At 31.5% G+C, this 122,674-nt stretch overlaps 1 protein-coding gene across 3 annotated transcripts; it reads right to left on the reverse strand.

The window, feature by feature from the left end:
* Positions 1-4,622: 4,622 nt before the first annotated feature.
* Positions 4,623-114,062, reverse strand: LOC127708077 (dual 3',5'-cyclic-AMP and -GMP phosphodiesterase 11-like). 3 transcript variants are annotated; one of them, XM_052212876.1, is made up of 21 exons: positions 112,783-114,062; positions 98,401-98,562; positions 87,038-87,127; positions 77,245-77,382; positions 71,783-71,851; positions 63,596-63,631; positions 58,715-58,785; positions 49,538-49,601; positions 47,334-47,381; positions 39,572-39,715; positions 34,727-34,870; positions 33,557-33,703; positions 28,843-28,950; positions 27,637-27,746; positions 22,815-22,902; positions 20,005-20,105; positions 18,162-18,239; positions 17,804-17,867; positions 15,335-15,409; positions 11,375-11,458; positions 4,623-9,657 (listed from the first exon to the last, which is right to left on the reverse strand). In XM_052212876.1, exons 1-21 carry the CDS (start codon positions 113,503-113,505, stop codon positions 9,457-9,459), a joined length of 2,745 nt encoding a protein of 914 aa, XP_052068836.1. In that variant the 5' UTR covers positions 113,506-114,062; the 3' UTR covers positions 4,623-9,456. The 3 variants fall into 3 exon arrangements, with proteins under 3 accessions (XP_052068836.1, XP_052068837.1, XP_052068838.1); XM_052212877.1 differs by lacking the exon at positions 63,596-63,631; XM_052212878.1 differs by lacking the exons at positions 63,596-63,631; positions 71,783-71,851.
* Positions 114,063-122,674: the final 8,612 nt, after the last annotated feature.

The following is a 122,674-nucleotide window of genomic DNA, read 5'->3' on the forward strand; positions in this document are numbered from 1 at the left end:
CTTGGCGCCCGTCGTCCGTCGTCGTCTGTTAACTTTTACAAAAATCTTCTCCTCTGAAACTACTGGGCCAAATTTAACCATATCTAGTTTAAAAAAATTGTCCTATGAACCCGCCTGCCAACCAAACAGGAGCAAAAATGTTCAGAATGTTGAGCTCTACCTATTGTCTATTTGCGTCAAAACTGTCAGACGACACCTTATAGGAATTATTCCCCTAAAATGACGAATTTTACCATTTTGTTATTTTTTATGCTATTATCCCAAAACATTATAATAGATAGACAGAAACTTTAAATTAATATGATCAGCAAGACAAGATCTACAAATAAGTCAAACATGACCAAAATTGTCAGACAACTCCTTATTAGAGTTATTGCTCTTTAATGACGATTTTTACCCATTTTTTTAGTTTTTGCCTTATATCTTAAAAACTATAATAGATAGTTAGAAACAATACTTTGCAAAAATGATCAACAAGACAGGATCTACAATTAAGTCAAACATAACCAAAATCGTTAGTCAACACCTTATTGGAGTTATTGTCCTTTCAGAATGACGATTTTCCCCATTATTACCTACTATATTAAAAACTATTATAGATACGGATAGAAACTTAAAATAGCACAAATGATCAGCAAGACAAGATCTACAAATGAGCCTAAATGGACGAAATCTTAAGTAGACTTTGAAAAGGAAAAACTATCAGCAGGATAAGATCTACAAATATGTCAACATTACCGAAATTGTCAGTAAACTCTTAATAGAGTTATTTTCCTTTAATGATGATTTTTACTAAAAAATGGCCATTGTTGAAGATGCAGGTGAGCGACACAGACTCTTTAGAGCCTTTAGTTTTTCATTTGGTCTCACACCTCTCACCTTATTTGTTAATAAGAACCACCATGAATGACTTACTCTGCCTTTTATCAATAAACACCTACTTAACTACATCAATGAACACTTTTGCTATATCGCCCCTTTAAGATATGTAATTAAAAAAAATTATGCTTGATAATCCAGTGGTCAGGTATGTTTTTCAGAATAAGTTATATTCCTCAGAAGCTATGTATTAAAGTTTTAATATTTGGTATATATGGTTTGGTTTTAAGGGTGTTAGTCTGAAAGTTCATTACCTTTAAAAAAAATCAAATATTGCAACAAGACATTTCAGTGTGTCCCTAAAACAATATTTTTCCCACAGAAAAATGCATATCAGAACCCACCTGAGGATAACAAAGTTACATTAAAACAAAATGAAGTAAATGTGACAAGAAATGAATACACGCTCCATATCACAGGGGAGCAGGACATTTTAGTGGAAAATTAAAATTTACTGTAAGACATTATAGCCCATTTTATGGCCAGATTAATTCATTCACCTGGATTTTTAACCGGATTTTCGAAGGAAATATCGGTTATTAAATTGGGGATGTACGGCGGGCGGACGGGCGGGCGGGCGGGCGGACGGGTGGCTGCCAAACAGTGTCGCCACAATAACATGAAAACGCTTTAACAATTTTTTTTTCAAATTTAAATATGTTGTTTCCTGGGACTTAATGAAGGTCTAGTTCAATTTTCAAGATTTTTCTCTCTTGGTATCATATTATGACCAAGGTAAAGCATATGGTAAAAGTCTTATCTCACAATTATAATTGGAGTGACAGATTTATTTGAAAATTTTCTGTTTCCTGATAAGATCTGTAGGACTGTATATATAAAGTTTGAAATTTACTAGTAGGACTGTATAAATGAAGGTTGAAATTTACTGTTCATTATTAGACACTTTGAAGATAATTACAGATAAGTTTTATAGGTTTTTAAGAGATATACATTTTGAAGTTAATTACATTACTAATAATTATATACCTAATGTTAGAGTACTTTGTTAAAAGGTTAAACCATAGTTCTGTTCAAGGGGAAATAACCTTTCAATTTGCAAGCATGATTCATTAGATAATAATCTATTATTTATAAGTTAAAAAGTTAAAATTAAGATAAGATAAGTTGCAGATCTATATTGGTATGTTACAGATGAAAGAAAAAATATTGGGAACTATCAACTATATATATAAAGTTTGATTTTGATTTATACACTAAGTGATAAGATAACACACATCTGGTAATTTTCAATGCAATCACCCAATTAAAATTGGAGTGACAGATTTATTAGAAAACTATTATTTATATTTGATTATAATTTAAAAATAAATATAATATCATATCTCTTTACATCATATCTAATTTTAGAGTCTATGGTTAAATCATATTTAATTTTAGATTAACATGATTAGTTCATGGAAATAAAGTTTAAGTTATTTCCATTTATAACAGAAATGGTTTAACTAAGAAGTATTTCATCAAAAATTGAATTCTTGGGGTTCTTTGATATGCTGATTCTAGCAATGTACTTAGCATTTGGATATTGGACCATAATAGGTAAATGTTCAATTTCAAATTTTTCAGTTATTTGACCACATTTATTTTGTGTCACAAACCCATGCTGTATTAAATATTCAATCACAATCCAAATTCAGAGCTGTTTTAAACTTAAATGTTGTGTCCATACTTGCTCAACTGTTTAGGGTTTGACCTCTGCAGGAAAATCCGGTTTGCTGTCACTCTGACAGCCTCTTGTCTATTGCACATTTTAGTGAAAACTTACCTGTTTAAATAATACTCACCATACTAAAGCCGAGAACAGTAATTCATGCTGACTTAAAGTGTCTGTCACTATAATGAGATTGTTAAAATGCCAGATTTTTTCCCGCTAAAATGTCCTCTGCAGTAGTGCTACATCAAAAGCCTCAAACCTATAATATATGGTAGTTGTTTGGAACATGATCATTTTTGATTGATATGCCATTCACTCACAATGTGCCCAAGAGTGCACATGTTGAAATGTCTCACTTGCTATACTTATTGAATTTATGTTGAAAGTCTGTAATATGAAGGTTTTAATACAAGTATCACATAAACTTAACATTATCAATGATCCCAAAAAAGATTTAGGTCAGATAAACAATGCCAGACAGACATTTAACTTTACAATCATTCCATACACAATATAGTTGACCTATTGCTTATAGTATCTGATAAGCAGACCAAACCACAAAAATTTAACATTGACCATCGAACCATGAAAATGAGGTCAAGGTCAAATGAACCATGCCAGACAGACAAGAGCTTTACATTCATACCATACACCAAATACAGTCGACCTATTGCTTATAGTATCGGATGAACTAAAAAAACCATGAACTAGATATGGACAATGCCCCCCTTTCTGCTCTGCCATATGCATGAGTATAGTTCCCCATATTTTAGATTTGACAAACAGTGATGTTGGCATACAACTTGAAATTATTACGCTATCTGTAAGACACAAATGATGCCCCCGCCTGACCAAAAAAATGATAAAGTCCAACTACCTGTCATTTTCAGAATATTTGAAAAAAAATCATAATCCTGTGGCCATGCACACCTCCATTATGTGTTTGAACATCCTACAAAATATTAAAGCTGTATCTCCAAAACTGTAGGAGGAGATAGCCGGACAAACAATGTTTCCTAATCCAGACAGGGGTAAATTAATATGCCCCTCAACATTTTGTCGCGGGAGCATAAAAATTTACATTGACCAATGAACCATGAAAATGAGGTCAAGGTAATATAAAACCTGCAAGACAAACATTTACCGCTGCTTTTTTATGCACTAGTTTGTCCTTAGTCAGGAGCCTGTTGTTCAGTGGTTGTCGTTTGTTGGTGTAGTTCATAAGTGTTTCTCGTTTTTTATGTAGATTAGACTGTTGGTTTTCCTGTTTGAAGTGTTTTACACTAGTCTTTTTGGGCCCTTTATAGCTTGCTGTTCGGTGTGAGCCAAGGCTCCGTGTTGAAGGCTGTACTTTGACCTATAATTGTTTACTTTTTACGCATAGTGACTTGGATGGATAGTTGTCTCATTGGCACTCATACCACATCTTCTTATTTATATGTACACCTTAAAATCATTCAATACACAAAATATAGTGGCCCTTTTGCTTATTATCTGAGAAATAGATCAAACCACAAAAACTAAACATTATCTACTGAATTATGAAGGTCAAGGTCAGATGAAACCTGCCAGTCAGACAAGTACACCTTACAATCATTTCATACACAAAACATAGTTGACCTATTGCTCATAGTATCCGAGAAAGGGACTTGACCACGTAAACTTAACCTTGATCACTGGTCCATAAAATGAGGTCATGGTCAGGAAGACCTTGCAAGGAAGCCACATACCAAATATAGTTATCAGTTATCCTATTACTCATAATAAATGAATATTTCACATTACAAAAAAAGCTATAATTTTTTTCAAGCAGTCACTGAACCATGAAAATGAGGTCAAGGACAATGGACACAAGAACGACGGAAACTTCGTAAAGTAAGGTATCTGCATACATGGTATGAATCATCCAGGTCTTCTATCTTCTGAATTATAAAGCTTTATACAAATAGTTTATGCCGTCACCTCTGGATTGTAATCACATGTCTCACATTCTCCGACTTTCGTCCCAGTCGAGACAAAAATTAGGCTTACATGAAAATAGTGACATGATAAAACATAAATAGAAGACAGGTAAGATTTATGTTTTATTTATGAATTTCATAAAATATGCTAATCAGGTATCACAGAAATTGCAATTCACAATAAAATGGACAAAGGTTTTACACAAATTGGTTTTACACTGAATTACAGCAGTAAATCTGACATATAACATGATTTCACAACATACATCATGGTAATGGCAGTCTAGAAATGGTTTTTCACAAATTTGAGATTCCTTAATCATGAAATAATGGACAAAAAAGTTTGTTAAAACACAAATAATTAGACACAGCAAATTATTGTTGTACAATTTCACAGGCACAAGCTCAGCTGAGATGTTTAAAATACTGACTGTAGAAATACTAACAACACTAAAATTATAAATTTACCTATAAACCAGTCAAAAATAAATATTAATATGGTTACCATAAAGAAAACTTATATTTAAAAAAAATAATCTAAGTAATATTGTACACTGTAAAAAAATAAGACTAACATGTATGTAGTTGTGCTCAGTCTTTTCTTCTTATGTTACAACTCAAAAGTAACAACCATTTTACTGTGAGTTAATATGGAAATTGAGTTAGGTTTGAATAATCACCAAATATTCCCTACACAGTGGGATTGGAATCCAGTTTAAAACCACATTTTAACTGTTTACAGTTTCTCTCTATCCTATAGTTGTTGCCAAAAGTAAAAAGAATACAAAAGAAATCGTCATTTAAGGGCAATAGCTCCTAAAAAGAGTCAACTGACAATATGGGCTACGTTCATCTATTGTGGAACAGTCAGACAGGATACCAGGCTAGTTAAAGCAAAAATTATGAACAAATTTGGGAAATAATTCATAATTATCAACTTAAAGTAATTTTCACAATTGAAATTTCAATAATGAAAAAAAGGTCCAATAAGTATTTACCTCACCTTAAAATTGAACACAAATTCTCATTTTTTTTTCAATGTCTCCACACAATGAATAATTAATCAGTTTAAAAAAGTCTAAATGGTTTTTGCTAGCAGAGCTGAATTAGGGTTTGAGTTATTTCCCTTTGGTCTAAATTGAAATGCCTAATAGACTATTTTCATATATTACCGACTTTTGACTACGGATTATATAATTTTTCGACAGGTACTCGGTCAAGTAAGAGCAACCAAAAGAAGAAAAATCAAACACATAATCCGTGCAATTTGAGGGGAAAGTTTTCTGTTTTCTGATGATTTTATCGTGTTAAGAAAATATAAAGCAGTTAATTTTCCCCATAAATTGTATAGATTAAAAGCTTGATTTTACTTTTTTACATTGCTCTTACTTGACCGAGTACCAGGATGTCTTACCACAGAGTAGGTAACCTGTCAAAAAAATATAAACTGCGGAGTCAAAAGTCAGTAATATGAAAAAGGTCTATTTGATATGATTATTTCCGCACAGGATTATTGTAATGACACTTACAAGAAAAGATTGCTCTGTGACAAGACTATTTGAAAATCTTTGCTCTGCAATCTATTCTGAAACAATAGGTATTGAAATTCAATTTCACTGGTATAAGAAATTGCAGGTTAATTAATGATACATTAAAATAAACAAAAGAAAAAATTGTCACACATACAAACGCTGGGACTATTTAACAGCAGTCACCTATTGATTAGCTTTATATCAAAATTACTCCAACTTGCAATATCATTATTTTGGGAAATAAACATAAGCACAATTCTGTATTTAACTAAAGTTTGTACTTCACTATGAAGTAAATATAGTACAAATGTAAAAGGAAGAAATGTTTTCCTTTACTTACCCAAGGTACTTTGCTATTTCATAAATACCTTTTTCAATTTGCAATTTAAATTCATTTCTGTAAACTGATAACTTGGTGAAAAATGTTAGCTTATTGGTAAAGAAAGGTTGTTTGTATATACTTGTACATTGTAATTTTCTTACCATCCAGTTCATGTGACTGACTTTCTGTTCCATAATCAGTTTGGAAAAGTCAAATGTAGCTAATTATGGATACACTAATAAAAAAAGTATTGACTTCAATATGAAAACTATTATAACAACATTTTTCACTTAATTTGTTCCAAACTAATTTTTCCTTGAGTATAAAAGTATTCCCTTGTTTTCTAAAAAAAAAATTGTTTTGTACTTTATTAATTCAAATATTCATTTTATTTTCAGGTGTAGGATATACTGTTGATGTGATGTATGAGCAAGATTATCTCACAAGCATCTGATGTATTCAACATTTTTCAAAGAATTTGTTATCATCCAATAAAATAAATCGACTTTCTTCTAAGAACACATAACAAATTTAATAACCACTGACACAATAATCAGAACAAATTAGTTATTGTAGACATTCTACCTTTTTTTGAACTAGTGTGGCTGATAACAAAACTAAGTGCTTGTTTTTCCAATCTTGTTATGAAATAGAAAGTTAATATTATGAATTATCAGCTAGAGTATAATCAATATGCTGCACTTACTTTAAACTAAAAACAACCTCCCTCCATTGATGGGTGCACAATTTTCACCAGCTGATTCGTTTGAAGAAATGTATTTAAACTTCAACTTGATAAAGTGGTTTTGGTCATTTGTATTGTGAAAGGACAAGACATCTTGGGCACATGTAATGCGTAATGGCTAATGAAAAGTGTCCTCATAGAGGAGCTACAAAGAGAGCCAAAGTGCTTGGTATTTACATTCTAATGATTAAATCTTTTCCCATATGATTATCAAATATATAACCTAGACACTTCTGTAAAAGCAAATATGACTTAAAAATCGAAAATTGCCACATTAAAAGTATATTTTGACTCTGTGAACAGTTTCATATGATTTTGAAGTGATAAAATAACAAATTCCAACATAAAATTTCATAATGAAAATATTTCCTCTCTTTACATTTTCCGGCCAATATCAATTTAATTCATTCAAAATTAAATGGACTAGTTTGTCTTGAAGGATCTCACTTATCCCTGCTAATGATAAATTTTGACAGTGAAATTCAGTAATCTTTAGTTTCTTTTCCAGTTGCAGAAATGATGTTAAAATTTTTTAAAAGCACTTGAAAATTCAAACCTGAAGAATTTCACATCAAATTGTTTTCTGTAATCTTACAAAATTATTTTACCGACTCCTTTGTTTCTATTTTCTGTGCAAGGTACGATTACAAAATGGTATTACACATAGTGTTCCTATAATCCCATAAATTTGCTTATCAATAATGTACTGTTTAATTGATATATAAATTCTGTGTTTTTGTCACTTTATATAAAGATCTAAAAAATTGGCAGATCCTTCAACAATAACTAAGCTACACTACTCTACATTCAAAATTTACACAAATATGACATAAAAAGGTATGTACAATAATATCACAGTTTATCTTCTACATTAAATTATGCATTAAACAATTGCAGTATGGATATGTAATATGAAAACTCTGAAAAAATTCTAATGTAGATTATCTTCATGGTTCATGATTAAAAAAATAAAATGTCTCCATTCGTTTCTAATAAAATCAGTTGTGACAGGCATAACTATTGAAAGTCGTAAAATTTAAAATTAACATGTTGCCTTTGTCAAGAGTAAAATATGATCATTTATCATAATTTTATGCGTTTTCACTCTTTCCCCACAACTTCTTCAGGATTTATCCTCTACAGTCTTTATGTGAGACAATTTAAGACATATATTCGAATTGAATTATTCCTAAACCACAAACTCAGAGGTAAGAAAAGTTAGCAATGACTTAAAGTTCCTGAGAAAAATGTGATAGAAACTGTTACTGACAGATGAAGGGACACACAAACAAATCAGTATTCCATCCTCCTATTGGACAGAAATATAAGAAATGTTTAGACCTTATTGGAGGATTTTTCTTATTCGACTTGTTGAGAATACGCTTTTTAAAATTTTATTGGCCATATGAGCGGTGTCTTAGAAAAACCGCTGTGGAAAACCTTTTGAACAACATTTTTTTTGGTTTTTTTTTTTTACACTTTACCAAAATGGAATTCAACATTCAAAATAATGTTCTCCGACAGCTTTTCCTACAAGGGAAATAATATTAATCTTTTTTTGTTTTGTTAAATGTCTGCAGAGATTTTCAGACAAAACAAAACAAAACCATCTTCTGATAAAAATTTCAAAATTGCAGACAAATATCAATTTCAAAGATGAAGCAAGACTTGTGAAACAATATTTTCAATGTTTTTTAAAAGTATTACATACACATTAATCAAGTCACTTAATATGTAATGTAGACTAGGGCTAATGAAATGATTGTGAGGTTTTATTTCAATAGTATATAATTTTTTCCCCCAATTCAATGAAGTAAAACAATGAAATCAACAAAAAAGAGGTAGATATCAACAATAGTTTTAGGTAGATATTCTGAGTAATAACTGCATTGCCAAGAGATATACCCTCCATTACATTTGAGGCATTCTAATGAAAGAAAATGTTCTCACTATTAGATGATTATAAATGTATCAAAATATTGCATAAATATAAAGTTCAGAATGATCCAACAGCCATATCTAATCCTCTTACTATAATCAGTAAATTATAGCAATGAATTTGTTTTATAAAACAACTAACTCAGTTTTATATGAAAATAAAAAGATCCAGTAGAATTTTCCTCCCTTCCAGATGAAAGATAAATGCAAAAGGTTTTAACAATCACCTTCACACTTAAGATGATAAAAAAACTGAATAAATTATATATTAAATAAAATAGTTGGAAGAATCTAACTTCTAATGCCATTTAAACACTTGTACTAATTATAGTATTACAAAAAATTACCACTATGGAATTCTGAGAAGAAAATGGGACTAAACGTAATAAATAGAACAGGAGTTGTCATCAGCTAACATCCATTTTTTCATCATGGCCATTACTCCTTTTTCTGTCTTTACTTTCACTTTCACATAAATCTTTACTTTCATTTTCCCTTCCACACTGGTCCTGAACATGTTTACTTTGTGCTTCTTGTAACCAGTTATCTCTATTTTTAGCACAACCATCTAAGAGAGGTGATAATTTGGGGGATACCTTCGCAATTGCCTAGAATAGAATTGAATACATTCAAATAAATAAAGAAAAACTATTGGTATTATTACAAAACTAGAGGCTCTAAAGAGCCTCTGTCGCTCACCTTCGTCTATGTGCACATTCAACAAAGGACACTCTCCAACATTGTAGACGAGAATAGAATTCATGACAAAAATCTATGTTTTGTTGATCTTGTACTAGTGCTCATTTAGCCTATTTTAGTTTCTCTCTATCTTCTTTAGTTTTTGCACAAAACACAAAAGAGGGTAAAAAAATTCTCATTTAAGGACAATCACTCCTATAAAGAGATACAGTCTACTACCTATATCGGCAAAATTTGACTTGTTAGTAGATCTTGCCTTGCTGATCATTTTTGTGATTTAAAGTGTCTATTTATCTATTATAATTTTTATCATGTAAGGCAAAACACAAAAAAATGTTAAAAATCGTCATTAAAGGGCAATAATTCCAATAAGGAGCTGTCAGACGATTTTGTCTATATTGTCTTAATTGTAGATCTTGTCTTGCTGATCTTTTTTGCTGATTTAAGTTTCTGTATATCTATTATAATTTTTAAGATATAAGGCCAAAACGCAAAAAAAATGGTAAAAATCATCATCAAAGGGCAATAACTCTAATAAGGAATCGGCTGACGATTTCGACCATTTAACTTATTTGTAGAACTTGTCTTGCTGATCATTTTTGTAAGTTAAAGTTTCTCTCTATCTATTATAGTTTCCAAGATAAAAGGCAAACATGAAAAAAAAAAGTCAAATTTGTCATTTAAGGGCAATAACTCCTATAAGAAGTTGTCTGACAGTTTTTATGTACATGGACAATTGGCAGAGCTCAACATTCTGAACATTCCTCGTGTCAGATTTTATCTATTTCAAACGGTTTTCAAAATAATAGACAAAACTTGCATTTTACTCCTGTTCGACATGTCGGCCGTCTTGGTTGGCAGGCGGGGTCATCGGACACATTTTTTAAACTAGATACCACAATGATGATTGTGGCCAAGTTTGGTTAAATTTGGCCCAGTAGTTTCACAGGAGAAGATTTTTGTAAAAGTTAACAGACGACAACGGAAGCCAAGTGATGAGAAAAGCTCACTTGGGCCTTTGGGCCAGGTGAGCTAAAAAATGGATTTATACAATAAAATACATCTCATCAATACATCTATTTGAAAATGTAAATTATACTGAAAATATGTGATAAACTATTCATTTTATAATGCAAGGAAAGTTCTGTGAAAAACAGGTTTGGCTGTATCTAAATGTCAAATTGTACCCTCATTCAAAAATGTCATAGCACTCTGCTAGGACCAATATAAAAATATGTATTAGTCCTAGCTCTCGGCAAAGTTTAAAAGATATATCAATACTGAAACTTAACAAAATGAAATGGCAGGTAAATATTATCAACGTTATGACAAATTGTCCTACAAAATATCAGAACTATCAAAATGTCCTTTGTGTCATTTGATTATCTTTAGATGCTGTCTCAATTTCATTTACATAACATAGGTTTATGTCCAAACAATTCAGAATCATGTTCACAAGGTTTAAAGATGTATATAATTGTACATGTTAAATGGCCTTATCTCATGCTAAAAACACATCATGACAGGATTATATACTTGTAATAAACTAACATAAAGACCAAATATCTTATTAAACAAAAGATCACGGAAGAATGTACATGTGATCATGTTTCTTTTCTCATTTACCTGATATACTGGCATGCAAATGGCATCAATGAAGCCAACCTGCATTCTGGGTAACTCTTCTTTCTTTTCTCTGTTCATCATATCCTTTAAAAAGATATAAATAAATGGAAAATAGTACAAAGATGGATGAAATATACAATTAACTCTTGACACTGAGATATGTCTTGCTGTTATGCTATTTTGATTGTACCTATATGTTGTAAAAATTTGGTTAATAAAGAATTGAATTGAATTGAAATGTTGAAATTAAAATGGCAATACCTAAGTCAACGAACCATGACTGAAGGTGCATAATCTCCAGGGAAATGAAAAATGCTAATACTAATACAACTGCATACCAAATACAATTGATCTTTTATTCATTGTTCAATCTTAAACTGACCTAATCACAAACTTCAACATGAAAACTATGCAAAAGTTTCAAAGTTATTAGACAATCGCTGAGCGGAAGGGTCCAAATAATCTTTATGGAATTGAAATGTGCCAATGCTAATACAACTGCAAACTAAATATCATTGACCTACAATTAGTGGTTCCCCTTAAACTGACCTAATTATAAAATAATACAAATTGTTCATGCTGCTGCCACTGCACGAGACAGCACCCCTTAGTCTTGTGTTCTCGATTTCATTGAGGCTAGACAAGAATGAGTAAAAATTTCAGTCCCAACTTCCTGTGGCAATGAAAGGTAAAATTTTTATGATAGTGAGGAATCTTGATTTTATTTCAGTAGGACTAATGTTGTTTTTACTCTTATTTCTGTTGGGAGTTGTAATAAAACAAGCCTTTAATTCAATCAAAAAATTCTCTGAAACACATTATCAAGATGCTTTATATCTTGATTGACAACACATTTGTTATGTTCATATGATGTTGTTTTTCAACAAACAATCAACATTCCCCTGGTAACTTTGCTCTTCTTTTTGCCAACTAGTTTCCTTTATTCATATGAGGCTGACTTCTCACAGAAGCTTCTATGAAAGAATGAAGAGAAGCTATCATTATCTTTCAACTTCAAGTTCTACTTAATAAATGATGTCCTTTCACTGAATAATTCAAAGTTTGGTGACTATATTGAAAGCATCTATCCTATTGAGCTTGAAATAAAGGATACAACAGATACAGTCTGCCTCATATTTTGACTTACATCTTTAAATTCAGAATGAGGATCATTTGAGAACAAAACATTAAGAAAAAAGAGATGAAATCAGCTTCCAAATTTTGAACATTTCTATGTAGAACTAGAGGCTCTCAAGAGCCTGTGTCGCTCACCTGTATTTACTGATGCTTTGGAAATCATGTAAAATAAGGTTAAAATCATAATTAATAGTATTAGATATTAGATATCATAATGATATCTAAGATAATAACAAAAAACTGCAAAATTTTTGTAAAATTACTAACTCAGGGGCAGCAACCCAACAACCGGTTGTTGGATTCGTCTGAAAATTTCAGGGCAGATAAATCTAAATCTGATGAAAATTTTTGCCACCTGTCAGATTTGCTCTAAATGCTTTCGTTTCAGAGATATAAACCAAAAACTGCATTTTACCCCTATGTTCTATTTTAACCAAGTCAGCCATGATGGTTGGAAGGCAGGGTCATCAGACAAATTTTTTAAACTAAATACCCTAATAAAGGTTATGGCCAAGTATGGTTAAATTTGTATCAGTAGTTTCAGAGAAGAAGATTTTTGTAAAAAATTACAAAAATTTACAAAAAATTGTTAAAAAATGACTATTAAGGGCAATAACTCCTAAAGGGGTCGACTGACAGTTTTGGTCATGACAACTTATTTGTAGATCTTACTTTGCTGAACATTATTGCTGTTTACAGTTTATCTCTATCTATAATAATATTCAAGATAATAACCAAAAACTGAAAAATTTCCTTAAAATTACCAATTCAGGGGCAGCAACCCAACAACAGGTTGTCAGATTTGTCTGAAAATTTCAGGGCAGATAGATCTTGACCTGATAATCAGTTTAACCCAATTCAGATTTACTCTAAATGCTTTGGTTTCAGAGATATAAGCCAAAATCTACATTTTACCCCTATGTTCTATTTTTAGCCATGGTGACCATCTTGGTTGGTTGGCAGGGTCTACGGACACATTTTTTAAACTAGATACCCTAATGATGATTGTGGCCAAGTTTGGTTAAATTTGGCCCAGTGGTTTCAGAGGAGAAGATTTTTGTAAAAAGCTAACGACGACGGACGACGCCGCCGACGGACGACGGATGCCAAGTGATGAGAAAAGCTCACTTGGCCCTTCGGGCCAGGTGAGCTAAAAAATTCAAACAGAGCCTGCATGTGAAGCATATATCTCCCAGTTGATATGATATTCCAGGGTTTGCATTTCCTATCATGATTTCCTTGATAGAGGGTTGCTGCTAATAGGGAAGCTATTAAACCAAGAGTTCCATGAGGTGAAATTGAAGTCATCCCTTTGAAAATGGATGGACCACATCACAAGTTGGTTGACTGTTATGGAATATCTGTTTCACAGATGACAACAGATTTGTTCCAATTGTTGTAACTATAATCCTGTCCTCTTTTCCTTGAAGGTGACCTACCCAATTAGATTTATAACTGGGTTTGTACTTATAAAAGTAACACAAGAGGTGCCACATGTGCAGCAGGATCTGCGTACCTTCAAGAAGACCTGAGCACCACCCCCTTTTTAGTGGGGTTCATGTTGCCAGTCATTAGTTTTCTATATTGTGTTTTGTAGACTGTTATTTGTCTTTTAGTTGTTTTTCGTTTTTGCCATGGCATTGTCAATATAAAAATAAGGAGATGTGGTATGATTGCCAATGAGACAACTATCCACCAAAGGTCAAATGAAGTGGATGTAAGCAATTATAGGCAACGGTACAGCCTTCAACAATGAGAAAAACCCATACTGTATAGTCAGCTATAAAAGGCCCTGACATGAAAAATATAAAACAAATCAATTGAGAAAACTAACGGCCTAATTTATAAAAAAACAATTTACAAAAAAAACAAATATGACAGACATGAAGCAATGACAACCACTGAACTACAGCCTCCTGACTTGATTGATTGATTGATTGTTGGTTGCTTAACGTCCAGTGGCAAATATTTGGGACAGGCACATAAAGAATGTGGCGGGGTTAAACATGTTCAGTTCATTTTTGACTTACAAGTTTGACTATCCCTTTGGTTTCTTCTACCTCTCTTTTGGAAGTTTTAAGCACCAATAGAGTTTTTATAAATCATAAATGATTAATATTGGTAGGTGTTCAATACATATAAATACCAATTTTTTATTGGTTGCAAGACAAATCATCTCATTCAGTCATATGTTTCAAATTTCTTAAAAGCAACCAAAGATTAGAACTATCAGCTCCAACAACCGAAATAAATAATACTGTTTTTCTCATGTACTTCTTTCAACCGTTTATGTTTTTAAAAATGGCATTTTTTAATTTGAAAAAGTAGTTGACATTATATATTGTAAATTATATATGAATAATTAATAGAAAAATGTAACAATAAATCATTATCCTAATGCTATGATATGCATGTTTAGTGATTATTCCAATTTGAGAACTACTTTATGAGCTATCTATAATGAAATCAACATTATGATTATGAAAATGTCAGTGATATGATGTATAATTGATTTCACATGGGATATTCACTAGCTTTCAACTAATTAAACAATTTTTGCTAAAGTTTTGTGTTTATAATGTTACTTTCAGATTTAAAATATTTATAACATAAGATTGGTAAATATCAGAATTAAATGCTGTGTTTTTGAAAATTTATACATAACGAAAGCAAACTACGATCACATTTTTAAAAATTACTTTGATCTTCTGCCCTCAATGCAAAATGTGAAGGTTATTTGCTTTCATTTTGTATAAATTAAAAAAAAAAGCAATCAATTCTATATTGAAGCAGGTAGTTATAAAAGGCTATGAAGTTACATACCATCGGTGTTATCTTCAACTGTATCTTTTCTAAATCTCCTTGTTCAAAGAACTCATTAGCTATCAATTCTGCAACCTTCAAATAAGAAAAAGTCAGAATGAAAATTACAATCTGGTCTCTTGTTTTAAAAAGTCTGGATACGTCCTAAATAAAAACATATATGAATCTATTCACTTGTAATGGCAATTTATATCTAGTTAATATTAGATATAAAATTGGTAAAGAAAATTTCTCAGTATTGTGAGGTTATGGGTTTGATCTGGATATGTATTTGCTGCTTCTGTGTCATACAAGCAGCATGCAGGAGAACGTGCAAAGATTGGTCTGCCCACAGTCAGATTACAGTGTCAAGGTATATGTTACATGTCTATAGGCTGTAACCTTGTGTCTAGGTATAGGCAACATGTCTTTCTGCAGACTGTAACCTTGTGTCTAGGTATAGGTAACATGTCTTTCTGCAGACTGTAACCTTGCATCTAGGTATAGTTACATGTCTGCAGACTGTAACCTTGTGTCTAGGTATAGGTAAAATGTCTTTCTGCAGACTGTAACCTTGTGTCTAGGCATAGGTACATATCTTTCTGCTGACTTTAACCTTGTGTCTAGGGTATAGGTTACATGTCTGTAGACTGTAACCTTGTGTATAGGTATAGGTAACACGTCTGCAGACTGCAACCTTGTGTCAAGGTATAGGTAACATGTCTGCAGACTGTATGAGGGTGGTAATGGGGGTACCATCATGACGAATAACGGTAAAAATTCTAGCCAAATGACGTTAACGGTAATTTTTGGTGCATGACGATAAAATGTACACTTTCTTTTAGACGATAAAAAAAAATCAACTGATTTTGAAGAATCACGTTAAATTTTTTCCAGAAATAATGGTAACGATAATTATTTGAGACCTCTGACGAATCATGATAAGGATATTTTGACGAATCACGGTAAAATTTTAACCAATTTGACGCTAACGGTAGCCGAAAATGACCGATTGACGCCTGACGGTAAAGGGCATTCCTACCCTCCTGTATGTAACCCATATGAGCTAAAACATTGAAAATCTTACTCAGTGTGTCATTCTATTTCAAAACTTTAGATATATTCATTTGCCATTAAGTTAACATGTTATTGTACTAAGAATGTTTGTGATATTTGCCGCTTTACATTAACAAGACATCAATCAAATTCTAAGGGAATACAATAAAATATTCAATCCCCAATATGCTTGACATATGCTAGACATTATTGCATTCAAAAGATTATCCTGTAGGTATTTAATGAATGGAAATTAATTATATAACTTACATATTAATACAATATTGTATACCTGTGTCAATTATGGCATGCCTACTACATCAAATTCTAATTAATAAATACTTATTCATTTCCCCATCCTACACCTGCATTGTTATTTATCAATTACTATCATTAATCTGCCTTATTACAAATACAGCTGATTCTACTTTCATTTCAACAGGAAGTGAATAATACACCTGATAATTAATTATGAATACAATCTACACAACAGCAGGTGGTACTTACCTTAATCATAAACCTGCACTTTAATTAATATCTATTTTAAATTGTATATAATTAATATACAAAGCTTGTGTTGTAAAATATATGCTTATTCAACTGGCATATTATATGAAACGACTCTAATTGATTCTTTTTCAATATGAAGATGATAAATTTGGTTGAATGAAAGGAGTATGTTCGCTATAGGCCCTGAATATAAAGTCCATTGTTTCAAGATAAAAAGTGTTTCAAGTTGAAGAAATAGGTGTAAGAGAGTGAAATATAATTATTTTTGACAAGCCTTTCTTATGAACAGTTCACATTTACACCCCAAACACAGAGATTTATGTGAAAGTTGACAAAATTGTCTGAATATCAACCACATTTCTGTCTATGAAACATAGAGAGCAAGGTTCAACACAGTATTAAATATTCAACTCCGATACAAAATTTGATATAACAAACATATAATGATCAAAACATGTTTTTGTCGACGAATGTACCATGTATTTTGGGTCCTAAAAACCCATGGAAATTTACCTCCTTTCATTGAATTTGAGGTAAAGTTGTGCTATTTTTGATGTCATAAAAAGAAAGCTAATTTATTAATTTTCAACAAAGAGGCACATTTCCTGTCTAGTCATTGTTTTAGCTATGATTTATTATGATAATTAGACATTATATGAAAATCTGAAACCTGTTAACATACTCTGGTTACTGACGCTTTACAGCTTTGCGTAATTGACCTGATATTAAAACTGAAAGTAGATGTTGCATTTTTTCATTTTCCATGATGCCTTAAGGCGTCACACGGCCATTTACCAGGTGATGCCTTGAGGCATCATACCCCTTGAAAGGGTTAATGAACCTACTCCTTTCAAAAGTTTGATTTTAAGTCTCTGTCCTTCCCCTATTAGCTGACACATACCAGACTATTATATTACTACTAACCTTTCTCTGTACTTCCCATGGTTTTGTGATAGCTGACACATCTGATGCTGTCATCATCATTGACCTACATTAATCATACAATTCATTTTTCATTAATGGGTTCTCTCAAGATACATTGGTGACAACAAACTGAGGATAACAAAAGTAAGAAAGCCAATATAATTTTCAATAACCTGAATTTTTCCTACTTTTTCTAAGACTAATTTATATCAATGGCAATTCAAAGGATTAGGTAAATTGGTCTCGAGACAACTTGAAAGAAATCTCTGTGTAAGACAATGTTAAAGACTTATCTGAATATATCTAAATCTAAATTGACTTTAAACTGGAGTAAATCTTTTATATATTCAGCACTAACCTGAGTAAACCTCTATCACTTTCTTTGCTCCAATCTGCTTGTTTATCTTCCACCAAGTGGAAAAATTCTCCTCTGAATCTAAAATATGCCAATTCAATTTGTTAAATTATATTAATTTTATAATTCCTTTGATAAACAAAAGATTTCCCTCATTTTATAAAAACTAGCATTTAAATGTATCGAATCCTGAGTATTGTCTTCTTTAACTTTAAATGATGCTCAGGTAAAGTTGACCGTTGATAAATTTGGCTACTCTTTTTAGGTCGATTTGGTTTTTTTAGCTCACTGCCATTCAGGTATTTAAACACCCTTGCTTTCAAAGTTTGGTTTTGAGCATTCCTGATGGAGAGAAATCAAGAAAAGTGCTTTGGATGCAGGAAATTTATGATTATTTACTTTGGGGAGAGAAAAGTAAAACATTTATCTGTCATATGCATTACATTTTGGAATTACTTAATACAAGAGCTAAGATGCAGTTATTGAGTATGACAAAATGTGCAAGTTAAGCCAACAGAAAGTGGCTCTATAATCTACAGCATTGATGTAAAATAGGACATTTCAAGTTAAAAACTTTACATGTGGTACAATGTTGTTGATGAAATTTTTCTTCAATATTCTTGAACTTCATTTAAATTTTTATAATTTGTCAAAGATTTTATAAAGGACTAGAAGAGCAATGATATAAAAAAGATTTTTGTTGTAATAAAATATCACTTTCATTATAAGGAACAGCTGTACTGTACGCATGTACAATGTATTTGAAAAGTTGCCACTGTCAATTGGTGACTTGATGGTTTCAAAGCAAGTAAAACTGCATTTAAACTAAAGTTCAAGAAGGGTGTTACTTTGTTCTCCTGGACTTTTTGTTTGAAATTAATAAAATGCAATAGGAATATTTGTGTTGAATTTTAATTGTGTGGGCTGAAATCTTGCTTGCTGATCCTTTTTGCTGGACAAAATTTCTGCATAAAATTAAAAGATTTTATAGTTTTAAAGATAATTAGTAAAATAATTGACTTATTTATAAATCTTATTTTGATGATCATTTTTTTATTTGCAATTTCTTTTTATCTACTATAGTTTTTGCAAAAAACCTACAAAAAATGTGAAAAAAAATTGGCATTGAAGGGCAATAACTCCCAATAACTCAAGGAGTCAACTGAAGATTTCAGCCATGAGACCTATTCTAAGATCTCATTTTGATTATCATGTTTGCTATGTTCAGTTTCTTTCTATGTATAATAGTTTTCAAAATACAGTGTAAATTAATAACTAAAATCTGTGAAATTTGCTCAAATTAGACATTTCAGGTGCAATTTCTCCAAAATGAGTTACAGGAGATAAGATTTAAAAAAAAAGTTAATAACCACTAACTGACAACAATGTATTGACTATGACAGATGAATGCCAAGTGATGGTAATAGGGCATATGGCCATTTGGGCCATGTGGGCTTAAATCATTTAAAAAAAAAAAAAACATATCTATCATCCATGACTAAACGTCACCATAAAATATCATTATGTCTATTTTTTATTAAACAATTATTAAATATAATTCTGCTCTAATTTTGGTTCTCAATTTAGAGACAATAATTTAAATTTGTTTATACCACCCTTACAGTCAATTCAGGAATGAGACATATGCATTGTATTTGATTCAGCATCTCAAGATGAGCAATTTACAATTCACATTCATTTCTAACCTTTTTAAACTACAAAATAAACAGATAGCAAACCAGAAAATGTGTTGATGGTTTTATAATAAACATTTTAAGTATGGAACAATCAAAACAAAAGAAATGTTATGTTTTTAAAATTACTTCATGAAATAAACGTTACTCACTTAAAATACAGCGCTAAATCTGTGGCTAAGATGGCACTCTCTAATAACTGTATTACCCGTTCATATTCATCTGGCTTCAAACTACTAAGAATATCATTTCCCTGTAAAATTGTTGTCAATATTCATTAAAAAAAAGTTTCATGAAAATAACTATCATTAGGTGTAAAAATACTCCTTATATATATGTATAAATTGAGATGTGGAGTATATACCAATTAGATAGCAAACAAAAATAAGCAAAAGCCATCTAGAGGGCTATATACAATATTTAATAATAGGCAGGTGTCTATAAAATCTGTCATATTCTAAATACCAAATTCCCCAAATAACCAAAAACATAAACATACAACTACTGATGAGGTTGGATCTGACTTTGAACAGGCAAATGAAAATAATTATATAGTAATATATTTGGTTAAAACTGGTCCTATGGTTTTAGAGAAAATGGTGAAAATGAGAAAGGCAGACAGATTTTAAGGTAAAGTGATAGAAATTGATGACATTGGCCTCACAAGCCCAATGAACTAAAAAAAAAAAATATATCAATAATTATGTCTGCAAATTGAGAATCTAGCTTTATCGATTATACATGTCACACTGGACACTAAGCAAGCAGCAATCAATCAATGATACATGTCAACTAAAATATCTCCAGATGGAAAACAATGACCACAAAAACATCTGCTATAATTTGCTCCTGAATATTTTCAATTGTATGAAAACTGACATTGGCTCAAAGAAAAATATCTAACATCCGACTGTACTCCAATTTTCATAAAATCATGAAAGTCATTATTACAAATCATTATAACAATCTCTGTTTTCAAAGACAACAATTAGTGTCGTCACAAAAATGGTTCCATTACACGATTAAATTTTTTTCCACTGTTTCCTGAGAAAAACTATTCCTCGGAGAGTAATTATTGCACAAAACACAACATATAGGATGGAAGTTAACTTAAATAAGTGTTACTTGAGATGACATTGAACTGAGTACTATCAATATTTCATGACAATAATATCATGTTCACTGTAACTTAGCTCCATTTCAATTTCATTTGTGACATATAAATTCAATTATATGGAATCATAAAAAAATATTTGACAGGGGAAAAAAAAGAAATAATAAATTTTGTTACAAATGACACAGGAGAATCAAAATTAATACTGTAAATTGAGAAATTATTGCAAGGTTTTTGTGATATTTATAATATGTATATCTAATAGTGTTACTAATATATAAAACCGTGTGTACAAATTTCCTAAGGATTCATGAAAATATACCTCCTTTTTTTATATAGATTAGACCGTTGGTTTTCCTGTTTGAATTGTTTTACACTAGTCATTTTGGGGCCCTTTAAAGCTTGCTGTTTGGTGTGAGCCAAGGCTCTGTGTTGAAGGCCGTACTTTGACCTATAATTGTTTACTTTTTATACATTGTGACTTGGATGGAGATGTTGTCTCATTGGCACTCATACCACATCTTCTTATTTATATTGAATTATTGTAAGAAATAATAAAAAAAAAATTTATTTTTTTTAAACAATTTAAGTACCATGAAAATCATAAAAAGAGAGAAATATTTCTTTTAAAAATTGTGACATTGTAATAAAGTTTCAGGGTCTTCATAACAAGAGGCTCCTAAAAGCCTGAATCGTTCATGTGTTGTATTGCTAATCATTTTTGCTGTATACAGTTTTTACCTATCTATTATTGGTTTTTTTTATGATATATGATATGGAAGAACTCTTTAGTTAGTGAAAAATTCTTATTTGAGGGCAATGACTCCAATAAGGATTCATCCAATTATTTCCTTCATATTTGTATTTTGTAGATCTTGTATTGCTGATCATTTTTGCTTTCACAGTTTCTACCAATCTATTATAGTATAAAAAAAAAAACCTGCAAAAATGGGTAAAAGTTGTTTTTCAAGGGCAATAATTCTATAAAAGGTCAATTGATGATTTCTGCCTTGTTGACTTATTTGTAGATCTTATTTTGTTAATCATTATTACCATTTAGAGTTTCTCACAATAGTTTTCGACTATAATAGCATTTAAAAGGCAATTACTCATTGTGTAAAAAATTTGGTAAGAATTTGTCGAAGTACACTTGGGTTATCATGGGTGTGGACTGATGGACAGCATTAAACTATAATGTGTAAAAGGCAAATATCTTATTCAATGAAATGGATGATGAAAAAATAGAATACAAAAAGTTTTTTAATTTAGGAAAATTGTTGGCAAAATTATCCTGTTGTTTAGGAGAAAGTTGTCTTAATCTTTACTGAATGTGAATTTTATATGATGAAGATACAATAAACTGGAAATAATGAAGTATTATATATACTCCCAAATTATCTATAAAACTGCAATAACATTATATTGCATTGCACTCATAGGAATTCAGTTCTTAAAGATACATTCAAAACAAATTGAAACCGATATCTGATAATATTGCGGCAGTAATTGGAGACCTTTTCAATTACAAGCGATAATACAATGTAGTATAAGAGCTAAATTTTCTACCCATAAAATTGTTGCAATCACTAAAAAATTTCAGTATTTCATTTACTTATATAATCAGTTGAATGTTTTGTTTTTTCCTTTAGCACTTCAATATTATATTCAATTACAGAGAGATAAAGCAGGTTCAACTGTTAACAAAGTGTGCTTATAAAAATATGGAAGCTGACATTCTATGATAAAAATCAAAGTTCTGGTCACACAGAATACTGACAGGTATTGTGATATCATCAGGTGTATGAGTTTGCCATGTGAATGTTTCTAAAGTCAGGTAAATATACTAACCTTTGTGCTGAGTATCATAATACACTGATCAAAATGATGATGTTCTAATGTGGATGTGGAATATAATTCTGCTAATGGAGACATTGACCTGAAATAAAAATTTGGTATAAATGATGATCATCTTTACTGTTTACAATTTATACATATCTATTAAAGTTTTTGGAATTATTGGCAAAATTATAGGAATTAGTAAAAAAAAAAGCCATTTATGGGCAATAACTAATTGTAGAACTTATTTTTGTGATATTTTTGCCTTTAAAGCTTCTCTCTTTCCACTATTGTAAGTTTTTGACAAAAATGTAAAACAAAATGGGTAAAAATCATCATTCAGGTGAAATAACTCATATAAGAAGTCAGTTGAAAATTTCTGCAATTTTGAAGATCTTATTTTGCTTAACATATTTGCCAATTACAATTTCTCTATCTATTATGATTTCTACAAAATAAGCAAATAAACTGTTAACACAGAGATATGTCTCGCCTATTGTTATTTTGATAATGCAAATGTTGAAATTAAAATAGGAATACTTTAACATGTAAGTTATGCAAATATTCAAAGTCAATGGACCATGACTGAAGGTACAGGGCTAAACAATCTCCATGGAAATGCTAATACAACTGCAAACCAAATACCATTGACTTTTCATAAGTCGTTCCCTTTAAACAAACCTAAACACAAACATTAACTTGTAAACTATGTAAAAGTTTCAATGTCAATGAACCATAATTAGGGGGTGGGGTTATATAATCTCCATGGAAATGAAACTTGCAAATGCCAATACATTTGCACACCGAATATCATTGACTTAACATTAGTGGTTCATCTTAAACTGAACTAATCACAAACTAATACATGTAAACTAAGCAAAAGTTTCAAAGTCAATAGACCATGACTGAGGGGTAGGGACCAAATATATTCTCCATGGAAATGAGATGTGCTAATGCTTATACAACTGCATACCAATTATCATTGACCTACCACTAACCGTTCCCCTTAAACTGACCTAATCACAAACTAATACATGAAAACTAAGCAAAAGTTTCAAAGTCAATAGACCATAAATGAGGGGGCGGGGCCAAATAATCTCCATGGAAATGAGATATGCCAATGCTTATACAACTGCATACCAAATATCATTGACCTACCACTAGTGATACCCAATAAACTGACCTAATCACAAACTAATACATGTAAACTAAGCAAAGTTTCAAAGTCAATAGACCTTGACTGAGGGGGCGGGGCCAAATAATCTCCATGGTAATGAGATGTGAAAATGTTAATACAACTGCATACCAAATATCATTGATCTACCACTAGTGGTTCACTATGAACTAGACCTAATCACAAACTAATACATTGTTGACACTGCCGCCGCCGCCGGAAACAGCATACCTATGTCTGGCTTTTTGACTCCGTCAAGGCGAGACAAAAACCCTATTTCAAGGAAAATAACTCATAAAAGGACTCAATGAGAGAGATTTTGGATGCACCAGCTATGCATTCTTAAACCTACTCAACGACTCAATGAGAGAGATTTTGGATGCACCAGCTATTTTTTTTAAACCTACTCAACGACTCAATGAGAGAGATTTTGGATGCACCAGCTATGTACTCTTAAACCTATTCAACGACTTAATGAGAGATTTTGATGCACCAGCTATGTACTCTTGAATCTAGTGAACTCAACGACTCAATGAAAGAGATTTTGGATGCACCAGCTATGTACTCTTGAACCTAGTGAACTCAACGCCTCAATGAGAGAGATTTTGGATGCACCAGCTATGTACTCTTGAACCTAGTGAACTCAACGACTCAATGAGAGAGATTTTGATGCACCAGCTATGTACTCTTGAACCTAGTGAACTCAACGACTCAATGAGAGAGATTTTGGATGCATCAGCTATGTACTCTTGAACCTAGTGAACTCAATGACTCAATGAGAGAGATTTTGGATGCACCAGCTATGTACTCTTGAACCTAGTGAACTCAACGACTCAATGAGAGAGATTTTGGATGCATCAGCTATGTACTCTTGAACCTAGTGAACTCAACGACTCAATGAGAGAGATTTTGGATGCACCAGCTATGTACTCTTAAAACTAGTGAACTCAACGACTCAATGAGAGAGATTTTGGATGCACCAGCTATGTACTCTTAAACCTAGTGAACTCAAAGACTCAATAAGAGAGATTAAAAACAGTTTTATCATAAACCAAAGGGAATAAATCTTGAAGTTAGTTCTATTTATAAAACACAATAAGATCTGTGATAAATTGAAGGAAATGTATGATAAGCTGAAAAAATTTCTTATCAATCTCTGATTTCACCTGGATGGCTACATGCACCTGATGAAGCTAGTTTGTCTAGTGAAATATTGCGTGAATCTATAAAATATTGCAACTATTTAGCGTGTTTAATTTACATTCTTAGGCATTCATTTACTTTAGTTTAGTATCTGCATCAGTTTATTTTCAAACTGATCCAGGCCAAGATAGATTGAATGTTGATTGTTGCTATTTTTGAGATCTAACAAAAAAACCAATAATTTATGACAAATTTGACACTCATAATCAATTTGGAATAGCATATCATACATATGCCTATATATCAGCATATCTTGAAATCATAGTGCAATGAGGTGTTATTCAAAATTTGTATTTTTCTAACAAAAACTTAAGTTTCTGAGGCAAATTTGTATTTCAAACTTTCCATTTATTAATATTTACACTGTGCATTAAAAAATTATAAGCCATAGAAATTCTGAATAACAGACGGACAGACACAGATTACTATATGGATGGATGGATTGATGTTTAGTGTCAAGCGGCAAATAAAATGATATTCAGGATCAGAACATGCTAATGCAATGTGAATAAGAACCCTGCTTTGTACCAGACGGACAAGCTGAGTCAGATTTATAATGTGCTAGTTCATCAGGTAACAGTCTGCAGGAAGACCTTTCCAGGTACTTCTGAATCATAGGGAGAAGTGACTTCTCTTTTTGAAACTGAGAGGGAGAAGTGGTGAGATTTGAAAGAGAAGAGCTCATTCGCTTGCGGCTCTACAATGTTTGGTTTTTTACTTTATAATACAAAGGGCCATATGTATCTTATTTTTTTTTTATATTGTTCAATTTGTACCTGGGTATACAATTAAAGTAACCATGGTAACAGTTCAAATTCAAAGTTTTTTAATTTTATCATATCTAGTTGCACAATCATATTAGTCCTCTTGTCAGAAAAAAACAATTAAATAAATAAAAAATTTGTAAGGGTTCCGCAGAACCCAGTGTCTCGCCTACTTTTGCTGTTAGTCACTGGCTCAACAAAAATGGGGAAAAAATTATTAAAAATTTTCCTCTAAATACTATCTTTTGATTGTAAGAAGCTTCTATCCAAGTTTGATAAAAATCCAGGATGGTTTATGAATCTAATAAATGTTTTAAAAACTTTAACTGCAGACTGTATGTAATGTTAACTGGAAGAAAAACTAAGTCCATTTATAAGTAATATACGGTAAAACAGGAAATAAATTTTTACAAAAAGATTTATTTTATATCAAAAAGGAGAAGAAAGTTGTCATATCAATTAAAATTCAATTTAAAACTACTCTGTTATCAGTGGGTCTCATTGGGGTCTAAGCGTGACACGGGATTGCCGATTTTTTGTAAGCGTGACATGTGAAAGTCAAATTATTGTGCCGTGAAAAAGGAAATGAAGTCTAGCAGGACACGGGAAATTACAAAAAAAGTGAGAATTGCTTACATACATAGTTTAAGCGGGATACGGGAATCTGACAAAACAGTAAGCGGGATCTGGGATCAGAACCCCTCATCATGTTTATGAAATTAAGTATTTCTCATTAAAAAGATATATAAATTTAACAGTTTTATTAAACACAGTTAAGCTTGGACATAATATAATTATATTAGTGTAATAGTCCCAGAGTTGAGCAACTTTAATTTATAAATTGAAACAATGCATATACATGGAAATATATACATTAATCAAGTAGATCTAACCAAAAGTATGTTAATGCTTGTGAAATGCGTAATTTTTCCTTTTGGGATCAATTTTCTCTGTCAGCTGTGCCATTCATGCGTCTGAAGTTATTCGTTCTAATGAAGTAACAAACTTATTTTGCCGAAAATTAGAATGATTTGATGTACGCTCTCGAGTAACAAGTACCGGAAGTAATAAAAAATTTGTCTTTATGAAAATAACATGCAATCAACTTTAAAATCAATGCTTCAACCTCTTTTCTAAAGAAAATAAATCATTTATGTCTTTGAATTTCTTTACTTTTAAATGAAAAATTGCTGTTTCATCGACTTGGTAAATGTCGATGACGAAATGCGACTTAAAGCAAGTATCGTGAACAATAGGGCGACTAGATTTCACTTTTGACAGTCGGGCAAAGTGAAGTGACGGACATGAAAGCGACTTTGTCGCTCCAGTTGCCTGCTAGCGTGAGCCCTGCTTTCACTCTACCCGGACACAACATACTAACTCCAAGCAGACTTGTGTTTGCTCTTTCTACTTAATACTGTTTGTTTGGTGAAGAAGCAGCAAATACCAATTTTAAATTCTTTTGTTTGACCCAGTAAGGGATCGAACCCACCAACTCCCGAATTTGTACTTCAACGAGACAACCAATGCAGTAAGATTACTATAGGACACCAGTGATAAATCAGTGTGGCCCTTGTAAGTTTGCTATCACACATACAATACAGACTGACAGACATCCTCTTCTTAAAAAAGTATTTTCATCTCATTTGTACCATAGGGTGCAACAACTCTCAAAAGTATACTTGTATCATACCTGTTTAAGAACTGATTGTTGACCCCTCGGTGGTCTAAATCATGACATAAACAGCCAACCATTAAGGCTAGTCTTTCACAATCTGTCAAAACATTGTCCATTTGTCCTACCTAAAAACATGAAGATAATATTAATAAATTTAAATTTTACTTTGACAGACATCTCAGAAAAATATTTGTGTATGGTCTTATACAATTATAGCCTTTGTATGAGGTCGATACAAGGTTATATTGACCCAAAAGAAGCATATTGACTGAGGACAAAGTCTGAGGTCAATATGTTTCTCTAGGTCAATATAACATCGTATTGACCTCAACAACTTTTGCATGAACAATGTAAATTTGGGGATTTCTAGAATGTATTTTTAATAACATGCTGTATGCCCTGTGCAATATACTGTTTTTGACATACGAAAAGCTAAACATAACAGTATTGGCGTGTAGCCTGAGTAAATACAAATGTACATGTATAAAGTTTTAACAAATCACAAATACTTAAAAATATTCAATTAATAATATTAATACTTATCATTGATTAATTATATTGGGTTCAGAATTTGGGCTGATCTTGATTTACTGATCTATCCTTGGATCCCAAAACTAAAAAAATACATATCTCTGTATACAGATAATTACTTTTAATGGATACAAGGTGCTGAAAGCATAGCTCCTGCTACTGTTAATTCATTGGAAACATAACACTGAAGGCCAACTCTTGGCATATAAAGCATAGCTCCTCTTACTGATAATTTTTTCGAGCATAAAAAGTATTGAAAGCAAGCATATCACCTTCTATGGATAATTTATACAAGGGATACAAAGCAATGGAAGCCTATCTCCTGTAGCTGACAAATAATTTTAGCATACAAAGCCCAGAGAGCACATGGCCTTATACTCATAATCATTCAGAGCATACAAAACCTGGCAATGAAAGCCCATGTCCTCTGATTGGTTATTACTCTAGGCATACATAGAATATATACTGCTACTACAAATACTCTGAGCATATAAGACACTGAAAATGTATCTCCTGCATCTAGTAATAACACTAAGACATTAACAAAGCATTAAAAGCATTATCCCGAAAAAGATAAGTATTCTATGCTTAAAGCATCACTACATAAGACTTCACATTTTAATGTTAGTCACCATGTGACAACAATGGCTTTCCTATCAAGAAAGTATGGCTGTTACTATAAATAATTACCCTGAGCATACAAAACATTGTCTGTGCCACATTGAAAGCATGTCTCCAGTTATGATATGTCACATTCCTGTAATTTTTCTTCACACTCAATAACCATCGACATAATGTCTAAAAGAAAAAGAAAATGGTAAGTATAAATGCAATATACAATTCGATCATAGGCCCTGAATTTACTCTAATATTTTGATTATCTGATGTTTATGCAAGTGCATCATTTAACCCTTTATCTAACTCCCTTTAAAAACATAAATTTTGATTAAATAAAAGAACAGAGTTCCAATGTCCCCCACGTTGCACATATTTTATCTATCCAAGGTACAAAGGCAATAACTAAAAAAATCACTTTTTGTTGTTATTTTTTTTATTAATATCTAAAGAGAAATGAAGGCTTCAGAGCAAATGCAATGTGATTTCCATTATAATTTATATTTCCAAGGGGCATAACTCATCAAAAATATTTGATCAGAACTTATATTCGAAACTGTCAAAGACATTGCTGATATAAACCTATGATATAAGTTTCATTAAATTGCCATTTTCCATATAATCAATATTTTCAAGGGGCATAACTCTTTTAAAAATAATTGATCGGTTCTGATTTTTGAACTCCTCAAGAACATTGATGATATAAACCTATAATATAATTTTTTTTTAAATCTGGCAAGAATTGTACCAATTTTCCATATAATTAATATTTCCAAGGGCATAACTCTTTTAAAAAATTATTGATCGGCACTGATTTTCAAATTCATCTAAGACATTGCTAATATAAACCTATAATTTAAGTTTCATAAAATTCTGGCAAGAATCGTACATATGAGAGCGCTAACAATGCAATTCTCCATATAATTTATATTTCCAAGGGGCATAACTCTTTTAAAAATAATTGATCGGCACTGATTTTTGAACTCATCTAAGACATTGCTGATATAAGTTTCATAATAAACAGCTGCGCCATGAGCGCATGATACGCCCGTCGTCTTGTGTGTGAATTTTTATGCAATAAGCATAAATAGTTTCTGACATACGGCGTGACATGCGAAAAACCCCCCTTTTTTTTTTTACAAAAAACTCAATATCTCTAAAATAAAATTTTGAATCAAAACCAAAAGTATACAGATCTTTAGATTAATATAACTAAGAAGTGTGTAAAATTTTAAGCAATAATCATAAATCGTTTTTGAGATACGCCGCCACATGTGAAAACCCCCCTTTTAAAAAAAAAAAATCAATATCTCAAAAATAAAATTTTGAATCAAAACCAAAAAGTATACAGATCTTAAGATTAATGTAACTAAGAAGTGTGTAAAATTTTACGCAATAATCATAAATCGTTTTTGAGATACGGCGCGACATGTGAAAAACCCCTCCCCCTTTTTTTACAAAATACAGTCGAACCTCGTTGTGTCGAAGTCGAAGGGACTGGACCAAAGTATTCGACACATCCGAGGTTCGACTCATCCGAGGTCGAGTGTGTCTTCATAAATTTGGAATGCATGAAATACGGTATGAGATTTGTGTAAACTAGATACAATGAACAGTGTGCCTTTTTTCGATATGACACTTTATAATTGTGTATTCAATCTCCATTTTTTGTCATTCATAATAATTAAACACACAATTACAGATACAAATCATGCACAAATAAAATCTATAGTCTACACAAATATTTACAAAGGTCGGTCACTATAAATTATGAAATCACTCGCGGAACAAATTAAGTTATGAACGGTCTCTGATGAGCCAGAGGTCGTCTGCTTTACATTAAATTATCACGAATTTATCATAATTGTCCTTATACTTTTATTTATTGTAATTAATGAGTTTTAAATCTAACGATTCATTTAAGCTCGGCTTGGGTCATTTAAGTTCGTTTTGTTTTGATCTGATGTTAAAAATGTTCAACACACTAACATTCCGCTTGAACGATCAACAAAGGTGTTAATTACCGGTCACCATAACATGTCATTTTAACTGTTATACAAACAAGTATGTTTACTCAGCTTTAATCTCTATTGAAAATGATTAGGTTACATCAGAAATACATCCAATTTGAATTTTTATCATTAGGTCTGCATCTTTTGAAAATTCTTACTTTCGAACTTCGAGTCATCGGGGTCAATTTAAATGAGTTTTAAATCGACGGGACTATAAAATTTACTCAACTTAACTGAGTATTCGAATCAACCGAGTTCGACTCATCAGAGGTAATTATGCATTGATCAAACGGGAATTTTACCGGGACCGAGAAATTACTTCGACTCATCCGAGTTTTCGACACAACCGAGTTCGACACAACGAGGTTCGACTGTACTCAATAACTCAAAAATAAAATTTTGAATCATCACCAAAAAGTATACAGATCTTAAGGTTAATATAACTAAGAAGTGTGTAAAGTTTTAAGCAATAATCATAAATAGTTTTTGAGATACGGCGCGACATGTGAAAAAAACACACACCTGTTTTAGTTACTAAGTCCTGTAACTCACAAAGTTTTAATCTTATTTTCACCAAAAAGTATACAGATCGTTTGACAATCATAAGAAACAACTATGTTAAGTTTCATGAAATTTGGATAAGTCATTCTCAAGTTACGGTGCGACATGTTTACGCCGGACAGACAGACGGACAGACAGACGGACACACAGACGGACGGACGCTGGACATTTGTATACCATAATACGTCCCGTCAAAATTTTGAGGGGCGTATAAAAATCTGGCAAGAATTGAACACATGAGAGCGCTAACGATGCAATTTTCCATTAACTAATGATTCCACAGGCCATAACTCCTTGAAAAATAATTAATCGGCACTCATTTTCAAACTCGTCCAAAACATTGCTAATATAAACCTATGATATAAGGTTCATTAATATCTGGCAAGAATTGAACACATGAGAGTGCTAATGATGCAATTTTCCATAAAATTAATGTTTCCAAGGGCCATAACTCTTTGAAAAATAATTGTTCGGCACTGATTTTCGAACTCGTCCAAGACATTGCTGATATAAACCTATGATATAAGTTTCATAAAAATATGGCAAGAATTGAACACAAAAGAGCGCTAAGGATGCAATTTTCCATTAATTAATGTTTCCAAGGGGCATAACTCTTTGAAAAATAGCTAACCGGCACTGATTTTCGAACTCGTCCAAGACATTGATAGACGACATAGATATAAACCTATGATATAAGTTTCATAAAAATATGGCAAGAATTGAACACAAAAGAGCGCTAAGGATGCAATTTTCCATTAATTAATGTTTCCAAGGGGCATAACTCTTTGAAAAATAGCTAACCGGCACTGATTTTCGAACTCGTCCAAGACATTGCTAATATAAACCTATGATATAAGTTTCAGACAAAATATGGCAAGAATTGTACATTTGAGAGTGCTACCAAGACCAGACAGACGGACAGACAGATGCCCAGTATTTTCATGTTTCCTGCAACGCATTACGCTGGGGACAATAAAAATACATGACAAAATCTTCATTACCTTCAGAATCAATCCTGAATTAACATCAGTCCTCAGGCTGATATTGCTTACTTGATTTGATACACATTGTGATACAGAATTTTCTGTTTCGTGAATTCAAATAAATCTTTTGAGAGCACACAAAGATGATTAACCCTGCCACAGTCTTTATTTAACCTGTCCCAAGCCAGGAGCCTGTATTGATGTGGTTATTGTCTGCCATATATTTTTTTCATTTACTGTTATTAGCTTAATCAAGCCATTGGTTTTCTCTTTCAAATTGTTTCACATCTTGTTGTCCAATGGGTCTTTTATTGCTTACTATACAGTTTGGGTTTTGCTCAATGATGAAGGTCGTACTGTGGCCTGTTGTTGTTAATATCCTTATCTGTTGGTCTTTGATTGATAGTTTTCTCTTTGGCAATCATATGATTTTTAAAGTAAAATTTTCCATAATATTAAGATTTTGTAAGAAAAGAAAAAATAAATAAAGACAGACAGACAGACACATTGATTGATATCATTTTAAAAAAAAATTCAAGTATGGATTGTTATGTGTGAGAAAACTTATGTAGGTTACCTATTTAATGTCTTTAGAAATAAAAATTTACAATCCTAGAGTTAATTTATTCAGAGAATATGGTTTAACCATCACTTAAATAAACTCTTGAAACTGATTTCAATATTAAATCACCATGTTAAGTTGACTATTTAAATGTTACAATATTTAAGTATTTATAAATATGATCGTGAATGGAAAATGGAAATATTCAGTTATATTTAATCCGTTATGTAGTAACAATGAACTTAATGGCGTTTTTATATTTCACAAGTACAGAGAATTCGTAAAGCAGCAAAGTTCAATAACCAATATCTGGTATCTCAAGGTTACTTTTACAATAAACATGTCTGATTACCATAAGCGTACTTAATTTGTTTTTTCGAGTTTTTCAGAGGAATATGAATAAATGCTAGCCTCATTTATCAATATGTTTAAGGACGCACAACGTTAATAAAATTTGTTTACATCTTTATTTCTTTAATACGCAATACCTTTCTAAGTTCTGGAAAATATATTAATACAGTTTTACAACAAAAAAGATCCTGTGAAAAATGTTATGTGCAAGTTTTATATATGACACACTTTAAGTGGTGAATCTTAATTTTTTGACTTAGTCAAAAATGCTATATAGTATAAATCTGTATATAATTGAACAGTAATGATTGAATACTTACCTCATAGTTAATTCTGAATTTGTCCACTAAATTGAGATCTTGGAACATTCTGATACTAGCTTTCAATGTGTCATCATCGTCAAGATTAAAATCTATGAATGAGTAATCTAATAAACCATATTCCTGAGATGAAAGTATGGGCATTTTCTGAAAAATAAACCATAATCCCTGAGCTATTAGTAAAGGGGATTTTCTGAAAAGTAAACAACATTTGTTAGCTGATAGATATTCTGAACAATAAACCGTATTCTGAGTTGTTAGTTTTGTTTTTATTTTTCAAGCTAATCCCTATGCTTTGACTGTTAAGGTTTAGCAATATGTTACAAAATAGACCATTAGATGTTTTTAGGTTATTTGTGTCTTTGGGTTTCTGCCTAATCCACATCTTCTTTTATTCAATTTCATTCAGAAAATTTCATTATTATTTTTTTTAAACTTTAAAATTGCAACTTAATAGAAAACACAATAGTTAACACAAAGCTTGGGAGATTGACACATTTTAGTCCAACTCCTGATATTTCATGCATACATAGGATGTGAATAAACATAAACAATGTATTAAACTTGTCTTAACCAAGGAGAAAGATGAAATACACACAGGTGTTGACTTTTGACTGCTATTGAAAAAGTTAGAAAAGGTGGGTAGGTGTCAACAAATTTAGCTTTTTATGGGGTCCATAACTTGTCTTCTATAAAACAGGTCAGCTGAATATGAATGGATAATAGCCTTCTCCAAAAATGACATACTATGTTGACAGTTTTCAATATATTCTAACCAGTAAGTCCCCAAAAAGAGAGCATATTAGTTCATTTAGTATCCTGGGTACCAATTTTTATGGACAAATGGTATTGACAAGTTATGAAGACAAGTCAAATTTAGGAAATTTGTCTTTTGTTGAAGTCTTAATTTTTGGTTCACTTAATCAAATCTAATCTTACTTGAAGTACAAATTTTCAAATGATTTTTACAAATACTGTAATTATTTAATTAAAATGCATTCTACAATTTTTACCATAGCATGGCATGCTAAACTACTAAATAAAATATTTTGATCCCTGTCATTTTCAATCTTCATGTATTATCAACACTAACCATTAACACATATTATTAACACTAACCATTAACTTGTATTATCAACACTAATGTTAACATGTTTTATTAACACTAACCGTTAATCTCTTTGCATCATCTGCTGGTGCTGAAGCATGATATGACAAACACTCCAGTGCCACTTGTTGCTTAGCAACAGCTCTCATTACTTTCTCATACATTTGTGTATTGTCTATACCCATACCACAAAATATTGCAAAGGCCTGAAATCAGAAAAATACAATGTGTAATGTAGGTTTTTGTAAATGAGAGGCGAAAGATACCATACGGATATTCAAACTTACAAGTTGAAAACAAGCTAACAATGCCATGGCATAAAACGTGAATGGACCAAAAGACAAACAACTAAGGACTACTTTAGACTGTAGAGATTCAATGTTTGACCTTGAACTTCTGCATCTACCCAGTGTAATGGATTTGCAAAAACTCTTTTACAGACATTTCCTAGTGTTATCTTTGTAATGAAAACATACTTATTCATCCTTATGACAACATTTGTATTAACATATTTTTTCTAAACAGCAAAGCATTAGCCATACCCAATCATTATACCAAGGTCAAGGTCCGAACACACCATTGGGTCATTGACAATTGCATTAGAATCATATTACAAAATGTGACAGTAAAAATATATGATTCCAGTACATTCATGTAGTTGTAATCTACTAAAACTTAGATTGATTGATTGATTGGTGTTTTTAACCCCACCTTCAACACTATTGTGCTATTTCGTGGTGGTCAGTTTTTATTGGTAGAGGAAGCCAGCATGCCTGGAGAGAACCAACGACCTTAGGTAGGAAAACTGACAATTCTAGACAATTAAGATTGGAGTCGAGTGCACCTGTAACATCATTGGGGCATGATGTCATATTTTGAATAACGTCATTGTTGGGCATGCGATGTCACAGACATCCAGCTGTCATATTTTCTGGCACACAACATGCAACCAAATAAAATTAGCGGCAGCAAGAGCTTAAATAAAAAGAAATAAATGAATGGACAGACAAATGGACAAGATCATTTATCTGTAGCCCATACCTGTGGGTGCAGTATAAAAACAAGCACAAAAAGTATCAATATGTTGGTCAAGTACTGTAAACAGGAACCAAATGAATCTGCTGGAATTTTCCAGAATTTTAGGATTTTCCAGAATGTGTAGGAACATTAGTACTTTTTATTTCTTTTTTGTGTGATGAAAAAAGGTCGGAATCATGCTCCTATTAAAGCTTTCTTTATACAAAGAAATTTCATGACTAAAGATATTGGAAATTAAAAATGATATCGGAAGTTATATTGAAATACAATTGCTCCCTCTAGCCCACCTTTTTTGAAACTTATTAAAATCTTCAATGAACCTGAAATTAACTAGAGAGTACATATTTAATCCCTTTAACATGATCTAATAAAGTACGCCATAACACTATAGTTGATCTTCTTAAAGAAAATGAAGATGACATTCTGAAAGCTTTCACAAGCAATTGGACAAACACAGCAATGAAAACCTGATTTAAACATGAAACGGTCAAATCACCTGTAGATAGAACACAGAAAACCCATTTCAAATCAGATAGCATGTTATTATAGTAGAAAGAACAGAAAATGTGTAAGGTTATTTAGGGTAATATTGAGTTATTAAACAATAGTCGAAAAATCAATCAATCTTTGTATACCAAGAAAAACATGTAGGTTCAAACTGAAATTCCCGGTAGTGTTCAGAGAAATTAACATTGTTTGTTCACATTTTTACTATCCATAGCTATAAACCAGACCTGTGACAGAGTTATGAGTCACAACTGGCGATTCGAAATTTTTCAGCTGTACATGTTATAGTGACATTTTTGTCAAAAAGCAGCAGACTTGAACTTTTAACAGGAGGGAGGGAAAAGTGGATAAAATTAAATCAGAAATTTTGACTTCTACCAGAAAATCACAGGTATGCCAAACTCAATATTCAAACCTACTCATTCCAAAAATGCCAAACCTTTAAATGTATAGGACCTATGCAGTTATTGAAAATTTTGTTATAATTGAAAATCCTGATACCATTAAGGTCACTCAATGAGATCCTCAAATCTAACTTCCAAAATCAATATCGCTGAATGATGCTTAATCTGATCATCCTACGTTTATATCAATAATCACAGTTGATAAGTCCTTAATTGGTCTAAAGATCAAATGGCTTATATATGTAACGGAAATTATAGACGATGTCAAAAGAGATATGAAAGATTGCCATGATTTTACCTTAAGGTATTCTTCAACTGATGTAACGAGCTTCATGATGGTAAATTAACTGTAATGATTTAATAATCTTCTTTTTTCTGTAGTGACTCCCTTTATTCAAAGAGGACAGAATGCAATACTTTTGTCTCCCACTATTAATTTTTTTTACTTTAATAACTTTATTTTGTGTATATAATGACTAATCCTACCATAGTACAAACCTTACTCAAAACTGAATTATAATCATTCAGGAGAAGTTGGTTCATTCACAGCAAAAATAGAAGGAAAACGAAAAAATTTAGTAGAAAATCTGCCATAGTTTACATTTTTCTCAGTTTCAAGAATCAACAACAACAAAAAGTCTTGAAGAAAGGTTCGTGAATTTGTCATATTAATTATACTGGTAGTTCTTTCTTTGGTTAGTGTGTTGTTTTTCCGTGAGAGATGACTCATTAGAGATCAGATGCCTAATGAAACATAGTGATTTGTTTAAAATCTCAATTTTGTTGATAATTAAATTTGTTTTTGACACAAAAACATGTTTTCGCCAATTTCCTTCTTTCTTCAGTTAAACAATAAAGTCATCAGATCTGTATAAAACTTCAAAATAAACAACCACGTGTGTCATGAAGCAATTCTGTTAAGTTTAATGCCATATTACAATATAAACTGTATGACATTTTTTTCTTAAAGCAAATGTCCCTCATTGTATGTAAAAATGATAAAGATAATGAAGCAATTAAAGTAATTGAAACAAAATGCTAGGACAATATGATCACATACACATCATAGATAACATCTTATCAAATATGAAAGCTATTAGATAATTTCAGACCTCAGTGAAGCTGCATTTACATGGTATAATAATGTACATGGCAAAAATAAACAGTTGTAGGCCATTACTACATTTTACTACCGTTTTACTTTAGATGTTAAAAACCACTTATTCAGACAAAAACTTCTAAAGTGAATGGATTGAAGGACGAATGAGGACAAAGGGGATTTTTAGTATGTCACTCTTTCGTAATATAATAAAGAAACAAAAAAGGGTATACATCAAAATTTGCATGAATATCTTTCTGATCCCCTTTATCCAGCATAATGTGTAATTTGTGCATACATGAATCTCAAAAATCCTTCCTAAGCTGCTGTAATTTACACAAAAGAACAGAGCATTATATTTTTTCTTCATTAATTCTAGACCCGGAAATGCATTAGCTGAGTTGCAGCAAATAAAAGAATTATGGTAATACAATCATTTTACTAGTGGGAGTACACAACACATTTTAAAAGATGATGAAGGTTACAAAGTTTTGATGTATGATTCAATGCATCTGGAAACTGAGTTTTTATCACTAGTTAGAAAGAAGAAGGTTCGGTTCACACAACGAGTTTACAATTACCCAAAAAAATTGAAAACTCAAATAATTGTACCATTTCTACAGAAAATATTTTAATATATCAGTTTTATTTTGCTATATTTTCTATGACATTTACGACATCATAACAATAAATTCTATGAGAAAATCTACCTACTAAGGGCATATGATTTGGGTTTTTCATGATTTTTTGAGGATTTCTGAAGTATTGGTTACATGTTATAATCATAATGATATATCATTTAACAAAGCATGTATGTACATTACTTTACACCTTTTGACCGTAAGTTTACTTTGGTTAGAAAGTTATATGGCCAGCATTTTCCAAAAGGATATATGACAAATATATGCCTAAAGAGTCGATTTTCCCATAATATCCTAATATATTGAATTTTTTAAAGGATTTGTTTGTATTTTAGTAAAAACTCTCAAAACATTTTGAAAAACATATCATTGCTTTGTGGTGCACAGCATTCAAAAACCAAAATGTCCCTCAAATTATATTCTTTTAATGCTTAAGTGACCTAGATCTCAAATCTAGTGGAAAAAGGTAACTAGGGGCAATGTCAACCAAAGTCTGGTCAAGTTCTTATGAATACGGCACAAAGCATGGTTGTCACTATCAAAGTTACCTTGGTCAAAGTTTTCCTTGACCAGGTAAACTTGGTGCAAGTCATTGGTTGTCACAATCAAAGTTTTTCGTCAAAAAACTTGAGTCAAGAAAAAAACTGCACTGCGATTGGATAATTCCCATCCAAGACCATCCAAGTTTCAAGAAAAATAGGATAAGACTCTATTCCATCTAAGTACATCAAAGTTTTCTTTGATGGTTGTATCTTTAAAAAAATCCATCAAAAATTTTGACGAAGAAAACTTTGATAGTGACAACGAGCCTCAAAAGATGATATCAGGAATGTGAAATGCAAACCAATGTATCTATAGTTTTATTGGTATTTATACCAGTATCTTTACATTTGAAGTCACCAACAAATATTAGATGATAGTACAGAGATACATAAAACCAATCTATACTATAATCAAAATCATAGCTACATCACAACCCAGCTGACAAATTAATCTGAACAGAAGTTACAATGCAGAAAATAATGGGTCTATGACCATATACAACAGCATTTTTTCCATCCTTTCATTAAAGGTCACAGCATGCATTAAATATCATAAAAGAAACTCAACTATCTTTCCATATTTCGGCAGAAAATAATACTGACAATTGTCATTGAATAATCCTCAAATGACTTTTTAATGAGAGTACTAACAATTCCATTTTTAGGAATTAATTACCTCAAAGAGATTCTGATCATTTTTGTTGAATGATGACCCGTCAAGTTTGTTGATGAGTTGTGCCACACCAATGACACGACCCTGAGCATTTTTAATTGGCATACAAAGTATTGATTTTGTCTTGTACTTAGTTTCTTCGTCAACCTGAAAAAAAAACATGAAAAGACAACTATAACATTACTTGTTAAAATACTATTTCTGTTTGATCTTTAAATGAATTGGTTATTTGATAAATAAATGCAAATATGTTTTATTATTCATTCAGTGACTGAAATTCACTGAATGTTGGATTTCTCTTCACATGCTTAGTTTCAACCTCCAGGATTGATAAAAGCAAGACAAATCTGTATATCTATTTATTTCTTTTTCTTCAAGAAACTAGCTGCATCTTCAGCTTGTGGTACAACTTGCATGAAATGAGATTGTTTATCTTGTTTTCTATTGCAACCACAGTACAGTAGGTTTAAAGTCTAATTACTGTAATACACAAAAAGTAAGGGTGATTGCATGATGAGTGGTTTTGAAGTTCCAAAAACAACTGATGTAAAAAATAAAAACTGATTCAAATATGAAATTTTTAATTAAGAATGCTTAAAGAACTGCACTTTATAAACATTGATTTTTACATAACCATATTTGAAGGAAACAAATTTCTATCAGTTTTCCGTCATTAACTTTAATTAAAGTGCAGTTAGCGATTTTCAATTTTTAAAAACTTTGGTCATTTGTTAGAAAAAAAGAAGTTTTGTGTATTTTGCTTAATAAAGACATTATATAACAAATCTTAGAAGCAATTTTTCAATAACCAAATTGGTTTAAAAACCTAGAAGTATTAATTTTTAATAAAGAAATCCCTTTTTTTGCCATTGTTGAAGATGCATCAATAATAATGTAATAAAAGTATAGTCTAAAGGAAAACAATAGTTTTTTTAACTCAACACTTTAACTGAGTTTATTTCTGAACAGAAAACAAAGTTACAGAACATTTCCACATACATTTTCATAATTCAGATGGTAATCTTATTATTGCTAGAATTCAACGGGGTAACATGTACTTTTCTGCAGCAAAAAGTGAAACTATAAGACACATCAAACAATATAAAGAGAGTAATTTATATTTCATCACCAGTTCACTAGAGACAAAAGTATTCCTTTCATATATAATATGTACTTTTGATAGAAATCTGATAAATACCAAACAATATATATTACATCAACATGAGACAGATCTCTGTGGAGGTGTACTATAAACAGCTTGGACTACAAACAGATGATGTTGACATTAATCTAGTCAAATTCAATATTATACAGTTTTTGCAAAGATGTTTTTTTCAATTTCCGATATTTGTCTGTTTTAAACTATATCCATCTGTCCAGCTGTTTGAGATGCCTTGTATAAATATGTACTTTAGAGACTAAGCTGTATATGTCACATGCTTTGCCCTTTCTATACATCATCATGCTTAACATTAAATCTAATCAATATTTCTGGAATGTCTGTGTGAAAACTTTTTTTTTGTTCTTAAAAACATTTCCCTCAAAATAAAGGGGGTAGGGGGGGGGGGGGGGGGGGTAGTCATTTGGTGTAATATCTATTGAAAATTTGAGAAGCAAGCAGGGATGAAAAACAACAGAATATCCAGAAGTAACCTATCATATAAAGAAAAAAGAACAAAGAAAAAACAAAAAACTCTTGAACTACATGTTAATCAGAAAAGCTAATTTTTTAACAGCAAGTACTTTGAAAGCTATACCAATACAAAAAACAAACTTAAAACTGAACAATGTAATTACATTACATAAAAAGTAACAGCTAGCTATATAGAGCCTCTCACTCTATTTGAAAATGAAATTCATGACACATAATGCTTTTCAATGGGCATTCTCAAATACTTCTTAATATTATACTCCTACTCAGAAAAGTTCATACTAAGTAAACAATTAAAAAATACAAGTTACTGGATTGAAGGGATAATATAAGTTATCTACGTTCATATCCATAGATATGGATATTTTAACACCCTGAAGTATCCAAGTACACCCTGAGGTGCAGCCGAAGGGTGTACAGGGTACTGAAGGGTGTTAAAATATCCATATCTATGGATATGAACGTAGATAACGAATTTATCCCCGGTCTTAGTCTAAATCTGGCGATTTTTAGAGAAATTCGACCACAAAGTTAAACGTGAAAGCAATGTTTTTTTCATTTTTTAAATATCCTTTATTGAAATTTGGGAATTTGACATATTTTTAACGGGATTTAGGGTTCTACCTTTGGTAGAACACTACAGGTAGACAAATATAAGACGTTTTTAAACTAGAGACAGAGAAACTGAAATGGGTCGAATTTGGCGCGCAATGTTGTGAGAGTTACATCATAAACGGTGTGACATCAACGTGGGTCATTTGCATAGCTAGGTCAGTAGTACCATTCATGCCAATGTGGCTGCATAGTGATGCATTTATTAAAATGAGTGCAAATAATCGATATAATAAGATAAAATCGTTAGTGGATTAAATATTTAATTATACAGACATCATGGAAAATCTACAGAATTCGATATTTCATAAGGAACAACCATGGAACTAAGGAAAACGGGCGTGAAATTCCCCGATGTAATGGGTAGCAATGTCTGGGGATATGGGTTAGCAACACCCAGAGGCTTAGTGGGTTTTGTAACGACGTGCGTTAACCAATCAGAATCCTAGAAATATACCAAGCCGGGGAAAAGGCTTCATACGCTGCTTGTCTTTAGATGCTAAATCAACTGTAAATCAACTGTAAATCAACTTTAAATCAAATGTAATAAATGGTTTATTCTGAAATTGATCTGCCCTTGGTATTCAGGAAACTAAAATTTGGTATTAGTACCTCCGCTGCTGCCACCAAAAAATAAATAAAAGAAGAATGTGTCTGAGGACAGAATGCCCCCACTCAAGCTTTGCAATTTTCAATGTTAAAAGGGGAATAACTATAGAAGGGTAAATGACTCACAACCTTAATTCTGCATGTTGTGGTCTAGCATTGTGTATGAGTTTCATAAAATTTGCATTAGGCAAACTTAAGTCAGAGTGCGGAAACGACAGAAGGCCGGAAGGACTGTCAAGGGTAACACTTAATGCCCCCATTGCCTACGGCATCGGCATAAAAATACTCCAAACTGTTGACACAATTGATTCTTCAACTGGAGTCCATACTTGTTAAATCTTAATGACTTGAGTCACAGTAAGAAGTGTTTATCTCTGACATACATCATGTATTAACAAACAGTGACATTATTAAAAAGAATGTCAAAGCATCTTCTTCTTTGACACATATTAGTAAGACCTTTCAGTAATACTGTCATGCAAGTACAGACCTATACAAGACTCTTAATGTCAGTCAAGTTAGAACTTCTGTCCAATTTCCTAGATCAGCTAATTAGAACTCTGTCAGATTAGACAACAAAGCTGTAGGATTAAAAAGACTAACAAGTGCTGACTACTGATATGTCAGCTGACATTTTATAGGAGACAATTTAATAACAAGTGGTCAGAGGTGCTCAAAAGCTATTAAAAATACAGGGCAACTATTTTTGGTTTATTTTTTATGGTTGGTGCTGACATTTTAAAAGTAGAGTCTTTAATTAGGATATATTTGATCATGAAATTTTCAGTAATTCTTAATTGAGAAGACCATGAAGTTAACATTTCCAATTCAGTCTTAATGAGGAGAAATGTCAAGAAAGCGGAAAAATCTCAAACTATACCATGTAGTTTTACTGTACAAGACCATACTGATAAAAAAATCTATAGAACAGCTTATACAGAAATAAAATCAACAAGAAATAAAAGCTTCATTCATCCTTGAGTTTGCATCAAAATTCAAAGAGAAGATTCAGTTTTTGTTGGTTTTCTTTTATAAAGTTGTTTTTGTGATTTACAACTCATTGATGTTATATCAATTGATAAAATATTAAGTATGCCTAAATACATTTTATAGCAATTAAAAATGTCGATAAAAAAACCATCAATCTAATCATTCTATTTAATGGTTAAAATTAATAATTGAATGGCTTCCCATCCCATCCCATCCCATCCCATAAAGCCCTCATAGTAAAATTCCTCAAGTCACTAGTGTAAGCTAAAAATTGCCTAAATATATATTGAAGGCCGTACTTTGACCTATAATTGTTAACTTTTTATACATTGTGACTTGGATGGAGAGTTGTCTCATTGGCAATTATACCACATCTTCTTATTTATATAGCTATTATAAACAAATCACACAGCAGAATAATTTAGACTTTTTTCCATATAAATATTACAATTTTGGTATTAAATGTATTCAACACAAAGTAATCAATATATCTGGCTATCCGTCAAGTGGGAGAAATTCAGATATTTTTTTCTCCAAAGTGAAAAATTATGACCTGACCCTGCCTGCCATGAAACTGGTTCTGATTTCTTTATAAGCTGTTATTGGCTGAAATTCTTCTGCTCTCCTTTATATACAGAAAAATATCAACTTGTTGATGATTACTTTCTGCCTGGTTCCACAGTATGTAGTTGATCCTTCATTAACTGTGAGTCCTATTAGAATGGTACTTCGTGTCTTTTGTCTTTATGTTACATATTTTTGTGCTGGATGCCAATCTCTTGAGTGAAGTCATTTCTGAGTGATTTTTACAGTTTGTTATTATATTGTGCTGTTACACCACTGTCCCAGGTTAAGGTAGGGTTGACCGCTTCATCATTTAAATTAGCTGTGGAACTGAAGCTCTTTGGTCCTGATGATTTTTATTGACAATTTGCTGACTATATACCAAAAATTGTCAAAAAATATCATAAGGACCTCAGAGCTACGGTTCTGCAGCCACATTTTAATATGACAAAAATGATGGACAAGAATTTATGCATCTTCAAAGCAATATTTGAACAAAACTACAATCTTTCATATATCTATTTGGACATTCTCATAAATAACAGACAATGATTGACACAGTAACAGTCTATTCTGTAAATTGTCTGGATACAAACAAATCATCAGTCCAATGAGAGTACATAAGAATTCAATTTCATTAATAACAAAGTTTTTACTGAAAAGGCAATTTCTTTTCATCGAAACAAATTGTTAAACAAATGTCAAAAGTCAAGTTGTATGACAGACATACTATGAAGTAGGATGTTAACTTTATATGGGAAATAAAACTGTGTTATCAACTGATACATCCACTGTATGTAATAAATATTGTGTAATAGGGGGAAATATCTGTTTTATTATGTAATGTCAGACAGTTACAACAATAAAGTATACAATGGCAGAAATAAATATGTAATCATGCTCAATGTGAAAAAAGTTTATTGACAGGCTTTTTCCTTTACATTTTACTTTACAGTCTTTATCTGTAACACAAACATAGTTTTTGCAATCTGTGGAAATGTTTATTGTAAGCACTTTAATTTACTTATACCATTTGCTAAGAGAGAGTTATAGTCAAATCCGTATTCACTAAGCAGTTACAATTTTAAACATTTTAAACTGAAAAAAATCTAGAATTATGAAACAATACAATAAACACAATGACAACAGTAAATCAGGCTTTAGTATAATATATTAACTGATTGATTGGTTGGTGTTTAGCACTATTGGCTGCTTCGTGGCTGTTAGTTTTTATTGGTGAAGGAAGCAGGAGGGCCCTAGAGAGAACAAGGACCTTTGTCAGGAAAACGGACAATCCTAGTCAATAAACATTTGAAATAAAGATTTGAGTTGAATGCACCTGCCATGTACGTGGTTCAAACTCACAACCTCAGTGTTGACAGGCTAGTGATACAGCAGTTGGACTACTTAGACCACTCGGCCACCAAGCCCCCATAGTACAATAGATGTATTTACACTTGCAAATTTGTCCGACATTACATAAAATCACAGAAGTTCACGTAAAATTAGACTTAACAATTTAAAAAAAATTGACGTCATAGTTAAAAAGTGATTGTTACTTGATGTCAGGAGGTTATAATAAACTCTACAAGAAAAAGCTTGTCACTAAACCTTTTCACATTAGCCCTTCCAACCCAAATTTCAAGTGAAATTGTTCTTTGATATCCATCCATCCATTCATCTATCAAGACAGATTGGCAGACAGGATGACAGACAGACGGCCATCCATTCATCAAACTTTCCAGACAGACGGCCATCCATTCATCAAACTTTCCAGACAGACAGACAGACAGATATTGCTATATCCCTTCTGTCACTTTGTTGCAATAATGACATTTGTCTTGCTTGGATCTTGAAATTATTGAAAAGCTTTTAATCAAAAGAATTAGGAGTGAGCACAAGCTTCTATAATTTATATTGCTTTTTTACAAAGTGAAAATTAAGTTGCATTAAGTTTCATGCTTAATATACAACTTTCATTCTGTTTTTAATTAGCAAGTCTTCTTTGACCATAAATAGAGTGAAAGCAATTCAATAAATTTTACAAACAGGCTTTTTCCAATACAAAATATGAGTTAAGATTTAATTAATAAAAATATCTGAAAAGCCCTTACACAATGCAACTGAACGGCATCAAGCTGAATTCAAAATATTACAGCATTCCTATTGATAAAAGCCATGGACATTTTGATCACTTTTTACATCGCGATGACCTTGGGGTCATTCAGATGTATTGCTATCGCCTAGATTTCCATTATGTAAATTAGTTTTGGGTTTGTAACCGATCTATAAACATGATAAATATGCGCACATAAACGAATGCAAAATAACATTCCTTATCGTTTGATATAAATACATCTCTTCAATGAATACTGATAAAAATATTTTTGTTTACAACATAAATTAATAATATGAAAATGTTTTGTAGTTAGATATATATATATATAAGTAAAAAATCATTGATAATATCAATGCAGACGTACCGAAAAATTGTGTTAAAGCATGCGGAAGAATATCTCAGAGAACTTTTTGCGAGGACCGGTAACTCTGTAATTGTTTTTGCGGGAAAATATGAATGCCTACTCGTATCCAATCTTAGAAAAATCGAATTTTTACAGAAAAGTGTCCACCATGTATACTGATTTGTATCACTACAATATAATAGTTATTACGGTGAAGTTGAATTTCCTGTCATTTATTCATCATCCACGCACGAACTTGTCTCAGAAAAAAATATATCTCTGTACATTAACCTCAGTTTCAGGTAAAGAGATATGTTGTTTTTTTCTGAGACAAGTGCTTTTGACCATCCTCAAGAACTTGTGGTCATCCGATGTTCAGTACTTCAGTACTTTGATTTCAGTTGATATTTTCAAATGACAAAGTATTTTTTCAAACATAAAGAGTTGTTCAATGAAAGTGAAAAATAGCTTTCATGGTTTACAACTCAACATAAAGCTAAAGACAAAATATAAAATGATTCATATGTATTAACATTTATTAGTTGTAAGTTTATCAATTGTGTCCAAATGGTTTCAGAGGAGAAGAATATTGAAAAAGTTGATGAAAATATTAGATGCCAAGTGGGGGAAAAGCTAAGAGGTGATTTAAGAAAAACAATTTGAGGGGGATTTATGTAGCGGAGGGCTTACTTATGTAGCTACATACATATATGGTATATGCACAGACTTTTTACAAGTCCCACTCTGAAGGTTGCCTTGTTGGTGGGCCCCTCATTTTCAAAATCCTGGATTCATTTGAAGCTCACATGGTCCAAATGGACAAGACAAGCTAGAGTTGTATATGATAACAACAAGCATAACCAATGTTTATACCTACTTTTGGATCAAATCTTTTATCTTTGTATGCATCTGGTATTTTTAAAGTCTAAAAATAAAAAAAAAGATATCACTGAATAAACTTTAAACTGATGAAAGCATATAACCATTTGTAAAATTCTTCTGATAATAATGCATCAATCTATCCTGAAATTTGCAATAAATGTTTTGTTTTCAGTTGCCAGTGAAATTACATAACAACAGCTTTACATGGCACTGCAAGGGTAAACATTATTTAAAGATAGTACATCTCTCCTTCGTTTCTGGTTCAACATATTTTTTCAACTTTGTTCTGATCAAAATATTTGTTTAATGACATCTGCTCATATACAGAAATAATTCTACCTCCTGCGATTGCAGGTGCTTGTCTTTAATATAATTAATCAGTGTAGTTATATTGATCAATTTCTTCAATTTGTGTCTGTAACATATAAAGGTACATAGCTAAAAGTTCATTTAGATTTTTGTGAATATGCTCCGTTAACAAAAAATCTAATTGAAGTTCTACCAAAATCTTTTTATTGTTAGAGAAGTACATGAACTGCAAATGTAATTTATTTTCTTAGAAACTTACATCCAAAACACAGGACAACTTCCAGACATTTATTTTTCAATGTATATTCATGGGTATACTATATTGACATTCAGAACAATATTTTACTTCTGTGGTAATATTGTTACCTGGCTGCTGTCTCATTAATGTATATTCAAAACATTCAGCCCAGATGTGTGTTCATCAACTTTTTGAAGGATAGTTAGCATACTATAAATAATTTAAAATATCAACTCAAATCTATCACTCTAATACTTGTTAATAAACAGCTGCGCCATGAGCGCATGATACGCCCGTCGCTTTTTCAATAGATATAAACCAGTCACCAAAGTTTCATGAAACTGCTCAAGGCATTGTTGAGTAATTGTCCGAAAACTGGAAAAATACCCCTTTTTTAATGAATAAAACCCCATAACTCAGAAACGTAAAATCTATAATTTATTGAATTCAAAAGGGTGCTCACATCAATAGACATAAACAATTCACCAAAGTTTCATGAAAACTGCTCAAGGCATTTTTAATGTAATTGTCCGAAAACTGGAAAATCTCCCTTTTTTAATGAATAAAACCCCATAACTCGGAAACGTAAATATAATTTATGAAAATCAAAAGGAAGCTCACGTCAATAGATATAAACAATTCACCAAAGTTTCATGCAAATTGGTTAAAGCGTTTATGAGTTATTGTCCGACATATTGACGACGGACAGACAGACAACGGTATACCATAATATGTTCCGTAAACGGGCGTATAAAAACCATCCTGGGAACTATTTTTCAATTTTTTTATTATTTTTAGAAACAGTGACATTGACATTACACTTATTGATCCCAAAAGCAATAGGCTTCTACACCTTCCTTATATCTTCCATCTGTACAAGTTTCATTCCAATCAAGAATGGGAAACTCAAGTTACCATCATGAATTAATTTTTCTCCCCCCAAAAATCTATTTCTATTAACAATGACCTTTACTTTTGACCCCAAAATCAGTAGGCATTGTTCCCTTCCATATATTTTCCACCTGTATCAGTTTCATTCCACTCAAGCATGGGAAACTCAATAAGTTACCATCATGAATTAATTCCCCCCCCCAAAAAAAAAATCTATTTCTATTAACAATGACCTTTGCTTTTAGACCCAAAATCAGTAAGCTATATCTCATCTTTTGTATAAATGTCATTCAAATCAAGCAGGAGAAACTTAAGTTACTATCATGAAACTTTTTTGGCCTCTACATCTAAAAGGCTTCTTCCATTTCATTCAAGGAAGTGATGCTCAGGTTATCATCAGGAAACCATTTGTTACGGTTTTGCCCAAAGTTAGAAAGATCCTTATCCCTTCCTATATCTTTCATCTTTATAAGTTTCATTCAAATCAAGGAAGAGAAACTCAAGTTATCATCAGGAAACCATTTTTCCAAAATTTTCTATCTTACGTAACTGTGACCTTGACCTTTAACTTATTGGCCCCAACATCAAAAGGCTTATTCCTTGTCATTCTAATCAAGCAAGGGATATTGTGAGGGAACCATTGTTACAGACAGAAGTATTGGGCGAATAAAAATAGGACGACAATTCATCAACATTGACAATTTTTGCATGATATGACAATCATTTGATTTTCTAATAAACAAATCAAGGTTAAATGTTACCTGTCCAGTAGCTGCCACATGACCAGATATACCAATATGGATCGGAAAGCGTGGTTCTGCTGGCCTGAAATAAATAAATAAGATCACATACCAAGCATTACTAATATTGATAAGTAAGTGAGGTTATCCATGCTTGGAATAAATAGATCACATGGCTAAATATACAAACATGAACTAAAGAGCATGGTCCTGATGGCCTGAAACAGATAACGTACATCACATTTTGTCCTAAATTAAAATGCTCAGGGTAGTTACTTGATTTATAACATTGATTCTGGTTAAATATGAAATATAGCCGAGATCATCTGGGACTTAAAATAATATCAAATCAAATACCATTTTTCAGCTGATAGATATTTGATGCTATGCTGCAATATCATCATTTGAATTACCACAAGACATGCTGAGAAATGTCTTTAATCTTTAACAATTTAAGTTACATAACTTTTAACAAGAATCTAAAAATCATTTCAGAAGTTGCTTTTCTTAAAAGAATCAAAGTGAATGATTGCATACAAATTTTGGACATAAGACATTCTTAAATTTTTCACAATTAATAAAGTCCAATAGCTCAGGAGGAATGACTATCATCAAAATAAATATGGGTTGTCTTTATGGAACTTAACATTGGGGTATACATTTCATAGCCACCCATTGTAGTAAAATTGAGTTATAGGATGTGCTTGGATGGACAGATCTCATTTAGTGTGATTTTTGTCAAATGGCAGAAGGGATATCACCATAATTTCCTTGAAACTATATTATCTTATCGACATTTCTTTTCATTAAAAAACACATTTTTTGTATTATCTTTAAACTGACAATTATGGGGGAAAATGCTGATTTTCTCGTTTGAATTATTTTACATTTTGTGTCCTTTTATAGCTTACTGTTCAGTATAAGTTTTGCTCATTGTAGAAGGTATAGTGACCTTTACCTGCTTACATCTACATCATTTGATCTCTGGTGGCAATCATACCTCATCTTCTTATTTTTTAATTGGTATATGTTATGCACTGTTTTGTTATTTTTCTATAGAAGGAAGATTTCTCTGTTAATCTTACACCATAGGGAAAAAGTGCTGTGGTACAATAGGAACCATTTAACTCAGCTCAAAACTCAACCAAACTCAACCATCCTGGTCTAGAAACAGTAAAAACGATAAGTTTCTGACTATTTTCCATCACAATGAAGCCTCATTGACAAACAAATTAATAAATGACTTAATGATTTTGCTTATCGGTAATGTATCTTAAACTAACACATTTGAAATCACTATTTGGCAATAAAAGTTAAACTGTACAAATATTCTATAGGTTTTTTTTTCAAAATCAATTCTCTTTAATCAATAAACAGTTTGTCTTCTATATATAATAGAACCATAGTTAATTTGTATTTAATAGGCAGATAATGGGGTTGAGCTGTCTGGTACACTATGATAACTGGTATTTATTGACATGTCCCATAATGTATCAAGCTTGCTGTTGACACTTAAACCAAGGCTATGATAAAACGTGACCTTATCTAAATTTAAACGTAATTGACATACAGATCAAATAATTGACACTATTTTTGTTAAAAAAAATTTGAATTTAAAAACAGTGTAATATATAATCTTATCCTTACAAAAAAAGACTCTAGCAATAAGCTTTTTGATCTTACTTATCAGTCATTTTGTCTGAAGATTGGCAAAATCAATAAAAAAAATCCACTTAACCTAACTTGATTTGTGTATCAGTGTGATATTCAATCAGTGTCAAGATTAGCAAGGACGTTCCACAACAATATTATCACAGAATATAGATGCAGTAAATTCCAAGGATATATCTACCATTTAATAAGATTGTGATTTACAAAAACATTTTCACTGAACAGAAATTTAGCTACAAGTTCCAGACTCCTAAAACAAAATTCAATTTGACTATCATGATCATATCAGACATTACATGGTTGACCATTCTACATCTTACAAATTTTCTTGCAAACAAATTAAAAGATACCATGAGGGCATTCAAAAACAAACAACTCCATGGCCTAAAGGAAAAAGATAAAAAGACAATAATCAGTCAACAAAACAATATCAAAAAACTAATGACTGAGCAACAAAAACTCTGTTAAATACTGGGTGAACTCAGTGATCTAGAAAGGTAAGACTGAGCAACAAAACTCTGTTAAATACTGGGTGAACTCAGTGCTCTGGAAAGGTAAGACTGAGCAACAAAGGTCTGTTGAATACTGAGTGAACTCAGTGCTCTGGAAGACTATGACTGAGAAAAAAAACTCTGTTAAATACTGGGTGAATTCAGTGCTCTAGAAAGGTAAGACTGAGCAACAAAATCTCTGTTAAATACTGGGTGAACTCAGTGCTCTGGAAAGGTAAGACTGAGCAACAAAAACTCTGTAAAATACTGGGTGAACTCAGTGCTCTGGAAAGGTAAGACTGAGCAACAAAATCTCTGTTAAATACTTGGTGAACTCAGTGCTCTGGAAAGGTAAGACTGAGCAACAAAAACTCTGTAAAATACTGGGTGAACTCAGTGCTCTGGAAAGGAAAGACTGAGCAACAAAATCTCTGTTAAATACTTGGTGAACTCAGTGCTCTGGAAAGGTAAGACTGAGCAACAAAGGTCTGTTAAATACTGGGTGAACTCAGTGCTCTGGAAAGGTAAGACTGAGCAACAAAATCTCTGTTAAATACTGGGTGAACTCAGTGCTCTGGAAAGGTAAGACTGAGCAACAAAACCTCTGTTAAATGCTTGGTGAACTCAGTGTTCTGGAAAGGTAAGACTGAGCAACAAAATTTTTTTTAAATACTGGGTGAACTCAGTGCTCTGGAAAGGTAAGACTGAGCAACAAAAACTCTGTAAAATACTGGGTGAACTCAGTGCTCTGGAAAGGAAAGACTGAGCAACAAAATCTCTGTTAAATACTTGGTGAACTCAGTGCTCTGGAAAGGTAAGACTGAGCAACAAAATCTCTGTTAAATACTGGGTGAACTCAGTGCTCTGGAAAGGTAAGACTGAGCAACAAAAACTCTGTTAAATACTGGGTGAACTCAGTGCTCTAGAAAGGTAAGACTGAGCAACAAAATCTCTGTTAAATACTTGGTGAACTCAGTGCTCTGGAAAGGTAAGACTGAGCAACAAAAACTCTGTTAAATACTGGGTGAACTCAGTGCTCTGGAAAGGTAAGACTGAGCAACAAAAACTCTGTTAAATACTGAGTGAACTCAGAGCTCTGGAAAGGTAAGACTGAGCAACAAAACTCTGTTAAATACTGGGTGAACTCAGTGTTCTGGAAAGGTAAGACTGAGCAACAAAAACTTTTTTAAATACTGGGTGGACTCAGTGCTCTGGAAAGGTAAGACTGAGCAACAAAAACTCTGTTAAATACTGGGTGAACTCAGTGCTCTGGAAAGGTAAGACTGAGCAACAAAAACTCTGTAAAATACTGAGTGAACTCAGTGCTCTGGAAAGGTAAGACTGAGCAACACAATCTCTGTTAAATACTGTAAATTCAGAAATTATTGCGTGCATTTATTATTGCGATTTTGTCATTGTAGACTAAAATGCGATTTTAATTTTTGCGATATTGAGAAAAATCCTGTTTAATTCATATAAAAAATTTCAAAATGCGAGTTTAAATTATTGCGATTATAACTCTGTCGCATTTTTCGCAATAATATAAACATCTCAATAATTTCTGAATTTACAGTACTTGGTGAACTCAGTGCTCTGGAAAGGTAAGACTGAGCAACAAAAACTCTGTTAAATACTGGGTGAACTCAGTGCTCTGGAAAGGTAAGACTGAGCAACAAAATCTCTGTTAAATACTTGGTGAACTCAGTGCTCTGGAAAGGTAAGACTGAGCAACAAAAACTCTGTTAAATACTGGGTGAACTCAGTGCTCTAGAAAGGTAAGACTGAGCAACAAAAACTCTGTAAAATACTGAGTGAACTCAGTGCTCTGGAAAGGTAAGACTGAGCAACAAAAACTCTGTTAAATACTGGGTGAACTCAGTGCTCTGGAAAGGTAAGACTGAGCAAAAAAACTCTGTTAAATACTGAGTGAACTCAGAGCTCTGGAAAGGTAAGACTGAGCAACAAAACTCTGTTAAATACTGGGTGAACTCAGTGTTCTGGAAAGGTAAGACTGAGCAACAAAAACTTTTTTAAATACTGGGTGAACTCAGTGCTCTGGAAAGGTAAGACTGAGCAACAAAAACTCTGTTAAATACTGGGTGAACTCAGTGCTCTGGAAAGGTAAGACTGAGCAACAAAAACTCTGCAAAATACTGGGTGAACTCAGTGCTCTGGAAAGGTAAGACTGAGCAACAAAATCTCTGTTAAATACTTGGTGAACTCAGTGCTCTGGAAAGGTAAGACTGAGCAACAAAAACTCTGTTAAATACTGGGTGAACTCAGTGCTCTGGAAAGGTAAGACTGAGCAACAAAATCTCTGTTAAATACTTGGTGAACTCAGTGCTCTGGAAAGGTAAGACTGAGCAACAAAAACTCTGTTAAATACTGGGTGAACTCAGTGCTCTGGAAAGGTAAGACTGAGCAACAAAAACTCTGTTAAATACTGAGTGAACTCAGAGCTCTGGAAAGGTAAGACTGAGCAACAAAATATCTGTTAAATACTGGGTGAACTCAGTGCTCTGGAAAGGTAAGACTGAGCAACAAAAACTCTGTTAAATACTGGGTGAACTCAGTGCTCTAGAAAGGTAAGACTGAGCAACAAAATCTCTGTTAAATACTTGGTGAACTCAGTGTTCTGGAAAGGTAAGACTGAGCAACAAAAACTTTTTTATACACTGGGTGAACTCAGTGCTCTGGAAAGGTAAGACTGAGCAACAAAAACTCTGTTAAATACTGGGTGAACTCAGTGTTCTAGAAAGGTAAGACTTGGCAACAAAAACTCTATTAAATACTGGGTGAACTCAGTGCTCTAGAAAGGTAAGACTGAGCAACAAAATCTCTGTTAAATACTGGGTGAACTCAGAGCTCTGGAAAAGTAAGACTGAGCAACAAAATCTCTGTTAAATACTGGGTGAACTCAGTGCTCTGGAAAGGTAAATGATGTTCAGGACTCAATGTTTGCTGATACGTAATATTCAGTGAAAAGTCATGAATATGAAGACAGGATTGTGAAAATAACAAATGGAACATGCCCATGATCCCCTGTGACATTGTATAATATGTAGAATACTGCTCAGATGTTTCTTTATACAAAAGGAAAGTCCACCATGGAAAAATTGAAGTCCCATTATGATGATAAGTAATCCTTTTGTGATTGTTACCATAGCTGTTTAAATTATTGCGATTATAACTCTGTCGCATTTTTCGCAATAATATAAACATCGCAATAATTTCTGAATTTACAGTACTTGGTGAACTCAGTGCTCTGGAAAGGTAAGACTGAGCAACAAAAACTCTGTTAAATACTGGGTGAACTCAGTGCTCTGGAAAGGTAAGACTGAGCAACAAAAACTCTGTTAAATACTGAGTGAACTCAGAGCTCTGGAAAGGTAAGACTGAGCAACAAAACTCTGTTAAATACTGGGTGAACTCAGAGCTCTGGAAAAGTAAGACTGAGCAACAAAATCTCTGTTAAATACTGGGTGAACTCAGTGCTCTGGAAAGGTAAATGATGTTCAGGACTCAATGTTTGCTGATACGTAATATTCAGTGAAAAGTCATGAATATGAAGACAGGATTGTGAAAATAACAAATGGAACATGCCCATGATCCCCTGTGACATTGTATAATATGTAGAATACTGCTCAGATGTTTCTTTATACAAAAGGAAAGTCCACCATGGAAAAATTGAAGTCCCATTATGATGATAAGTAATCCTTTTGTGATTGTTACCATAGCTGTTTTTTCAGGACTAAGCATGCCCTAACAAGTTCCATTAAGTATAAATCTAAAAAACCAAAAACTCATAAAAACCACTGGATAAGAAGTTACAAAATCCAAGATAATATACAGAAAGGTCCAAAAAACATAAAAAAATCAATAATACTTAAACTGCATAAAACATCATTGGACAGTAACAAAAGGATGACTTGATGGATGGTTGGCTGTTTAATGTCCAGTGGCTAGTCAAATGCATAAAAGAAAAAATGGGAAAAATGTCATTCAAGGGCAATAACTCATATAAGGGGTCAATCGACGATTTTTCAGCAATTTATTTGTAGATCTTCCTTGTTGATAATTTTTACTGATTTAAGATTTTCTCTATTTTCTAGATTCTGCAAAAAATGCATTAATGGGTAAAAATCATCCTTAATGGGCAATGAAAAGGGATCTTTTTGTAATTTTTTATCATTTGACTTATTTAGAGATCTTATTTTGCTGAACTTTATGAATATTTTAAAATCATCTCTATCTACTATAGTTCTGAATAAAATTGCCAAAATTTGGTAAAATCCTCATTCAGGACAAAAACTCCTGTAAGGGGTCAATTGACTATATCAACTACTTATTTGTAGATCTTATTGTTATGGTCATTTCTACTTTTTAAATTTTCTATGATAATAACAAATAAAATGCTCCGCTGGGTGCAGCTTGATACAACAGCAGAGGTTGAACCCTGAACAGTTGGGGCAAGTATGGACACAACATTCAAGCTTGATCCAGCACTGAATTTGGATTGTGATTAAATATTTGACACAGCATAGGTTTCTGACACAGAATGAATGTGGTAAAGAACTTAAAAAATTTTAATTTACCTTTTCAAACCATATCATTATAATTTGCTTCTATATATAAATCAGAAATAACCAATTTAAAACGAAAAATGTCATTCAAGGGCAATAACTCATATAAGGGGTCAATTGACGATTTTTCAGCAATTTATTTGTAGATCTTCCTTGTTGATCATTTTTACTGATTTAAGATTTTCTCTATTTTCTAGATTCTGTCTATAGACTTAAATAGGAAAACTAAACATTGACCAATGAACCATGAAAATAAGGTCAATGTCAGATGAAGCATGCCAGACAGACATGTACACATTACAATCAATCTATGCTTTAAATATAGCTGACCTATTGCTTATAGTATCTAAGAAACAAACTTAACATTGACCAATGAACCATGAAAATGAGGTCAAGGTCAGATGATATCTGCCAGACAGACATATACACCTTACAATCATTCCATACAACAAATATAGTTGACCTATTGTTTATAGTTTAAGAAAAACAGACCAAAACACAAAAACTAAACACTAAGCAATGAACCGTGAAAATGAGGTCACGGTCAAATAAAACTTGCCAGACTGACATGTACATTGTAAAATATTTCCATACACCAAATATAGTTGACCTATTGCATATAGTATTAGAAAAAAAGACCAAAATACAAAAACTTAACTTTAACCACTGAACCATGAAAATGAGGTCAAGGTCAGATGACACCTGCCAGTTGGACATGTACACCTTACAATCATTCCATACACCAAATATAGAAGACCTATTGCTTATAGTATCTGATATATGGACTTGACCACGAAAACTTAACCTTGTTCACTGATCCATGAAATGAGGTCGAGGTCAGATGAAAACTGTCTGACGGGCATGAGGAACTTGCAAGGTACACACATATTAAATATAGTTATCCTATTACTCATAATAAGAGAGAAATTAACATTACAAAAAATCAGAACTTTTTTTTCAAGTAGTCACTGAACCATGAAAATGAGGTCAAGGACAATGGATATATGACAGACGGAAACTTCTTAACATGAGGCATCTATATACAAAGTATGAAGCATCCAGGTCTTCCACCTTGGAAAATATAAAGCATTTAAGAAGTTAGCCACCGCCGCCGCCGGATCACTATCCCTGTCGAGCTTTCTGCGACAAAAATCGCAGGCTCGACAAAAATGAACATTTCAAAGGCAATAACTCAAAATTGGTTGTCTGATTTTCTGATTATCTGAAAATTCCATAGGAGATATAATTTGATGATTATTTTTTTTCATGTCAGTTTTTCTGGCCAAGTGAGCTAAACACAAGGATCATAACTAAGAAAATTTCATGATTTTATCCTAGCTTTACTTGAGCTCTGCAAGAGAATTTTTTTAATTTAAATATTCATCAATATATGGATAGCTACTCTAAAAATTTAAAAGAATGAATTATTGAAAAAATGTATTAAGCAAAACTATATTTATGATCCGGTAATACAATTGAAAAGCTGTAACAGTTACATTTATTACCATATAAAATTTCATTTTTTTCTGATAGAATTTCTGATTTAGAATTTTTTAGAGAAAACATCAAACATTTGTATTGTACACAGGCCAATAATTCAATACATTATATGTAATATTGTTTATATCCCTCTGGTAACATCAATCATTGAAACCTATTCTGTTTCATTATTACTAAGAACTCAATCAATATATTTGTTACAAAATATATAAAAATGGGTACAATCAACCAAGAGTTAAAAAAATCCATTAACCCAGTTGTATATCATTGTGAAATCAGGACAAAAAAACTAATCTGACTTAATGATACAAGTCAGGAATGAATGGTGGAATATTTCATTCTATCTCAAAGACATGTTGCATTCAAGATAACATGAATGATTCTTGGCAAAAATAAAACAGGAAAAAAACAAAAAAATGCATACAAAAATGTATTTATTTCAGTGCTTTTTGTATACAGTGATATTCAAGATCCTGTACATCAATGTTGAAGTCAAACTTTATGTTTATACTAGTCTGATAAATAGATGTTTGATTTTCGAACTTTTTATGAAATAGAAAGTAAACCATTGGAACAGTATGGTAAGAATATTTCCAGTTATACCACACCACACTGTTTTACACTAACAAATCAATCTTTCTCTAGCAAAAGGCTAAATGTTTTTTTCAGATGGTCCATTTGAAGAAAGGAATTCAAACTGCAACTTTTCTTTGATTGACAGATTTTATCCATACTTGATGGTATATGTATATAATTATGCTACACTTACACCAAGATGTTATTAAATCAATATCATTTGGATATCCTGCATTTAGAATGCTTACCATGAAATAAGATCAAATTGCTGAAAGATCCCCTCCTAAATTATTGAAATCTATCTATTCGCATTAATCATAATATCTTTGTGTAAATTAGACAACACTCTCATGGTTGTATCTAATACAGCTACTTACCATTCTCTGTTGAAGGTATCACTATTGTCAAAGTCTGTATGTTCCAAATCAAACACTTGACAAAAACTACCCTGGAAAGGAATGAAAAGTTCTGTATTATTGACAACCTTATTCTATGGTTATAAATGAACTTAAAACTTTTTTCTATGTTAAATCACAAATCATTAAGATGATAAAATAATTGTACACCACACACTGCTACAGACTAGGAAAGACACATCCTTTCAAGAAATAGTTCTGAAGGTAATTCAGATTACAATGAGCTTCTACTTAAAATGAGTGGAACATTTGATAAAAAAGATGTATGAAAAAACCCATCTACCGTGGATTTGTGGGATACCAATTTGGGTGATTTAGTGGGTACAGTTAAACCATTAACTTAAATCATCAAGAAAGTACAAATTTTCTATTGACTTTTGTGTAGACTTTGGCATAACCCTGAAATCAAATTACCACAAAAAAAAAAGCGTTTTTCTAAATCCACGAAAAATGAATGATTCTACAGTATATGACAGAAGAATGATCAAGGTTAACGCTGAAGTATTTACCAAATAATTTTGTATTTTCTTCATTTTCTCTAAAAATAATGGGTATTATATCAAATAAAGATGAGATGGTAATGTTTAAAACCATTACCTCATCCTATTATGTACAATCAGATAGAAAAAACAACTAAATTTATAGGAAATATGTTCCATCAACCATACTAAGTGTATCTTTTAATGAGATATCTTATTTAAAATTCAAAGAACTCAAACAAATAGACTTAATAAGTGAACATTCATATTTCAAGACAATAAAATGTTTATTTTCATTAGTAATGAAATGCTACCATGAAGTTGCTTTTCTTGGAAGGGTTTTCTAGTATAAGCTATTTTGTTTCATGTGCATTAAAACTTTTCCAAGCCTTCTTTTATTTTACCATATATTACAAGTGAGGTTTTATTGCATATAATGAAAAGTTTAAACATATAGTACAGAGTTTAAACATGTCATACAAAGTTGATACATGTAGTACAGAGTTTATTATGTAACATTTACCAGGAATTCAACATCTGTCCTTGTAAATTACATTGTGCAATTTTATAATTTATGAAAATTGACATTTCATCCAATTAAAATTGTTTAAAAAATGAAGTTCCGATGATAGAACACAAACTGTTCCATTCAAATCATACATATTACATGTAAAAGAGCAAATTTATTATCTTAAATGTTCCAATGCTTGAATGATTTTGATGAGATATACTGAAAAAAATATATGCTGACATTGAATCACCTTAAACTTTACTGATGCAGAATGCAGAAATGAGAAATGAAACTAACTGCCAAAAATACCACAAAAACTTTAGATATATATTCTTAAATCCATTTTCAAATAAAAAATATGAACCAGAACATATACAACTAATTAATACATGATATCTTTGCCAAATATTCAAGCTAACACTTTTCTTGCATCAACTGAATAAGCAAATTTATGAGTTCAGAAAAATCGATAAGGTTGAGCTGTAATTAGTATGGTGTCAGCTGCTGAAACCCTATATTTGTAAGGTCTTTCTTTTACTGTTACTGCATAATTCTTGAAAACTTCCAAATTTTACCCCTCTAGGCCCCCAACCCACCTTAAAAAAAGTTTGTCATAACATGCCAAATAAAAAATCTGGATGCACACTATCGTGTCAACTACGATTTGCAATTATTGCTTAAATAAAGCCAAATATGAAAACTTGCAACAGATTTTTATGTGATTTGACAAAAGAGAAGAAATCAGTTAATGAGAGAATATAATTAAGTTAAGTTATGTCTGAGAGGCAAAATAGTCATCTAGATAAAGAAACAGAGTGCATTGCCATCAACTACACTTCTATTGTCATTTGTTTGCATTCAAACTTTCCTTCAATATGAATTAAATGATTTAACTGTTTTTGATAGTTATACAAACAGAACATAACAGGCGAGTGCCTATCAATGTCTGAAATTTAATGCTGATAATTAACTTTATTTGGAGATATCTAAAATATTTTTGTCATAAAAGAGGTTTAGATTTCTCTGTGTTTACCTATCAGACACTGACAGTCAACCATTGTACTTAAAAACCATATGTCAGGGTTACACTAAACAATTCCTAATCATCATTATGCCTATTTTAGATAAGCTCAGTGTTCTTCAGCATAAAGAGCATAACAAGCATCTATGATAACAGAGTAAATGGGAAATTGGAAGTCAAGTACGAAGCCAGCAAAGCATTATAACATTTAAATTCACATGAAATCAGGAAGCATTTCAGATGTTTTCCAATGGATAAAATATCAGAAAAGGAAGAATCCTTTCAAACTGTAGCTAAAATTATCTTTTAATGATTTCTAGTGTATTTTGAAAAATATGTCCTTATTATACAATCTCGCTATATGTCCTTATTATCCAATCTAGCTTTAACTTCCTTATTTTCTAACTATTTCTCAAAATCATTACAAATTGATACTTAATCCAAAGTTAAGTACATTTTTTACATGAATGGCCAACAAATTGAATGAATCCAAAATAATGCACACATGAAATGAAAGCTTTATTAAACTAGTATTACAATATAAATGCATGACACCAAGTTCACTGCCCAGGACACACTTCTGGAATAACCTTCTTTAGGTACCTTTAAGATCAAAAGTATGTTGAACCAAGTAGATAAAATATTGAAGACTAGCAAATAAATCGTGGTCAGATTCCCCTCAAGGAGTTTTAGTAAAAATCTATTATATATATTATCCAATGAGTATTTGAGTAATTTGGTCAATTGTCTCTTTGATGTATACACCTCACAAAATTCATAAGAAAATTTAAAACCAGTCATTTAAATCATGGCATTACTAAAGCCTTGGTAACAGGATGGATAGATAAAAAACAGTAAAAACAGATCACCTTATACACGGACAAAATAAGGTGTCAGTCCAATATCCTGAAATTAAATATTATATTGCTATTTTAATACTGGGATGATTAACAATAAAGAATATTATTATGAGTTATATATGATTCACTAAGACCTTCATGGGAAAATAGAATTTATATTGTACAATAAAATGGTATAAGACTTAGTATACTGTTCAATGTACTGTGAAAGAAGTGAGAATAGTGCATCTACAAAAAAGATTATTATGAAGAGGAGACTGTATGCTCTGTTAACTGTGCAGTTATGATGATTGGTTTCACAATATTAGTGGCTAATAGGAAAATGCTGGCAAATTTTTATTATATGTAATATTTGAAAAAGACCCTACAAATGCATGGATTGAGATTTTGTGTGAAGCCCACAAGATATGACAACCTTAACCCTATTTTTATAGACAAGAGTTAATTAATCTGTAGTCATGCATTAGTCAACTGATCCTGGACTTATATACTGTTGCAGAGTTCCCACATTGTTCTACATGTCTAAATAAAAATGAAATGTGAGCTCTTGCATACCCTGCAAAAAGTATTTGGTTAACAGGAAGTTAATATGGGATGATCTGAAAATGAACCACCACGGGGGGTCTCAACATGGGATTTTGGGTACAGTTGTGCAGCTGGGATTTAAAAAACACCCCCCATTCATATATTGAATAATTGTGAAATCCGTACCTATACATATATATCACAGAGAAATCATAACCCATTCAGTGAAGATCGTTGCACAACAAACTGAAAAATTATGACCCATTGATATATTTCCTCGGTAAAATTGCACCCCATTGATATATTTGACGCATCAAAAAAGGAACCCATTCCAGCGGCACATATGTATATACCTTCATATAGGAAGAGACCCCCCTGTGTGCACCACAAAGTAAAGCATGCTCAATTGAAGCTTGATACCAAATTCAGGATGCTGTGATAAGTAACTTCTGCCAAATATGTGAAGAAAATTTCATGGTTCAGACAGACGGACAGACCGGTGTAAAAAAGTATACTCCTCCTTTGGAGCGAGCATATCAAAATATGGCAATACAATATAAAACTGTATTGACTTCCCGTAATTAATACATAATTAATACTTAAATAATTATATTTGATATTCACATATGACAGATGTAAGTGTTTTAACTTAGGCGGAAATTGTCAGCTAATTATATAGAATATCTTCATATGAATACTGTATCATTATTAATTTCAGAATGATTACAAATATTATAGACATTCAGAGGGCTTTCAGGCTAGTTAAATTGGAAAACTCCGTTATCAAGTTAAGAGATATTCAATGATAAATTTAAGCTGAAACTTAAACCACAGAAAAGTTCACTGAAGTGCTTTTTGTTGTTAATTTTCTTAATGTTTTATGTCTTTCTAGCATCCTCACGCATATTCAAGATTAATGTTTGTAAAAAAAATACAGAAAGATGTTTATTTTTCCATAAAAATATGATCACTAGACAATTTTGCTAAAAGGTTTTTGAAAAAAAATCCATTTGTAATAGATTATAGCAATTAAGATTATTCTTCAGTACCTTGATTGAATAAAGATGTTATTTAACCTAAACACATTGATTTTCTCATTTCTAACTTAATTCTTATGACTTTCAACTGCTTATCAAATAAAATAGTACCTCCCTTTAGAGTCAAAATCACTTGTTCAAAACATGCTTTTGTACTGCAAGAGATAAGAAATATAATTTAAGTGGCTTATGAATCTTAGAAATTACAATTTTTAGACCTCAAATGTATTAGGGTCTATCAAATAGACCACTCCTTCCCACTGCATAGGGCTAAATTCAAGTTGTTTCATACAACATGTATAGTACTGTTCCTGTAATTACATATATATTGCTATTACTAAAATAATATTGTGAAACCAATCCATACAAGTTAAATAGATGTGCATATTACTCTATTATAAACATTCACCACTTTGCGTTTTAGATGAAAATCTCTGTTTTTTGCCTGAAATATAAAATTGAAAGCTTACTAAGCATACAAACATACATTCATGCAAAACATAGTGCAGTGCAAAAGTATAAAAATACTGATGATGAAACCATTCCTAATGGAATAAAATGAACACATAAATGACAAGATCAATGGATGTTGATGTTGACACAGGACCCATTAAAGCATTAATTACAAATTAAAAGTAAATACAATTAAATCAAAGTCCTTTTGTCAGTAAGGGTATTACAAATCAGATGTAAAAATATAAGTTTCATACATGATGAATTTGTTTGTCTTACCCCTTTTAAAAGCAGATTCAAGTACAGACACATAAAGATATGCAATCACAAGCATGCAATGTAAATCATAGTTAAGCAATGAATTAAACAGATAAGCATGCAGTAAAATTGACCTTAAAAATAACATACTTTACATGAAAGATAGGATATATGTGTAAATAATTTTAGTGACATATGTTGCAGGCCATTAACATGCTACATTAAGAAACTTTAGTGCAAGGGCTCTTATGTCTGAGTAATACTATGTTCCTTTTAACTGTCAAAAATTATCTCATCAACTAAATTTAAGCCATTTTTTTCTCTCCAAAAAATCAAAATTCAGTTTATCTTTTTGTCTTTTACACATGCAACTAATTCATATTTCCATTAGTATGAAGGATATGTCATATTTAACATGTAATAATATCATGCTCTGATAAAAGATAGTTTAAGTTGTCTTAAAATAAAAGTTCCTGTATGCTATATGTAACTGTCATATAACTTGCATATAACTTATAAAGGGACATAACTCAAGAACAGTAAAAGTGACACAACCCAAATTTGAACTTGATCTGTGTTTTGTGATAATAAGCATTGTGTATAAGTTTCCTAACATTTGGTTGAGGTTAGAGTTAGAGAACGGAAACTACTTTTGGGACAGACGGACAAGGGTAACACTTAATGCCCCCTCCGCCGTAGCAGGGGCATAAAAATCAATGCGTTTTTGTTCTGGTGTTGATAATTGATGTGGTCTGTTGTACTGTCCAGTATTTTTTTGTGATTTCTGTAATCCTTTTTTTGTATTATTGCATTATATGAGAGTATTTTTTTTAAAATTTTTCTTGCAAGCAACTTTGAAAAAGGTAGTTAATACTATTTTAACACACAATGAGCAACAAAGAAAGAGATGACACTGTTGTCCCTTCCAGAGCATCTCAGTCATTTTTATCATCTTTTGGTCATGTTGTGTTCTTAAATGCACCTTGGTATCTTCTACCTTTGCTAACATTCTACAAGTATATACCAAACACCAGCCAGGAAGAAGTAGGGCTAATCTTTCAAAAAATGACATTTTGATTGACGTAATTTGACCAAAATAACACAAAATTCATACTTAATCATCTACCTCCTACTCATTACACATTTACCAGTAAGTCAAATATTTACCAACTTTATAGCCATAGTTTTACACATTATGTAACAACAGAAATGGTTGTTAGCTGATGAGAAGTGAACTAAATTTTGTAATATAATTTTTAAAAAAATAAATTAAAAAGGATTGGCACAGTGATTTTAACTATTTTTGAAAACATCAAACAATAGCTCGCAGTCATATAATTGTTACTCATATTACCACTCAGACAACCCCTAAGCCACAGCCATTCCTACATCTTTAAACAAGCAGTAATGTTGAATAATATCATTGCTTTTCATTTTTTTACACATTTGGTTCTGAGCATTCCTAATGAAGCTTTATCAAGAGAGGCAATTTGGGAATTTACAAATTTAGCATGTTTCAAACTTTTAACAACTTGGGATCGTTCCCGTCATTACTTTTACAATAATCTAAATTCATAATAATATTTCCGACAACAAAAGTATTACACATTCACTGTATGATATGGAAAGTTAACCTTTCATGTCATAGAGTTTACTCCTTTTTAAGTCTGAATAATCAAATTCCTTTTTACATGGTTTATATAAAGCAAAGGGTTGATGCTTTGTGTGGTTGGCGTCAAAAATGACAGTAAATATACCTTGTGGGATTCTGGATTACTTTTAAATGGAAACAATGGATATTTTACAATAAAGATAAATATTCATCTTAAACTCTCGAAGGATGCAATATACATTTATGTGTTGTACATAAATTGTTCATTTTGAACTGAAAAATGTCAGCTACATTTAAAGAAGTCATAGTGTGTTCAAATAACATCATATAAATGAAGATATAAGAATCACTCGTGGAAAAAATGGACAATAAATAGCTTCCAATAATTCCAAATAAGTCAACCTTAATTTCAGGATTAAGAAATTTTCTTTGTAAAATAAATATTTGACGTAGGAAAATAATATTTTTCACATTAATATTTCCATGATTACGTCAAGCATGACAGTAAAATTTAATCAAATTTCTTTTCATAGAAGCTCGTATTTCACTTCACATAAAAAAATTTCATCTATTCCATACTATAAATCCTTTATATGAAAACGTGATAAGTTACTCATATTTTACAAATATATCTAAAAAATATTTTTACTTTTTATGGCATTTTCCGTTATGAATAGTAGTCTAGATTTTAGACATATTCATATAATAATATATTGAACAAAAAATCAATTATTTCTTTTGAGCATTAACTTTTCAAATTTTCTCATTTTTCTTTTTAGTTACTTCTTCGTGTTTAAAATCTGCCACAGACATTTCATAGTCTAGATGTATGACAAACTTCTGGTGTTCTTGATCATTGAAAACGTTTTGAGTGATCTCACATCTGTAGTCTAAAGAAATATAAAAAAATACAATCTAAATCATAGCATGACCTTCAGAAAAAAGCAAATTATCTATTTTTCAGGTTATATTCTTCAAATCAGATGATAAAATTGTAAAAATTTACTATCCCCAAAAAATACAAATTCACTTGCAAGGGGACAATTCTATTCAGTTTGTAAAACTTCAAAAACTAATATCTACAGAAACCAAACTAAGTCCAACATAATTCAGGCACATCAAAGGTTAAGGTCAATTTACATTTAACCTGAGCTATCACAGATTTTCATAAGATTTTACATACAACTTCAGCATGTATAACTTGAATTGCTAAAAATAACGCATCTATCTTTTTTATTCTCTGAAATAGTATTGAATGAATTATTTAAAGGGGCATTAGCTGCCATTTGGACAAAAAATAAAAATATAAATTTATTTTTTTATCAAACAGTTAATAAAAGCGGAATAATGAAATACTATTTCGCTATTAGCCGTCAGTTTGGTTCAATTTGGTCATAATAAGATTCAATTGTAAGCCTAACTTTACCTTAAGCTGAAGATGGGTTACGCATGCCCTGACTGAGTGTGATCATTTATTAAAAAAGAAAAGAATGTCAACATTGAAATGTGAGAACAAGGGATCCACCATAAAAAAAACCCATTTCTTTGACCAATTCGGACCACAAGAAATCATTCATATCCAGGTAAAACCATTATTTACATGTTTTTTAATCTATGTCATCAAATCAAACAGACCTGGAAAAATCGTAATTACACAACTCCACTGCTTCTCAGTCTATTTATATTTATATTTATATTTATATCAGGTCGATTGACTATCTGCAGTCTTATGAGGTAGTCTCCATGGTTAATTAGATCACGTCTAGCCTGAAATACCAAGAAATGCTGAAACATTATACCAAGTCTATGCATTGTCAATTGTTTCTTTTGAACTTTTTGTAATTTGAATTTAAATTTTAGTATGTTATTAATCAAATAGGAGAATTTAGTTCAAATCAGTGATCATGAATTTGACAGCTAATGCCCCTATAAATTGTTTTTCATTTGTATAGAATGCATGTAAAATTGGTTATAAATGTACTTCAAATTGTCTTAAACTTATTATATCTCTAATATCAATTTATATGTTTTTCTTAAAAATTGACAACATATATTGCTTGAACATATGTGCTTGATAAATTTCATTTTTTTTTTTAAATAATCTCAGGTCAAAAGTTAGGAGATATACCTGTTTGGATTTATGGCTTTATAGCGCTATAACATTATGCCTATTTTGATGTTAAGAGTTCATATTATTTCATCAAGTGTCCCATTTTGAATAATATTTAAACAAAATAAGGATAGTGAATTCTTAATTATTTCACAACACTCAAAGGGAAATCAATCACATAACGACATATTGTTTTTAAGAATAAACTGTTAACACAGAGACATGTCTCACCTTTTTATTATTTTGATGGTAAAATGCAAATGTTGAAATGAAGATAAAAATACTATAACCTGTAAGTTATGCAAAATACTTAAGGTCATTGAACAATGACTGAAGGTACAGGGCCAAACAATCTCCATGGAATTGAGATGTGCCAATGCTAATACAACTGCATACCCAAATATCATTGACCTGCCACTAGTGGTTTCCCATAAACTGACCTAATCACAAACTAATATGTGTAAACCAAGCAAAAGTTTCAAGGTCAATAGACCATGACTGAGGGAGTGTGGCTAAATAAATCCCATGGGAATGAGATGTGCCAATGCTAATACAACTGCATACTATATATCATTGACCTACCACTAGTGGTTCCCCATAAACTGAGCTTATCACAAACTAATACATGTAAACTAAGCAAAAGTTTCAAAGTCAATAGACCATGACTGATGGGGCTGGGCCAAATAATCTTCATGGAAATGAGATGTGCCAATGCTAATACTACTGTGTTCCAAATATCATTGACCTACCACTAGTGGTTCCTCATAAACTGACCTAATCACAAACTAATACATTGTTGACACCGCCACCGCCACCGCCGCTGCCAGAAACAGAATACCTATGTCTTGCTTTTTGACCCTGTCAAGGAGAGACAAAAATCTGCTGACTGGTTACAGAGGATAAAGAATTCTTAAAAATTTCTTAGAAAAACTTTTACCGATTCACATGCATTTTATATGTGAACCAATTCTAGGAACTTTCTCCCATAACATATGAAAGGAAGTCGAACAAGTAAATGTTTTTTTCTTTCTTCAGATCTTCAGTTAAAGTCAATAACCCATTTACTGCAACTTGACTATATTTATCTTCACAAGTTTTTCCAGACCTTTGGTAACAATCTAAGTAGAACTGACAACACATAAGAAAACCAGTTAAGTCATGAATAGTTTTTGAGTGTAATTTATCCATAAATAACTGCTTAATTTGAACAAATATTTTCCTATTGCATCTGTGACCATTACTATGCTAAATAGTAATTCAGCCTTGACCTTATGAGGACCTCATAATCCAAATTGATATTTAGTCAATGACTAAAAAGTAAGTATTATAAGTCAATATTTAAACAATACCAGTTAAATACTTCATTCCACCCACATATCGTCAGATTGTATTTTTTTTAACATAAAATTCTCCAAATGATGTTCACACTGTCGATAACAACAATAAAGTTAACCATTATTTTTGTTAAGCTCATGGACCATAAATCATTGAAGGTACAATATGCATATTTTGTAAATCCTGCAAAAGTTATGTGTTAAATATTCATTTACAATTGACTCATTATCTCAAAGTTAATCGGACTGACATCAGGAATTTTGAGATATTAGGAGTAAATATAATTCAAATCTATTGGGACAGACTATTTTCTTTGTCAAAACAGGAATTTTGAGTTTAAAGAGTTTGAGATAAGGAGAGTAAAATGATTTGATGATATGTGATGCTATGACCAAATGTTTTTTTGTCTTAAGTTCATTAAAGTTCATTGAACTTTTGCTTGTTTTCTTGGAAACTGAGTTTTTACTGCTGTTATAACACTTTAAAGTAGCAATGCAAACTGTAACAGATACAAGATCACTTTTGTTGAATTAAAACTTAGCAATAAATAGTAAATCTAGATACCAAGATTTGTTGTGTTAGTAAAGTAGGGTTTTCTGTTTCTATGACATACAGCTGAAAACTGTATTCTTGTAATTTACTTTTAGGTGTTATAACAAGAGGCAAATTACAATAAATTATAAAAATATAAAGAATTTGACAGCACTTCAAAAGATTTGGTGTAATTTATATTACAACATAAGAGTTTCATCTTCAGAGAATAAGATTCAAAATAATATAAATTGACACGAGTGTTCTGTTTTACAGCAGTCTGGTTATTAAAATAGATATTTTACTTGTAGGATGATTAATTTTCTTCTGAACTAAGAAACTAAGCAGGATCACCCATAACACCTAAAGCTGATCTTTATAATAACCAATTTTATCACAAACTTTAGAAACCTTAAGAAAAGTGAAACAATGTGAACTGGTCTATTACAAAGATTTCCAAAAATCTATATTCCATGTTTGCACCATCTTGAATTTCGGATTAGAATACTATAAAATCACAATTTTATCTTGGACTGTTATATATATATCATTATTTAATTTGTTAAATTGTTTCCAGCATGCTGTTTACATGGAAACTAAATTCTGCATGAAAACCAACTTAAATTTCATTTCAGCCAAAAAATCATTTGTTTGGTTGAGGTCACCATTATGACACATAAGAATCAATAGCACCATATTTAAATTTAATCCATTCTGGGGTATCTGACAAAAAGATCTCTTTAATTTCCACCCAATCAGAACCTATTCACCAGGCCTTGGCAGCTATGTTCAATTTCAGAGCAGCAAGAAAATGACAAATTGAGTCTCCCTTAGGAAAATTCTCTCTATGCTTGGTCTCTTTGACCAAGTGTTTTCCTCAGATATACAAAAAAATTTACAACAGACAGACAACTGACACAATGTGATTAATGGGAAGCTAAAACAATGTGTAAAATCATTTGCTGATTACTGGTAAAGACAATTTATAAACATTTCCGCTAAGTTTGATATACGATTGATTCTTATTAGATAATTGAAAATTAGAAAAACATTTGGAAATCAGCTACAATTCTAATTCCAGCTAAAACCATATACCTAAGAAATAATTTACATATGTGAATACAGACATAAGCTAATTTTTCTGTATGCTCGCTAGATATTTTATTTAGTCAAATAGATGATAATAAGAATAGTATGAAAATGTAGTGGACAGAAAATACATTACCCTTCAGTTTGACCATGTCATACTGTTTTATGGTTATAACTACTATTATCTCTTTTCATACTTCTCTAATTATTTGTTTATATAAATTGGTTCTGCCCAGTTGCCTAGATTATCGGTAAACCACTAGTTGATTTAATTGTTGTGTGTGAAATCCCATCAAATTTATTCAAAATATTATTCTGAAAGAAATAGATTCTATAACTTTACTCCATTAACTATGACATTAATTCACTTTAAATAGTTAAATATCCAAATTTTATAACGCTAAGGCCGTCTAGCTGGACTATAGTGTTTGCCAGAGTGCAGAAGCTCATGGATTTGATCCCTGCTCGTGTCAAACCATAGACTTTTAAAATTGATATTTGCTGTTTTTTCTTCATAGCTTTTAAAAGTAAGTGCCAAGACTGGTTGTCTCTAAATTGGAATAAAACTGTTACCTTGTGAACTAGCACATTAAAAATCCAGTTTTGCATGTCAGTCTAGTAAAAAGTAGGGTTAATATTCATACAACATTAACATGTTCTTGTCTTGATATGCATGTAGTACCGAATTCAGACTTGTATAGTGCACGGTTTAATTTTGCAAAATTAAAGCGTATTTGCCATTGGAGATTAAACTCCAAATCCACCATCATGTATTAACAAATAGTTGCTTGGAAAGACTTTTATTTCAAATTTTGCAAATTTAGCTATTTAGAATGTAAAACAAATCCTAATCAACAGGGTACTGTGGTAGAACCTTTATTTATTTGCCATTCTCCATATAATCATTTACTGACAGTAACAATCAACTCATACCTACCTGTTAGAATTACTACTTTATGAAAGACAAGTTTCCTACTACTGTAATTATACACACTGTTTTCACACTGACTCCCCCCCCCCCCCCCTTACTTTCAGATTATATTAATATTTTCGTTTGTATGTATTATCACACTCAATATATAATAAAAAAGCAACACAAGCATTAGAAAGTCAAACAAATTAGAAAGTCATGCTTAAATCAATCATTTAAATTATCGCAGGCTTCAATCATGCAAAGATAAATAGTAGAGCAATGCCACATCACATACCGTAAATTTTTTATCTAGATTTTCACTTGACTTTTTGTCTTTGTCTAATTTTGAGTGAAACAGATCCATCTATAAACAAAGCAAAAATAGCAAACACGTTGTTTTTATAGTATACACTAGCAAATAAAAATAATAAGCTTTGATATCCAACTTTCCATTTCCTTCCAAATTAAAAAAACATAAATTCAATTAGGAACATTTAAGAAGAAGCTTATAATCCTTAATTTATAAATACTGGTATGCAAGTATGTAAGAAATGTTTCCTATATTTCCGTAGTAATCAAATATTATTTCCTTTATTATTATAATTCATATAGAAAATATGTCAATCAAACAGAAAAAGCCCAGCATGAGGATGCTAAAAAATCAGCAATAAAAACTGATCATTATACAACTATATATACATTTAATCAGCTTAATAGTTCAAAAAAAATGTAGACCATTATTATTTTCTTGGAATGATTTTTCTTAATCAAATGGTATTAAATTTATTTACAATAGATCAGAATGAGCAAACCACATTTTTGAGATAAATAAAAAATTTATTATATGACGGGATGGGACATGACCCCCAGGAACAAATCCTTTGTTGCACTGAAAAGGTTTGCCATTGCAGGCAAGATTATTGATGGTTTTGGGGTTGGACAAATAAAAACCAAATATTTGAATTTGAAGGTCAAAGGTCAAGGTCATCAATCATGGAATGCAACACATCATACTGAGGTGCTGCACCCATGTTTCAAATATCGAAATCCTATGTCAAAGGAGGAAAAAAGTTATGTTCAAGAAACAAGTGTAAAAAAAGTAATAGCACCTTGAGGTCAAAGGTCAAGTTCACATGATGGTCAAAATGATGTGTGACATACAGTCTTATGGTAATACACCTCCTTGCCAAATATCATAAGCCAGTGTCAAAAGATAAAATTATAACCTGGACTAGGTTGTATGAGAGGCAGAAGAATCAGAAGAAGAAACACTACTTAATCATAAACGTGTACTAAGTTTCAGGTTGATATATCTACAAATTCCTGATAAAATACCTTTATCGGTAAATACTGATCTGTGCTGTACTGTGATTATGTAAGATTGAGGCTGACAGAAGATTTCTGAACAATGAATATACAATGCAAAGGCAAAGTTAACCAAATACTCCCAACTGGATTTATATATAGTGTTACCAATTTTTTTTTATAGAAATGTCAGCAATATACCCAAACCCCAAAAATAAACAAAATCATTTCAAGATAATATTATGATCATTGTTTAAAGTGGTTTATCAATGATGCAATACAAAACATGGAATTAATCAATATACAATTGCATTTTGATGCAACCAAAATTTTATAAAAAAAAGCCTGATTTCTGTTTTTGTGAGCATGAATAAAAGGAGATGTGGGTATGAATAAAAGGAGATGGGGGTATGAATAAAAGGATTTTGGGGTATGAATAAAAGGAGATGTGGGTATGATTAAAAGGAGATGAGGGTATGAATAAAATGAGATGTGGGTATGAATAAAAGGAGATGGGGGTATGAATAAAATGAGATGTGGGTATGAATAAAAGGAGATGGGGGTATACATCAATGAGACAGCAACCCAATGACACAAAATTAAATGTCAAAAAAGTTTAGGTTTCTATATTCATCATCTTATAAATATTAATGAGAAAGTTGTCTTTTTGAAAAAAAATTCCAAATGAGAAATACTACTGTAGATTAGCAAAAATAGATCAAATTAAACAATAATTATACTGAACTCTTCAGAAAACAACCTAAGGAATATCTAATCAGAACTGAATCAAGACTCCCATCTGCAGTATCAATACAAATTCTCCTCAGAGATAACACTTAAAATTCCTCTATAAATCTTCTTCAAAGTGTAAACCTTAATAAAAATTTAAAAAGAAATGAACATCTAAGAAGTGACCAATCCTAGATACAATGGTTAAAAAATGAAAACATTTTCAAGTCTTATACTGATATACAGGGGCTAAAAAAATTGCACAACCGTTTTTCCTCAACTGAAGCGTGGCATTTTTATGAGAAATTCCTTTAATCTGAAAGCCATACATGTGCATTTATAAGTAACAACATTCAACATTGAGAGACAAGAATTTTTTTTAAAATTATCTGCATGTATGTAAAAAATACAACAAAAAAGACAAATCAAATAAAACAATCTATCAGAATAATTTCACAGTTTCCATTTAGAACTGTCTCCGAGTGAAAATAATTATTTATAAATTATCAAGCACCTTGTTAGGTTGTCGGATGTAATTCTCAAAATCAATTTCTGTTCAATTATCCTGTCTTACAAGGCAATGTCCACAATTCCTTATTCTATGTCTCACGTTACCAGCTTGGTAAATAGCCATATGGGGATTTGGAAAACCCGCTTTAAGGAAATTAATGAATATTGCATAATTTTTATTTCTATTTCAAGTTAGGAAATATGTATAAATCAAGCCGATCAAGCAGTTTTACGTCATAGTCATACTTTTTTGTGATTCATAAATAAATTTGTCTTGTTTTAGATTCAGATTTTTTCCAAAAGTGAAGGAAAACGTCTTATTTTACCTTGTCCCAGGATTTGATACCTTTCAAGTGACCAAAATAATTACAAAACTAATTTACTTTGCCCACGATGTCATGTATTAGAGATATAAATATAACTGATGTGTTTTCATTCAATTGATTCTAGTGACAGTAAGAAGCTTAAAGACAACTATTGTAGCAAACTACATCCTTTTTTGATTGCATAATTCCGATATAAATGGAAAGCATTGGATTTCTTGAAAATTCTTTTGATAAAATACTTTTTCAAATGACTCTTTTAACTGCAAACACACCACCTGCTTTCCAAAAAGTACAGTCTACACAGTAGCAAACACTTCTATACTGGCATGATTTATAATTTCAAATATTCAGTTGATAAATTATGTAAATGTCCTAAAACAAATGTCATAACTTTAAAAGGTATTGACCTTTTTGGTAATGATGCTCCTAAATATGTAGTGTCTTTATGAACGTTATTTCAGACCTATATTTTATGCAAACTTTTATCCTTATGGATTGATGTTCTGTGTTATCTATTGAATATTATACTTATTAATTTTATTTTGAAAATGCTTCTAAAAGCTGACAATAAAGTTAGAAAACTTATCTATAACTTTTTTTCTACTTACAACACAACTGAGATTTGAGACAATTTAAGATGAAAAGATAGGAAATGAGTGATAGTGAATATTTTGACCAAAATGGGTTTATCAAGGGATATATAAGGAGTCAGAAAATAAGAAAAAACAATCAAAACTTAATCTTGATTTGTCCTCATTAATTATGGACTTCTAATATAAAGGAAAATTCAGACTAGAAAAGTTAAGATACTAAGAAAAACTCTTTTCATTAAAAAACAATTCTTATCGGATGAGACATAAACTAAAGCAATTGGATTTCTAAAATAGTAGAACTTACACTTATGTACCCTATCCATTTTAACATGACTCCCCATTCTTGTATATATTGTACATATATGTGAGTGTGTGTGTTTACTAATAATTTGTGTATGCTTGTTTGTATGTTTATGAGTCTGGTGTTATCATAAATTAGTTTGTATTCATACCTATATAGAGTTGTCTCATTGGCAATCATACCACATCTTCTTATTCTTATAAAAGTATATATTTCTTGAATTTTTATAAATCATATTCATTTTCAAAATCATTGTTATAAACCTGGATCTTGCTGGTACTATAAATGGAAATAAATTCTTCTATAAATATAGAATAATTTTAATGATGTTCGATCCAAATAAAATGAGTGCATTTAAACTGGTCTATAAATTTTTTTACAATAAGTATGATATAAAAATCTTATTACTGTGAAGATTTCAATTAACAATGTATGTATACTTTGGCTGAGAAATCTATACAATACAAAATTTAATAGTTTCTATTTAGTTCAACAATGCAAACTTGTACCATATTGTCAATTTACTAAACATGTTCAAAAGAAGAAAATAGATTGACAATTGATTGTGATATTTCATTTCAACATCTGCATTTAAGTAAATGAAACTCTTCATCTAAAATAATGCATGCATGAGAGTCTTTTGTAGAAAAAGCATCAATATTTCATAAATCATTTAAAAACTTGTCTATATTTCAATTTATCACACTTTTTATGATTTTTTAATGAAGTTATACTGTCTGATTGCATCAGAAAGCTTTTATGCTCTAACCAATTTTCTTGTAAGAAGTTAGTACTATATTAATTTTGTCAAGAGCTATCTAATGTTGACATCAAACTCCAGTATTGAAGTCTAACGTTAGGTCACCTGAGTCAAGCTGTTTCCCTTGATCAAAATACTTTAAAAAAAACTAACAATGTTTGAATAGCTCTTGAAAATTTTTAAATTCATTTGTCTTGCTGTAAAAATACTATTTTACATATATTACATAAAAGTAGTATGAAATTTTGTTTATTCTTAAACAATGCAATAACAATATAACAGAGTATCCATCTGTGACTATACCAGGACTCTGGACATTGTGACGATGCAATTTTGTAAATATGACAGCCTGCTACAATCTATTCACGAAATTCAGAAATTTTAATTATGAGAATGGACTTACTATAAGGAGTTTTGTATATAAAAATATTTTTCCTATGGAAATAAAACAATATTTTGTTTCAGTCAGGTTTTCTTCAGAACTTGGAAAATTTCACAGAGAGGACCTTCTAAATATAAAGAGATTCATAACTGACAAACAAAAGAATCACCGGCATAAATTACTTCAGCTATTTTTTCCTTTGTGAAATTAATTCCCTCCATACAAAATTTTCAAATGATCAATGAAAAATTTGTTAAGTAGAATGATTAATTTTCAATTGAAAGTTATGATAAAGTAGAATACATATGTCTTCCATTCAATGAAAATGTGAGAAAGAATGCAATGAAAAAATATGCACAATTATAAAAATAAACAAGTGCTACTTCACTCAGAGAGCTAATCAAATAATCAACTGCTTTATCTGCATAGGTAATAACATATGGGGGAACCAATAATTTCAAACTGTTTGAATGTGCATACCAATTTCATAACCATTTAAAACAGAAATTTATTTCTTTAATATGTAACCATCTCATATTAACTGTGTGTTTTTAATTGCATGGGTATAGTCTAATATCACTTTTTATATCAATGTAAAACTGCATCGCCATTTGTTTGGAGCAAAATATCAAATTGCATTTTAAAAAAATTTAAAATACAAAGTATACAATTTTCAGAACTCTAATCATTTTGACACCCAATCACTCACATAGAAATTGAGACACAAGAAAATCCTGTTTGTGGACTTTTTTTTAAAATACAAGTGTCACTGCTAAAGAAATGGTATCTTAATTCAATACCTACCACTCAAGAGTTAAACACACTCAACAATTAAATAAATAAGAATTTACCACATTTATGTCATCAATGAGCATGACTTGACATCGAGCACACTGTAATAGGGACTGGGTATGCATCATGATCTTGTATATCAGATTGGCAACATTACTCTGTTCTTCAAATATCACACGAGCTAAATCTAACAGCACCTGTAAACAGTAAAACAACATATTACAAAGATTTAATTACTTATTTCTGATCTTAATTGTATCATTAAATTTAACAATATTCAAAGCACACATAGAGGCTCCCAGGTGCCTCTAATGCTCTTCTATATTTAAAATACTTTCAGTGACCACATGCCTCAGCAATCCTAAATCCTATTCATGTTTTTATGACTTTCATTGACATCACCAATATTGAAAGACAATATATCCTTTCCCTGAAGTTTGGTTTCAACCTGTCTGCACATGATTTTTCATAATTTAATCAAATGTTCTGTGAAACTTTTATTTTTGAGAAGTACATGTAGTGGCTATTTATAATGATAACAGTCATGTTGGTCCATCAATGGCAGGCATATTTGTCATACTTCCTGACCTTAAGGACAATTGTCAAGTTGATTCAAGTTTGGTTCAGTAGTTTTAAAGTAGAAAACTTTTGCAAAAGCTTATGCATTTCTTAAAAAAAGTTAATTTATCAACATAAACTCCATTACGGTGGCAACATTGGACAATCAGCTGGTTCATTGGATTTATTTCTGACAGAAACCATACAAAAAATTTATTAATTTCTAAGTTATTTTTCCTTTTTTTTACTATACAAATTTGTTTAGCAACGACAGCCAGAAAATGCATATAACATACATTGGCAATCATACCACATCTTTTTCATATATATAGGTAGGTATTCTCTAAGAAGCAGTACTAGAGGAGCATGCCAATAAAAATGTTATCATCTAAGCTGAAAAACAAAATCTTGGATAAAAATTTCAAATGGTTTTTGTTTATAGTACACTCATGTTTCTGATCAGAAATCAACTAACTAACCAAAAACCTTCCCTTGATGCAACACCATTGCTAACTATATACATATACAAGGTCAATAAATATCAGTTTGTTCATTCAATTGTTTTTATTGCTAACCCCAGATATAATGACCCTGTCATTATGACAATGGTCAATACACTAACAGTCAATATTTACCTTTCTGAACAAAAATACTAGTGAAAACACTTGAGTTTGACAAGGACCAAGGTCAAGGAAGACTTCATAAGGACTGATTAAACTGATATATACTTAAGTGGAATAAAGTATGCTTATTTTGATATAGGTCCTCATTTATAATTCTCATCAAGGGTTCAAAATGTCCATGGTCTCTTGTTGGTGAAGAACTTTAAGTAATTTTAATGTCATCTCTGACAGACCTTTGAAAATTCTTTTCTTTGCAGGTTTGATATTTGAAAAAAAAATGTATTCAAAATTTTCATGTCTTTACTGGTTTGAAATTAGAAAATGCTGGAAAACCATTACTTAATGAATACATTTTTACTTAAATCCACAAAAGAAATTACAGTTTTTACTAAAAAAAAAAATATTGATTCAGCTCGTTTATCAACTATTTCAAACTTATTGTTAAAGACCAGAACTTGGATGATACAGAAAATTTTCCTAATCCTAAATCTCGATAATTAAACAAAAATCCAATCTTGACATGTTTGTAAATAGAATAAAAACTGTCACAAATAATTTAAACTCCTAATCCTTAAAAATTACACTGTATTATCTTAATAATAAAAATAACTTCAGTATCTTGAACTTTTAAAACATTAAAATAAATATGAATTTATCGAAGGGAGATATTTGTTATAAAAATATTGCCAGTGAAAAGTGGCATATCTTTCATAACTGTACTGAGAGTTCACTTTATTAGCTCTGCATTTTTGTGTGTCTTTTATATTTCCAGGCTCAATACCCTCTGGGGTAGCTTCCATTAATCCTGTTTTGTAGTAATATGGCCTAAAAACTGTACGACTCCAATTAGTAGTCAGTGTCATTTGAACTATATCTGCCATTTTTGGCCTACTGCGTTTGCTCAATTTTAGAAATCAAACTTAGGAATGATGACCAAAAAAATGAGATAATTTATCAACATGTTTGCTAAATCTAAGAAATGGCTTGCAATGTCAAAAAACAAATCAGCAGGACTTGTAAATTTTAATATCTCTGACAAATGCCATTTGGACTTTAAAATGAGATGAAATTTTGGTTTTTCCGATTGTCAATTTCTGGAATGCATCCTATATATTTTGACAAAGGTAGTATTTTCATACCTGAAAGTATCTCAGTTCTCATTACTTGTTTGGAAATCCTAATCTTGCAGTTTCAGAAGAGACTTCATAAATAGCCCAATTAAATAAAAAGATATAGGTTTAGCATTCAATAAGATAAGATGAAGAAAATTTGTAAAGCATCATCTATGGAAAATGACTGCCACACTGGGAAATAAACTGTTATCACAGAGATATGTCTCGCCTTTTTGTAATTTTGATAATGCAAATGTTGAAATTAAAATAGCAATACTTTAACATGTAAATTATGCAAATATTCAAAGTCGATGAACCATGACTGAAGGTACATTGCTAAACAATCTCCATGGAAATGAGATGTGCCAATGCTAATAAAACTTCAAGCCAAATACCATTGACTTATTATAATTTGTTCCCTTTAAACAAACCTAAGCACAAACATTAACTTGTAAACTATGTAAAAGTTACAAAGTCAATGAACCCTGATGAGGGGGTTTTGGCTATATAATCTCCATGGAAACCATACTTGCAAATGCCAATAAATTTGCATACCAAATATCATTGACTTAACATCAGCAGTTCATCTTAAACTGATCTAATCACAAACTAATACATGTAAACTAAGCAAAAGTTTCTAAGTCTATAGACCATGACTGAAGGGGCAGGGCCAAATATTCTCCATGGAAATGAGATGTGCTAATGCATATACAAATGAATACCAATTAACATTGGCCTACCACTAATGGTTCCCCTTGAACTGACCTAATCACAAACTCATACATGTAAACTAAGCAAAATTATCAAGGTCAATAGACCATGACTGAGGGGGCAGGGCCAAATAATCTCCATGGAAATGAGATGTGCCAATGCTTATATATTAAACTGCATACCAAATATGATTGACCTACCACTTGTGGTTCACCTTAAACTAGACCTAATCACAAATTAATACATTGTTGAAGCCGCCGCCGAAAACAGCATAGCTACGTCTTGCTTTTTGACTCAAGGCGAGACAAAAACGGTGAATTTCAGAACAGTTAATTATGAAAGTTATTGGATAGATGAGGGAGTTCACATGGACCAGATAATCTAAAATAATTTATGCTATACTAAAGTAAAGGTTACAGTAAAGTTGAAAACAAGAATGTCATTTACCTACCAAGTCATATATTTGGTAACCTCACATCAAATTTATTTACCATAATATATATATTGAAGTCTAATGTAAAATCAATAATAAAGTTCAAATGTACTACGATGTAATCTCAATTTTTTCATTGTGTAAAATGTAATCAAAGTGTTTACAATTTATACATAAATTGGTAGGTGTACCATTAGATCTTAGCCTTCAAAGAACTTAATAATTAATGGACTATCATCAACAAACCTATCATAAATTAATGTGATCATCAATTCTAAATAATCAAATTCTTTATCAATTAAATTAAAATGAAGGTGGTCTAAACCAGATGATTTTTCAATAAATATCCGGTTATTACACTGAAAAACCTGATTATAATATCATGATACCAATAAAAACCCATCAGATCCTTTATTAAAATTGCCTTATTATAACAGTAGCTACCTTTATTGGTTATCAAAGGACAGTATGGCTCTTGCAATTACCTTTCATTATATGAAGATTTCTGATGCTTTATTAATGGTATATAAAATGGAATCATTAATTCCTCATGACATTTGGGGTTATTCACCATTATAGGAGCGACAATTTGCATCCTTGTAGGCATTTCTTTCTAATGGCGGTCTGCTAATGTAACAATCGATCATATCCAAAATTACAGAAGAAAATACATATATATATATATATGGTGAATAAAGGTTTTATAGAAAAGTGCTGACAATATCAAATTGATTTTATTTTGAACAATTTGTTTATTGCATGAGCTGAATCAAACATATTTGGAGAAGACGGATTATTTTCATTGACGATGTTAGTTACGAAACCTTAAGGCTTAAAGCTGTAAATTCCTGCGGAGTCTTCCATATATCCTTTCTCATCACTGTAATATTCCAACATTAAATAATTCCAATTTCAACTGTAACTTTTACTAATCATATTACTCTGTCAAAGCAGCACATTAAAGAAGCTTGGCGAATCCTTATCTTTATATGGAAGGTAGCAATATTATTATATTAATGTCTTTGCATTTACGAGTTCAATTGTAAAGAGGATTTTAACCCTTTAAGTAATACTAATACTTCATCTTGGACTAAAATATAAACAGATGAATGACATGCTTAAACTGATTTGTTTAGAAAAGAGACGCTTTAATCGCTTCTTTGTACAGCAATGTGACTGAAAATAAACTGGTATTGTGAACATAATTATGTCATACCAGCAGGTTGCTAATCCCTGTTTTATCAAATTATATATAAAATCTTACAAGCTGAAAGGCTATTAAAGAATTAACTGACTTCTAGCATTTATTGAAAAATCTAACTATGAAGAAATAAAAGAAATTTTTGGAAAACCATACATACAAAGTAAGGGACTCTTTTCACAAAAAAACTTATGAAAAAAATTGATCCTAAGTCATATTGAAATTTTCATGACTTGCGAGTATTTTTTCTCGTAAGATTTTATGTGAAATGAGTAGTTGATTGTTAAATCTTAACATGGCTATTCAGTGTTGATGGTAAATATGTGATAGCACCTCTGTTAAATTTATTCATATTTCTTGATGTCTTTTAACATGTTCTGTCTCATTACACTGATCATCTTTTTTAATTATGAACAGACTAGGTACATTTAAATTTAAATATATAAAAATAACAATAAAAATAAAATTTTCCACTTAAGTGTCAAGAGTGAGTGGGCAAGTAGGATTGTTATTTTAAGACCTTGTCCTGCTGATTATGTTTGCCCTTTACAGTTTCTCTTTATCTACAATACTTTTCGTCCAGGTGAGCTAAAAAGGATGTACCTGATTTGTTTGTTGTTTGATTGCTGACTCATTGACCTATATCCTTCTATAAAATTTTCATCTGTCCATAGCTTGAGTTCTGGAATCCCAAGGATTTTATTGCATTTCTTGCAAAATAGAGTGATGGATGATGGAACAATTTTTATAGGTGTTGGTAATGCAATAGAATGCACCTTAGCGAAGGCCACTTGTGGAATTCTGAATTGAAATAAAATGGGGAGTGTGCAGTTATTGGAACATAGATATCCCTTCAACAGAATATCCTGAAATAGAGAAATTCAACTTTCATATGTACAGGCATATTACATATACCTAATACAATGCATTCAAATATCCTCATTTACAATTTCTTTACCTTTAGATGTAAAAAGAATCATGATCTCAAGTTTTGAGAGGTTTACTGTGTATTGAATAATGTCCAATATGTAATGGGAGTTCAATCAAAGTTTCAATTTCTTATTTTGATGTTTGCCATTTTAAAACTATATCCCATTAAATTTGGTAAAATCAGACTTGTTTCTTTCTTTTATTGACCCACTCTTTCGAAAACACCATGCCCAATTTTGTACATAAATTCCACCACTATTTAAAAATATGATAAACAAAATAAGTATTGATATTTAATGCAGTCTTACTCTTACCTAACTTTGCTGTAATAGGTTCTAACTTTCAAGATCATAGCTGAGCAATAACAGCATTATTAGTTAATCATATGGTTGTGTCATTGCATATAAAGATGTTTCTTTTCCAATGATTATCACCTTTCCAGATGCAATCACAGACAGAAATAATTGAAGAATTATTACTTTAACACATTGGTTCATTCCTTGTATCAATAATTAACTTCAATATTTTGATCAGGTATTCTGTATATCTCATCAAATAACTAAAGATAATTCAATACATGTTCTGACAAAAGGGATAGGTTTCTTCTGAACTCAGAGACACAGGTTTTACTGTAAAATTTGAGACAACTGTTTCCCGCATATTCAAAAAAAATTTTTTTTTTAATTTTCCTACAGACAACAATTACTTTGACACTTTTTAAAGATAAAAAATTTATGATATTTGTTTTTTTTTTTTAAATAAACGTGCTTACATGGGCAAGTCTTGAAGCATAACAATAGAATTTAACTGAAGGACCTAATTGATGATAAGCTGATATTTTTGCAGCATCCCAGACAAGAATCTACAATACTAAAAATATTGCACGTTTCCAGACAAATGTCTAAAGACATTAGAAATCTTCTTTTAAATAGCAAATTGAGGCAATTAAAATGAATATATACAATTCATTTGTCTAGCTTTAGAGAAAAAAAACCTAAATACTGATTGAACTGTAAGATCCTAATAACCAGTAGTGTTTGGACATAAAGGTCTTTGTCAAGAGTTGTGGAAAAGAGAATTGTTCAGATGACAGAAGGACACAGCAGTGAGCTAGCGTTAAACTTAAATTGTGAAGTAGACTGTTCAGCTAGACAGCCTTAATTGCTATGCAATGTGGGTTTTGCTCATTGCTGAAGGCCAAACAGTGACATATAGTTGCTTTTAAACCTTCTATGTCATTTGGTCTCTGATGGAGAGTTGTTTCATTGGCAATCATACTATGTCTTCTTATTTTTATATTACCATGTTAAATTAAAAACCTTTTAAGGTTTTAAAATTAACTTTAACCTATAAACAACTAGTGTATTTTGAACTAAGGTGTTGTTGTCATTCATTGTTTTCTTTCACAAAAAAAAAAGATTTTGAAGGAATTTTGACAGTGACAATGTCCAAAGAAAAACATCATCTGTTAAAACTTTGATGGAATCCTATTTTTGTTGAAGCCAATCATAGTTGAGTTTATCAATGATGCAATTTGAAAAAAAAAAAAAGTTAAAAACAGTGAGAAAAGAAGAACTGAGTAAGCAGAATGACTTCCAGTAAAATTAAAGACTGGATGTGAAATATCACATTTCAAATATAAAAATAAGAAGATGTTGAAATTATTGCCAATGAGACAACTATAATCCACCAGAGACCAAATGACATAGATGCATGGTAGCAACTAAGGGTCACTGTATAACTGCAAAACTCATACACCAAAGCAAACTATATAAGGCCTGACATGACAAAATGTGAAACCATTCAAACAAAAAGTATGAAGTGTTTATTGTGAGAAATTGTCAAATAATTGTCAAACACACATACCAACAACACATCTAAAAGATGTGTCAAACACACATACAAACAACACATCTTAAAGATGTATCAAAAACACATACAAACAACACATCTTAAAGATGTATCAAACACACATACAAACAACACATTTTAAAGATGTATCATTTTATTTTCTTATCCATATAATTGATAGCTGTGTTTTGTAACTTTTATCCTCAGAGAACTAAAATACAAATATGTGGATTATTGTGAAAAACACACACACACACATTCAAAATTTGTGACTAGATTTTTTCAAATGATCTTTATGTGAATTAATTATTGTGACACACACCTAAAGGAACGTGAGAATTCCTATCTCACACATACCATCTTATACTGAACACCATTATATTCCTACAAAACAAAATTGAGAAATTCATTTTTTCCAGTTCATTTATCAACAGAGCACTATTTTTTTCCTCTTTCACTTACAATCATGTAATAATTTATTTCAAAAATTTGAAGTTAATTTGGCACACATTTTGGTACAGGTTTGATTTATTTGAAAATTATGATCTATGATGTAAAAAGTGAATATTAAAATTGAAAAGATTTATGTGATTATTCTTAAATTATGTTTGATTTACATTTTAAATGAAGCGATACAATCATAAGTTTCTGTATATATCAAAAAGAAAAAAGATTTAAAATTGATTATCAGGTGCAAACCTACAACATTCAGTAGGCATACTGACTCTCTCAGCAAGACACTGTTAGATATAGCTATGTTATCCAGCATCAGTAAGTTTTACTGACATTTTTCGATATCTTCAGACAACCTATAATTTTCTATGAACATAATGACTTAATATCAACTCTTATCACCATCAAATCAACTAGTCACCCAAATAAGAGGGAGAACAATGAACAAAGAAAACAACAGTATGGCAACAGTATTCAACTTGGTACTAGGATCTTAATCTAGGTTTCCAGGGCCTTATGTTTGACAAGAAATTATTTTCTAATTCTCTCTTCCCTTCCTCAATCTTTTTTTCATTCCCTTTCCTTGTCAATTATATTTTAAGTGCTTTTTATGCACACCTAGACCAATGTATATCAATTTGGACACAATACAAAAATCTAACAGCACCTACAGTAACAGCGTTCATTGAGAAACTATTGCAGAACTTTTGATTGTTGATTTTAAACCACACGATAGCCAAGCCATTTGAATAGTCTTCATTAAATTCTGTTGAATTTCCCATACATGAGGTAGGGAATTCTAGAAACATGTGTCATGTGCACACGAAATCATATTTTTTGTTTCAACAGATGGAAGACAATCAGTCCTCCAAAAGTACCATCTGCTCTGCATTGCTAGTGCTTTGGTATTGATGTGATTTTTTTGGTATTGGTGTGATTTAAATGATACATTTCTTATTATTATGTTCTTATCCTAAAACTGTAGTTGTAACTCCCTCAGGCAATGTTCAACTTTGACTATTTTAGGGTTGTTTTATTTTTGCACATTTTGGTTATTAATAATGCTTCCACACAATTTACACTTCATTTTTTTCGGAGCAAAACCTGACAAAGGTCATTCCGTAAACATATATGTTGTGTGTGCACCTAAATTATAGCTTGCTTTTTATATGTTTGGAGTCTGGATACACTGTCACTTTTTGAAGATGTTATGGTAGCTATAAGTTTCTACAGTTTTATTCTATTATAAAATGAAATTGTGTTGTTGGATAACTGTCTCATTGAAATATAGTCCATATCTTCCTTTAATGAAACCAAAACTCAAAAACAGAAAACTATAGTATGGTTAAAAGCACTGTAAATAACTAGGATTTATGTTTTGGAAACATTCCAATTTAAAATGCCTCATAAAATAAGTGAAGGTTCATCTTTTTTTGTGCATCATTGCTAATATAAATGATTATTTTGGAAAATATGTACAAAACATTATCTGTATTCATTTTCACATCAAATCTTCAGTTTTTTCATGGAAATTTACCATGTACTTGTTGAAACGTGCTACAAAAACTCTCAAAATGTAAAGGCCAATTAATTTAAGTTGCATATAATTCCATAAAGGCTTACATGATAAGCTTAATTACACTTATTCCATTCCATGAAGCATTGATATTAGTTGTGTATAGCAGTATGTACATGTACACTTTTAGCTTTATACATTTTGCAACTGTATCGCAATATCCATGACAATTTAGAAATACTATAGGGTTATTGCATGAATATAAGGCATATTGTCCCTAGTAGCTTTAATATTGCATGAGCTTGTGTTGTAAAGCAAAGCTTAAACAACTGTTTAAAACATATTTTGCTCATCTATGATGTCAACAATTTGAAGCTATATTGGCATATCTGCAATATCACTGAACATTGCATGCTTACTTTTACGTTCTGTGGGAAATATAACGTTGCCACTCAATGTCATACCTGATTTCTTCGGTTTTCTAGGAGAGATTTCTCATATAGCTGTGCATTCTTCAGTCCAATGCCACAAAATGCAAGATATGATCCAAACACCTGAAAAGTAATGTGAATTCATATAATACAATTCATATAAAAATTTCTGTAACACATAAAAAACATTTCTAAAAAGCTGTATTATACAGGTGATTCAAAGAACTGTTTAATTACAGAGTGTGCTCATTGAAAACATCATTTTTTTTTCAAATGTTTATATATGTACTAAACTTATAACAAGGACACTGGAGCTGCAAAACAAATTTCAATGGAATGTAACTGCTCTTATAACAACTGTATATCATAAATAGAGAGAGCAATCGCTGAAAGTTTATATTGATGATAGCTTGCAATGGTCTCTGCTTTCAATCATATTCTTAACCTCAATTAAAGAACATAATCTTAGTATCAAATAAAATGCTCTACATTTAAAGAACGGAGTGATGTCCCGTCCCTATTTTTTGTCTGTTTGGAAATTAAGTACCAGGGGCTCTTTCATATATATTGAAATATTCAGGACTTATGAGTATTTTTTTTTCGCAAGTTTATTGTGAAATAAGTCGCAGGCCTTGCAGTCATAAAAATTCTGAGTACTATAATCGTACTCAGACTCAGAATTCAACACATTTTGTACTCTGAGTACTGAGTAAAGTTTTAGACGAAGAGTCCAGGTATTGATGTCTGATCTTCAGTCATTTCAATAGGTTATATTCACACCTTGTTGATTTAAAATGACAATTTAAGGATTACATAGGTTTGGGTGCTTTTCCCCCTTTTTTTTAAAAGATAATTGATGCTCACTATTGTTGGGTTAGCTTCCTATTATAAACTCATCATAGAAACAAGGCTTACAATTTTGTATGCAAGACATGTGTTTCTCCCTCAAAAGACTCATCGGTAAGTGAGGCTCAAATCAAAAAAGTTAAAAAGGCCAAATAAAGTATGAAGTTGAAGAGCATCAAGGACCAAAAATTCAGAGAGGTTTGCCAAATACAGCTATCTATTAAATGCTTATCCACATTTTTGTTCATGCTATCTGTTACTCAAATTATTTCATTCATAACATCATAAGGAAGTTTAGGAGATTGTAATTGGAAAAAAATATTTGCATACAGGTAAAATAAATTTACATTAAACAAACACACTAGATATAAAACCAATGCATGAATGTAAGAGCAATTGAGAACAGGTAACTGTCACTATTTAGTGACAATCACATCAAAGATATTTAATCTTCAGTTATGACAACTTTACAAATATATTATGACAGATAGGAAATATAACTTAAATTTAATCATTTTTAGAAAAAACTGTTTGAATTTTATATTCATGTACTTTTCTATACAATCAGAACTTCAGGTGTCAGTTGGTCACATCCAACATTCATTCATGTACCCAACTATGTTCATCTTTTCTTCTGTCTCATATAAGATACAGTACATTTGTTTGCGTCAATCTGACTTATTCCTCCCTTTGAATATGTTAATATTCCTGACTTTTCTTTAGCACATCTGAGTCCCAAAGTTGAGAAATAGACAACAGTAAACCTATAATAATTTATTACAGGGGTACAAGCTGTTTTATCAAAAGCGTATCAATTCCTAAAAGTGCTTCCCTATTTATGAAAAAATAGTGAATTATTGAAGCAAATTCTAAAGTCAACAATGAATATAAGAATAAGGAAAAATTAGTTTTATGTATTCATTTTTTAAATAATTCAACTATTTTTAAGGGTACATTTGTCTTTTTCTTATCAAAAGCATATAATTCTTTTTTTTTTCTTCTTCCTTCTTCCGGGAGTTCAATATTTTCTGAAGTAAAAAAATATACCTCAATAACATGCAGCTATTTAAAGTTTACCAGGTCAAAGGTTCTAGAGTGTAATAAAACATTTAAGATTTATTTGATTATTGGTCTGCTAGATCAAAAGGCAAAAAAGCACTTCAATGTCATCCTAATGCTAACTCAAATGGATGAAACTTATCCAAAGTTATAAATTTGATTATTTATGTACAACAAATATATAATTAGATTGAAATGTCAGAATTTCAGTTTACCAAGTCAGTTTTATAAGTAGGTAATATATTTCTCAAAACCTAAACCCTCAAACCATTCATAGTGCATTTTAATATGGTTTGTCCCATATGTACATGTTTGTATCTATTCATCGCGCATTTAATACGGTTTTGTCCAATATATATCTATTCTATTAAAGACCAAACTTGAATTCCATCAGTTTCTTCTCTCCTTTAAACTGTCAGCAATGTGAGCTCAATAAAGCAATAGAAACTAGATGTGTTGGAATGACACGAATGGCCCTGTTCGCAAAAAAGCTTTGAGCCATTTACAGGAGTGAAAATTTGAGAATGAAAGTCTGTATAACTGTTATTGAAGTCAAAAGTCCGTAATTTTAGTAAAAATCAATGGAGCGGAACCAAACATACACTTAATCTGTAACTCAACATAGTTGACTCACATATTAAAAATCAGCTCAATATGTGAAGGCGTTTAGAAAAAAAGTCTGTATAACTGGTTTTTTTTAAGAAATTTTTCAGTCCAAAGCCTGTAATTTTGGCAAAAATCAGTGGAGTGGAACCAAATGTAAACTCGATCTGTAACTCATCATAGTAGACTCACCTACTAAAAATCAGCTCAATTTGTGAAGGCGTTTAGAAAAAAAATATGAATAACTGTTTGTTACGGAATGATGGAATGACGAATAAGGGTAAAACTATATGGTCCCAACTTTATTGCGGGGCCATAAAAATTTAAGCCTTATCATTGACATTGTTTTCTGTGTACTGCTTGTAAAGGTGTTATAGTTAGTTTCCAAGTTGAATGCCAATACTCTTCCGACAGCAAGTTGTGCAGCAATGTACAAAATACTGATAGTTTTATGCAGCTTTTGAGCAGCTCTGAATTTTGGTCCTACCATATTCTGAATTTAAACTTTGAGGTGATACAAAATAGCAGGAATATTTAATCTATTTTCAAAGAATTCATATTTAATTTTACTGAATTACCTTAAATAAAAACCTTTATATTTTACATTAGGTGAACAGAAAGTTAATACTTAATGTAAAACTAATGGGGTCTTTTTTACGCAAGTTCTTAAATTAAACATAAATACATAAAAGTCTATTCATGCTTTATTTGCTTTTATTCAACCTCAAATATACAACATATGAAAGGTTAATAGAACATATTAGCATAGACCCACTTAACTAACAATAGTACTATCCTGATGTACAAATAAAAAAATTACAAAACGAAAATTGCCATCTTCAAGTGGAAATAGAAGAAAAACTATTGTAGGCGCAGCATAAAAAAGCTATGTAGACTTTATAGTAGTACAGTAATAACAAATATGAAAATCTTCATTTATAACAATGTTCATGGATGAATTACAAAAGAGTCACCAAATCCAATCATCTATCAAAAATTTAAATATTAACATGTAACACAAATGTAGAAACTATATTTCCAGAACAACAAGCATTCAAATAAAATAAAAAAACATAACAAATTCAAAACAGAAATGCTGTTTTCACAATTAACTGGTTTCGCACAATGATTATCTCTGAGAAACCTTATCACAATTAATCCCCACAGCCATTTTCCCAACATGTCAGTTTATGAAACAAATCCATGACATTTTCTGAGATTTCCTTCATTGCATGCCATCAAGGAAAACACATCAATGACTTGATGACAATATCTAGGAAGCTCAAGGGTACAATAATCATGATTATGCATTTAAACCTTTTCAACTGACAGACTAACTAACTAAGAATAACTTCTTTTTAACATGCTTTCTTAGAATCAAATCAATCTTATTATAAAGTGCTAATTGAGCATTTTTTAAATTGAATACTTGGGAATTCATACAGTAGAACCGATAAAATTAATCTAAATATTTTTTTCGTTTTGTTGGAACAAGTTATTTTTTGAATATTTTCATAGAATGAGAATTATAGCTAGGTGTTGTCAAATGAAATAACACTTGTGTTTGAATAATTTGAGGTTTTCAAAGTGTAATGTCACAACTGATTGCAGAAATTTTATGAGTAAAAGCAGAATAAAAAAAAGAGGCTCTCAAGAGCCTGAATCGCTCAACTGTATTTCAGAGGAGAAGATTTTTAAATGTTAGCAAACTTGATGAACAAATTGTGTAAAATTGTCTTTAAAGGGCAATAACTCCTTAAGGGGTCAATTGACAATTTTTGTCATATATTAACTTTTTTGTAGATCTTACTTTGCTGAACATTATTGCTGCTTACAGTTTATATATATCTATAATAATATTTAAAATAATAACAAAAAACTGCAAAATTTTGTTTAAACTACCAATTCGGTGGCAGCAACCCAACAATGGGTTGTTCGATTCATCTGATAATTTCAGGGCCGATAGGTCTTGACCAATTAAACAATTTTACCCCATTTCACATTTGCTCTAAAAGATTTAGTTTTTGAGATATAAGCCAACAACTGCATTTGACCCTTATGTTCTATTTTTAGCCATGGCGGCCATGTTTGTCGATGGATACAAGGAACATTTAGTTAAAGTTTGAAGGTAATTGGCCCAGTAGTTTCAGAGGAGAAGATTTTTAAATGTTAGCAAACTTGATGAACAAATTGTGTAAAATTGTCTTTAAAGGGCAATAACTCCTTAAGGGGTCAATTGACAATTATGGTCATATTATCTTTTTGTAGATCTTACTTTGCTGAACAGACGACGACGACAGAATTACAATACGTTGTTAATAAGTTTCCATGGGAGATAACCTAAAACATTATATTCTTTTGAATATAGAAGACGAAAACTTGATTATCTCCCATGGAAACTTCCTAACAACGTATTGTAATTTCACACATATTTTACTGCATATGAAATGTTTTAATTCAAATGATGTCTGAATCGTATGAATATAGAAGACTTTTTCAAAAAAAAATTGTATGAAAGCTTAGTTTGGACATTTTTATAGCAATTCAAAATTACTACCTATCACCTTTAGCATGACAATAACAATAAAATTTCTATACAAACTGTTAGACTGATTTTTCATAATAACATTGAAGTGGAATTAGAGTCTTATAGGATTGTAAGTATGCTTTATTTTATCACCTTGCACTTTCACGACTTGACTGTAGTTTTCTACAGCAGTTTGTTCAAATTTCTGACCAGTTGAACAGTTTGGTTTTATAAAACAAATTGCAATTTGGTCAGAATTTTGAATAAGTTGCAATAGGTGGAGAGCAACACTAACAGTCAAGTCACAGTAATTCAAATTAGAAATATATTGCCTGCACTTTACAGAACAAATCCAAGACCTCACAACAAATCAAAACTCCAATTCAATTACTCCCCTGTATAAATCTTATATTGTGTTTACCTTGATGTGTTTAAAAAACAAAAGATGCAGTCTAAATATCTGGGAAATAGCAATGTAAGAAACAACCAGGAAAAGAAAATATAAATCAGTCAAGTCGGTAGGAGGAAATCTTGAATCTAATTATTTTGTTTGTGTTCATGACTGATTATATATTTACTGGCGATACATTGAAAGTTTTATTTAGGAAACAGATAGGTTTTCATTAATTTAGACTTGAAGCAGATGCTTCAGTGATGGATTTTGTAATTTGGAAACCATCATACTATTAATTAGTCTAGTCTGCTTTTCAGTACCCATTGTTTTATCACAAAACATATACCTTTAATCCCATGACCAAACATTTCTCATGTTATATATACCGTGGCGGATCCAAGGGAGGGACTTAGAGGGCCCTTTGATTGTCCAAAAATTTTTAAATCTAATGTGTTTCATGATATATAAAAAGTTTTAGCATAAAATTGTCCACAAAATTTTTAGCCTCATTCCAACATATAGTATAGTTCTTCTGGTCAATTAATTTGGTAAATTTTATATTTGGTGTTAGAAAAAAGTGTCTGTATTGAAAGAAAATTACAATTTGGTAAATCTCTAATGATCTTGTTAAGCTTGCCTGCCACTTAAAGTATATCTCTAAGATTCTCAACCAATCAAGTAAAAAAACCTTGAACCATTTCTGCACTTTTTGTCCTAAGCAGACAGAATTCAGTGAAAAAAAAGCTTGTCAATACACTGACTATCTGTAGATTTGGCCTACTATAGGATTTTCAGATATCTTTTTATCTAATTTTAAATTAGATTTCAATAATAAGTAACAGCGGTGTCCATGTCAGATCACAGCAAAATAAATAAAATTTAGTCAGGTGCATGAATAACAAATAGAAATTAACTTTGTTCTATTTCAACACACCAAACATGCATTGAATTTAAATAGGTTGCAATGTGCCTACTGAAGTTAAAATTACATCTGTAATATTTAGTTACATCTCATAAATTCTAAGGGCTGTACTAGGAGTAACATGAATGAAACCTTAATTCTTGAATAGTCTTTGTTTATCCCTGATGAGGGGTGTAAAGGGGGGGGGGGGGGGGTATCTGCACGGAAGAACGCAAAATAAAATTGCCATTTCACGATGAACAAACAATTAAAAATTTCTTGTTCTTGCACATTGATCTTTTTACCGATTTCACGAAACATGGTGAATAACGAACCTTTTTCACGGCTGCACCTGGAATAAAAATGGCAAAACACGTTGCACGAAAATAACCCTTTACCACCCTCCCTGATTATTCTTCAAAGAATACTATATGTACAATTCCAAAACGTTTGGCAGTTTATAGGATTTTGATCATTTTTTTTATTTAATTTTCTCGACTTTCATCTGTGCATTTACTTTCAGTAAAGTTGACTAGAAACTCTAAGAAGGTCAGAAGGGCATATAATTCAGTTACTTTTAATAATTGAGTTACATGGATTTCTCCTATATGGTAGTGCAAAAACAATATATTACAACTGGTCAGGGGTATTCATTTGACTGTGCAGTGTTATATAAATATGTTCAGACTGAATTGGACATTAAAAGTAATACGTTGTTGCTTGGAGAGTTCCATTCTCTTGGCATGTCAACGAATCCTTTCAACATCTCAGAAGAAATTTGTGTATTTGGCAAACAAACCTTTAAAATATCTTTGTTTTAACCCACTTTAGGTATCATTGATTTCTCACTATAAACAATCCAAAACCTTAAACTTAATTTGTTTCACTAAAATAATGTGACACTGAACATTAATTGGAAAGATATTCAATTTTCTTTCAAATGATATGAAATAAAGATAAATCATCCTAATGTCATAGCCAACAAGTTGTGAAACAAAGTTCTTTTATAATCAAATTAGTTCAAGATTTTATAAGAAACCCTTCAAATTGCACTAGCAAGATTCAGTTTGTTCTATTGACATAGATTTGAAGTAAAGTACAATAATATTTTTAGAACTGTGTCATAAATAAGAATGCATTATTATTATAGTTAAGGATATATATATATATAGACAACTTTAGTATTACTGCATATAACTTTGCAGACCAAAGTTAAACGCAAATTTTTCGTTTTTGTTTGTGTAAACTAGAGGATCAAATCCTTAATCACGGATCTATTACTCCTTTTATATATGACACACTGTCCATCTTTATAAAGCCTACTTAGTCTTATTAAGTTCTGTAGTAATTGGCACTTGCTGGGTAATAGCAGGATTTTTGCAAATATTTTTTTTAAACTGTCACTTGAGCAACAATCATGAAAACTGTATGTGGTCAGAATTTAAATTCAATCATTTTTTAGAAAATATTCAGTTCAAATCCATGTGATCAACCATTTTTGCAACTTGAACTTTAAAGCTAGCATTTTTTTTAATCAGAAAAGAATATTTAAGTTAAACCCTAACAATCATGTATTTAAATATACAATTTTCTAAGTAGATTATGCCAATGTATCACATGTATATCACATGCATAATTGTTCTCTCCACTATTTTTTAATTCTTATTTTCACCTGTGACATTTTTCAGTATTTAAATCTGTCAGGAAAAGGGAGAATTCAAAGACGCCTTCCAATACACTGCATCCGCATTAATTAGATAGTGCATTAAATCTACAGGAAATGAAAATTTCCATGTTTGACGCTAATTTTGCGTGATGTATCCAAGAGTATCGTAGGCAACAGTGACATCACAAATATTATCCCAACAGGATATTATCATTAACAATGAACAATATACTTATGATTAGAGAAACCTTAACAAGAAAATGTTAGATTCATTATGAAAATTAAATTTACCATACCAGGCAGAAGTACCAATTGAGTAAAATGGTGATGTTATTATTGGTTTTATAATATAAAAAATACATCCTCAGGAATTGATTCTTTCTAATTTAGTTTGTAAGATTTGCATTTTCAATTATAGAGGGAAATAAAAAAGAAATAGGAAGCAAATCTATGGTGCATTTAAGCGTCCTGTACTGAAAAAGTATTATCTCAACAGACATTTTAAGTTCCTTATAAAAACATCAGTTTCTTTAAATTGTTAGGTATATTACTCTGATTTTATATCAATTAACATTTGACCTTTCTATCCTTCCAGATCCAAAAAAACAATACTGTATGTGATGTAATATACTCGGTTCTGGTAAGATTTCTTTCTTCCTCCCAGATGTGACCGTCAGCTATTGGTAATTTTCTATTGATAATACAAGTGTTTTTTTCAATGAAGGGGGAGTTGTAGCCTTCTATATTTAAGTATCTTAATCAACTAGTAAATGTTAGTATTCTTAATTGAAATAAATGTCTATCATTTTATGCACATCTACATTTTGACTTAAAAATTTTTAGTTAGGGGGTACAAAATTGATAATTAATATCAAAATGAAGGCATTTAAAACTAAATAGTCACTTATGTCTAGACCCCCACAAAGTATAACTCAATATATTCTTTATTGACTACGATGATGAAATTCTGTTTTAATACACTTTTTCAAGCTACTTTTTAAAGCCAATCCAGACAAAGTTTATAAATGGTTTTGCTATTTTTGATAACATATTGTCTGGAAAAAATCAATCATCAAAAAATGTTTTCATTGATTTTTATTAAATGTGCTTATACAAAAACACAAATTTTTCTGTTAACAATGATATACACATTGTTGCATACAGCTAAATCCTATAACAGTGAAATCATTACATCATTCTCTTTATTTTAATAGTTTGAAACGATCAAATAATTATCAAAAGGGCAAACTATTGCCAATGCTTACCTAGCAGTTATGCATTGCAGTGCTCTCACCATAAAAAGATTTAGATAAAATGATGTTTGGGGTGAACTATACTATCAGCTTTGTGTTAAGGTTAACTTTACTATCAGTGTTAAACCTTATTTAGCATTTTTGTGTGGCTTTAAATTTATGAAAAAGTAGATTATTATAAATTGACTATTTTTTCATGAATTTTGTAAATGTGTTAGTGACTTCTTTTAAAATAAAAAATTACCAAGTTTAGTAAACATTGAAGAGATAAAACATCATTGATTTCAGATTTTAACTCTAATAATACAGGAAGAAGTGCAGATAAATGTTGCAGGCTTAATTTCAACTGCTTTTAAAATCTATAAGGGCCTGAAATGAAATGCAAAAGGACATTAAATATAAAATTTTCCATTATCAGGACCAATTCCTGCAGCATGATGTACATTTCTCAAATTTATACATTTATTATACTGACAGATTGGCAAGTTGATAAATATTCAGACAAGTAATGATGTTTCTTTGAATAATTATTTTGATATATTACATTAGGTTTAAAACATCAAATGATACCTTTTGTTTGTAAATCATCAGTTCATAAAAGTAATGTGCTAAAATGAAAGTTGTAATTCCTTCAGGCAAAGACGACCTTCTGTTTGGTTACTTTTGGTGCGCTTGAACTTCTGATATTTTTTGTTAATTAGTTTCTTTTCTAATCGATGGCACTTAGCACAATAACTTTTCTTGTAGAAAGTCGAATGTTTTGTTATTGTTGTGTTTGTATTCACCCTACATACTGCATAGTAAAACCAACGTCAAGTTTCCATACTGCTGTGAAATATTAATTTTTAAGTTAAATTAATCTTAAAGATTGAATTAATTTTTGGATGAATCTACTTTAATTCTCAATTTCAATTGATCTTACGTAATTTATTTATCATATACAAGGCAATTTTAAATGAAAAATTCAGAATACAATAAAAATAATAGGTAAATATATTGTCACTTTTCCCTATAATAATGGTGCCAAACATTTCTAAGCATATCAAAGTTTATGTTTGAACCACCAGGAAGCTGATAATTATGGCATATTTATCTAACAGGCCCACTGTTTTAGATGACATGTGTCTAGGTTACTATCTTTCTTTTAGTACTATGAAAAGAAAAGAGTTAAATTTAAGATTTGATTTAAATTAGCCAATGGTCCATTAAAACTATAGTACTTTGAAGTATGCTTAGTTACACCAGAGTGAAATCAGATGAATCAGAAAATAAAAAAACAATCTTGAGTTAAACTTGGGTTCTACCTATTCAGGTAAACCAATCTTTGTTGCATATTTGCATAATTAAACTTGTTGTGTGGTTGATGGTTCTACAGACAGTCAAATAAATGTGGAGAACCTTATCTTAATCTTGCTAAGATCTAGATTACATATTTTCACTTGATGGAAACAAATTCATAAAATTTCTTTCTGTTCAAAATCATACTGTAGGAGAATGCGCTCTCATAGAAAATTGCAGTCAATTTGTGAGTTTTTTTTAATTGAGGATTAAAATCCAAAATTGTGGAACTAACTAATACAAAAAACATCCCATAAAAAGCACATCTCTAAATGATAGTCTTTTACATCATCAACAGCAATTGTGAGGGGATTGCGATATTTTATAATTTCCCAAAATTTCAAACAACTGTCCCTGTCTGGATTTTTTTTTTTACTTTTTAGGTCAAAGTTTCCTTTCTATGTGGTAGTTAAAGCCATGATAGTCATTTGAGTAATAAACCATTAATGTTGAAGGGGATGAAAAGAAGCAAGTTCTTACATTTTAGAAATCCTAATAATTCTGAGATCTTTCTTTCATACGAATTCTATCTCTTATTCCATCAGAAAGAACATACTTTTCAAACTTCTTTCATGCAGTCTTGTGCAGATTGCAGAATGTTATGAAACTCTTACTCATAAATACGGGAGAAAAGTGAAGTATGATGCTATAAATAATCTTTTAGTGCACATGTTAAGTTGCAATATCTTTGTTAACTGTGGGGTGGATATCCAATAAACATTTGGAAATTTAAAACACAAATTTATCTTTTATAAAAAAAATCATTCAAACTTCAAAGAAATAAAAAGATAAATAGTGTTAATTGCTACCTTCTCATCGTGTTCATCAAATGGTTCCTCCTGTATACTGATCTTATTGACAGCCTGAGCTACACCAATTACCTTCCCTGAACAATCTTTTATAGGCATACTCAGTATACTCCTGGTCTTGTAACCCATCTTCATGTCTATTTCATTATTAAATCTTGGGTCCTGTAATTAAAAAAATGAACATTATATACTGTTTACAATTAATTAAGCTTTTCTGCATGTTTGGGGCTAACTATCACATTTCCATTCAGCAAACCATGAAATCTAGGTCAAATTCCTATTTCAACATATATTTTAAAAAAGTTAATATCATAATAACATTTGTACTTAGTTTCAATTGGATGTGCCAACAAATTCATGGTTAGATGCTTGTACTGTCAACCAAACACTTAACCATATAAGGGGTATGTGTGTAGACTAACAGAATAACAGACAGATACTAAGTCCTGAAACTAAATGGACCCCTACTATCATAGAGGGATAGAAATCTTTCATTCACAGATTTTGCCACAGGTAGGACAAAAATATCCTGTGTCAACAGACTGATACTATTTTGGTGTGTATGTCTCAATCAGCAAACTAAGGTTATATGTCCTCTGACAGGAAACTATAGTAATGATGCATGTTTACTTCAACAGCAAACTATTGTTATGTGTCCTCTGACAGCAGACTTTAACAGCAAACTATGGTAAGAACATATGTGTCCTAGTTAGGCAGATACAAGTGTGTTCTCTGTAAGAAAATATATTTGTGAGTCTACTTAAGTAAAAAAAAAAGTCAGCAAAGTTAATATAATTCCAACCTACCTACCCTATTTGTCTTAAGGAGAAAACCCTAACACACCTATTTTTGGTTTGGCCTTACATATAACATTATGAAACAAGACTTTTATTACTTTTGTACAAAAAATGTTGTGTAAGAAGGTGGTAGCATTTAAAAACATTACAGCCAAAAGATTATTCAATCGATGTTTAGAAAGTGTTACACGTTTTAATTTAGGAAAAAACAAAGTTTACAACTTTAATTTCTTACGACAATTCAGAACACATTTTACAGACACCTGTCTTATAATTGTTGAAGACAGTATTTTGCCCTCTAGATGTCCTTTAACTAAGTTGATGTTTGGTTGCTGTCTCATTGACATATACCCACATACGATCTCCTTATATGCATAAATAAGTTTATTTCAAGATGCACTTTCATTAAAATTATCATGCAGCTCATCATAATTTTAATCAAGCAAAACTTATATTTTCTTTCCAGTAGCAACCATCCTTAAAAAGTTTTGGAAAATTGATATTTCAAAAATGAGCCTCCTCATTGGGTTTTTGATTATGTGATTACATGGCCGTTTTTATAGTGATTATTTGATTACAAGACCAAATATTTCATGATTATTTGATTATTTGATAATCTAGGACTGTATTTTAAAATTTTTTTTGATTATTTGATTATCTTGTTTAAGAAAATAGTTAATGATTATGTATTAAAAATAAGATGTGGTATGATTGCCAATGAGACAACTCTCCACAAGAGACCAAATGACACAGAAATTAACAACTATAGGTCACCGTACGGCCTTCAACAAGACAGGACTTGATTATATTGGCAAAAAAATTTGTGATTATGTGATTACTTGGACATCCCCATGAGGGGCCTCAAAAACTGAGAAATAGAACATTACCATATAAAACACTGCCATGAAAGCAGATGAACAAAAAATTTGGTTGTGTTGTTGTTTGTATTGTATTTGAAGAAATGATTTTGTAACTTGGTAGCTTTATGTATAATAAATAACAATATTCTTTCAATATACATTGCACCTTGTGTTTAGTTCATTTATTATTACCTATTCTAGGATACAATGTTTAATATTAAGTATGTGTCTGATTATTCTAACCAAGGGGTCCTGTCTTATGTGATCATAAAATTCCATCTGTGACTAGAATTTTATAAAGAATGAATTCAAAAATAAATTAACCAGTCTAATGTGACCTTATTTTAGACTTTCCTTTTGAATATACTTGAGACAGGTTTGAATGTACCATAGATATGCAGTGCTTATTAATATGTTAATTGTATGGCACTAACAGTCTACAAATCCATCCCTAGATCATAGGTCATACTTTATTATGTATCTTCCGGTAAAAAAATCAAGGTTTTTGTCAATTGAACACTCACTCTGATCAATTCTAGACATTTTAACAATCAATCTAGTATATTCCTTATAACTTTTCATAATTACACTACATGTATGTTTCATTAGAATCTGTCATTTTGATTGGCTGACGACAATGGCAAGGCACTCCAATACCATATTTTATTTCCCTATAAAATACAACAGCTATGGCTGCATGTGCTATCCATGACAATGTTAAAACAATGCATAGAAAAACAAACGAAAACCTTGATTTAACTCTTAATTTCATGATTGTGTCATAAGAATGTAATTATAAGAATTGAATGCTTCTTTATATAATTTTATAGGGTTGTAAAAGCGTTGATCTTGCACACATATTTAGTATGAGGCGCTTCTTAGCTTCACAGAGGTTGAATAGTGGAATAGGTGAAAAGTCTATATTAACCATAAATGTAGCTCCATAAGGGGGCCCAGGGGTGCCCGGCCCCCCTTATGGAGCTACATTTATGGTTAATATAGACTTTTCACCTATTCCACTCCAAACTTTGTCTAGTTTGGGGGCTCCTGGGACCCCCTTTTTCAAAATCCTAGATCTGCATCTGCTTGATACAAAATGTGCTTTGGTCAACACTTTTACACCCCAATAAAGTTATAAAAAGAAGCATTCTCAAATAAACCAACAACTGAACCAAAGGTTTTACCAATTATGAATAATACTTGCAAAGACATAAATGAGGATTTACCTTCACAATCTCCAAACTAAAAAATAGATGAAGAACAATTTAATGTTTAGGTGTATCATCAAATCAAAAAGTGGGTACAAGTCAATCAGAATGTTTACTTCCATAACAAATTTTGCATTATAAATAATTGGTTGTTCTAAAGATTTGCAATTTTCTACATTCGAGGACACTGGTCAATGAAGCAGGATGCAAGAAAATACGTGAATATAAGAACCTGATTATTATCTCAGAACATAACTGATAATCACCCTCACTTAACTGTTCGCCTGCAGTAAAAGGAACACAATTTAATATACAAAGCTCCATCTTATACGCTTCCATAACAAGTCAATTACATTAAGTTACTTATAAGACAATGTTAATGGGAAAGCATGAGCTGAAAATATTGTTTTCTGTCTGGTATTATTCCTGTAATTTACAGAAGGTGCCAAAATGAATTTGTATAATGGATCAACGAGTTTCTCTTTAGATGGTAAGAGCTGTCTCATTTTGGATAGAAGTGGAAACTATCAAATACATATTCATAAATGAATATTGATGAAATATACATCTAAATAGGAGACTGAATTAGAAGACTGGGTTTGAAAATCTTTACTTAGATTAAATATTGTATTTTGTATACCGATAAGAAAATAAACCAAACTAAAGTTAAGGGAAAATACTGTCAAATTATAATGGAGGATATGTAAAATGATGCTGGAATTTGTTGTCCAAAATTCTGAAATGAAAACCAAGAATCGACACTTGAAGAACTCTTGTAATCGTGAACTCTTAACCAGGTTGGGAACAACCCCTCAAATGAGGGGTAACCCCTCTATGTAATGACTATCCCTTTTATGAGAGGTACATTTCTGATTCAAGTGATAAAAAATATTTTTTTGTAAAAACCACTTTTTAGTACAAATGAGCACATATTTATATTATTTGAGGAAACTTTTCTCAAAGAACTATACATCTATCTTGTATTATATGGTCAAAACATGTCCAAGAATTTTGTAATATTCCTGGACTTATATCTTCTTTATTATTAAAAATGATTGGACCCCTCTTTTAGAAAAGCTGTTCCAAATATAATGAGTTTTCCCCCTTTCAAGTTAAAAAATCAAAGTTTTTCTTTTTTCTTTTCTACAACAGTAAAATGACCCCTTGTCTGAGGGACAGTCCCTCATTTAAAGGATATCCCTCATTCGGGGGGGTTGTTCCCAACCTGTTAACGACCTGTTACACTATTACAAGACAAAATGTGTGTTCCTATCAATCATACCCTCATTACAAATTTCCGCCCTTCATCCAGGTCGACCTACATTTCAAAACCTGCCTATTGAATTTGTTATTCATTTGTTCTCATCATGAACACGCATGGAATATTTGCCACTGAACGATTAAAATTTGTAATTTGCCTTTATGTTTTACAATGTCGGAATAAGAAAGGCGGGATTCCGTACTACTTGGAGCTTCAAGGGAATCGGAGAACCTAGACAGAATTTAAAAGTGATGATGTAAAAAGTAGGACGGCATAGAGGTTGTTCTCATCAGGGACAGTCTATACTAACTAGTATAGACTGTCCCTGTTCTCATACAACTCCCTTGGTAGAAGTAAAAGGGAACGGTGCAGTTAAGAAGCTAACAAGAATGACTATAATATGAATTATAACATGTCTATTCAGTACTTAATAGATTTTCAATACTAAGTTAGAAACAAAAGTTAAAACACGGGATAGTCTCATCTGACACGCAAAGAAGTAGATATTTTATTCAATGTAATAAAGATGTGTGCAAGTTATTAAAATCCTTCGCTGAAATAAACCAAGCAAATAGCCTTTAGGTCTCGATTTTCTTGTCGTCAAACATCTGAGATCACATGAAATATATTAACTTCATGCTTTGAACATTTTTCCAATTGTGTTGATATTTCCGTAGTAAGGAACACGTTGTGAAATCTTATACATCAACAATTCTTTACTCGTTTTTAATAAAAAAAAATTCACTATTTACTGAAAACCAGGGAACTTCACAAATATTCATGAATTTTATAAAAGATCAAAGAGGCAACTTCATTAGAAATCTACAGATTTTGTAAAAATTCGATTTTCCTGTTTATTAACGGTAAAGAATGCTACATGAATCACTATACTGTCGTAGCTTCATTACGATTCTCCCTTTCATACGTTTATTTACGGATCGCTTAATTTTTTCCTTAGTTTAAATTAATCTGGAAGAAATCATTCGGATTTTCCCCTTCTCATTATATCGTAATCAAGAAGCTCATCTATAGCAGCATTGTTTTCCTATGAACAAACAAAATATATATATCAATACTTCTCTTATACAGTAATATTTATGATGCCTTAGCAAAGTAATAGCCGGGTTGTGCAGAATGTTCCTTACACAAAAGCTGAGACTACTATAACACATATGTGTTATAGTAGTCTCAGCACAAAAGAGAATGGTCTTAAGGTGGTACCCAACACCTTGACTAATATTAATTTGGCTCGTTTAATTTTCATAAAATTTTGACAAAATGTTTACTTTGACCCTTTGACAAAACTATAAAAATTTCAAAAAATTTGAACCAACCACTTTATCAGAAAAATTTCTTTGGTTATATAGCAGTTTGACAAACACTAATTTTGATCATTGAGAAGCTTAATATTTCCTTAACAATACAACGTAATTAAAACGTTTAGCTGATTTTTACAGAGTTATCTCCCTGTAGTGTTAGGTACCACCTTAAATGAGGATTGTGGTACATTGAAAATATAATACCCGGTATGCAGTGGCGGATCCAGAGGGGGGGTTCCGGGGGTTGGACCCCCCCTTTTATTTTGACGATCAATGCATTTGAATGGGGACATATAGTTGGAACCCCCCCCCCCCCCCTTTTATCCTGGGTTGGGAACCCCCCCTTTTAAAAATGGCTGGATCCGCCCCTGATATGGGGAAAATAGGAGGAGAGGGTCTTTATCAAACTCCAAAACAATGAAAGTTGCATGCGCAACTACAATACGTGTGCAATCATTCTGAACAGTTTCACGGTTCTGGGTTGAAAAGGGATAGTACTAAGTTCCTAAGTAACGAAAAATGGTGGAAAATCCTCGATCAATACCGTAATAGCACATTGTGAAGTTTCAATGACCCGGAGTGGGCTAAAATTGTAGGAAGAGTTGATAACGCAAAATTGGTGCTCCCTTTTTTTTTTATATTTTGCAGAAATATAAATAAGTTCCTAACTCTGGAACAAAAAGGGGGAATTCCTCTAACAGTTCCATAATACCATATGCACAACTTCAATATCTGTTTGTAATCCTTGTGTAAATTTAAGGGGATCTGGGTTAAAAAGTTAAAAGGCTGTGGAGGAACTCGTCCAGAAATTACGACTCTGCGTTTTAATAATTATAACAAAAGACGAAAGTTTAACAACTGAAACGACTCAATAATTAATACAATCCCTACTGAAGAAACAGAGCTATACACAATATCAAATCCGTTAAGTTGATTAATTTGCTCTCCTCTTCTAGACAACAGAGAACAGAAGGCAAAAATGACATCTGAACAAATGTCTTTACAGTATATAAAGATTTAATTGCTAAAATATACGCGTCCTATAAATTTGCAATTCTTATCAAAGACTATGATCAATCTGCCATCAACAACAAATTCCCAACATGACAAAAATGTTAAGATATTAAAAAATAAATTGAGAATGTGTCCATGGGACACAGATACGCCCCCGCTTGCATATATCGCCATAAAGGGACATGAAAGAGAGGCGAAGGATACCAAAGGGACATTCAAACTCACAAGTCGAAAAAAAACCGGCGGGACAACGCCATGGCTAAAAAAAAATGACAAACAGACAAACAACAGAACACACAGCCAAACGGACGCATCTCAGACGGAGAAACTGGGACCTATTTTTATATTTCGAGGTATCCTCGGCGTGCTTTCTATAGAAATACAGGTCTTGCATTCTTCAGTAAATTTTGACTATTAAAGGGATTAATTTATTATTATATTTCAAAACTATGGTTGATGACCACAAGAAATGTATACCGCCATTACTAGAAAGAAACAGATATCTTCAGGTGCCTTGAAAATTCGGATTGTTTCAATACACCATGCACACTACAGCATAAAAGACTCAACTTATCTAAAATGCTCAGAAAATATTATATATACTGACTTATTAACGGAGGCCTCCAAGAAAATCTACAACATTTCTTAAACATCTTAAGCTATTAAAGTGTTCATGATTAATTTCGTGGATCCATGCACCACATGATGTATATCAAGTATATGATGAATCAGTTGATCATGAAGCCTTCTGGGTCGAACCACCTTGAAGATTTGTAATATAGGACTGTAAAAATATAAACTTCTTCGCGTCTGTCTTCCTATATCAAATATTGGCTAAAGTACTGTTTGTCTCTGTCTCTTTTGATTTTGTTTTTATATTCATGCGATTATCAATCGAGACAAAGTCTTGTTTGGGTGTAGCTTATCGTTATTGTCATATGCTTATCAATTCATTAAAGTCGTATGAAGCGAGTTTTTGGTGATTCAAAGCTTATGGAAATTATTGAACCAATGCATTCATTTATAATAACTATGCCCTGTGTGCACTTTTTAACATTTATTTCGAATCCATTACGTATAATCGACAAAAATATATATCATTAAGTGAGTGATGGTCTAAATAATTGGCTTCTAATTAACTTTCGGGTTTTGTTGACGGAGTTTACCGAATCGTGACCTTGATATACACACAGTCAACACAGAAGTATTTAGCACGATGTTTAGCTGATTTTTTGTTTATATTTTCTATAGGTGGCCAATTGGTTACTAAACTTTCTCATAACGATTGTTAACTGATTTGGTTTATTTAGAATATTTCTTACAGACTAGCTTGATGCTATATATTCCTTCCACGTTTGTTTAAATTTTTTTTCAGCACGGGTTTTCCCTTCGCACTTGCGCTTTGCGATTACCAGATTCTAACGGAAGGTGTCATACGGAAAAGCTGTCGGTGAATTAGCGTACGGGAAGCCAATAATTCAGTAGTCGTACATTTCTAAAGATTTTTGATAAAATAACGGATTTTCTTTCAAAGGAAAGTCTTTGAGTATGTATTTTGCAGTAAAACTTAGCCTTTCAAGTTTATAAGACATCTGCATCTTTTTATTAAATTTAAATGATCATATAACTTTAAGATGCAACATCAAAGACAACAAACACAACCTAGGGTGTTCTTTCAGTGTATAGGCTTTTACGTATTAAACTTTGTTATATTAAGGAAAGAATAGAATACTTCGATTCCGGTTGATACCATAATGATATGCTTGACAACTGTATTAACATTTAAATTAAACACGAGTTGACCTTTTATTGACGAAACGAACACGGCTTCTGTTTATTCCATAAGTCACTCGGTATCTATATTCATCTAAAATCAATTATTTTACCACTTTAAATGTAACTTAACCAAAAGTTAATCATGCTTTATGCCAGTCTAAAGCCATTGGATTAGTACCGTTTGTAAATGTTCAACAATGGAGTCAGTACAACAGGAATGTATCGCTCCAAATAATATTTACAAATTCTATTATAAGTGTACATTGAGAAGCATGCTACGGTGTCTCGATAAGTTTTCGTTGAAACCAACCTACTTAAGATGTTAGCAACAACGCTAACATTAACGATACCAATTTTACTGCACAAGATGTATATTTCGACAATAAATTTCTCTTCAGTGGGTCAAGGCCAAAATATTTGAAAATCCAAAACCTATTGAAAAATTCAACAGCTGAAAAAAATAAAAAGGATAAAAAGTATAGCCAAAGCTTGGTAAGGAATCAGATCGCTTTGCATGAGGAAGATAATAATGTATTCCATGATTTAAAATAATTTCCAAAAATTTGTAACAGCAGATTTCAGTAACACAATATCCGTATTATCATGCCAGTACAGAAGTACTGGATATTAGGCTGATGATTCTCTCGGGGACAAACAGTCCACCAGCAGAGGTATCAACCCAGTATAGTTGTAACATTTACGGTACCAATTTGACTGCACCAGATGCGCATTTCGTCAATAAATGTCTCTTCAGTGATGCTCGAGGCCAAAATATTTGAAAATCCAAAATCTATTTCAAAATTTGAAGAGTCTCCACATGCTTTAATGAAAATAACACCGTTTATAAATTTAATGCGTTCGAAGTGAGGTTTTCTAAACCACCGGTCATTCTTTCAGTATATAACTATTGGATTTGCTCCCGTGTATATTTCTTTTTTCGCTGTGTTTTGTTCGTTCTGCTTTCTTTTTACTTCACAGTACCTGTATATAACTCATATCATCTCATGCATTTACTTTCCTGCACCCATATAAACTTATATCATAGTAATGTAAAGATGACATAGCTTAAACGAAGCAACTTAAACTTGATAGATAAAGCAAGTCACTTCCTTTGATCACAGGACCAACTATATGTTACAGACAGCCGCCCTTTGAGATTTAACCTCATTATTTCAATTTCGTAAAAAAAAATAAGATAAGTAAGATTACACAAAAATGTTTAACCTATCAATAAAAACAGATGGATCTTGACGAATGATTAATACAGGATGACCTGTTATAAGCGGTCTATACTGCTTGCTTGGCAATGAACTGAAGATAAAGCGAATAAATCATCTTTTTAATTAATTATTATACGTTTATAATTGGTTATATCCTTTATTGATACCAGATATATTGGTACACATATGCTGATCCTATTATTATTTAAATATTCGACTCACAAATCTCTGCAGCAGTTGTTACATTTCTAATTTTGTAAAATCGGAAATTTACAGAAATTTACAGATTATGAAACAGAATACAATCACTCGTATATATAATTTTCAGGTAAAAAAAATGCGATTGATTTGCTCTCGACCACTGATGTTCAGTTCTTAGAACCCGATTTGATTATAATCATTATTCTAAACTGCAATGGAGACTTAGCGAGAAGTAATAAATATAATTGACAGCTAGCAGTCTTCTTTAAAAGCAGCAACCCTCATTCATAGAAATCCTTATATGAAACGCAAACCTTTGAATATCGTATCAATTGGAGGATATAATTTCAACATAATTTCTTGATACCAATTTCCATGACTAGATTTTTTTTGTCCCTGTCCCATTTTTTTAATGTTTACATTGGATATTTTTCATCCTAATAAATAAAAATCAGAGATCTATATTTTAATTAGATTGGATACTTTTTTTCTAGCGTAAACCTTTCTATTTCTGTAACATTGTGAGATCACGAATAAGAGTGTTTTCATCCGCACAAAGTCATGCGTAAGATGTCTACACTTCATGTTCCTTAATATAGTAAAATAAGTAACAAGGACATATATCAAAGATACAGACATGGTCTAGAACTGTCACTTTACAATGTACTTTCACCTGTATACTAATTAATTGCGAATTGCGTAGTGTTGTTTTACAGTGACGTAAAAACATAGTTATGTTACATTAATGTATAATTATACTGAACAAAATTTCATAGTGTATTTCGGTATCTGTTTTTTTTTATCAAAGCTAAATTTAAAAAGCTAAACGAACCAATGCAACACATGCCAATGCCAATGATATATGAACACTGAGACAACGAGACATCAACCCAACGTAAAAACAATTAGACATCTATATATAAAGAGGGTAACCTAGTCTTCAATCATAGACACCAGTCCTGTCTACACAATATGACAAGACCTAACTTGTACCAAGTCTACAAAAGTAGTAAATATATATTGAATAGAAACAATTTAGCATTAATACTGCCATTTATTGATATTACTTATTGGTTTTAGGGTCAATAGGTTTAAGGTCAAGGTCTCCACAGCTATAAAATGTGGGCACTATTTCGGTTTCTGTGTGGTATAAATGAACAACATGTCTACCTTTTACCAAATTTGGTTTGGCAATGCCCCGTTCGATGAAAAGACCAACGTTGATTTTGAGGTATTAAGGTCAAAGGTCAAGATCAATTCAACCTTTAATAGATTAAATTTTTAATTGAGACACACATTTAGTTTTCGGATGATATCTTGTGAACTATCATGATGTCAAAACTTAGCTCGATAGTGCCATGGGTTTAAAAAGACTCCTATTAGTGTTAGAGTTAACAGGTCAAAGATCAAGGTAACAGTACCCATGAATTAACTGAACTTTCAGGAGATTTTATTCCAGTCAATAACTTTTGAGTTATGTATAAATCAGATATTCAAGAGTCGATGGTTACATTCTTTCAAAAGCAAATATTTTCTTTACTACTGTTAATTTAATTAGTGAAGCATATCTGCAGGTTAAAGAAAAATATAATCTCAATACGTATCGCTGGTTATAAAGTATAACGGTATTTCCATTGACCTAGTAGATTAATATTAGCCCTCCGTTAGCTCTGCTAGTGTACGTCACAAGTTTAGCTGTTAGAGTGGTGGCTTACTATGGTAGGGGTTCCAGGATAAAGAAATGTATAGAAAACAAGGGAGCCAACGATTGAAAAGGACTAATATATCATATAGAAGTTAATATATCATAGAAATGGATAATTGTCAATGTAATTTAAAGTATAACTCAAAACCTCTGTAGTCTTGCCTGACTTCGGCTTTAGATCACTATATAGGGTGTTTATTTGTATATATATATATATATATAGACCCCTTTACCAAGAAATTTGTTTTACATGCACACGTATAAAAATTGCGGTTTTTATCCAACGCAATCATAGGTTTGAACGTTGTTTTCAATTTAGACTTTTATATATATATATATATATATATATATATATATATATATATATATATATATATATATATATAACGATTATCAGATTACTTGACACTTTAATTGTGTAAATAATTGAAGCTAATTGCTTGCTCTTCGTGGATCCTTTCCTTGGAAAAAAATATTCTGAAATAGAAATATATTTTTCGGATTCCTCGACGATTTTTTTATTTTGTCGACCTGTTTGTTTATTTTGTGATAACTTCTTTACTCTCCACAAGTCGAAATTCTTTACTAGGGGCTTATTCAGGCGGGGGCGTGGCGGGCGTGCGCCCCCTAAAATGTGCAAAACATGGGCTGTCCTCAGCTTAATAAAGAATATCATTTAACCTCAAAAAAATTTCGCCGAGCCTAGCGAGGCGAAAATTTAAGTTTGCGCCCCCTAACCTAAAGTCCTGGATCCGCCCCTGTTTACAGACCTACACATAACCCGTCAAAGTTCGCTTTATACATATCGTTCATTGAAATTAATTTAACAGTGCATTTGAAGTTCGTCTTTTTCTTTTTTTGCCATGACGTTGTCAGTTTATTTTCAACTTATGAGTTTGAATGTCCCTTTGGTATCTTTCCCATCTTTTGTACACGTATATTTAAAAATTTTTTTAAAAGAACGTGTTTTTACATTTATTAATTTTAATTACTATCAAAATGCAAATCATATATACTGATGAATATCCTAAATTCTTTCGTTAATTCAACAAACAAGAATATCTTTTCCATGCAGAGAGCTGTTTGAACAATATAAAATAAATATTTACAGAAATTATTAAGTTTCATATTTGCTCTATTTCACCTCTGTCGTTGTTAAAACAGCAACTTAAAATCCTGTAGAATTAAGAGCACATTATAGTTAGGCTAATTTTTTTTTAAAGAATGAATAATGTAACGTGATTCATTTAGTCTCTATACATATGCTATATGTAAATTTCAAATATGTTACTCCGGAAAACATTTATGATGATTGTTCATGCATATACCAAACTTAATAAATCTGTGGTTTCTTAAATATTTTGATGTATATTTACCAATTATTATTTGGTCTTCACTTGTCCTTTAACTGGGCTACTTATAAAAATTTGAAACTTGGACACATGGACACTGAACAGAACCGCAGTGACAGGAATGTTACAGAAGTACAGTTGTGTAGAAAAAGAAAATACCACTTCTTAATTCGAGATTTTAAAAAATGGCTTTCACAAAGTTCACAAATCTGCACGAAATTTTAATTTTGAACATATAGACGCATCAGTATGTCGTCCAGTACAGAAGATCATGCGAGTGTTTCTTATATCATACACATCAGTGTTAAAGTATTTAGATAGGTATATAAGTATATAGTACACCCTCAACTTGCCACTTGTTGTCCAACTTGCATTTGAACATCATAATTTGCAACCATATAGACATAGCATAAAGCAACAGTCAAGAATCTCCCCAAAAAATATCAATTATCACTTTGAAAATGTGGCGATACTTTTTATTGGTTTGTTTGGTATGTACAATATGATGCCCCGGTATAATTTGGTATATCTAGACTCCCGTCTCTGTGTATTGATACGGTAATATTGGTCTGAATTCTTTCGTTTATAAAATTATGTATGCAAGCTATACGTGCTCAAACTCAAAGATTAAAATTTTACGCTTGCATAGATAAATTTATTTTGATAAATTTAAACAGGATATTACATCTAAAACTTGTTTAATTTAAATGTGTAAATAACATTTAAGTCGTCCGTGGATTATAAGCATTGAAAGAGGATTTGTCGACAGTAAGCTGTAATAAAGATATTCTATGTCTAAATTACACTACATTATATCTAAATCCTTTCACAATGGGCATATATTTATTTTCAGAAGATTTATGTTTGCATGAATTACTGATCTGAACTCTTGCTACTGAATTTTACTTAGAATAATATTGTTTTCAAGGTTCGTTCGTAAAAAATGCCCTATCTTGACTTAAAGCCAATGTTAAAATTTTATAGTCTCGTAATAAATTTACACATGTATATAAAACAGGCTCCCGATAAGGTATGCACAATTTTGAGAAACTATTAAACTATGTTCTTTCAGTAAAAAATATTGCTAATTTTCTCATCCTGAAAATATAACAAATACGAGCGTACAACTGTAGATTTTATGAATGACAAACGAGTCATAAAATCACATAAAAGGTTTAAATTGTATACGTAAATCCTTTATATACATGGTATCAATTAAATAAAACAATGTCGCATAATGTTATAGGCCGGTTTCGTGACGCAATTGTCAGCGACCTGTGACATCCCCAGACCGATATATCCAAATTCATTCAATTTCAGTTCTTTTATGATTGTTCTACTCTGATACACTTAAATCATATCATTGTACCGACTGTTGTAAATCAGTGTGAGAATATTTGATAGTTGTTTTAGAGTAAACACATTCAAATATCTGTTGCATACCATTTATATTTGTTATACGCTTAGAAGCGTGAATTATGCAACGCACTCTGCTTGCTTAGATATCATATCTACACTGATAGACACTGAAAGGTGCTAGTGTCAAAGGGGGCTTCTGCAGTATCTTTTTGACCCGTTTTAAATTTGACTTTAAGCACAATCAATAAACAAAGGTTCACTTTATATAAAGTAACTTAGTTGTTTTTCTCAGTATGAAAATAAAACTAACCTTGTAAGCATCCGGAATATTTAGTGGCTCCCCCGTCTGAGCAACATATCCAATTATTCCTGTTCCAAGGGGAACTTTAATTGACTGTCCACGATTTTCGGACACTTCTTGCAATGTGGTGTCCGCACTTACGTCAAACAGTTTTGGTGCGAGATAACGTTCCTCAGACTCCCTTCCATGTACCAGGAACAAGGAACACCTATCTGCATTAAGCAGGCAACAGACGTTTTGTAGAATTTTATGACACAAACTTGTTACGTCTAAATCATTGCATATATCTATTACAAGTTCGTACATCAACTCTTTTTCATCTAAAGCCTTCAACTCGCTTCTTGAACGTCTGTAACATTTTGAAGACAAACTCTGGCAACTGGTGGAAGGTCCTAAAAATGTCGGTGTGCCGTCAATAGTTGAGATAATTGGATCTAAAGTGTCCCCACGATCAAACTCCTGGGCTGAGATTTTCCTGACTGGGGTATTAGTCCCAGAATTATTCCTTGAATTAGAACCACTAGAATTGTTATCTCCAGGTAACTGAAGTGACGGACTATGTGCAAGTGCATGTGATAAAAGCCATCCATCTACCATGCTCTTTTTTGCTTTTCTAGCAAAGTAGTCATGAACAAATTCTGGATGAGCATCCAACCATTTCTCCATGTTTCCATATTCCTCAGTAACTTCTAGAGAATGACTAGATTTATCGTATTCCATATCACCGGACATTTTAGTCGGGGTATTTCTACCCCGCTTGTACGACACGGCTGAAGTCCGTGGTGAACGTCTTGAATTAATAGAACTTCTGTACGAATCCAGCTTGAATGGATTCCTGGTCGGATTACGATCATCTAAGCCTCATAACAGTAATAAAATTCAAATGAATGCACGTAAAATATTAGACGACTGACCTCGTATTGTTATTACGAAAAAGCCTTGTAAAATGTATTAAGTTAAAGCTCCCTACACGCATTAGTACTAAATCTCAACGGCAAAGGTAACTGCTATTTATTTCCACATAGTATATGTAATTGTATTGACCTATACGCACAATTGAATATTGACAGCGTTTCCACATGTTAATGTTTACTATAGTGAGAAGGTAAAATCCTATTCATAGCGTAGCCTGGATAAGACGGATGTATATTTGCTAGTGTTTACACTTCACTGCTACTGGTATACGATTTTTTGTTTACATATTATACACTCGAAGAAGACACTGAAAATCTTCTAGGTGTAAAGATCCAGTAAAAATATTAATAACATCGTAAACTCTCAGTTCTCATACCGTTCAATAGATTTTCTATTGGAGGATGCATCAAAAACGTCATTAGGGTCAGAGTTGACTTCGTGGGGGAGAAACTTGGCGTTATTTTAAGAAAAGGTAGACCATGAGATAAAATTATCATGGAATTTCGAATATATTGCATTTACTTCAAGTAGCCTACGTTCTTCTGTGGAGAGGGAACAGATAACAAGCGTAATACTATTGACAAAGTTATTAAAGGAGCGATAAAATTTGACGGTTTTGACATAAAATGATTTACAATGTAACACATGCATAAATAATTCAAAGAAACAAGCAAACGACCACTTAGAACTATTAATTTATCATGAAAATACTTTAAAATGTTCAGTTTTCTCAATTACCCGCTCTGATACAATTTTCTGAGCAATCAGTGACTGAATAATTAATCATTGGTTGTAATTGCAAATCGATGGTTTATAAATGCTAGATTTCAATTAATTTTGTCGTCAGAGTTAAAAGGTGGACGTACTTGTAGTAAATATTTATCATACAAAATCAATGATTTTATATATAATCTGTACAAATACGACAATATTAGATATTATACTAAACCAAGGCAGAGGAAATCGATGTAAATGGACGTGTTATATGGAATATAAATATTGAAATATCAAATGTAAGCTGATTTCAGCACAAAAATCGACACCATCATCAATATTTTATAACGATAACCCGCATTTAATATTGAAGAATGAATATTAAAATTCAACTGTAAAATTCTTCAATGGTATGTCATGACGGCGTGTAAGAACGACACTAATCAATAACAAAAAGTAATATGAGGGGGTGACACGGGGTATAAACGTGCTCAATTCCCAAATTCCGCTTTTTGTATAAATGCTTTTCAATTTCCCACTTTTTTCATTTCTTTTTATCAAATTCTACTTGTTTTACTCCCTTTATCCTACATCCCCACTTTTTTACCCCTATATCCTATATCACAAAAGCGTGTCGCCCCTTCTTACGTTGTGCTGTTACACCACTGTCCCAGGTTAGGTGGAGGGTCTGGCGCCAGCAACCATGTTTAACCACGCCACATTCGGTTATATATTTCTTTTTAAGTTTCAATCTATCTGTTTTAGTCATGAAAGGGCAATAACTCCAATAAAGAAAAAATGTGGGGGTGGTCGAGCCGGATTAGTTCGTTTTATTATACACAAGCACCAGCACCAAGTCCTGGAGATATATACAGATGAAATTGTAAAAACATAGGAAATAGGAAATCCGAAGAGCAAAAGTACCGATTATACCTGTAGGTACGTGTTGAATATTTGAAGCCAACTAAGAAAATAAATTCATTCAAATACTCCTAGTCTATTCTAGTACTATCGGAATTACTCCATCAAATATTTATTTTTTCTGACTTCTACGTACAACTCAGTGCTGATGTTTCAAGCCGTCTTAGTTTGATATATCTGGTAGTTTTGAAATTTTAAAATAATGTCACGAAACACAAAAATACGTGGATAATCACTTAATATATTATATTTTGTTTCGAATTAATATGAAATATATATAATATAAAATGAATAATATGTTCACAATTAACAACTATCGAGATATTTATTATAAATTATCTTTATATTTACCTGTATTACCTGTAAAAAGAATGCGCGCAAATGTAATCAAAAGCTGCGCGCAAACGTACAAAATGTTAATCCCCAAATGCGCGCAAATGTAATGCGCCCATGAGAGGATGGTCATTACGGGCGATTTGAATTCCGACTTGCTTACTACGCACAGTAATAAACCGATTAACATATTTTTGTTCAAACTAACCAACGTTATGGAATTACCTACTAGAGTAACGGACCATAGTAGCACTCTGCTAGATCCGATTATAATCAGTGACTCTATGTCATGTTCCTTTTTTAATGTTTTAACAACTCCATCTGAAATTAGTGATCATGGTGCACCTACTGAGTGCACCTATTGCTTTCTCGAATGTCCAATGTCTGAGTTTAAATCTTTTAAAAGAGAAATATGCCTATATGATAGGGCTGATAAATTAAAATTTTCAGAGAAATTAGACGAAATTGATTGGAATACAGTGCTTCCGGACAGTAAAATCACTAATGAGCTGTGGTGAAATTTTTACAACAGAATTTTTGAAAATGGCTAAAGAATGTATTCCTACTAAACTAGTAACTGTACGACATAATGACAAACACTGGTTCAATAATGACATAAGACGTGAAATTCGAATTCGAGATAGAATAAGAAAAAAAGGCAGTTAAATCTAAGAGTGAAAATAATATTATGAAGTACAAAAACAGAGAAATAAAGTAAATAATATGAAAAAATTGCCAAAGAAAATTTTTAAACAAATTTGGATAGTGTAATATCAAAAAACCCCTCGAACTCAAAAACGTATTAGAAATTAATGAAAACGTTGATTAAATCCAAAAAAGGTTCAGAAAACATACCCCCTCTCCATAATGTTATAAATGATAATGAACTGAAGGATATTGTATATGACGATGAGGAGAAATGTAGTTTGCTAAACAAATATTTAGTATGATTTCCAAACTAGACAAAGAACATGTTATTCTACCCGAATTTGAAAAAAGAACTGTTAGTAAGTTTTCAGATATCCAAATGAATATAAAAGAAATAATAGATATTATTCAGATATTATATCCAAATATCAGTCATAAAATGCTAAAGTTGTGTCCAGAAAAGGTAGCAGTTCCGCTCAATATTATATTATAAATCCTTACGAGAGGCCATATATACAGCCAGCTGGAAGATAGCAAATCTAATACCTATTTTCAAAAAGGGAGATTCATCTTTGCCTGCAAATTACAGACCGATATCTTTAAATAGTTGTGTTGAAAAAGTAATGGAAAGAGTTGTGTTTAAGCACTTATACAATCATTTACATGTTAATAAATTAATTTATGAATATCAATGATGATTTCTTCCTAAAAATTCAACTGTCCATCAATTCTTAGAAATACATAACTGTATATTAAACTCTTTGTAAAAAAAAGAAATAAATTGTTTTGTATTTTGTGACTTTTCTAAATCTTTTGACAAAGTTTGGCACAGAGGTCTTATATCCAAACTGAAAGCTTATGGCTTTGACGGAAGTTTATTACATTGGTTTGAAGATTATCTACATGATAAAAACAGAGAGTAGTATTGCATGATTCATCTTCTTCCACTTGTAATGTTTCAGCTGGTGTTCCCCAGGGATCAGTTCTGGGTCCTCTTCTCTTTGTCTTCTATATTAATGATATTGCTGATAAGCTCACATCACGGTGTCGGCTATTTGCTGATGACACATCATTCAGTTATTTTGGTAACGACGGTGAACAGATTAGATCTGTTATCGATCGAGACCCGAAAGAGCTGTATGTTTGGTCTACTAAATGGCTTATGTCATTTAACCCTGATAAAACCGAAATTATGATTTATTTCAAATATTGAGATTCCAGACCTCAGCTTTTTTGTAAATGGTAAAATTATCCCTTTAAGTACATCTCATAAGCACCTTGATGTTAATTTCAGTAGTGACGCAAAATGGAACAATCATATTGAAAGTATAATTACAAGTGTAAAGAAACACTTAAATGGTTTGCGTAAGCTTAAATACCGACTGTCTCGAAACAATGTAGAAAAACTGTACTTAGTTTATATTCGACCCATTTTTTTAATATGCCACGGAAGATTGGAATAATTGTGGAATATGGCATTCACATAAATTAGAAAGTTTGCAATTAGAGACCGCAAGAATTGTAACCGGTCTACCAATTTTCACTAAAACTGAAACCTTATACTCTGAGGTTGGTTGGGAAGTTCTTTTTGAAAGAAGAAGAATAAGAAAATTACAGATGTTTTATAATATGAACCAAAACCATGCACCGGAGTACCTATGTAATCTTGTACCTCCATGTGTACAAAGTTCAACCAAATATCCGTTGCGAAATGGTCAAGATATGATTATTCCCTTTTGTAGACTTTCCCTTACTATACTGAATCGTTTATTCCCTCCACAATAGGTGAGTGGAATAAACTTGATCCAAAAATCGCGGCGTCGACTCTATATCTAAATTTAAGAAAGAATTGAAAAACGATAGTCTCTTAAGTAAAGTTGAAACGTTTTATTTGTACGGCCCGAGGAAATTGAATATTATTTTAACACAATTGCGATGCTCCGCTTCATTTTTAAACTATGACCTTTTTCTAGCTAACATTATAAATGATCCTTCTTGCCAATGTGGGTCAGATATTGAGGATGTTCATCATTACTTCTTCGTTTGTCCAAAATACATTTCACGTAGGAAAACCTTACTCGATAATTAATTGGCTTTCCGAAAATTTTGTTTTAGATACAGATCTATTAATTTGCGGAAACTTGGAACTTTCGAACGAACAAAATATCCGAATTTTCAAACATGTTCAAAATTAAATCAAAAGGTCAAACAGATTTCTTGTACCTTCATAAAGCGTTATTGGTACTGACTCGGAACACCACCATCATCGACTTCATCATCAACACCCAAGATATCATCACAGAATTATATGACTTTTCAATATTTCCTTCTTTTTTAAATATATTCTATAAACTGTTTGCTTTACATGTATGCTCATTATACTATTATTGTATTTATTTATATTGTATTATGGAGAAGACTTCATACGTATGATTTACTTGTGTCTAATCCATTTTGCTTTAATTTTGCAAATAAAATATGTTTAAACTAAATAGAAGTCGATTGCTGCTTTGTGACACAGATTATGAATAGATCCGCAGAATATGACGGGCTCGGTTGTGTCACAAAATTAACATTAACTGAAACTACAATGTTTATTTCACACATTGTCTATGATAAGCTTCCGAAGAAGCCCCAATGTAAAAAGAGAAAAAGAAAGAAGCCATTTTGTATATTGACTCCACTTTATAGCTGGATTAAAAGGCTTCATGTGATGCAACGCATCAAATGCCAATGAGTTGGGAAATTGGCTGACATCGATGCACATTTGGTTTGGTCTAAGAAAGATAACCCATTTTATAAACTATACATTTCTCGTTTGAATTGTTTTACATTCGTCATTTCGGGGCCTTTTATAGCTGACTATGCGATATGGGTTTCAAATGTGACTACAAAGGATGTACACACTGACATGCCGGTCTCGCCTTCTTTTTACATACATTTTTACGTTTATAGATCTGTTTCATAGCTTTCGAATTGTTTGTATCCACTGAAAGCCTAATTACTTCATTTATCAATTTTTCGATATTCAGACGCAGTTCAGCGAGTTCAAAATGCATACAAAATGTCATAGAAATCTAAAACATCACCCAATTCTTAATTGTACATCCAGATAAATACAAAACAGGATAAAATAGAAATAAGCAGATGTGGTATGAGTGCCAATGAGACAACTCTCCATCCAAGTCATAATGTGTAAAAAGTATACAATTATAGGTCAAAGTACGGCCTTCAACACGGAGCCTTGGCTCACACCGAAGGGCCCCAAAATGACTAGTGTAGAACAATTCAAACAGGAAAACCAACGGTTTAATCTATATAAAAAGCGAGAAACGAGAAACAGAATATCTCAAGAAACCGGCCTATTTTGTAAGAAAGTAAAACAAGCTCAAACAGACATAAATGATTATAGTATTTAGTATTTATTTTACAAGTATTTTTGTTTTGTTTGACTGTCACGGATTTTAATTCATGACGCAATATCACTACACTCACTAGAAAAAAGCAAAGAAGCAAATTATGTAAATTGCTATTCCCAATCTGAGTGTTCCAACAAATTCTTCAACCATAAGCTACTGTGATTTATGAAAAAGTATTTCAACATTAACATTTTTTTCATTTGCATATAAATATATTATTTTTCTCGAACCGATGCTTTGTGTTGTCTTGGAAATGAAATGTTTATTTGAACATTTGATCCGTTTTTAGGGACTGCTTGTGACTTTGTGATCATCAGACGTCATAAAATAACAGTTGACACATGTGTGGTGGTGGGCCAGGGTGTTCCATGTAAGTTTAAGGCAACAGTATATTCTCGATGTTCAATTTTCACAATTTCATTAAAAAGATTCAATTCGAGGTAAAGAACAAAACCTAATCGCATGACCCAAAAGGGAACGAAACTGTGTGCGTCGACAGGGAAAGCGTATCATGCTATGTATTCAACAACTGTTTTACTATACGAACCCAAACTCGGTTAACAAAGTAACAATCAGGAATAGGACTATGGCATGATTATGGCATGGTATTGGTTGCAAAAATTTGATATTTTTCATTTAAATGCAATATTTCTTATTGAATTGATATATTTCTTCATTTAAATGCAATATTTTTTTATTTGAATGGTATATTTTTTCATTTAAATGCAATATTTTTTATTCAGATGGTATAATTTTTCATTGAAATGGTATAATTTTCGTTCAAATGCAATATTTTTTATTCAATTGGTATAAAATGTCATTTGACATCTTTGAGTTTTTACCATTTCACTCTATTCTTTATCCTTTGATCTCTATTATATTTGTCCTAAACATGCGTGACATATTTGCCACTGGACATAAGGCAACCAAAAGTCAATCAACGTATTCTGTATATTTCATCATCACCGTACGGCCTTCGACAATAAGCAAAGCCTACACCGCATAGTCAGCTATAAAAGGCCCCGAAATCAAAAATGTAAAACAATTCAATCGAGAAAACTAACGGCCGAATTAATGTACAAAAAAATGAACGAAGCACAAATATGTATAACAAAGCAACAAACGGCAACCACTGAATTACAGGCTCCTGACTTGGGACAAGCACATACATACAGAATGTGGCAGGGTTAAACATGTTAGCGGGATCCCAATTCTCCCCCTTATCTGGGACAGTGGTGTAACAGTACAACAACATGTTTGTGAGCAACCCATCCCGAAGCTTGGACAGTGGTGTAACAGTACAATAAAATAACAACCTGCACAAATCAGCAAATTAACTCAAAAGATCGGTACGAGACACACAAAAAAACTAACATTAAGACAAAAGACACAAAGCACCGACATAAGAGTATTTGCAATTACTGGAAGTTTGCTCAAACCTAATTACAACTGGTACTGAAATAAATCTTGTTCTCCCAGACTGAGTTATCAATCAGTACACAACGCGCGGCAAAGGATTTATTAAAAAAAGAAAACAGTCTGAGAAACGTCTGGTTTACGTTGTTTATAGATATAAGAAGATGTGGTATGAGTGCCGATGAGACAACTCTCCATCCAAGTCATAATTTGTAAATGTATTTAACCATTAAAGGTCAACGTACGGTCTTCAACACGGTGTCTTGGCTCAAACCGAACAGCAAGCTATAAAGGACCCCCAAAAAATTAGTAGTGTAAAACCATTCAAACGGGAAAACCAACGGTGTCTAATCTATTTAAAAAAAAACCGATATACTTGCATAGAAATACAATGAAACGGTTTTTGAAAAGTGGACCGAACGTTTTGACCATCGAAATTTTGCAATAGAAAGACTAGTTATGACCACAAGATTTTAACAGCCAGTGCAGGACTCGCACGCACGTTAGATTTAGTTAGAGGGGCGATATTCTGACGCGTTTTTTTAATTCTTGGTCACCCATGTTTAGAAAGAAAGGGGAGAAATCCAAACAATTTCCGAGCAATCAAAAAAGTTGTTGCAAATTTGACCTTATGACATTAAAGAATTTCCCATAATGCAATTATTGCATATAAATAAAAAAACTACTATACCAATTGAATAAAAAATATTGCATTCAAATGACATTTTATACCAATTGAATAAAAACTATTGCATCTGAATGAAAATTATACCATTTGAATAAAAAATTATACCATTTGAATGAAAAATTATACCATTTGAATGAAAAATTATACCATTTGAATAAAAAATATTGCATTTAAATGAAAGAATATACCATTCAAATAAAAAAATATTGCATTTAAATGAAGAAATATACCAATTAAATAAGAAATATTGCATTTAAATGAAAAATATCAAATTTTTGCAACCAATACCATGCCATATAGGACACAATGGGTAAATTTACAGATCAGACGACTATTCTAATATGTACAGACTGCGGAAATATGTCTCTATAGTGAGTTCAGACACAGACACATCGTATGGGTAACAAATTCGTGCTGGTGACCATAAAACTTATGATGGAGTGTTGTCGGCCGTCTCCCTCATAACTCTGTTGGGGCAGTTTTTGTGTCAGGAACAGAACATACCCCTATTAATAAAGTTAGTATAATGCAAACATGCACGATTGTATAACGTATTAAGATATGTAAACTCTATATGATGATGTAGAGGGTATGTTACTGCCGAAAAAAAATTAAAAGTTGACAATTGGAAAGTTGAAATCTTCACTATATAATGTAGTATTAACTCGTCTGTGTCAACTTGAATATTCATGTATCAAAGAAAAGATCAGGATATGATGCAGGCCTTCTAGTTTCGGTAGTATCCTAAATCTCAAGTTCACTGCGATATGTGAGATGCAAGCATTCACTGTAATGTGGGTTATTGTGTGACAGGAAATCATCAATATACTATATCTGAAAATGAAAT

The sequence above is a fragment of the Mytilus californianus genome, unplaced genomic scaffold (genome assembly GCF_021869535.1).
Source record: "Mytilus californianus isolate M0D057914Y unplaced genomic scaffold, xbMytCali1.0.p SCAF_7, whole genome shotgun sequence".
Lineage (NCBI taxonomy): Eukaryota > Metazoa > Mollusca > Bivalvia > Mytilida > Mytilidae > Mytilus > Mytilus californianus.

Excerpts from the sequence above, each read along its gene's own strand:
- LOC127708077 (XM_052212876.1), bottom strand. The coding sequence starts at position 113,505 with ATGTCCGGTGATATGGAATACGATAAATCTAGTCATTCTCTAGAAGTT. Across the intron at positions 27,747-28,842 it reads CAATGTTTTGTATGCTCAGG|GTAGGACAAATGGACAATGT; the intron begins GTAATTATTTAT and ends TCATGTTTTTAG. Across the intron at positions 11,459-15,334 it reads AGTTGAAGATAACACCGATG|GATATGATGAACAGAGAAAA; the intron begins GTATGTAACTTC and ends ATCTTTTTAAAG.